The sequence below is a fragment of the Phragmites australis genome, chromosome 7 (genome assembly GCF_958298935.1).
Source record: "Phragmites australis chromosome 7, lpPhrAust1.1, whole genome shotgun sequence".
NCBI classification, from domain to species: domain Eukaryota; kingdom Viridiplantae; phylum Streptophyta; class Magnoliopsida; order Poales; family Poaceae; genus Phragmites; species Phragmites australis.
In genome coordinates, this window is record NC_084927.1 from 4386859 (window position 1) to 4531037 (window position 144179).

The window sequence follows — 144179 nt, forward strand, 5'->3', positions numbered from 1 at the left end:
ATGTTGGTTGGATGAGTGGTGAGTAGGAGACAAGATGTGGGCAGTGTTAGGTGTGACGTCTGCCTCGAAGGAAAGTCCTGGTGGCAGTCCGAGAGAGGACCCGGGCACCGTAGACCGCTTGCATCGTTTAAGGCCGATCATCGGGGTAGTTGGCTTTAGCACTTACCTTACTCACCACATGCCAATCTAATGGTAACGCGAGCCGAATACCTTCGCAGCTATGGCTTTTTGGGCCTGAACATCGACGGTGTGAGCGGACGGGTTTGTAAGTGGTACTAGTTTGCTCCGGGAGTAGTTCTAGTACCGCCATGCCGAGCGATGCACGATCCACACGGTTGGGACTGGTTGGGAAAGGTTGTCACGAGTACCCCCTTGTGTGCACTTTAGCGGGTGGCACAAGCCGTATGGTCCTCGTGTCGTGTGGGTCCAGGAGTATCCCCCTGCAAGGTGTATAAACAGTTTGAACTCGCGCTCTTGGTCATGAGCATGCTATTGTTTCATTTGCACCCGGTCGTAGAGTTCTCGTATGTGGTTGATGGTTCGGGTATGTGGGGCATGGTTCGGTTATGTGGTTGATAGTTTGGTTATTATGGTGATGGATGGGTTGGTACAGTTTTCTTATATGTTCAAGTACTTATGTTACAGTTATGTTGCAGTTTCATTTATGTTCAGTTGGTTATTGCAGGGTAGAATGTCATGTTTGGTTAAGTATAGGCGCTCACACATGTAGGTCTAGGTTGCTTACCGCATATGTTTTACTTAACCTTATGGCATGTCCTTGCTAACAGCTCAATGCATAATCCTTAGAGTCGGAATATTATATATCCATATTGTGTAAGTCTTGCAAGTACCTTCGTACTCAGGGTGCTGCCCTTAAGTTGTTGCAGGTTCTGCTGCTGGCGAGGATGATGTTGTCTTTGGCTGCTTCATGCCTGCCGATCAGGGTAGCAGGTAAGAGTAGTGCATCCTACTCTGAAAGTGGCGCGTTGAGACAGTGCCTAAGGGCATGCGGCGCCGTTCTATTTTGTTGTTCATAAGTTTAACTTTCCGCTGCGTAGTTCTTTTGTGGTTAGGAGTTGAGGGGTTTTGTCTCCTCCTAGCTCGCTTTTGTTGTAAATTGTTGAAATCAGTTGCATACTTAATACTTGTAATATAAATGTTTATTACTCGCTCTTTATTAAGCTATGTTGTGATGTACATGTTGGAAGGCATGTGTTCCGTTCCTTGGGCACAAAACACGTGCCGGGACTACCGGGATGATATTCTGGTTAATCATCGAGGTTGTAATTATGGATAATAATCCTCCTGGTGATTAATTAGAATATTATTTGGCCGGTTCCTCACAGCTGATGCTCAGCAAGGCTTTGAGATCAGAGACGTCACTTCACCTCCTCGTCGGTTGTCACACCCGATTTTAACGGACAAAACTAGTGCGACTTATGTGTGCTCAGGAAGTTTAACACACATAAGGACATCACAGGTGAAGTAACAAAAACAATACTTCAACTTACAGCCGTTCAACTCTTACATAAAAGACTTAATCCAACAGCTATAGCAACTAAACGACGGCAACGGAACGAAAGCATCAGCGACCACACGACTCCACAAGCACTGACCAAAAGACACACTCCTAGAACACCAGATCATTGTCTTGAAAATCTTCAAAGTCCTCCATTGAGCAGCATATGAATTGTGGGAGATAGCAAGGGTGAGCACATAGAGTACTCAGCAAGTGTGGAAAAATAATGATATGTTGGCTCTCAACAAGAATAGGCTAGGTGGTGGAGCTTCGGATCTCAGTGAGAAGGCTTAGAACTCGGCGAGTTTGGGTTGAGGAAAAACCGAGGGGGCGGCGGGGACCTATATAAGCAGGGAAAAAGGCTCGGGGAGGATCGGGACTCTAGGGCGGCGGCAGGAATTTGTGTCGGTCATGACGGCGATGCGGAGTCCGAGTCGGAGAAGAGGGTGCGGGCGTGGGGGTGAAAACAGAAAATGGCTGGGGCATCTTCGGCGCGGTGGGCTGAGCGGGGCGCGGCAGCAGGCGGGCTGAGGAGCTAGGTTGGGGCACGGCCCAAGCGGGAAGGGGAGGGGAGGAGGGGAGGAAAGGTAGGGCAGACTGGGTCGGCTGGCTGGGTGGGCCGAAAGGGAGAGAGGAGGGGTGACCCTGGGTAAGGTTTAGGTTTTCTATTTCTATTTCCTATTCTATTTCTAATCTAAAGCAAAACAACTCCAAAAAGAAAACCGACAAAACCAAATAAACCCTACATGCCTATATCCAGCATGAAATGCATCTCAAGAAAATATAACCTATGTCAAATTGATTTATTTTAGAAAATAGGTTTTATCCCATTCTATTTGTTTAAACCCTAATTAATTCTGGTAAAATTTTAGGAAATTGAGAAATTGAAAACCAGGGTGTGACATCGGTCAACCCGCACCCATCCTGACGTGGTGATGAGCTTGACGCCTTCCAGCCAATCAGGCAGCCAGAAGAGGGCTCATCGGGAGCCAGAGCCAAGAGAAGGAGAAGGAGCAGATAGAGCAGTAGCAGTCAGGGTGGCCTCAACCGTAGGCAAAGATTCTTTTGCGTGACTTGACCTCTTACAAGTCACCAAAGATCAAGAAACTGAGGTTTGTGACGATTGATGAGTGGTTTCCCCCGTCATAGATGAGGTGGTAGATCACAGGTTCTATACCATTCTGCAAAAGAGCTTCTTCCACTCTTATCTCAGGAATAAGGTCAAGTTGAGCCAGCACAAGACGCCCAACTAGCATTACATGCAGTTAGCTGCAGGGGGGAGTGGACGTGAGACAGCACTTTGACGCCTTCCCTGGACTTTCAGCTCTGCTCACTAACGTTGATAGATATGTAGAGGAGTGGGTCAGAGTGTTCTACGCCACAGTGTGGATAGCACCAGAGAGGAATTTCATCTAGTTTATGTTCCAGGGCGACTATCACAGATTATACAGGAACAGGATACATGAGGCTTTGGGGGTTCAGGCGAGTTCCAGATTTCTGCATGAGATTGTTCATCCGAAAGTCGAACCCCCTCGTCGTCCTCTAGCTGGTGGTGTCTATCCCACTGATGAGGATATCATGCCACTGTTCAAGCAGTCGTTCACTCCAGCTTCACTGGGACTGCCAGACATGTTGACACCTAAGGCGAAGGCCATCCTCTTGGCCCTGAGACACAGCTTGTTGCCGAGGATCAGCTACGGAGAGGCTATCAACAGTTTGCAGCAGTGGTTAATCCTCTCTATCCTCACTCGCCAGTGTTTTGATATAGTGGATCTGATTCTTTGTGAGATTGAGGATGCCATAGAAGAGGGGATGTTTCTGGCCAGATAGCAACCGTATGCGCACTTTATTTCACATATGCTAGCTCATGCGATTGGGTATCCCGAGTTCCTCGAGACCTACGAGGACTCTCCTACTCAATTCCGGGAGTATATCCCTAATGCTCCTACAGACAGACGTCGTGGTCAGCGTGCCATGGTTCACGCTCAGGAGCAGATCCCAGTTGAGGAGAGGGAGAGAGCAGCAGCTAAGGACCAGGCCCTAGTAGAGGCCGAGGCAGAGCTCCCTTATGCCATCTTTGATGTAGATAGTGATAGTGACTCAGACTCAGAGGACATTGAGTACTTCCCTCCAGTCGCTAGGTTTCACGATGCCGAGATAGGAGGTTCTTATCAGGCTACACCATAGACTTTAGTTCCACTCTCTTCAGCGCCTGAGATGATACCTTTTGTACCTCCTGCTACACCACCTTCAGAGTTTACCCTTTTTCTTCAGCAGATGCAGCAGCAGCAGATGATGATGCAGTAGTAGATGGAAGCCCAGGTAGAGAAGCAAGAAAAGCTTCAGGCTGATATGTTTCGCCAGCAGGAGCAGCAGATGGTGCTCATGCAGTCACTCCACCAGCAGCAGCAGACCATGTTTGCAGCGCTTCAGACAGACAAGGAGAACAACTCTCGGATGTTCTCATTCCTGCTTTAGCATACAGGTCTTCAGATGCCAACTGGACCTCCAGCACCTGCTCTAGCCCCCGAGTCATCTCCCTAGCAACGTCAGTGGTCTTTTCGATACTCTGGCATCAGGCTTCCCACTTAAAGCTTTTTTCACCACTGGAATCTTCTCTCTACCTGCCGGGACTTCTTAGAGACCAGTGCTTCCTTCATTGACATCACCTCTGACCACTGAACCTCTTAGTTTTGAGGACTCACCTCAGCCGACTATACCGAGTCAACAGCCATCCGTTTAGTCTCCACCAGTGGTTCGGTCTGCCTTCAATGAGCTCAATACAGCACTCCAGGAGATGGCTTCTCAGGGTACTAGCACTAGCAGCTCGGCCCCAGCTCCAGCTTCAGAGGCACCTATAGAGTCAGTACAGCCTCCTCCTCCAGTTGTTGATCCCGCTACCATCGAGCTTTCGGATGCAGATTCAGACTCAGGCTCACAGTTTGAGGTGTGACTATCAGCAGCAGCGTCGGCTTCCTCCTCTCCTCCAGCTCCTGATGTCTAGGAGTGTGCTCTTTTTGGTGCTTAGATGCCAAAGGGGGAGAGAGTCTAGGTGTTAGGGGGAGTTTTTGTGTTGAAGAGAACTAGTTAGAGTGATTAGTGAGCTTTCTAGTTTCTTAGTCTCAGGGGGGGCTTGGGTAGACTAGGGTTGGATTGTTAGATCTTATGGATTTTGATGTAATGACAGGCTATTTGGTTCTCTCTATTGATGTGTTTCGCTTGTCATCACATTGTGTTTAATTTCATGCTTGTTTAATTCTTATTCTACTAGCATGATAGGTTGCTCTAGTGCTAGGTTTTCTCTTGCTTAAATGATATATGCTGTCAATTGCCTACAATGATAGGGTGTACATCAATTCATATCTCATATTCTCAATTGTGTTTTCATCAATCACCAAAAAAGGGAAGATTGTAGCATCTAGGCCCCTAGGTAAGTGGTAAGTGTTTCAGTGATTAAGGACAATCGTATCATTGTGACTAACAAATTTGTTTTGAAGGGTATTAAAAATTTTAGTTCACAATTTTGATTGAGTATCCTTGGTCCCTATGTTGATTCTATGGATGATCAAAGGATATGTGCATCAAGATCAAGGATCATCTAATTCTAAGTGTCACAAAGGAAATGAAGGACACTTAGAGTAGTATATGTCTCTTTGCTTAGTCTTTTGACCGTACTATAAAGAGGGGCTAAGAGTGGTAGATTGACCTAGGTGAGTCTAGACTTGGTTGGATGCATACTTGTGAAATTCTAGCGCTAGGTAGCTCATAGAAGTCCATGGTGGAGATGTCGAGAAGTTAGAGCTCAAGAAAAGATTGAATTGGACGAGCTCAGTGAAATTAGCCCCACCGGATAGTCCGATGATATGACTTTTGTTCTCACCGGATCATTGTCTCTTGATCTAGAACAGAAGACATCGAGTGAACAGGATGATCTGGTGCATAAGTGTGGTATTCACCGAAACCTTTTCTCAGTGACACGTGACAAAAGTTTTGAGAAGTGTTACACCGGATAGTCCGGTGATAGTACGGTGAGAGCACCTGACTAATTTCAACACAAGCGAAATTTTCCAGAGAAATTGAAGTTGAACTCACTGGATTATCCAATGATGAAAAATGAGACCATCGGATTAATTCTTGCAAGGGCGATTTCGAGTGCTAAAAATTGAAGACCAAGTGACTAGATAGTCCGGTGCTAAGTGAAGTGCATTAAATGGTGTCATCGAACTAATTTTTGCAGAGAGGTTGCTTCAGACAGTTTAAAGCTGCTGAGTTCACCGGATGGTTCGGTGATGGACGAAATGAGCACCGGAGCAATTCTTACATAGAAGGTTGCAGCTGTTTGAAAATTGGAGGTCAACTGACCGGATGGTCTGGTGCAAAAGGCATGCTCACCGGATGTCTACACCGGACTATCCTCGGCAGTAACAGCTAATGACAGCTGGCACAGTGGGGCTCTAAAGTTTGTACTCACCGGATTTTCTGGTGATTGTGAAGAGATGCTCACTGGATCATCCGGTGTTAACAGAAAAAGTGGGTTGTTATGCAACGGCTAAATTTGGATCTCTAGCCTACAAATACCCCATCACTCTGTCTCATATGTCTCTCTTGCGATCCCAAAAGAGCTCATACACTATGTGTGTCACCAAGAAGAAAGAGTGCACTTGAGTGAATTTCAAAGTTCTTAATGGAAGGTTAAAGACATCTTTAGTGCTTAGAGAGTAGCAAGTGTGCATCTAGCTGTAGTCTAGGCTTGATCTTGGTCATGTGAAGCTATTGGCTTGTTACTCTTGGTGGTTGGTAACACCTAGCCAGTATTTGGTGATTGGAGGTGTCCCCTATGAGCTCTTGGAGTTCTTATGGGAGCCCCGGGAAGAGCTATGTGCTTGGTTTGATATCTGCCAATTCGGAGATGAAGAAGTGGCAATCATGAGTGAACATTTGAGACTTCGTGACTCAAGGGGGAGTGATATCCTTTGTGGATGCTCCAACAAAGACTAGGGGGGAGTGCCAACTCCTCGATACCTCTGGAAAAAAATCGGTGTTCTCTTGTCCATCTCCTTACTTTCTTGTATTTACATTTGAGCATTTACTTACTTGAAAGCATTATTTTCCACATTTACTTTATGTTCTAGCTTGCTTGGTTTTCTTGCTTCCGTCTAGTTTGATCGTGTAGTCGTCTTTAAATTCATCTAGGCTAAGGTTGCTAAGTTGTTCTAGAATTCGGTAGGAGTATTTTTTTTTTAAATAGGCCAATTCCACCCCCCCCCCCTCTCTCTTGGGCCATTTGATCCTTTCATAAACTATAAGGAATATTTGGTCGAGCCTAGATCCATTGGAAAGGGCTCGTCATAAGCTTTCAAGCAAGTCCAAGATCGCCTCAATTGGACTCCGTATGTGAGAATTATGCACGTTTTACTGATGTGATGTCCTGAGAATTATGCGAGAATTATTCCTTTGATGCTGACTAAACTATAAGAAATATTTGGTCAATCCCAAATACATTGGAAAGGGCTCGTCAAAATCTTTCCAACAAGTCCAAGATCGCCTCAATTGGACTCCGTATGCGAGAATTATGCCCGTTTTACTAACATGTTGTCCCAAGAATTATTCCTTCGACTTTGACTAAACTATAAGGAATATTTGGTCGAGCTCAAATCCATTGGAAAGGGCTCGTCATAAGCTTTCCATCAAGTCCAAGATTGCCTCAATTGGACTCCGTATGCGAGAATTATGCTCGTTTTACTAACGTACTATCCTGATACTCCAAACTGAATTTGGAGTCCGACTAGAGCTCGACTTGGCCTTCGAGTGAAGATGTCCTTCGAGTGATGACGTCCAGGTGAGCTTGTGTTGCCTCTGACGTTTTCCTAAGCAATAAAACATTACCAGTGTTGCTCATATCCTAAGGAGAGACGTCCTCGTCACTAGGCATGCCAACGTGGGACGCCACATTGGAGCAGGGACTATATTGACACAAAAAAAATGGGGGACTCAGTGTGGCAGTTGAGGGATGAAATTGAGCCTCTGGTGACAGTTAGGGGATGAAAATGGATATTCCACCTTTCTTTTTTGAAACAAAACTAAGAACACATGACTAGCAAATTTCTTTGTTGCCCAGCATGCATGCACACAACTCCAAGTAGTCAAAGCATGGGACGTCGAGCGGCATGGCGTGGCGTACATGGACCATGAGGTAGACACTACTACAGAACCAGCCATATATGATAGCCCATCATTGCCGGTTCCTAATGGACCGGCAGTGATGGGGAATCACTTCTGGTTTATAAGCCGCACAGGAAGAATCAGTCACCGTGGCTTATGAACTGGTAGTGATAATGGTCATCACTACTGACCGATGGTTTGAGCCGGCAGTGATGCCCAGCTCCCTCATCACTGCCAGCTGAAGCCACGGACCGGCGTTGATATTAGAGCATCACTGTCGGCTGGTAGTATGAGCCAGCAGTGATGTCTCAGCTATATAGCACGAGAAAATTCCTTGTACACCAGCGCTCAACTCTCTGGTGCTTGGAGGAGCTGCAAGCGAGGCTGAGCAACCCTTTGCCCTCTCTATTGTTGTCTTCCCCGATGGAATAGCGCCCCAGCGCCAGCCACAGCCACCACCTCACCGTCGGCCCACCGCCACAGAGCCTCCCCGAACAATCTAACACCTTGGTGAGCATCAACCCGTCCCAAGGAGGCCTTGGCCCACGGCTGTTTCCCTCGGGCCCATCGCCGGCACGGGGGTCGCCAAAGGTCCGAGCCGCCCCGTGCCACAACACCATCGTCGGCCGGGCTTCCAATGAGCTCTTTGACCGGGGAGTCCATGCCTGGGTTCACCATGATCTGCTGATGCTCGGGGTGTTGTTCCTGGCCTCTACCGTCACTGAGCTCACCATCGGCTGCCATCTTCCCACTGTCGGCCACCGCCCACTCCCTCCTCCCTCTGTTTTCCTGTCTCATATGGGTCCCAGCCCCACGCATCTGTGGCTGTGGCCAGGGTAGGTGTCGGTGCAAAGTGTTTTGTGAAAAGGAAAAATCAATAATTCGGTTAAATGAGACAAGGAAGAAACGAATTATTTGTTCAATGTATAATCAGCTGCAACCTTATAAAATATGTAGAAACTCCATTTGAGCTCTAAAAATTGTGAAACTAGTTTTGTTAGCTCCGTATGGTTGTTCTCTACAACACAAAAATTGTATCACTCATGAAAAAGGCGTTTTTATTCCTGTAATTGTTTAAATGTGCTTAATCTTGTTTAAATCACCATTAAATATTGGTTAATCTAAAAATAGTGATTCAAGTTCTAAAACTCTGGTTAAATGGATAAATTTCTAGGAAAAATATTGTACATCATGTTTCATGTGTTAAGATTTATGTTTTAGCATTTGTTGAATGTCATTTGTTTAGCTTCTAAAAATTTGCACAGAAAAGAATAAAAATAATTTGAGGGTGAGACCACTTCTTAAAAAATTTATTAGTGTACCCCTACACATGAAAAATTAATGGCATGTTAGGTGTTGTCTTAATGTCACCTTGTTTTATTGCGCAACTTTTAATTAATTAGTCATTTTTACTTAATTAGTCCTAATAAGGGTTGAATAATAATAAAAAATTCTAAGGATGGCACCAACAAACACTCATCGGAAGCGGACACGAAAGTATATAAAAGGGTTGAGGACTCTTCCTGGCTGATTCAAGATTAACCGCAGAAGAACTAGTAGGGTTTACTGTGGGAGCGGATATCCCAAAGTCTGATGTTACATGGCCGTTTGAGTTGGGTAAACCTTTGGTCAAACCAGATATTGAAAAAAATCTTACAACTCAAATGCGCCGATTACATATGTGGTACTTGGAGCAGTCCAGGCACAGTATACAGGTGTTCCTCGTAAGATACAGAGATGAATATTTCCTCAACAGGGACAACTACTTCTGGGTGAAGTTTAAGTGCTTGTATGAAATGTATAAGGAAGATGCCATCGACATTACCATAATCAGAGTATGGACTTTGTAAGTGACTATGTATATAATTCACGTTATATGATCTTGTACCTTGAAATTACACGGCTAACTTCCCTCTTTTTTGAACGGAGATCCGCACATGCAAACAAAAATTAGATAATAAAGTAGGATTCATCAATCATAGGCTTGTCAACAAGAAAATTATACGATCGGATCTAGACTTCACCGAGGACTACTTATTGAACTGTCTGCTTCACCACCAATACAAGAAATTCATACTCTTACCCTACAGCTTTGAGTACGTGTTTGCGCGCTAGAGCGTTCTGTTTTTATGGGCAACTAGATTCTAATACTATTTTGCTATGGTGTGATATTTTTGTAGTTTTCATTAGATACTCCTTGTCATCCACCAAGACTTGAGCAAGATCATTGTCTTAGACTCACAAAAGAGAGATAAGATGACTTACCAAGACCTTATCAAAATGCTAAACATGTAAACTCGATCATTTAATCTTCTCGTCGATTGAATCTAAGTTTAATTGGTATTCATATTCACATACAGGGCGTACACAAGATACTGCAAAAAAAGTGTTATCTACGTTCCATTCAGAAAGCAATATGATGTAAAAACCGACTTTCCGGTACATAGGGAATATTCATATCTTGCATTTTCTACTGAATAAAAGGTTCAATTCATTCCACTGATGAATCATTTCCTCTTATAGTGTATGAGGTAGCCACCCGATAATAATCTCTGCGGGTTTTATGTTCTTACTTTCATGCACGCATTCAGTGGAGATGGAGACGATGTCAGGTTCAATGATCTTGTGGTATGAAATTACATATCGATGCCTTTTTTCAATTTCTATACGTGTTCAAGGACTAATTCTTTCAATTCTTCAAATGCAGCGCTCCAAACTACGCACAAATACGTTACAACCTGTAGAAATACATGTCATTCAAGAACAAATCACCGAGTTCTTCATGAAACATGTTATCAACCCAAACGACAAGTTTCATGAATCGAACGTACCATCGATGCGTGAGAGACCTTCAGATGACACCATACCTTCTAGTAGAGAGTATACGACAAGAAGAAAGTCTACTAAGGAGCTTGACAGTGTATATATCTTTGAATGACACCATATTAATGAATAACATAAATTACTATGTATTAATGAATGATATAAATTACTATGTATTAATAAATGTGTCTTTATTATTGATTTACATTAAATATGTCTTATTGTATGCATGTATAATGCGAGGGAGAGATAGACAGAACGAGGAGAGAGGGAGGACAGAAAGGAGAGAGAGAGGGAGGAGATATTGAGAGGGGGGAGAGACGGAGAGAGGAGAGGTAAAATACTGCCGGCTGAAGGTTTTACCCAGTAGGCATCAGTGCCAGCAGAAACCACCATCCGACAGTCATACCGGGAGTATCACTACCGGCTGAATCCTTCAGCCAACAGTGATAACCCCTTTTATTATCGGTCCCCCGAGTCACCAGGGACTATCATTGCCCATTACTCACTGCCGGCTCCAATATCAGCAATGAAATGAGTTTTAGAACCGATAGTAATATGGGTTTTTATAGCAGTGTGGGGGGGGGGGGGGAGCTCCACCTCGCGGCACACCACGTCGAGTCAGATGGCAACCTAAGCACAGCTTGGCGGTGGCTGCTCTTGGTCAATGACGGCGTCACCAGGCGTCCCAGAGCTGGATGGACCGCTTAGCGGCGGGAAGATCTAGCAGCGGCGGGGCCATTTGTACGAATCTTGCAGATATCCAAAATCAAGTGAATTGCAAAATATATCCTAGAGCATCTGACCACTATTTGGGCTCGCATCAGAATCCGAGAATATTCCCCTACCGATAGCTAAAGATGCACACCTTTGTCTTGTTCGTATGTCTCAAGTGCAGCAAAACACTATTTTTCCAGTTCAAGATTTTAAGTACAAATTATGACAAATTGTTTTTTATAAAGAAAAAGTTCAGATATACAAGCTTGGCAAGCACAGTATCCCATCTCCAACCGAATCCCTTGCTATTCCGTTCCTTTCGCAAAGAAATTCTCGTTTCCTTCAGCGCTCCAATATTTTCCCTTCGCAGTTTCTATCACGAAGGAATTCCCACTTCCATACCCTTTACCTTGGGATTCTCTCTCTTTTCCCTTCACGAATCCGCTCAAAAGGGAAGCTATCGGAGATGAAGTGGAAATAAAGAGAATAGAAATAGAGAGAGGAATCAAGAAGGAAACGAAATGAAGGTAATATAGTTGAGGATAATATTAGTTCTAAATGTACATAGAGCAATAGACTAATATTAACACAGTCCAAAAGTATATTAACATCAGGTGACTTCTCCAAGATTAGAAGCTACAGCAGAAAGGGCTTCACCACTATCCAGTTCAACCAGCGTGATATACACCAGACTTCCAGCAGCAGTTCCACGAGGGCAGCAGCTCATGAAGACCATTGTTTCAAGAAATATGAACATGATAGTTTTAAAAGGGGAAAGAAGCTGCTAGCTTATGAAGACCATGCTTTCAAGAAATTGCTTGCATGATTTGCCCAAAAAGTTTGCTTCATACATCTGTTACACTCAGAATGTGGTTAAATCAGGTCTTGACGACGGTAACAAGTACAGTGCATCTGTCAACAATACTTCAGTTTTGGTGCTCCACCTAATAAAAACACCTGCACAAAAGAAAAAGGTAACAAGGATGTTCAAAATATTAGCAATGAATGAAATAAGATGATGGAAGAGGAAAATACAGCTCATAAATTTTGTCAAACTGAATGAAGCTCAAAGCTAGCAATTATCAACATGGACGAGGCCGGTGACACAACCACCATAATGACAAGTCAGTCTGAACAAATCTTTTGCACAATTAAATTCCGTGGGTCACTTCGTAGAAATGCTCCCATATTGTTTGCATTTTCTTTCCCCATGCCCCCATCCCTGCAAATATACATTCCCAGCACACCCCAATCCTAACTGAGATACTCCGAATGATTTATTGTTCCAACTACCAACCATGTCTTCATCGTACGGCAACAGCTAAACAGCTTGATCGCACGGAAAAATGCAAAAGGTTCACGGATATGAACACTACAACTAGCCGTTAGACTATTCTCATGTGAACCAAATCGCAAAGAGAAACATTTGCACATTTAGTGGCATGACTATGCCTCCTGACACATGTGCACAGGAGTTTCTAGTGAGACATAGGCCTAACTGAGCATGGACTTTAATACGCTGGGTTAAGATCGCCTTTTGTCAACAGCGTATGGGCCTATTATCCGAGTATGCCTGTTAGCCTGATTAAACCTGGTGTCTACTCGTTTCCCCTCCACGTACGCAATAGGGTGGCCGGGTACTAGTACCAGGCTGAGTTAACCTGGTTCAGAAAGTTGCTCTTATTCCACAGCCCAAAGCCCCACCACAGCCTCATCACCGCCTGCCCCCCAAAATCGATAGCTGAGGATCCAGTTAACCTTAATAACCTAACTTTTAGTCAAAAAAGTGGCTTATGGCAAGACATTTGATACAACTTGCCTCCACTGCCCTTCACTCTACCTCATCTCTTGCCCGAGTGCCCGTGGCCACCACTACTGCTCTGTCACCCGGCATTTGAAATTGATGTTTAGAGACAAGTGAACTCCAGAGGCCTAACCCAGTCAGAATCCTTATCGGAGCATGACTATTCAAGCGATAAGGGTGATAGAGATTCTGACTGACGTTCCAGAAAGTTGTCATGTGACTTCTGGTAAATCCGAACTCCAAAGTCTTTTTAGCTGTACATAGAGATCTAAACTTCCCAGGATGCCAATAAACAAAATGAAAAATTAAAATGAGTGAAACACTTAGAAATACTACGATCACAATATTGTTAAGTCTGCACGATCATCAATATTTAAGGAAAAGAAGTTGAAAGATACTTCAAGGAGCCAAAGATGGACCTGTGGTTGCTAATACAGATCCATCATATTTTTATCCTCAAGCACCAAACTAATATTTGCTACCTGTATACATGCAATAGTTTAACCCCCGCCCCACCCCCCAAAAAATAATTTGTTCGGACCCAGTTGCAAGGTGGGCCCATGCATTTCGCAGTATATATTGTGAACAAGAATTTGATAGTTCATTTGCATTTCCGATCTATACCACTGCTTTGGGCTTATTGACACAATGGAATCTGAGTGGAAAAATAAGTTTTGAAAAAATTGCTACCTGTATACATGCAATAGTTTAACCCCCGCCCCACCCCCCAAAAAATAATTTGTTCGGACCCAGTTGCAAGGTGGGCCCATGCATTTCGCAGTATATATTGTGAACAAGAATTTGATAGTTCATTTGCATTTCCGATCTATACCACTGCTTTGGGCTTATTGACACAATGCAATCTGAGTGGAAAAATAAGTTTTGAAAAAAGCCACTACATCGTACTCGTTTTTGTTCTCACTAATTTCGAACTGACTGTCTCACTTATGCTTAAGACAGGTCCCAAATTGTCCCCGACCAAAGAACACACATAACCCATCGAGCCATTGCCACATCTCCCCCTCCCTCTGGCCCTACCCCTCTCTGTCTCCAGACAAGTTGACCGGTGCTGTTCACCCCACTGGACTCCAGAGCGCCACTGTCCCATTTCGCCAAAATACCCAAACATTGTTAGCACTGGTGCCGAAGATTAGTGACTGACAATATATTTGTAAACGAATAGGGGTACCTTCGAGATCAAGGATCAAGCAAGAACTCAAGTAGACACGCGATGTAGATAGGTTCGGGCTCCCGGGTGGAGTAATACCCTACGTCCTATATGAATGTATCTGTATATATTCTGTGTACCGAGTACAAGCAATGTGTCTAGCCCTAGTCACAATGGAGATTGGATCTAGGCTAAAGCTAAGCTCGGTTGGATCTTGAAGTCGCCGAGTGTCTCTGATTGCTATGGTCTTGATGTCGCTTGTGTCGAGTTGAGGGTTTCTAGAGTTGAGAGAGAGTCCTTCTTCGGGGGTCTAAGACCCCGCCTTATATAGGGGTGGAGGCACCGTCTCCACCCTAGTCGTAATCGATAGGGAGTCCTTATCGGCCAAGGCAAGGCAGCTGAATCCAACCTGGATACTAGTCGTACTCGAGTCGGGTACCCCGATCGAGACCTTCCTAGGATGTCTTTGTGATCTCAGAGTCGATCTGACCTCGTAGATTCGGGTCTGCGATATCCGGAGTCATTAAGTATGAATACTTTATATTCTGTATACATCTCATGTATTCCTTCTGTGCATATACCATATAGTTAGATATTTGACAACTGGTAAATAACTTTCACCTTGGTCTCGGGTTACGTCAAAGTCGCGGCCACCCCACTCTATCATCAGCCACAATCTTCCCCTTGAGCCACAATCTTCGCCTACCGTTGTGCATACCACAGAACAGCCAAACCCAGTTCCTATTTGTCCTTCCCCTTGAGTGCCACCACGTCCAACTGGCATGTGGCCACAGCAGCGGTGGGGTGCCACCTCAACCACAGCATGGACTTTCCTACAGGGGTGGAGGAGCATGGGCAGCGGTCTCAGTCCAAGCCGAAGTAAAGCGAAAAGACACAGTGTCGCTTGGTGGAGATCATTGCGTTGAAGGTTGGAGATTGACAAGGAATGGAGGATAAGCTTCCAATTCTGGGAAGGGGTGAAGAGGAGCTCCATGCAAGGGGAGTGAAATTTGCGAAGTCTACAACCTAAGCTAGGGGAGTTGTCAGAGTGGCAATTTCATAATTTTTGGATGGCGTATAGCTAACTGTTCGCAAATCACCGGCATAGATGGAACATGCAACTCAAAATGTGGGCACAAAACAATTTTTTCCTAAAATTATATTCCCTATTTTCACATATCTACCTCTCCCCCTTTAAAAAGTTCTTCAAATTTCAAAAGGAAAAAAGAAAAGTCTAACCAAGAGATTTTCATGTTTAAAATTCCGATTCATAAATTCAGTTTTAAGCATCACATTCCAAATTTAGATTATATGTTTAAATTTTGAACTGTGAATTGCAATGATTGATTGACTGATTACCTTAACAATGTAGGCAGCCACCTGCCCAAATACTATGTAGGTTGCTTGCATTATTTTAGTTATAATAGTGGTAAACTCTGTAAACTCCGCCTATGTTGTTTCAACATAGCAACCGCCTATGTTGTTTCAACATTGTCGGTCCCAAGCTCGGATAAAGGAGAAGGGGGTGTGTTAGGCTTGGCGAGCCAGCATCACTACCCAGCGACATCTGAACCCGGGTGTGGTGTTAAATGAGCAAAGGTCGGGCTATCAACCCCTTGGTGCCGCACCGTATCTTGATCTGGATACGGTGATAAGTGAGCAAGGATCGGGTCGTTGCTTCCTTAGTAGCGCGTTACATCAGCACCCGGATGTAGGAAAAAATGAGCAAGGGTCTTCGCATTTTACTCGACGGGTGTAAAGGGTAAGGAAGCTAGCCGGACCAAGTATGATTCGTTTAGGTAGTTGGAATGTTCTCTAACGGGTAAGTCACGTGAGCTAGTTGATATAGTGGTTAGGAGGCGTGTAAATATTCTTTGCATCCAGTAGACTAAATAGACAGGCCAAAAAGTGAAGGAGGTGGAGAATACCGGTTTCAAGCTATGGTACATGGGAACAGCTGTGAACAGGAATGGAGTAGGCATCTTGATTTATAAGAGCATCAAGAACGGAGTGATGGACGTCAAGAGACAAGAAGGTCTTTGACTATAAATATCTTAGTCAAGCTGGTCTTTGGGTATTTGGTTACGAATGTAATCAGTGCGTATGCGCCACAAGTAAGTCTCAATGAGAGTGCCAAGAGGCAATTCTGGAAATTTTTGGATGACATGGTTAGAGCTATGCCTACTAGTGAGAATATTTTCGTAGGAGATCTCAGTGGCCATGTTGGTTCAACTACTGGGTTTAAGGGAGTGCATGGAGGATTCGGGCATGGCGATAGGAATTAGGAGGGCAAAGATATCTTGAACTTTGCTATGGCCTATGACCTGATGATAGCCAACACTCTTTAGAAAGAGGCAATCTCATTTAGTGACCTTTAGTAGTGGCCAGCACTCTAGCCAAATCGATTTTGACCTTACTAGGAGAGAGGGCAGACAAGCCTACTTAGATTGAAAATTGATACCTAGAGAGTGTGTTGCTCCTCAATATAAGCTTGTGGTGGCGGATTTTCGCTTTCGGATACAGGCTCATCGGGACGAAGGTACCAAAATCGCAAGGATGAAGTGGTGGAAGCTCAACAGGGGGCTATGTGAGTCTTTAAGGACAGATTGATTGACGAGGGACCTTGGACTGAAAACGAAGACGCGAATGACATGTGGGTGAAGATGGCAACTCGCATTCAGAGTGTGGCTTCAAAGGTGTTTGGGGTGACCAAAGGAAGCAAGTGCGAACCTAAATACACGTGGTGGTGGAATGAGGACGTTCAAAAGGCTATCAAGGAGAAGAATATATGTTACAAGCACTTGCATCATGACTGTAGTGCGGACAACATAGAGAAGTACAAAGCAAAAAAAAAAGATCACAAAGCGGACTATAAGTCAAGCGAGGGGCAAAGCTTACGAGGACATCTACCATCGGCTAAGTACAAAGGAAGGCGAGAAAGACATCTATAAGATGGCTAAAATCCGTGATAGGAAGACTAGGGACTTCAACCAAGTCAAGTGCATCAAGGATGAGACAGATCGGCTTCTGGTGAAAAATGACGAAATCAAGAATAGGTGGAAGGAATACTTGGACAAATTGTTCAATGGTGTGAATGAGAACTCATTAATTGAGTTGGATGACTCGTTTGAGGACACCAATAGACAATTTGTGCGAAGAATTATGGAGTCAGAGGTCAAGGACTCTAAAACACGGATACTTCAATTAGGTGTCGTATCCGTATCGGATATGCCTCCGATACGCGATACTTCAATTAGGCTTCAAAAAGGATGAAGGGAGGAAAAGCATTGGGCTCTGATGGTATCCCATTGAGGTGTGGAGGTGCCTTGGAGATATAGCAATAGTATGGCTAACTAGGCTGTTCAACCACATTTTTCGAGCAAACAAGATGCCTAAAGAGTGGAGAAGTACTTTAGTACCAATCTTCAAGAATAAAGGGGACATTCAAAGGTGTACTAATTATCGTGGAATTAAGCTAATGAGCCATACCATGAAGCTATAGGAGAGTGATTGAGCATCGCTTAAGAAGAATGACTAGCGTCATGAAATATCAATTTGGTTTTATGCCTAGGAGGTCAACCATGGAAGTGATCTTAGAGATACAGAGAACAAAAGAAGGATTTACATTTGGTTTTCATTGACTTAGAGAAGGCTTACGATAAAATACCAAGGAATGTCATGTGGTGGACACTTGAGAAACACAGAGTCCCAACAAAGTATGTTACTCTCATCAAGGATATCTACAGTGATGTTGTGACTAGTGTTCGAACTTGTGATGATAAGACCGATGATTTTCCCATCAATATAGGACTACACCAAGGGTTAACTTTGAGCCCATACCTCTTTGCCTTAGTGAAGGATAAGGTAACAAGGGACATAGAAGGAGATATCCCTTGGCATATGCTCTTTGCGGATGATGTGATCCTAGTGGATGAGAGTAGAAAGGGTGTTAATAGGATATTAGATGTGTGGTGACAGATCTTAGAATCGAAAGGCTTTAGACTTAGCAAGACTAAAACTAAGTATATGAAGTGCAACTTCAATGCTGCTACGCATTAGGAGGGAGATGTTAGTTTGGAAGGGCAAGTAGTACCTGGGAAGGATATCTTTAGGTACTTAAGATCAATGCTACGTAATGGAGATATTGATTAAGATGTTAGTCATAGAATCAAGACGGAATGGATGAAATGGCGTCAAGTATCTGGCTTTCTCTATGACCGGAAGGTACCTCAAAAGTTGAAAGGTAAGTTTTATAGGACTGAGATCAAGCCTGTTATGTTGTACGGCGCTGAGTGTTGGCCTACTAAAAGACGACACATTCAACAGTTAAGTGTAGCAGAGATGTGGATGTTGCGGTGGATCTGTGACCAAACATGACGGGATCGAATACTAAATGACAACATACGTGATAGGGTCGGGGTAGCACCCATTGAGGAAAAGATTGTTCAACACCGCTTGAGATGGTTTGAACATGTCTAAAGCAGGCCTTCAAAGGCACCTGTGCATAATGGAATCCTAAGGCGCATCGATAATATAAGAAGAGGCAGGGATCGACCTAATCTTACTTGGAAAGAATCTGTGAAGAGAAACTTGAAGGATTGGAATATACCCAAAGAATTATCTTTAGATAGGAGCGCATAGAGATTAGCAATCCACATGCCAGAACCATGATAGGGTCAACGACTTTCTTATTCTTGCTATTACTATTACTATTATAGTCCTTTCTTTTTTTTTCTCCTTTATATACTATCTTGTGGCTTTTGATGGGTTTCATCTCTAGTCTACCCCAATTTTCTTAGGATAAAGGCTTTGTTGTTGTTGTTGTTGTTATTGTTGTAAACCATGTAATGCCTACCAAAGCAACAGTTTAGGATAAACAGAAATTTCCACATATGAAGGAAAATTGTCACCATTTAAGTTGTTGAATTACTTTCTCCCTTATGTATAATTCACGAAGTATTTACCATTAGAAATCCTTTCAGTGATATTGCTAGCAAATATAACTTCCACTAAATATTTACTAAGAAGATAATTCCTTACATAGACAATACGTATCAAAACCCAACTATGAAATGTTTCATTATCTGGGTGAATAATTAGATTGGCACAGCATACTAAAGTAGCACAACAAAGACCCATCCTTCAGCTGAAATTTCCAAGTACTGATAGATAAGTCTTGATCACTTTAGATATTTTGTATGGTGTGTGAACACACCCTAGGAATTGTGGGCTGCAGATTAGATATTTGTAGCTTATTTAATGAGCACTTAAGGAGCAACCTGATCTGTCCAGGTTCAGTAGCCAAAACCAACTAGTATTCTAGTCTTGTACTCTATAAATATGAGTATATGCAGTAGCCAAAACCAACTAGTATTCATCTAGTCTTGTTCTCTATAAATATGAGTATATGCATCTCTGTATTGCAGCCTTGAGTTGCAGCAGTAAAAATCATCTTTTGCTTCAGTTAGCTACCTGTGTGGTGAGGTGAGAGGGACTTTTTCCAACACTTGGTACCAAAGATCTAGGTTCGTTGAGCCTGAGCCATGTTGTACGCACCAGTGCAGCGTGGCGAGGCGTCGAGGATGCCGTTGCGCCACTAGCGCCGACGCTCGCCTGCACCAACTCTGCGCAAGACCACGCCATCATGACGACGATGCCTGTGAAGTTATCGTTCAGCGGACCGTGAGCGAGCTCGGCGGCTCGGCGACGTTTCCCACCCTCACACATACCAACTACACAGAGTGGTCGTTGTTGATGAAGGTGATGCTGCAAGTCCGTGGCCTTTGGGACTCGGTGGAGCATGGCGATGCGGATGTCCAAGAGGATAGGATAGCAATGGAGGCCATCTTGCGCGCGATCCCTGGCGAAATGATTCCGACGCTCGCCACCAAGGCGACAGCGAAGGATGCATGGGACGCCATCAAGACCATTTGAGTCGGTGTCGACCGCGTCCGGAAGGCGAAGGCGCAACAGCTTCGGAAGGAATTCGAAGCAATCGTGTTCTGGTACGGCGAGGCCATCGACGACTTCTCCATGCGTCTGACCGGTCTCGTGGGAAGCCTGGCAACACTCGGTGAGGTGATCGACAAATCCAAAGTCCTTGAGAAATTCCTCCCAGTTATACCACCCAAATTTGCCCAGATCGCATTGTCCATTGAGAAGAAGAGGAGGATGTGCCCGCTCTACTCGTGCGCGCTAACGGAACAGACTCCGCCCGCCTCAAGTGATGTCCGTCTGGAGGGCTAGTTCCTCGACACAATCATGTCGAGGGCTAGTTCCTCGACACAAGCGCCACGAATCACATGACGGGGCGCATGAAGGTCTTCGCCATGCTGGATCGCGACATCGGCGGCACCGTCCGTTTGGGGATGGGACGATGGTCGACATCCGCGGCTGCGGAACCGTCGTGATCACTGGTCAGAGTGGTGAACATAGGGCATTAACAGGGGTATACTACATCCCTCGGCTGAAGAACAACATACTAAGCATCAGCCAATTGGACGAGAAAGGCGCAAGGTGGTGATTGAAGATGGAGTACTGCGCGTCTGGGACCATCAGCAAAAGCTCCTAGCCAGAGTCTTGCGAGGGCGCAATCGACTCTACGTTCTTCACCTCGATGCGGCTTCGCCAATCTACCTCTCTGCATGGTGAGATGGCATCGCCTGGCGTTGGCATGAGAAATACGGCCACATCAACTTACATTCTCTCCGGCGATTGGCGCGGCAAGAGATGGTGTGAGGGTGGCCACAGCTGGATCATGTGAAGCAGCTCTGCGACACGTGTCATCACTACGCAGCGGCGATCATCATTCCCGGAGCAAGCGAAGTTTCGTGCGGAAGGTGCTCTAGACTTGGTCCACCGCGATCTCTACATGCCCATTACTCCGGCAACACCCGACGGCAAGTGGTTCTTTCTTCTCCAAGTGGATGATTGCACCCGCTTTATATGGCTAATGCTGCTGGCGGCGAAAAGTGACACCGGCGGCAATCAGACGATTCCAAGCAGTGGTAAAATTGGAGAGCGATCAAAAGCTCTGCGTTCTCTGGATCAACCACGGCGGGGAGTTCACCTCCGTCGAATTCGTCGAGTACTGTGCTAATCACTGTGTTCAGAGGCATCACTCGGCGCCGTACTCTTCGCAACAGAACGGAGTCGTCAAGCGACGGAATCAGACGATCGTGGCCATGGCGCGCACTCTGCTCAAGCAGCATGGCATCCCTACAGAGTTCTGGGGCGAGGCAATCACGACGGCCATCTTCCTATTGAATCGCGCACCAACAAAGGCCCTCCACGGCAAGACGCCATACGAGGCTTGGCACAGCAAGAAGCTCGCGGTCAGCTTTCTACGCACATTCAGGTGCCAGGCATACATGAAGAAGGTAAAGCCGCATCAAGGAAAGCTAGAAGACCGCAACCTCCCCGTCGTCTTCTTTGACTACGAAGCAGGGGCCAAGGCGTACAAAGTGTTCGATCCAGTTTCCCGGCGGGTCCATGTCACTCGCGACCTTGTGTTTGACGAGGAGAAAGACTAGGATTGGAGAAAGACGGTCGCTGGCAATGGTTGGGACACCGCGAGTTCACGGTTGAGCTCTCGACGCAAGTGCTGGGATCTCCAGGGTCCATGGTGACGGGAGAAGGGGTAGCACGCAAGGCGTTGGATCGCCTGCATTTGGTCCAGAGGCATCGGCCAGTCTTGCGACGCCAATATCTACTCCAAGCATTGTTGTTGAGTTCGCCTCGCCGCCACCAGACTCTAAGGATCAGCTTGACGCGTACCACAGCTCACGCGCCCCGTTCGCTTCCCCCCACCTCAACAACGTGCTCGGTAGCGACACTCAGCTACCAGGTCTTGCAGCGCGCGTAACTGAGGACGGTGAACTGCACATGTTGAGTGCAGAGGAGCCCTAGTCCTTCGCTGAGGCATGATCGAGAAGCGGTGTGGCACGAAGCGATGAAGGAGGAGTTACGGGCGGTGGAAGAAAACAAAACATGGCGACTCATTGAGCTCCCATCGGCCACCACCCCATTGGCCTCAAATGGGTCTACAAGTTGAAGAAGGACGCCGCCAGCAACGTGGTTCGCCACAAGGCACGCTTGATGGCAAAGGGATATGTCCAGCGCGCGGGAGTGGACTTCGACGAAGTATTTGCGCCGATCGCTCGACTTGAGTCCGTAAGGCTCATGATCGTGATCGCGGCGCATCGTGGCTGGACAATCCACCACCCTCGACGTGAAGTCTGCATTCCTCATTTGGGGCCTTGAGGAGGAGGTCTACGTCACCCAACCTCTGGGGTTCGCCGTCAAGGGAAAGGAGCACTTGGTCTACAAGCTCGACAAAGCGTTGTATGGACTTCGTCAGGCTCCGCGTGCTTGGAATTCAAAGCTTGACAAAAGCTTGCTCTACCTCGGTTTCAACCGGTGCACCACTGAGCACGCGGTGCTGGCGAAGGACGGCTCCTTGTGGGGGTCTATGTTGTGACTTGATCGTGACTGACGGCAATCCGAAGGAGGTGGACATATTCAAGGAAGAAATGAGAATGAAGTTCAAAATGAGCGATCTTGGATTGCTCTCATTGTACCTTGGAATCGAAGTCAAGCAAGGTAGAGGTGAGATCTCGCTGTGCCAGTTTGCATACGCTGATAAAATCATCGCCATTGCCAGTATGTAGGGCTACAATCCCTGTCTAGTCCTGATGGAGCCACGATTCAAGCTGAGCAAGGTGAGCTCGGCATCGGCAAACGGACTCCACGGCATATAGGAGAATCGTGGGCAGTCTGCCATACCTCGTCCACACACGGCCAGACATCGCATACTCTGTTGGCTATGTCAGCAAATTCATGGAGTCACCGACGACAGAGCATCTAGCTGCTGTAAAGAGGATTCTACGCTACCTCGCGGGGACTCTCTCCTTCGATGTTCACTACGTTGGAGGAGAAGAGGAAGCCCGCCTCATAGGCTATTCAGATAGCAACATGGCAGGGGACGTTGACACTCGCAAGAGCACAAACGGCGCCATCTTCCTCGGATCGAGCCCAATCAGCTGGTACTCCCTAAAACAGAGAGTAGTAGCTCTCTCATCCTACACGGCTGAGTACATCGCAGCCACCTCCGCTGTCTGGCAGGGTGTGTGGCTCACACGTCTACTGGAGAGCTCCAGAACAGAGAAGCTGAGTCCTTCGAGCTCAAGATGGACAACAAGGCGGCAATTGCGCTAAGCAAGAATCCGGTCTTCCATGAGCGCAGCAAACACATTGACACGCTGTACCACTTATTAATACTACTGAGCAGCTCACGAACATCTTAATGAAGCCATTAGGGAGGGCTGCATTTCAAATCTACGCGCAAGGATCGACATGATCCAAATCTGGGCCGAGGAGTATCAAGACTTAGGGGGTGCTTGACAGATAAGTCTTGATCACTTTAGATATTTTGTATGGTGTGTGAACACACCCTAGGAATTGTGGGCTGCAGATTAGATATTTGTAGCTCATTTAATGAGCACTTAAGGAGCAACCTGATCTGTCCAGGTTCAGTAGCCAAAACCAACTAGTATTCTAGCATTGTATTCTATAAATATGAGTATATGCATCTCCGTATTGCAGCCTTGAGTTGCAGCAGCAAAAATCATCTTTTGCTTCAATTAGCTACCTGTGTGGTGAGGTGAGGAGAGGGACTTTTTCCAACAGGTACAACGAATGCAGATTAAAGTCACCATAAAGAAAATGAATAGAAGATCAACTTTTTTCAAGCACAGTTACAATGGTCATACAAATAAAAGTCCCAGTATAGTGCATGAAGATTAAGGTTACTAACCTTTTGAAGTGGTTGCTTAAGTGTCTCATAGTATTCATGTTTATAGTGTCTTGTGGTCACCCAAAACTGAAAAGTTGAAATAAGTAAATAAACACAATAATACCAATCATATCGCATAGATATCTAATTCTCTATACCTGTTGAAGATTTTCCTTCCACAAGTAAATTGTATTACTAACAACCTGTCAAGTCAACCATTTGAAGTATTAAATTTCACCCAAGGGAAATCTTTATAAAAGAAAGAAATACATTTACAAGGCCTACCATTCTAAACGCATCTTGCCAGTTGATATCCTCCATTTGCAAGATGTTTTGATAATCCTAACATGAGTCATAAAGAATAGAGTTCAATTCTTTTCTTACAGTACACGAGAATAATAGTGACAAAACATACCATTATTCCTCGGATCACAAGACATTTGTCAATGCACTGCCTAGAGAAAACCACTTTCTTGAATTTGTCTACTGAATCTGAAAACAATTTATTATCCTACAAAAGAAAGAACATGGTCATTATTTGAAAATGTAACCACAGTAATGAATTTATCGGTAGAGAAGTACCCAGTCCATAGAATCATCATTAACTCTGAAAAAGCCTTCTGCATTCAGCGCACTCATCAAATTTCCAAGTTCATTCTTCATCTGAAACAAGGTTGTCAGAATCCCATTTCAAGTACTACAATCCCATAATCTGATATTTACTACACCAATTCGATCCTAGCTAGGATCATAATTTGGTAGAATCTTATGATTGATACAATTCTAGAAAACTTTTGGTAGACTCATGACATAAATTTTGATACAATCAAATCCGATCCTATGTTATTATACTTTGTGAAATAAAAACCATATTTCGAATGCTCGGACAGCTCAAAATCAATTGAGCATGTTGCCCTGAATCTGCCATAATTGTCAGGCTTAGCATATTACAGTATGACATAGGTCAAAAATTCGATAGACCATGTCGTATTAATTGAATTCTGAGATAATTCGCAGTTTTCAACTACAAAATAGACCATTCAGAATTCAAGTTATTCATAATAATAGAAATCTTTGGTTCAAGAAAGGTAACAACAGAAATCTTGTGTTGAAAAAAACATCTACAAAAAGAGTTAAGCACGGTAGCATTAAGATTTAGAAGTTCAACTGTTTCTTTTGCTTTTAAATGTTATACGAAGTATCTTCCCACTCTTGTTAAGATAAAAAAAATAGAATGGTAAACAAACAGCTGGCTATGATTAAACAAGGTAAAAATACAGAACAGGGATATTTTTTATATACCTCATCACTTTTCAGGAGAGATGTTAAGCACTGAGAGTAAGAGGATATTTGATGTTCCCATTCAACAATTATAGCCCTTCGCTATAGAAGGGTTAAAAGGAGTTAAAAAAAATTGTGTAATATCTTTCTTCTAAAATATGTAAACAATTGTCCCAAGTAAATAGAACCTCAAAGGACATTTTCATGAGATCATGGTCCAGTGTTGCAAACGGACTGTTCTCAAAGTCACTGGCAACAACATTATGGACAAAGTCATCCTGCAAATAATGGACACCAAATAATTAACAAATAGATGTGAGCCCTATAGAGCAACATTTCAGATAATAGAAATTAATAGTTGTACCTTAGAACAACTAAACTCGTTCATACGATGATCCAGTGAGCCTGAAGCCAAATGATTGTCAAACTCTTCATGCAAGCGTACTTGTTCTTCAAACCTAAAATACTGGAGAAAATGCTACTAATTGAATATTTTTTCGTCAAATACGCAGGAGAACCAATGTTTAAAAAAGCGCTGGCGCTGGGCATGCAGTCAGGCACCACCTAGCGCCTAGGCGTGCCTAGGTGTCGCCTAGGCGTTTCTACTTCTGGCAAATAAACATAGAAAAATAGAGAAAATAGGGAAAATAATGCATATTAGCACATAAAAGTAGGGGAAATAGGGGAAAACTCCTAGACCAAAAGCCTAGGTCTAGGCAAGGCGGTGGAGCTTCACCTTGTGCGCCTAGCCGCCTAGGCGATGCTTTTTTAAACAGTGAGGAGAACTGCGTATCATTGCATTCATAGAAAAGGGAAGGCAAACCACTTACAACACACACAACCCTTTAGTTCTAGTACATCAGATGCGCGACAGAAAGAATTACGCACGACCACGACCTAATCGTTATCAGGGCCACAAGCTCCTGAGGTCCATGGGAGTCTCAACAGTACGCTGGTCAGTGAGAGAAGCACGATCAAGGAGTTCCTGAATGTACTTTTCTTGGGACAGATAGAAACCCTCAGGCGTGGAAGAAACCTCAATTCCAAGGAAGTAACGAAGAGGACCTAGATCAAACATGAGAAACTGCTCACTGAGGCGTGCCTTCACAAAGGCAATGTACTGAGAATCATCTCTAGTAATGATCATATCATCAACATAAAGAAGGAGAAGTGTCCGACCACGAGACGAAGTGTGGACAAAAAGCGCCGGATCATGAGTACTGGCAGAAAAATCAGCAGCACTAACGACAGAAGCAAAGCGCTGAAACCAAGCACGAGGAGCTTGCTTAAGCCCATAAAGAGAGCGACGAAGGCGACAAACCATACCCTCAGGGACGGAATACCCAGGCGGAGGCTGCATATACACCTCCTCACGCAGCTCGCCATTAAGAAAGGCATTCTTAACATCAAGCTGAGAGATGGACCACGCACGAACAGAGGCCACAGCAAGAAGAGTGCGAACAGTGGTCATGTGAGCCACAGGAGCAAAGGTCTCATCATAGTCACGACCATGCTCTAGCTGAAAACCACGCGCCACAAGGCGAGCCTTGTAACGCTCAAGAGAACCATCAGATCGGGTCTTAACCTTGTAAACCCACTTGCACGTGATAGGACGAACATGTGCAGGAAGGGAAACAAGATCCCACGTGCCAGTGCGCTCAAGAGCAGCAATCTCCTCTGCCATCGCATGCTGCCATTCCTGATGATGAATAGCATCGTGGTAAGAGGTCGGCTCGAAAAGAACAGTGCCAGCAACAAACCGGTCTGGAGGTCGAATCAACCGACGATCACGAAGGGCATAGTGGGGAGACTCAGGAGGAAAATCCTCTACAGAAGATGACTCACCAGAAGAAGACACATCAGACAAAGATGCATTGGGAGAAGGTGGCACATTAGAGGAAGGCATGGCAGAAGATGGATCTGCAACACGTCGGTCACGTGTGTAGAACTGTGTCACAGGCGGCTTATGATCATAGATAGTACCAACTAGAGCCTGAGAAGAAGGCTCCAAAGACGACACCACAGAAGGATCAGAAGAAGAGGGCACCAAGCGTGAGGACTAAGCAGTGACAATAGGAGTATCAGGAAAAGTCAGGAAAGAAAGTGGCTCAACTACAGATGCATGAGAAGCATCTGAAGAAGGACGAGGATGAAAAGGACGAGACTCATCAAAGGTAACATCCCGAGAGATCCTAATCCGACGTCCAATAGGATCCCAACAACGATACCCCTTATGTTCAGCACTATATCCCAGAAAGACACACTCAACAGACTGAGCGGTCAGCTTGGTGCGCTCTCGAGGTGCAAGGAGCACATAGCACACACAACCAAAAAGACGAAGGCTGGAGTAGTCAGGCGTCTTCCCACAAAGATGCTCATATGGAATCCCACCATGCAGAGCTGATGAAGGCTGGATGTTAGTCAAATAAGTGGTAGTAGAGACAGCATCAGCCCAAAAATGAGGTGGAACAGAAGAGGCAATCATAAGAGCACGAGCAGTCTCAAGAAGATGACGATGCTTAAAGATGGCCAAATGGGCCGTGCTTATTGGGCCGGCCCGAGGCACGGAACTGTAGGCACGGCCCAGGCACGGCCCGGCCCGAGCCGAGATGGGCCGGGCCGGCACGGCACGAGGCCACGGGCCGTGCTGGGCCGAGCGCGCGGCACGGCGGGCCGGCACGGCACGGCCCGGCTGAGACGGGCCGGCACGGCACGGCCCGGCCCACGGGCGGCACGGGCACGGCACGGCCCGGCACGGCCCGGCTCAGGCACGGTTGGCCCAGGAGGCACGGCCGGGCCGGGCCGGCACGGCACGCGGCGGCCCATCACGGCACGGCCGGCCCATCACGGCACGGCCGGCCCGGCACGGCACGGCCCACCGTGCCGGCTCGGCACGCGGCGGCCCACGGCACAGCCGGGCCGGCACGGCACGGCACGGCCCACCGCGGGGGGCACGGCCCGGCCGGCACGTGGGGCACGATGGGCCGGCGGGGGCACGCGGGTTAACGGGTTAAACGGGCCGGGAACGGCCCGTTTAACCCGTTAACCCGATATTTTTGAATTTTATAGCCGTTTTGTGACCGTTTGAGCTCCAAAAAATTCGAAAAAAATTGCAAAAATCACCATTTTTCACCTATAAATAGAGGAGCACCTTGCCCTTCCATTCCACACCAGCAACACCATTTTCTCTCTTGTTTCCTCCTCTCATTCTTGTCTCAAAGTTCGTGAGAATTAGCGATAATTTGGCAAAATTAGTTTGAATTATTGCAAAAAAATCCGAGCAATTCCAAAATCGTCATCCTGCTGATTTGCTATCTTGAAGTTGAAGAAATCTTGGTGATTTTTTTGCATCGTTGTTGAGTCTTATTTTATTATTAGTTTTATTATTTGATTATTTCTAACTCTGAATATTTGCAATTTTTGTAGTGTCATTCGACATTGATCATGGATGCCGGTGATCATGATACATCCATAGATCATGATTTTTTTCTCCAAGGACTCACAGGGGACTACGGCCCCTTTGATACTAGTGCTGCAGGTGATGATGGACCCGACGGTGAACCTCCGGTTGGTTCACATCCAGATCCAGGTGATGCAGCAGGAGTGCCATCGTCAGGCTCTACAAGTGCGCACACATTAGCAAGCAGCGGGTCTAAAAGATCAATTGCCGGTACTTTCGAAGTTTGGCAAGACTTTGAAAGGATCTACAAAGAGGAAGATGGGGTAAGTGTCAGGTATGCTAAGTGTTATATTTGTAAAAATGAATTATCTGCAAAGCCCTCGGGTGGAACGGGGCACTTGAAGAGGCACGCCATAAGTTGCAAGCGAAAGAGTGGAGCAGCCATGAAGCAGACGGTGTTGCAGTACAACCCCGACGGCTCTGTTCATCATTGGGAGTACGACTCTGCCAATGCTCGAAAAGAGCTATGTCGCTTCATTGCAAGAGCGGATCTACCACTCAATATCGGTGAGTCTGCTGCATTTGAAGATTACATTAAGCAAGCTCATAATCCTAGGTTCACGCATGTTTCTAGACAGACAACTAGTAGGGATATGGTAAAATACTACAATACGTGTCGTAGCAAACTTAAAGAAATGTTGCAAACATGTACATTTTCAGTTGCTTTGACCTCGGACATATGGGCAGGTAGGGCTAGAGAGGATTATCTTAGTGTGGTTGCTCATTTTGTTAATAATGATTGGGAATTAGAAAAGAGAATAATAGGTTTTCGCTTGATTGACAACGCGCATACCGGTGAAAATATTGCTGAAAAAATATCTCAAGTAGTTGCAGACTTTGGCCTCACGAATAAAATATTTTCTATCACTTTAGATAATGCCGGTGCAAATTCTAGAGCAATGGATATTCTTACTCCGTTGTTTAGTACTTATGCTGAATCTTTCTTGTTACATCAACGTTGTGCTTGTCATATTATCAATCTTATAGTAAAATCCGGTTTGAAGAGGTTATCGCGATACTTAGAAGATTTTCGTACTGCAATATCTTTTGTGAACTCCTCTAACCAACGAATTGCAGCATATAAACAGTATTGTGTTGCAATGGGTGTGCGTCCACGTAAGTTTGCTCTGGACATGCCGGTGAGATGGAACTCTACTTTCTTGATGCTTAAAAATTTGATACCATATAAGAGCACATTTGGTGTGTTTATTCATACACATTACCATCAGCATGGGGGTCAAACTTTACTCACGGAAGCGCATTGGTATGTTGCTGAAAGGATACTGGAGTTTCTTGAATTTTTTTATGATTCAACTGTGAGTTTATCAGGAGTTTATTATCCAACATCTTGTTTAGTAGTGCATAATATTGTTGAAATTGCTACTCATTTAAACAACTATGAAAATGACAATCTTTTAAGAGATTGTGTAGTTCCTATGAAATCTAAATTCTTAAAGTATTGGAAAGAAATTCCTTTGTTATACGCTTTTGCCTTTATTTTAGATCCTAGAGCTAAAATTGCAGCTTTCTGTAGAGTTCTCGCAATTCTAGGTGATGCTCTTGGCCATGATTATTCTAATTATTATACTAATGTTCGTTCTAAGTTATTCGAAGTTTATAGTAAATATGAAACAAAGTATGGCGGAGTTCGCCTGCAACGACCTCCACTAGCACCCACAACAAGTAAGAAGACGACAACGTGGGGAAAAATATTTGGTGCAGGTTCTTCATCAAGAAGTTCAGACTCTTCGTCACGATCGTCTACGGGCACCGGAATTCCAACATCCGGAGGGGAGCTAACTACCTTCATCGACAGTGACGTTATCAGCCACGAACAAGAAAACTTCAACATACTGCAATGGTGGCATGAGCACAAGACGAATTATCCAGTTCTTTCACTGTTAGCGCGAGATTTGTTAACGGTTCCTGTATCTACAGTTTCTTCTGAGGCTGCCTTCAGTCTTACAGGAAGGATAATCGAAGAGAGAAGAACAAATCTGTCAAGTGAGATGGTTGAAATACTCACCATAGTAAAGGATTGGGAACAAGCTGAAGCACGAATGCAACACACTGCAGAAAATACTGAGCTTGAAGAATCATTCCAAAATTTGTATCTAGATGCTGATGAGAACGTGTAATTTTAAATTTTCTGAGCTAGGTTGTACTCTTTTTTCCTTTGCTAGAAAGGTTTTTAATGAGGCAACCTATCAATAAAGCTCATTTTTAGAATTAATCATGTGCCCCTATTATTTCTAAGTTTTTTTATTCATGTTTTTTGTTTATTTTTTTAAAATACCCCCCGCGGCCCCACCCCCACCTACCTCTCCTCTCATCCCTATAAATACCATCTACTCCATCTCAAACTCCACCCTGCCCACCCATCTCTCTTTTCCTATTTGCTAGCCAAGTAGCCAGTATTCACTTCACATCAAGAAACTAATTCCATATTTCAATTCATGGATCAAGGCGCCGAGAACTCAGGTGTATGGTCTCAAGTGTGGCAACATTTTGAAAAGGTCTTCAAAGAAATTAACGGGGAACAGGTAAGATTTGCTAAGTGTAATATATGCAGTATAGAAATAGGTGCCAGATCTTCACATGGAACGGGACACTTGAGGAAGCATATGAAAAATTGCAAGCAAAATTCTGGGGTTTCTAATGAAACCATGTAATTTTCGGAGCATAATCATTGGTTGTACTCTTTTTTCCTTCTAGTAGAAAGGTTTTTAACGAGGCAACCAATCAATAAAAATGTTATGTATTTATTTTCCATATTTTTATTGTTTTTTTGATTTTTTAGCTATTATTTTTGATTTTTTCCTATTTTTTTGAGTGCTGACGGGCCCAACGTGCCTCCACCGTGCCGGCCGGGCCCGTCGTGCCTTCCCGTGCCGGCCGGGCCCGTCGTGCCTTCCCGTGCCGACCTGGCCCGTCGTGCCTCCACCGTGCCGATCGGGCCCGTCGTGCCAAACGGGCCTATCGTGCCTCCACCGTGCCGAACGGGCCCATCGTGCCGAACGGGCCCATCGTGCCGGCCGGGCCCATCGTGCCGACCGTGCCGTGGGCCGACGGCACGGCCGGCACGGCACGGCCCGTAACAGTAAATGGGCCAATCGGGCCGTGCCGATTTCGGGCCGTGCCGAGATGGGCCCGTGCCGGGCCGGCCCGATTGGCCCATTTGGCCATCTTTAACGATGCTTGCGCTCAGCAACACCGTTCTGAGCATGAGCACCAGGACAAGAGAATTGGGTAAGAGTGCCCTGCTCCGAAAGAAACTGGTGAAGGGCTCCAGAAAGGTACTCCCCGGCAAAGTCAGCACGAAAAATCCTAATAGCAGTGTCAAACTGAGTACGAATCATGGTGGCAAAAGCCTTATAGATAGATAAAGCCTCACTACGATGTGTCATGAAATAAACTCATGTGTGGCGAGAAAAATCATCTATAAAAAGTATATAATATCGATGGCCCCCTTTCAAAACGAAGGGAGCCGGACCCCATACATCAGAATGAACAAGATCAAAAGGACGCTTTGACACTGACTCACTAGAATGATAGGGAAGCTGAATCTGCTTACCTAGCCTACATCCCTGACACTAATCCAACGATACATCACCAGAGACGGATCCCAAAAGACCACGACGAACTAATGTAGACAGACGCGAACCACAAAGATGGCCCAAACGATGATGCCACTAAGCAAAGGACGATGAAGACGAAACAGCAGAAGCAGAGCCAACGAGACTGGCAGAGGCAGCGGAAGGAAGACGAAGCCAGTCAAGCTCCCAAAGGCGCTGAGAATCACGTCGACGAGGGCCAGTACCAACCAGGAGACCCGTGCTGCGATCCTGAACACAACAAGAGTCAGAGTCGAGAATGACACGACAACCATGATCAGTGAGTTGGCCAGCTGAGATAAGCTGCATGGTCAGTTTGGGAACATAAGAAACAGTAGGAACATGAAAAGAGTCAGACAAAAGAGTGCCTCGTCCTGCAACAGAAAGGGGTGATCCATCTGCGGTATGAACAGTGATAGGGATAGATGGAGTACTAATGGAAGAAAGATTGGTACGATCATGAGTCATGAAAAGATGCACCAGAATCAAGAATCCATGGAAAAGTACATGGAGCGGAAGTGGAAAGTGGTCCCTCAGTGGAAGGCTGAGAAGCAGCAGCAGCAGGATTTGACGGTGCAGAGGCCGGAGTAACAGAACCAGCAGCTCCAGGAGGTGCAGAGGTAGCAAGGTGACGAAGCAACATGAGAATCTCCTGTGTCTCAGAACTAGCAGAACCCCTCTGAGAACCTCCAGTACCAGGACTACGAGCACTACTCCCACCCTGTGATGTACGACCACCACGACGACCCTGAGCCTTCTTCTTCCTGTAACAATAATCCTCCACATGTCCATCCTTATCACAATACTTGCAATGAAGACCGCCACTCCCTCCAGCCCTAGAAGAGGGCGCCACTGAAGAAGGCGCCGCGGGCGGAGGAGGAGGCGAATGAACAGCCAAGGCAGAAGGAGACTGTAGCAGGCCTGCAGTACGAAGACGTGTCTCTTCATTACGAATAGCAGCAAGAGCATCCATCAGAGACACACAAGGCTGACGAGCAAGCAGCTGAGTACGAAGCGGCTCAAACTCAGCACGAAGACGGGTCAAGAAGTCATATGTACGCCGTACCAACAAAGCATTCTTCTGACCCCTGCAGGACTCACAAGTGGCAACTGACAACTGAGGACTAAGAGAATCAAGCTGACGTCATACAGCAGACATCTGTGCATAGAACTCCTCAACTGTGGCATCACCCTGCTGTAACAGCTGCTCCTGGCGTAAAGCATCAATATACAATGACTGACCTGATGGCTCATAAAGATCATGAAGAGAAGTCCACATCTGATGTGAAAAGTCAAAGTAAACAATGTCTGCAGCAAGACGCTCTTCCATACTGGCAACAAGAATAGAGGCAGCACGAGCATCCTCATCCAACCAAGTCCGGTATGCAACAAAATCTGTATCATAAGCTGACAGATTATCATCATAAGAGGCAGGCAGCTTCGCCTTGTCATCCTCTGAAGCATTCTCGGGAATCACTGGCGGAATAGGGCATACAGGCTTGGCTGGACATGGCAGATCACCAGTAAGAAAATCCCAAAGACGAAGACCCTTCATGTGCCACGTCATTCGTGGCACCCAGTCGCGATAATTAGTGCCATTGAAAAGCACCAGACATCGCGGAACCTGGAGACCACCTGACAAAGGAGTTGAGGACGACATCCTGAAGCAAAAACACCTGTCGACGGCAAGAGCGCAAGTGAAAAGCGGCAGTCGACGGCAAGTGAGCAGAATAGAAGCGGCGGCGGCGGCACTTTTTTTTTTTTTTTTTTACTCTAGCTCTTCCTTCTTCTGGTGCTCACGGCTCTGTTGAACAGAGCAAAACAGTGGCACCGCAAGAGAGAGAGGAGCAGAGGCACGGCGCGGTCCCGTCAGCCGGGAAGCCGGGTCCCCAGCGCGATCCCGACAGCGGTGGATTCCGGCGACCTAGCGGCGGAGGGCGAGTCCCCGACGGCGGAACCCGAAGCCCGACGAACCCCGACGCAGCGGGTCCCAACGGGGGTGAGGCGAGGTTGGCGGCGGGGGACACCGTCGGCGGGGGGAGGTCCTGCAGCGGCGCGAAGAAGGCGGCAGCGGGATTGTAGAGTCCGGCGGCGGCGCGATTTCAGTGGCGGCGGGACAGGGCGAAGCGAGGTCGGCGGCGGGGGACCCCGTCAGCGGGGCGAGGTCCAGCAACGGCGCAAATCGGGCGGCGGCGGGACTGCAGAGTCCGGCGGCGGTGCGATTTCGGCGGCGGCGGGACGGACGCCGACGACAAACTGCTGGAACGACGGCGAGCCGATCCGGCGGAACAGTAGCGGATCCGGCAGCGGAACAGTAGGCACGCAAGTGCAACGTGCGGTGGAAAAAAAAATTGGCTAGGGAGAGAGAGAACGAACCCTAACCCTAGTTTTTGGCTCTAATACCATGTTATGAATAGCACTTGTATTCATCATAGGGGCTCTAGGCCCAAATATATACATGTACAGGTGGGGGCAAATATGCAGGAAACCCCTTATACAATGGAGAAAATACAAATACACATATATATCTAACACTTGGCACCCAACAAGCACCACATCTTGGCATCATCTCTGATTCGCGCAGAATAACTTGGACACTCGGAGACGTACCCTAAAACACACATGCATTTCGATGCTTCCACAGCCACCAAGCGACCAAAATTGCCAGAGTTGAAACCTTTTCGCTGCGGCCTGGGAACCCTCAACTGCGCATGTCGCCACCACTCCTAGAAAATCAGGTCTTCCTGTTGTAGTGTAAGTTGTTGTAGGCCGACAATTGTGAGCACCGAGAAACAGACATTCCTAGAAAAGACACAGGATGTCAATAAGTGCTGCACCGTCTCCTCTTCTTGATCACACAGCGAGCAATGCTCCGGATGTAGAAGGCCATGCCGCATCAGATGATCCAAAGTCCAACAACGGTACAAAATTGCTAACCATAAAGTACTTACAACGAGGTGGCGCCCACAACTTCCATATCTGCCTCCAGGGAGAAAAAGCAATGGACCCAGTGAATAAACGGTTGTATGCTGACTTGCTGGAGAACTGCCTGAGGCAGATGGCATCCAGATGTGTTGATCATCCATTTTAGGCTGCAACTCGACCTCCGCCGTGATGTCCCAAACATGGAGGTACTCCACCAGCGCCACCGTGGTCAGTCCACCTCTAATGTCCCGTACCCAACTATTCCCTTGCAATGCGTCATGAACAGTTCGCTTATTAAGGATCCTTTTGGGCACCAATGCACAGAGCGATGGACTGAATTTGCAAGTTAAGCCTTGCCCAAGGACGATCCGGTTGCGACTTTTGAAACCACAACCAGCGCATCCGTAGCGCCCATCCAAGGTTCTCAAGGTCATGTACACCTAGGCCACCCAATTCAAAAGGTCTGCATACACGACGCCACGCGACCAAGCAATGACCCCCATTATCTAGTTCGTGTCCTTTCCACAAGCAAGCCCGTCACCTCTTGTCAATAGCTTTGATTACCCATTTTGACTGCTCCAAAGCGATTAGCAGATAAATTGGAATCGCCGTTAGAACAGCACGTACAAGAGTAGCCCTTCCTGCCAGATGAATCAAAGCAGCCTTAAGGCCCGATGCATCACCAAACCATTGGAAAATTTCTTTGACGAGCTCAAGGTCACCAGCACAAGGCTGAGGAAAGAGAACCATGTCATCGGCGTATAAGGAAACTCGGTGGCTACTCCCACATGTGAAGAGGGGCTGCAACAAACCCTCCATGTTCGCCTTGCTGATCAACGCGTTCCGGACATCCATCATGATGATGAACAATATTGGAGATAAGGGGTCTCCCTGCCGCAGTCCCCGCTGACACTCAATTTCCTCACCTGGCACACCATTAACTAGCACTCTTGATGTGGAAGGTCTCAAAAGCTTACATAGGAGGTTGCACCAATTCTGACCAAACCCTAGGTGTCTCAACACTTGAAGCATGAAATAGCACGACACCGAGTCGAAGGCCTTGGAAATATCTAGCTTGAATAGGACCCGTGGCTCCTACCGGTGTAGCTCTTGCAGTTTGCTACACCAGAACAAAATTATCATGTATACAACGCCCTTTTACAAACGTGCTTTGATTGGGAGATACCAGGGCCATGAGCCGAGGAGCAAGCTTGTTAGCCATAATCTTCGTGACGAGCATTGTGAAACTGTGTTTTAGGCTAATAGGCCGGTGATCCTTGACTTTGAGAGCTTCAACCAACTTGGGCAGAAGTATGATGAAAGCAGAATTAAGCAACGGGAGGTTCCTTGCATCACCATGCTGTAACGTGTGAACTGCAGCCATCAAATCACTTTTGATAACAGGCCAACAAACCTTGTAGAATCTCCCAGTAAATCCATCTGGCCCTGGAACTTTGTCGGATGGAAGCTACTAGATCGTCTCCAATACCTCCTCCGAGAATCTCTCCTCCAACTCTGTGAGATCATGAGGCTCCTGGTAGAAAGCTTGGAGGTGCAGGGTAGCTGTTCATGACTCTGTTGTACCAAGCAGATACGATTAAAACTCCCATGCAGCCTCCTGCTTATCTTCTTGTTCTGTGAGAATTCTATCTACCACTTGAGTTTTGACCATGAAGTTTTTCCTTTTTCTGTACTAGGCATGCGGATGGAAGATGTGTTCGCATCCCCTTCTTTCAACCATCGACTCGAGATCTCAAGCGAGCAATTGTGCGTTCCAGAGACCTAAAGCCAAGACAGTGGCGCTTCAATTGGAAGCTTAGCCAATCCTCACTAGCTGAGAGCGTACGAGGATCCCGAGCGACCTCTAATCTATGCAATATTTCATTTGCAAGACGCAACTGACGCTTGATATTGCCCACCACCCTTCTCTGACTCTAGGACTGCAAGTCACGAGCTAACCTTTTTAGCTTGATAAACACTGCAGGGGGCAGAACGCAACAACTGGGCCAGTCTAGGAGCGCTCCACTTCCTCAATAAAATGTTCCATCTTTGGCCAAAAACTCTCAAAGTGAAAACGATGTTTGCCTTGAACATTAATCTTCAGTCCCAGAATGCGAGGACAGTGACCAGAAATCAATGAGGCTGAGCTTTGTAGGATACAATTGGGAAAAGTGTCCGCCCAATCAGCTGTACAGAATACTCGATCCAAACGAACTAAGGTTGGTGCTTGCCTCTCATTGGACCATATGTACTTGCACCCAAGCAACGCTATCTCCTTAAGCTCACATCATTTAAGAAGCGGCAGAAACAACCATCATAGCCCGATTAACATTCGAGTTATTCTTTCCTTCTGACATATATATGAGATTGAAATCTCCCACTACTGCCCACGTGCCTTGACAGGAAGCCCGGAAATCCCAAAAATGTACCTTCTACCTATCCAATTACGGGCCGTAGACGCCAGTGAACCACCACTGCAGCCCGTCCAAGGAATTAAACTGAACTGAGACCGAGAACATGTCTACCCTCGACACAATCGCTCGGAAGTTGCAACTTTTCCAAGCCACTAAGATCCCACCTATGGTTTCATCTGCTGGCAACACAACATATTGGTCAAAATCCACGCCAAGCATTGACATTACCATGTGACGAGAAATAGCAGGCCGTTTTCTCCTGAAGACATACAATGTCCGGCCGGGTAGAACCCACAACCTCTCGAAATGAGTCGCGCCTCGCGGAGAAGTTGAGGCCGCGCACGTTCCAAACAAGTATGCTTGAAATATTCTTGGTTAACAGTTTACACATGACCCATATCACAATGGCTAATTCCAAAATACCAAAGCACTGCACTACCACTCGTCGAGCGGAGCCCAACCGAAGAGTGCAGCCAAAGCGACAATATGTGCATGGGACAACAGCTTGTTGAAGAGTCGACCATAAGAATCATGTGCTTGCACATCAAATTCTTCACATCCTGTAGAAGGTCTAAACGCCACATGAGGTCCTCTTGGGTCTAACAGACTGCTGACGACGTTGTGCCATGTCCAGCTTTGGTTCGGTTGACTAGCCTGCTGTTGCGCCTTGGCACATAGTCAGGCGGTAGACGCTCGATTTGCCGTTTTGGAATAACAGGCATGTGCAAGAGCCCATCAAGTCGTCAAGTGACCCAATCGAGGAAGGCCCGAACCAAAGTCATAAGCACAGGTGCATCATTTTGCTGTTGGGCTCAGCCTTTGGGCCGCCTCCTATCGACGTTTTTGCATTCCCTGGGCTAGTAACGGCTGACGTCAAGAGCATGGCAAGGAACTAGACTAGTCGTCACAACTTGCACATTACCCATGGGCCGAGCTGGTTCCGCCAAATCCTCTCACGCCTGAGCCTGGGAAGCGCTACTGCAGCCGTTGAACACCATATCTTCGTGGTGCCTCGAGACCTCATCCTCAGCGCACGTCGGCCCAAGCAAGAATGACGGAGCCGCCTCTAGGTCCGTATCAGACGTAATGAGCAACGACAACTTTATTCCCGAGTTCCCGAGTAATAGCTCGGGCCCACCTGCTGGAGGTTCCTTGTTGACCTTGGACTCCGTACACAGATGCTGTAGAGCCTGGACATCCGACAACACCGAGAAGATCTTTTGCCGCGGAGCTTGGTCGTCAGTCAACACTGGTGGGACATCATTAAGGTTGAAGGAGGCCACCATTGAGTTTGGTGATTCCCCCTCCCCACCCCAAGCAACGCCGAGGATGGAATTGGATGAGAGCCCAGGCTCACCGCATTAACTAGTCGAGGCACAAGAGGCGTCTTGCACCCCCCCTTGCAGCTGACACCTGGCTGAATGGCTATGGCACAATCGCCGGAGCGGATGACGGCCCACCGCCACTGTGTATAGCGTCCACCCCATGAGAGCGATCGGCCAAGCCAAGTCAGTGCTCCAGCGACTCCAGTGGTCACTGCAGCCATCATTGGAGGGAGGAGGCTGAGAGTTCGGCGCCGGCGCATAATCATTAATTTTGTTGACTTGAACATCAATCATGTACTATAGCATCTTTAACGATGAGCCCTTGTCCATGGTGACTGTCGGTGACATGGGAACCAGGGGTCCCCGAGTCCCGAGACCAGGACCGCAGAATACCACGTGGCGCCATCCCTCGGAGACCATCTCCCGGAGGACCGAGAAGAGCCAGTTCCGAGAGGGGTGCTCGGGACCATGAACAGTGGTCCCCGAGTACCCAGAGTTCCCCGACGACCCGAGAAGAGGCAGTTCCGGGAGGGGTGCTCGGGGCCATGAACAATGGTCCCCGAGTACCCGTAGTTCCCCGAGGACCCGAGAAGAGCCAGTTCCGGGAAGGGTGCTCATGGCCATGAAAAGTGGTCCCCGAGTACCCGAAGTTCCCCGAGGACCCGAGAAGAGACATATCCAGGAGAGGGCGCTCGGGGCTATGAACAGTGGTCCCCGAGCACCCAGAGTTCCCCGAGAACCTGAGAAGCCCCTTGCCGGTGAACCCCACAAGGGCTCAACGGTGAGGTGTCAATTGGTGAGAGGCCCGGTGCTGCATTTAAGAGGAAGCGTGTCCTGTCACTTCCAACCACTCCCCCCCCCACGCCTGTCGTACTGAGTACGTCAGTCCCTGCCACCGCCTGGCAGGAAGGCGTGGGTACATTTAATGCGACGGATCCCATCGCACGTCACCCTGCAGGGCCCATAAGGGAAACGGCTCGGAGATATCGTCGCTGGGCTCGAGGCATATCGCCTGCCCCCTGCTGTGTCAGATCTGCTCTGACCGAGAGGGCATGCGGGGTAGTTCGGTGGCTGCCCGGTGGGCCCCCCTGCATCTGCTAAAGATTGGCGTAATGGGCGACAGGACCGGCCTAAGGCGCATTTTTTCAACCCCTGTAACATCAAACTGCAGCCCCATTATGGTTGCTTTCCATTTATGGCTCATGGGAACTCGTGCCCCCGTTTCTGGGCACGTCGAGCCTCCCCCGACAGGATAAAAGGGGGGGTGCACTTCGTAGACGGGCGGACTGAGAAAAGCAAGACGACTGATAGAAGTCGAAGACGACTGATAGAGGTCTGGGAAGTCCAAGCCAAGCAAGGAGCAAGACCGAAGCTCTAGACTTAGACAAAAAACCTTGTAACACAAGAAATCCAGAAAAAGGCATTCCAAGAGCATTAATAACATGTCATACACACAAGAGTATGGTATTACGCTCCGTACGGCCCGAACCTGTCTAAAATCCCTTGAGCATTTACTCTCACTAGCAAACGATCATCCGTCCCGCCTAGATCTCACATATTCGCATTAAATCCACGTACGAGGTAGATCCAGAATCAACCCTCCGGCCGAATCTCAAAGGGGGTCCCTCAGGATCCCCGCTTGCGGTGTTCACCCACCGACAGTGACCTCCATTGATTCGTCAATGAGGAGACCCAGTCTTAGCAGAAAGGAACCAGGATGGAAGGTCCAAGCCATGAGCTTAAACTCAAACAAATCAAATCAATCTGCCGTTGAGAGGTGAAGACTATCAATCCAGTTGAACGAGCCTAGAAGCTGCTTGGTCGTTGACATCTCCCAAGCGTGAACAGGGACCCCAAACATGGATAGCTCAACCTGAAACAGCAGGGAGCGGCCAACAGCATGGGCAAGCCTCATCCATGGCTTGAGCAGTAGACTGAAACGTGACGTGTGAACCAGGTGCCCACCATTGACCATATGCCCTGCCATCGTCGCGTCCGGAAGTAGTAGAAAATCCTTCGACATGGATCAATGAATGGTGAGGGAATCGACCACAATGTCGAATTGCTCCGCAATGGCCTCGGCTGCCGCCTGCGGGGAAACTAGCGGCCTAGAGCCAATGATCGTCGCAAACACTACACACCTCAAATCCAGCTCCGCACGAGAAATACTTGTCGAACGGTGAAGAAAACACCAGCTCACCGATGAACTCTGGAACAAGGACTCTTCGAAGGAGACCCCCAAGTCCATCACCAGCATCGGCTGACGTGCAACGTCTTCAGAAGCAGACGCCTCTTCCATAGTTGAGCGAGTGGGGCGTCCACGCAAGCAACGTCTTCTACGGCGTCGGCGTGATGGTGTAGCCTGATCACCCTGGCTGCGGCTCTGCATCAACACACTAGCCGTAGCATTCACTGTCATCGCCGACTGATCCGGGACACCATCTTCTGAAGCAGGCGGGACACCTGCGATCAACCGAGCCGAGCGCTCTCTTGAACGACGATTACAGCGGTAGCGCGACATTGCAAGCAGGCCCTCACGGTCCTCGCCCCGTGTGTTGACCCTAGCTTCCGCCCTTCCTCGCCCTGGAGAGGTGCTGAAGGATCAGAACGTGGCCCCAGCCACTGTCTCCAGTGGAGGTCGCACCCGCGCACAATCGTACGAACGATGACCCAACACCAAGCAACGAAAGCAGCGTGCGCGGAGGCAGCACTGAGCTGCCCAGTAATCCGTCGCGAAACAATTGAAATATTTTCTTCGAATCAGTAGGCACCGATCGCCGCGAGGAATGAAAGTGCCGACGGTGGGAACGCCTCGAAATGACATGCTGCCACCCATCTTCATCAAGTTCGTGTTCCACCACCGGAACACGATGAATCTCCGAACGGGCGAAATGACCGTTGCGCTCCGGCTCCTCAAACGGTGCATTTTTCAGGGGAGCCTAAACATCCGCTGCCACCACGGTGGAGACAGGCCTCAACACTGCCGCCATGGTGGAGGCCCGCTTCAACAAAAGGCGAATGTATAGCAAAGCGATAAAATCAATAGATTAATATTTAGTTCTAATGAAAACAAAGTTACGTTACAAGTTGGAGTGTAAAGCACAATATGGAAAGAGCAGTGTTTTGCTTAAACTACAGGTCATGACAATAAAAAATGCCACAAAAAACGAGAGAAGTTGTATTGACTATGAAGCATACAAATCCCTATGGGTACACAAGCTGAGCTCACTACACAGATTTGGGAGCTTATAAAGAAATCTAGTTTATCCAGCTTCTGGAAAGAATTCTGGATTTTTTTACGCGTTAAAACAAGATGCTACTATTGTTTTCCCTATGGACTTTTGTAAGCTCGTGTTGTTTTCCTACAACTTCAATAATCACTTATATTTGATCAAGACAGCATACAAAGAAACCCCTGGCAGATAATCTACTGGCTTAAACCAAGAAATGGTAAATTGGCAGCTAGCTCCATTATTTGTAATCGTTTGCAATTTACATCCCCAAAAATTAGACTGTGCATGGATGAATCCTAAGTTAGGTCAAGCCCCAAAAATGTTTTCTTTTAAAAGCATGTTTCACAACTTTAATAAATACAAAGCTTGCAATCGGGTGGAAGTGTCAATCAAATATTATCATCCATTCAATTTCATCATTAACAAAGCATACCTAAAGGACTACAAGCCTTCTCAGCAGGGGAAAAAACTACAGGTCCACACTATACCGTGAGACAAGCTACAGAAGAAAACTCAATATTTCTGTGTCACAAGTGCACCGGAGTCTGTAAATGACATTATAGTTAAACTTAATTAGGCCAGTGCATCTAACACCCGCTAGCTACTATCTTACAAGAATGCCTTTATACGTTAAGGTTACATACATGCTCTTGCTCAAGCGGTCAAGCCATCCCGTACTGCATTCTATATACTATGCCATCAATATTTTCGACATGGCCATTATAATATTTGGCTTTCATATCAAAAAAGAAATAACAAGCCATACAGTGCTCAAAACTAACATAGTTTGTGTGGAGAGAGCTAAAATTAGTGACAGTAATGGCATACCCCAGATTCTTCCTTCTTTCTCTTAATATACATCCATGCATAGGGCTGCAAATACTCCGAGAAATCATCCGGGTGTGGTTCCAGTGGCTGAAAAGAGGAACCAGGTGCAATCAAACTTGAAATTCTAACAGAACCGAAAAACAGAAGGAATGAACAAACCTCAAATAGTACATCCTCTTCTGCTGAAGCTAATTGACAAGCTATTGTTGTCAGTAAATCCTTGTGACTCTGGAAAATGGGACGATTAATTAACTTGCAGCATAGAAACACATAAATGCAACAAAGTAAAACATAGAGAACACAGCAAAACTTGAATATTCATGATAACCTCACGTATCAAAGGGTGAAACTGAGGCTCCCAGTAAGACAGTATTGAATCAAAGAAAATCTGCAAGAAAAAATATATTAAGACTGATCTGCGTATTTTTAACTACAATGAGGTACTAGAGAACACCAATACTCACTGTAACTGCGCTTGCTGGATCACATTGCAAAGGATCAAACTGCGATTCACAGTTTTCATGAAGACGCTCCATAACACTTTCCCAAGAATCAGTGAACTACAAATGAAAAAGGTAAGGTTACATGTGTTCCAGTTACTGAAAATTATGGATCATGACAGATACCTTAATATAAGGTTTTAGTGTAATAAGTCGGGACAAAAGTTGAGAGAGCCATTTCGTACGACTCTGGTAATATACAGCAGACCTCTTTCGCTTCAGAAAGAACAAAACAAACTAACATCAGACAATAGGACTCACCCATGTGTGTGTGAAAATTGAAGAATATGAAGATACTCACCCTTAACATACGAGACATGGTCCGCAAATAAGGATGCGCATAGTTGATAATGCCATACCTCGACTTAAATTCAGGTTTCAATTTCTCAAGAATCTCACAGCCCAAATAAGTATCCTGCAAGCGAAGAGGTCATTAGTGAAAGCACAGTTTCATTTGCAAAATGCATCTTTTGGGAAACTATAGTATCTCCTGCTTCCTCACATCCACAAAACTTATAGTACAAAAAAAGATGTTTGTAGACAACTCTATAAGCATGAATCAACGAGGGCTTTTCTGGCTTGTATATTTTGAACATAGTCCAAGCTGGCAACTCAAAAGTCACATATTGTTAAGAGAGAAAGGGAATATCTAAAAAGTTGTATATTTTATTGATCAGCATTTAGGTATATGCCCTATCAAGCATGGTTATATGCATCGCCTAAGCGACGCTTAAGTGTCAAGGTGCTTCAGTGCCAACACCGCTGTGGACGCCTTGCCTTACCAGAGATATAGTATGGGAGGAGATCGGAGCCAACCCTAGATAGTGAGCTAATTGCCTAGGCATGCTATATTACACGTAATATATAGCACCAATGTTGTCACGGAGAAGAGATGTGGAATCATCACATACACCGAACTCAAGGAAATAGAGAATAGTGGAGGTGGAGCTGAGAAAGAAGAGGATTAACCTAGAGATGAAGTTGGAGCTGAAGACTCTGTTGTAAAGACAAGTCAAAAGCGAGAATAGGAGGAAGAAAAAGAAAGGAGGCAGACTCAGTGAACGCTGGAAGCCGAGTAGCAAAAGAGTACGAACAAGGAGCTGAGAACAGCACTTCATACAGCACCAATAGATTGCAAAACAAGGGTAAGGGGTGGAGCCGTTACTAGGCTCTGGCGACCCGGAGCCCCCGCCCGCCGAAACCCGCTCTCCCCCAGAGATCCAGCCAAAATCTCCATCCAAACTTAAATCCTCTCCACCCAAATCCCGCCATGTGTGCCCACAATCACACTCGTCAAGTCTGTCGCAGGTTGTCGCAATCGATTTCGTTCCACAGGCCCCAGCCTCCCAGCAAGCTTCTGCTGCAGCAACGCCAAATCCACCAAATCTACAGCTAGATCTAGTCGGCCTCCTTGATCCTACAGTGGCGCAAGTGATTGACAGGAATTGCACCATCCACTATGCAGAGGCGTACTCAAGGAGGCAGGAGCGCACCCACAGGCGTGGTGCATTAATCCTAGTGAGGTCCCCTAGGTTGTATGACTCTCGGTGGCAGAGCTTGATATAGAGCTGTCACCAACTTCAATCCCTCTGCCGCAACTCGCCATTCACCACGAGATGCCTTCCGGCGACAAAAGAGTCCTCGTGTATCAAGTGCTCATCCACATGGTTGCGATACAGGACCTCACTGACCCATCCCGCTGTGCAGTTCGCGAGCTCGACTGGAGCTATGGTCTGCCCGATGGCGGGCAAGCGGTCACCAGACCCCCGGCTACCTAATTCTGCAGAGATTGGCCTACGCGTCGGGGACGTGATGAAGACGGCGATCATGACCGCTGTCGCCGGGGCGCGCGGCGGCACAGTAGCAGGTCATTTTGGTCCCAGGAATCCATGCTTTGTCAACACATCAGAGACCATGTCGCGCCAACCTCAGTGGAGAGATGGAGGAGCTCCTACAGAGACTATGACTGTCGCCGTCAACAATCCAGCCCATCAACAGACACGAGTCCAAGGGCAAGAAGGCCAAGAGACCTGCCACCATCCCCTTGCAAAAAGAAGAAGCCACCGTGTTCATCACCTCTACCACCAGCAAGGGGAAAGAAGGTGCAATTCGCCTCACCGGCCGCGTCGCTTCTCTACTTCAAGAGCACCAACCTAAGTAACTTGAAGCAACAACAGTCATTATGCCCCAAGCGCAAGGAAAAGAAAATCCTGCAAGACCCAAGCGCAACAGTCATCATGCCTCAAGATCCAGGCACTGATGTCCTTGCTGAGCTTTCACAACTTGCAAACCCCATGATGTACAAAGCTGTCTCTAACCAGTTCTCTGCAGGTCACGGCTGGCCCATGCAGCTTTCGCTGGGGGGCCCTTTGGACATCTCCATCTCGTAGGGGCTCGCTCTGCTCTCGGCGTCAGTGCAGTGCCTGCAAGAAGAGTAGGAAAAGGCAGCCCATGCTGCGATTATGGAGCACGAGGTGCAAGACACAACGATGCTAGCCGATGGGGAGTCCAGGCCGTGGTCCTCGTACGCCTGCCTACTTCGACCGCAGACAAGGAAAACAACTACAACAACGTCATGGGCGCCGCCAGGGCAATCACCGCCATGCCATCCCCGGCAGTTTCTACCCACGATGTGCAACCAATTCAAGCCTTGGCAGAACCCACCATCTCGCCGGATCCCCCCCCCCCCTCTGGAGACGATGTCACAATGGTTGCGGGAGGAGCAAGCAGCCCAGGAGAACGCTGTCATCACAAGCCTGGGGGGCACCGCACATGCACAGCTTTCTCCCGCCTCCTCAGTTCGCCCACCAATCGTCTCTTCTTCGGTTAGCACCGTCCGTGAGGTCCCCATCCCGTGTGACGCGCGCGAGCCTAGGGTCCGCCCGGTCATTGGGCCTGGGCAATCGGAGGAACCGATGAATGACGCTCTGGCAGCTCTGAATCAGAGCCTGGTGGCCCGCTTTGGCTCCAAGGACAGCTTGCGCTACTACGTGCGAAAGGGTTGTCAACAGGCTGTGACATCGTCTTCACCAATTGCGCATGAGCCCTCAACACCGGTGATTGTTGCCTCCAGAATGGTCAAGCCCATCAACGCACTCCAGCCAGCTCTTGCGATACAGAAGCGCAAAACCAAAACCCTCCCACCGGACTATGTCCCTCGGCGGAGTTGGAGAATTGCTGGGCTGCCGGCTGCACCTGCTGCTAACCATCAGGCTGCTACTTGTGTCATAAGGTCTTTGGGCTTCCTCAACGAACGCAAGCAGCCCAGCCCCGCCGTCTTAGAGTATGTGCGCCTATTTGCAAACCCACTCAGTCGAGCGCACCTGGATGCACTTGCAGCGCTCTTCAACTGGTCCATGTCACCTGTTGACCGAGCTCCATCTACAGAGCTTGTCACAGTGGTGTGTTGACCGAGCTCTGAGCCTAACTTTTGGTCGCTTAATCATCGTTTGAATGGAGGCGTCTAATATTTTGATCTGGAATGTTAGGGGACTAATCATAAAACAAGAGATTCGGTCAGGGTGATGATAGATTCTTGTAAACCGGATATCGTGTCTTCAAGAAACGAAATTGGCGCCTGTCTCTCCGTTTCTTCTAGCGGCCTTGTTGGGTTCAGAGTTTAACAAGCATGTCTGCCTCCCAGCTAATGGCACTTGTGGGGGTATTCTGCTGCCTTGGAGAGGAAGTGTTTGTAGGGCGATCTCGACTAGGATCGACACATTCTCAATCTCAGTCCTTTTCGCCGGTGATGGTCGCTCGGATTGGTGGCTTACAGGAGTGTATGGGCCCTCTCGGGACAATGAGAAGATTGGTTTCCTTCAAGAGCTAAGAGATGCGCGTGCTTGCTACCCTGGCCCTTGGGTTGTCATGGGGGATTTTAACCTCATTTATCAACCCGAGGATAAGAACAACTCCAACCTGGATGGAGCAATGATGGGTCGTTTTCGTCGATTGCTGAATGATTTGGAGCTCAAGGAGCTCAACTTACTCGGTCAGTGCTACACTTGGTCGAACGAATGAGCCTCTCCTACTTTGGTTCGTCTTGACCGTGTTTTCTGCACGGTGGACTGGGAGCTTTCATACCCCGACTGCCTACTGTACAGTTTGGCATTGGCAGGCTCTGACCATTGCCCGTTGATGATTGGTCTCAAGGAGAATGTACACGGGAAGCGCCGTTTTCATTTCGAAAATTTTTGGCCAAAGATGGATGGCTTCCAGGAAGTGGTGGCAGCTTCCTGGGAGCAGCCGGTCAGTGCTAGATGTCCATTGGAGAGAAGTTCGGTTAAGATGAAGCGCCTAGCGAAAGCTTTTCAATCTTGGGGGCAACAAAAAGTGGGTAATATCAAGCAACAGCTGCAGCTTGCAAATGAGATTCTTCATAGGTTGGACATTGCTCAAGAAGGTCGTATCCTCTCGGATGATGAGACATGGTTGTGGAAAAAGCTAAAGCTCCACTGTCTGGCTTTGGCATCTCTTGAACGCACCATTGCCTGTGCAAGGTCTTGTATTAGTTAGCTAAAACAGGGAGATGCCAACACTGCTCTTTTTCATCTTCACGCTCGTTACCGCAAGCGAAAGAATTTTATTGCAAAGCTGCAAGTCGGGGATCGGATTGTCACTTCCCAGGAGGAGAAACATCAGGCGGTTTATGATTATTATGATGGGTTACTTGGCACCGCGGAACATCGTTCACACACTCTGAATCTTGATGATTTCTACCAACCCGCCATGGACTTCTCAACGCTGGATGCACCATTTTCTAAGGATGAGGTACGGGCAACTATACAACAGCTTTCACCGGACAAGGCGCTGGGGTCTGATGGATACACCGGTAGATTCTATTGGGTGTATTAGCCAATCATCAAGACAGACTTTCTTGAGGATTTATTCATCTTGCAGCAGGGTGATGCACGCAGGATGGGTCTTTTGAACTCTGTGCTCCTCACATTGCTGCCAAAAAGAGCTGATGCCATCCTAGTGAAAGACTTCCGGCCGATAAGCCTCATCCGTAGTTTCACGAAGCTTGTGGCTAAATTGATGGCGAATCGTCTGGCTCCAAGGCTCAGCATGATAGTTTCTCCCAATCAGAGTGCTTTTGTTAAGGGGCGCACCATCCATGACAATTTCTTGCTTGTCCAGCAGATTGCAAAATTTTTGCATTGGCAAAAGGCGCCATGGATCTTAATGAAGTTGGATATCTCTAAGGCTTTCGACTCCGTTTCTTGGCCTTTCCTGCTTGAAGTGCTCTCTCATCTTAGCTTTGGTCGCATATGGTGCAACCTTTTATGTGCTCTTCTCTCAACTTCGAGCACTCAAGTTCTTGTCAATGGAGAGCCTAGAGAGGTGATTGAGCACCGCCGAGGTCTTAGGCAAGGTGATCTATTGTCTCCGATGATTTTCATCATTGTCGTGGATGTCCTAAATGCTATGTTTACGAAGGCTTGCGAGGAAGGTCTTTTGCAGCCTCTAGCAACAAGGCCTCTCAGCCACCATGTGTCCTTGTGCGGACGATGTGGCACTGTTTCTCAGACTTGATGCGAATGAGCTTGGCCTTGTCATGAGCATTCTTAATTTGTTTGGAGAAGCATCTGGTTTGAGTACAAACGTACAAAAGTGTTCAGTTCTTCCCATCCAGTGTCAAGAACAAGATATTGTGGAAGTGACGGCTGCCGTGTTGTGTGCAGTTTCGTCCTTTCCCTGCCGCTACCTGGGCCTCCCTCTCTTTGAAGAAATTGACTAAGGCTGACATCCTTCCCTTGTTGGACAGAAATGCGGAGTGTATACCCGAGTGGAAAGTCGATCTTATGACAAAGGCAAGTCGTGCAACGTTGGTTAGTGCGGTGCTCACCGCCATTCCCATCTATCACATCATTGCTCTGGGTATTCCGAAGTGGGCTATTAAAGCAATAGATAAGCTACGACGTTTTCTATGGAAAGGGAGGAAACAGGCTAATGGAGGTAATTGTGTCGTTGCTTGGCGGAAAGTGTCGCCCACTAGGCGGTCTGGGAATTCATGATTTACATGTTCTTGGTTGGGCCTTGCGCATGCGGTGGCTTTTTTTTAGGAAGACTGGGCCTTGCGCATGCCTTGCTGTTTTATTCGAGCGCAGATGCGTTTGTTTGTTCCCCACAGCCTGGATGTGGATTTGAGCTACTCTCCTTGAGATTATTGAGGCATGGATTTGTCGTGGTCTATGTAATCCTAAATGGAATCTTCATTGTAGATATTGATGCTGTACTAACTCTGGTCACAAACACTTGATGTTTAGGACATCCATATGGTCAAACTTTCTAAATTTGGCAATTAATATCATTTTCAATATTTAGTTTGGAAACATGAAAATCGCACGTGTAGATTTGTTGGGTTTTATACATGTATTTGCACTATACAAATTGGTGGTCAAAGTTGTATTTTGAAGACCGTGTTGATATCAGTTTCATGTGGCTTTAGTATTTAGCATATTTAGTCCTCAAGAATAGTGAAACAGGCTTCCTTTTGGTGGAGGGATGTTGTAAAGCTACTGGTATAGTTCAAGGCAATAGTTAATAACGAGTTACTTTTAGATCTGAACAGCTATGAGTTCAGTATATCAAAAGGACTTTAGCAATCATTTTAAGACAAGCAACAAGTTACCTTCAAGCAGTCATTCATTGCATCCACTTCATCCAGCATATTCATATAGGCAGGAAGGTATCTTTCAAATTCTTCATTAAACTGGGCAGGAGCACAAAAGGAACAAAATGTGAAGGAAAACTAAGCACTTAAAGTCAAATAATGGTTCAAAATTTGAGGTACTAAAGGCGAAACAAGAAAACAAACCTCCCATTTCCAGATGGCATCTTCTGGAAAATACTCTGGCGCAGAACAAGAAGAACGTGTACGAAGATCTTCCACTTCCTTTGCTAACCAATCTTCGAAGCGACCAGACATGTTTTCACTGTCCGCCCCTTCACCCACAATAACCTGATAAAAGTACATACGTATATGTGAGGGATAGAGATACAACATTTAACCGAGCTAGACTACACTTGGAAAAGGAAAATGGAAAAGCTATTACATTGTAACACATATTGATCAACTGCAACTTCCACGTAAGAACCCCTCGTCATTCACTGTATTATAGCTATTACACCCTTGATTTATGTTAACATTTCAAAATTATCCTTATAGCTCCTCAAGGCCAATCAAACTATAAGAAAATAAATCAAGCATCTGGCAGGGGCACCACACAGATTGCTTAGATTACTATAGTATCACATCTTTTCCTGGTCTTTTTTTCCCAAAATATAGATCAAATTTCTATCATGTATCACTGTCCTCTAATTGGTAACATTTTTAGATGCGTCTCATGCCAAGCATACTATAATACATGTCAGGCTTGCAAACATTGGACCTTGCAACCACCAAATCCTAAATAGAAACTTTAGAGATGTATCTTATCGTAAACTACTTAGAACACAGGATTCAGAACTGCTAGTAATAAGTATAAAACGCAACATAGAAGTAGCAGTTTTCAGATTAATTTGAGTGTGTGGTTATCACCCCTGAAATCACAACTAATTACAAGTACAGAATAGAAACTTGATGAAAAGTGAATGATGATGCATATCTTCATGTAACAGAATTGTATGATAGGGTAGGCGGATGGCGGGCGTTTCCCCTCCCCTACCCCTCCCCTCACCGGTGCGCAACCTTCCTCCGTCGGCGCCCACCTACACCCTAGCCCCACGCCGGTTCCTCTCCGATCCCGACGTCCACCTCCCTAGCTGTGTCCTCCTCGCCGAGGGCCGGCTCGAAGCTCTCACCTCTAGCCCCGTCGTTCACCCCGGTGGGTCGCCCTAAGGAGCTGAGATGGCGTGATGATAGCCTCTCCCCTGCCTTGTCGAGTGCCCGGGGTTCGGCGCAGCGTGTTCCTGCGTCGCCGGCGGCGGACGCGGCCACCCCGCTGGATGTCTCTATGAAAGCGGCGGCCACCTATCGTGATGTCGTCATGAAGCCTTCTCACACTGGCGCGGCTATGTGCATCCCGCTCCCCCGGCGTGCTCTGCCTCACTTTCTTCCCCCACCCATACGCTTTAAGTTACATCGAGCTCCTGTCCAGGGGCTTAGTCCAGATGCGGATGGCTGGCGGCCGATGGTTTGCAGGAAGGCTCGGCGACGGCTTCTCCGGCCAACGCGGCATCAGCGCAGGCCAATCCCTAAGGACCTTCGGGGAAAGTGCTTCAACTGCTTCACAACTGATCAAAAGGTTGCGGTGTGCCGGAGACATGCCCGCTACTTTCGCTGCCTCGCTCTGGGACATAAGGCCTACGATTGCGCAAGGACGCTCCCTCCCCGACCCCAAGTGACGTGGCGGTCTGTTTGGCGTCGCATCTCTCCACAGTTCGTGGTGAGGCCACAGAGGTGGTGTCCCGACTCCGGATGAGCCAACGCGGAGGAGTGGCCAGACGCGTCGCAAGATTGTTGGCCCGTCCGACCACTCCTCCGCGGATGACGGCCATGGCGCGGGCGACGACGTCGCCGGCGGCACTGACGGTGCCTCCTCTCGTTCGCCGGCGGCCCACGCAGGGAACGGGGCCACTAAGGAGGGACCTGTCCACGAGGCGACAAATGGGACTGGATGTTTGACCGTTGGTCGTCAGCAGCACGCGCGCCGGCCTGGCTTTGATTTCCCATGGGCCAAGGAGGACGCCTCGTTCATGGGGAGACGTGATGACGGTGTCCTGCGGCCGGCAGTGTCTTCGACATTTGTGAAGGATGACGGCGTGATGGCCACCGTGGCCTCTGATTCCCTAGTTCTAACGAGATCATTGATGGTCGTGGATGCTCATCTGCCACTCCTGGATCTTCACGAGCCAACCACATCGGATGACTGCGTTTCAAATCTGTTGGAGTCTGCTGATATGCCAGCTCTTGGGACAATGGATGTTGGGCTTGTTTGTTCCGAGCCTTTTCCTGGGCCTACGTTTTTAGCTAAGCACTCCCTTGTCCCTGAGCTTGTTTCTCCAGCAGAGTTTGATCCACCCATCGAGCCTTCAGCTGTGGTATTGCTTCGTCGACTGCGATCTCTATGCCTTTGGCTGGGTCATAACATTTGGCCGCCGAGCTAAGTTCCCTTTCAACTGATGGGCTTATCGTTTACACTTGAAACCGGCGTCGAACAGGAGGAATCACGACGCCACGACCTGTGCTTGCGTCGTCGCCGGCTCAGCATCTCTCTTCGCCACCAGCCTCGACAAGCCGCTCTGCCTTCATCTCCAGTGTTTCTAGGACGGTGGACGACTTGCTTCATATTCCAAAAATCCAGAAATGACGATTGAAATCTCTCCCGCCCGACTCCTCGCCGCGGAGGAGCAGACGCATTGCGGGACTGGGTGCCGTGTCTCCGAGCTCCTTCACTTCAAGGCCTAAGTGGCAAGTGATGCGCACGCTCGAAATCATTAAGGAGCACGAGCAAGTTGGTTAACAAGCACAAGACAACTATGCTACTCTGTTCACCCAGTCCCTCACCAGGACACACATCCAAGCTTTGGCTGTGCTCTTTGGCTGGACACCTCCTGAGGAATACTGTGACCTCCCGCCGGCCAACGTGGCCGACGCGCTGGGAATTTGCTGAGCTCGCTTCTCTTTGGTCCTGTTTTCCTGAGTTACCTATGAATCCCGCATATATATTGGTTTGGAACATCCGCAGGTTAAACTCGACCGCGAGGCGTGATGTTGTTCAAGTTTTGGTCGACTCCTCACGTATTGATGTGATTTGCTTACAAGAGACGAAGCTTGCAGTCATACCCCGCCATCTGGTGCTATCCATGCTCGGCAGTGACTTCTACCATTTTGTGTTCCTGCCGACGGACAACACCAGAGGGGGTGTGTTAATTGCATGGAGAGATGGACGGTGCCGAGTCTCGTCCTCACAGGTGAACATCTACTCAGCCTCGGTCCGGTTTGAGATGGATGATGGTCAAGGGTGGTGGCTGACTGGCGTTTATGGTCCCCAACCCGACGAGGAGAAGCTCCTCTTTCTCCAAGAGTTGCGTGACATTCGGGCCCAATGCCTGGGCCCCTGGGTCGCAGCGGGAGATTTCAACCTCATTTATCGTTCTGAAGACAAGAACAACCTGAATATCGATCGCGCCATGATGGGCCGTTTCCGGCGGCTACTTGACGATACCGAACTCAAAGAAATCCCTCTCATTGGTCAAAAATATACTTGGTCTAATGAGCGTCACTCTCCCACGTTGGTCAAGCTGGATCGGGTATTTTGCTCTGCGGATTGGGAGTTGATGTTTCCGAATTGTCTGCTCCAAAGTGCTGCTACTGAGGCATCAGATCACTGTCCTTTGCTCCTTGGTCTCCAGGATGTAATCACTGGGAAGCCGAGGTTCCATTTTGAGGCTTTTTGGCCCAAGCTTGATGGATTCATGGGCGAGGTCCTACGAGCTTGGAATGATGTGACGACTTCTCGGCGTTGCCCAATTGAGACGCTCTCTTTTAAGTTCAAAGCCCTTTCTAAGGCTCTGCAAGGATGGAGCCAGAAAAAGGTTGGTCATATCCGATCCCAACTTCTTTTGGCCAAGGAGATTGTACACCAACTTGAAATCGCGCAAGACGCTAGGCATCTATATGATGATGAGGCTTGGATGCGCCGATCTCTGAAAAAGCATTGTCTTGTGCTGGCTTCTCTAGAGCGATCAATAGCTCGGCTTCAGTCCAGGTTGGGTTGGCTCAAGGAGGGTGATGCTAACACGATATTCTTTCATCTTCATGCCAAACACCGCAAGAGGAAAAAATTTATTCCTAAGCTCATGGAAAGTGACCGTGTCCTTACTAGCCATGATGAAAAAGCGCAGGCCATCTATGATTTCTATATGAATCTGATTGGTACTTCGGAACAGCGTGATTTCTCACTTAATCTTGATGAGTTGCAGCTGCAGTCCCATGATCTAGATGCCCTTGATGCACAATTCAGTGAGGATGAAGTCTGGGCCACGATCAGAGATTTGCCGGCTGACAAGGCCCCTGGCCCCGATGGTTACACCGACAGATTTTATAAGGTGTGTTGGCCTATCATAAAAAATGACATTGTGGCAGCGGTGAGAGCAGTGCAGCGGGGAAATGTTAGAAACCCGTGGCTGCTCAATTCGGCTTTCTTAACTTTGATTCCAAAAAAAGAGGAGGCAATGCATGTGAAGGACTATAGGCCAATTAGTCTTATCCACAGCTTTGCCAAGCTTGTTGCAAAATTGATGGCAAATCGCCTCGTGAGCAGGCTGCAGCAGATGGTATCCCCAAACCAGAGTGCATTTGTGAAGGGCCGTTGTAGTTAGGACAATTTCTTGTTGGTCCAACAGACAGCACGCTTCTTGAACAGACAAAAGCAGCCCCCCATCCTCCTGAAGCTCGATATATCTAAAGCCTTCGACTATGTGTCTTGGCCATTTCTCCTGGATGTTCTCCGAGCTCTTGGATTTGGCCCGGTTTGGTGTGTGGGCTGTTGGCTACTTCATCTACCAAAGTTCTGCTTAACGGGGTCCCCGACGATGAACTCCAACACCGGCGAGGTTTGCGACAGGGCGATCCCCTCTCCCCTATGTTATTTATCATTGTGATGGATGTGTTCAATGCTCTCATTCACAAGGCTAGTAGGGAGGGACTGCTGCAACCTTTGGCTTCTCGGAATATTCAACACAGGGTGTCCCTCTATGCGGATGACGTGGTTCTCTTCCTACGTCCATCTATCGAAGACATGTCCTTGATCCAAGACATCCTGCACTTGTTTGGGGCCGCCTCAAGGCTGATAACAAACATCCAAAAGAGTTGTGTTACTCCCATACAGTGCACCGAGAATGAGCTTGCATTGGTCCAGGATACTCTTCCTTGTGAGCTCCAGGAATTTCAATGCAAATATCTTGGCCTCCCACTTTCTATCAGGAAGCCAACCAAGGCACAGTTACAGCCTTTAATTGACAAGATTGCGAATCATCTACTGGGTTGGAAAGCTGGTCTCCTAGCCCATTCTGGTCGCATGATCCTGGTTCAGGCGGTCTTGACTTCAATGTCAGTCTACCATACCATTGCTCTAGACCTTCTGAGATGGGCAATCAGCGCTATTGATAAATTCGTCGAGGATTTCTTTGGAAGGGAAAGGAGCATGCCAATGGAGGGAATTGCATGATTGCTTGGTCCAAGGTGTGCCGGCCAAGGGAGCTGGGGGGTCTTAGAATCCATAACCTCCAAACCCTCGGTTGAGCTTTGCGTTCGTGCTGGTTGTGGCTTTAGAAAACGCAGCCAGACAAACCATGGGTGGAATTTGATTTGCCGATGCACCCCTCGGTCAAAGCTCTTTTTGATGTTGCTATGGTCTCTTCAGTGGGCAATGGCGCCACCACCTTGTTCTGGCGGGACAAATGGTTACAGGGGCAGGCGATCTCTGATCTTGCTCCTCACTTGTCCGGTCTTGTGCCGAAGCGGATTGCCAACAAGCGTACTGTCTAGGAGGCGTTGATTGATCATCGCTGGATTCATGATCTATGAGGAGTTCCCTCTCTTCTAGCTCTCTTGGAATACCTAGAAGTCTAGGACATCATGGCTGCGCGCACTCTCCAGCCGAAGGTTCAAGATGATCATCGTTGGCGTTTTTCGGAGTCAGGTCAGTACTCGGCCAAGTCAGCGTATCATATCTACTTTCTGGGTGCAGTTCGGTTTGAGCCTTGAAGCATATTTGGAAAACCTAGGCTCCGACAAACTGCCAATTTTTTATATGGTTAGCTGTCCATAATCACTATTGGACGGCGGATCGCTTGTCCCGAAGGGGTTTGCTGCATCCTGCGCAATGTCCTTTATGCGATCAGGCGGAGGAATCAATTCAACATATCTTGACGACATGTGTGTTTGCAAGGCAAGTTTGGTTCTTCCTCTTTAGGCGTTTTGGCCTGCCTGATCTGACGCCACAAGATGATGAGGCCTTCAGCGAATGGTGGCTGCGGGTTAGCAGCAGGATAGTTATACCAGCGAGACGGGGATTCAATTCCTTGGTGATTCTTGGAGCATGGCTGATTTGGAGACACCGGAATGATTGTGTGTTTAATGGTGTTGCGCCTAACATCCAAACGGTCCTGCGATGGGCTAGGGAGGAGGCCCAACTTTGGTGTGATGCAAGAGCGGTTGGATTATCACAGTTACCTGTGCTTTGAGCTCGGTTCGTTGTAGCTGTTGGGGTCGTGTTTATAGCATGTGGCGTGCATGTATTCTTTAGCTGGTTCGGTGATGTGTGTGTGAGGGTGTGGGTGTTGTGTTTTCATGTTGTGTACTTGTTTTATTCCTCTCTTAATGCAATGATATGCAGCTCTCCTGCGTATTCGAGAAAAAGAAACTTGATGACTTACCTGATTATCTATGTAAACTTTGTAGATTTGCTGACAAAGATGAATAACATCATTCCTAGCATCTTCTTTTGTGGTTGAATTTAATGAGGAACTAAGCTCTGAGATTGGACACCGGAGACCACCAAGAAGTAGGATAACAGTTGGAAGCATTTCATTAAGAATAAACTGGTTCAGCCACTCAAGATTAGTAGCGATTGCTAGACAGATCAAAGCATAGCAAAATGGCAATGCTTTCTTTGCTGCTTGATGATCCACCAAACACCCAAATAGGTACATACTCAACCTCCCAAAGCAATTATGGTGTAAAAGGAACCTACAAGTAATCATAAAGAAGAGGTAAGTAAATGTCTAGAAACCACACAGAAAATACAACTCTATTTTCGTACCCAATAAGGGAGTTGGAAGATATGGACTTCAAGTCTTGAAAATCAGCTTTCGTGCTATCTTTTGGTCGAAAAGGTAACAATGACAGCCCACTATTCAATCTTTCTGATGCTAAAACCCCGAGAAGATCAGATACAGAACGAGTAAATTTAAGCAATAGCTCCTTTTCAAATTGGTTGACTATTTCTTCTGATCCATTGAGATTACCAAAATAAGCTGGAACTTTAGCTTGGCCCTCATGAAGAAAAGTGAACCATGCATAATAAAAAATATCTTCACAGTAGCTAAATATAGGTTCCAACAACTCGACCATCCATTCATCCCAACATTCTTGAGGGCAATATTTAACCAATGGAATGAGGACAAGTAGTATGAGCTTTCCCAAATGATTAAATTCCATGGATCTCAATTTTTCCATGAGAACATTGACGATACTTGAACGGTCTAATAGTCCATAGAATGCTCCGTCAACTGAGGCGCACAAACCAATGACATTGTACCTGCATCATTATAAAAAATAGCATGTGATCAAATACACAAACAACTAAACCAGTTCCCAACCATCTGGACTAGGACTAAGTGCACTGTTCTTTTAAAACTTCTGCTCTAGGGCATTTAACAGTTTTTGGACGAAACTGCACTGCTTAATGTTATCAAGAATAATTAAACACATGTTTTAAAGACTTTCATGGAAAAATTATTAGAGAGTTTTTAATTGAAAAGGCACCAAGAATCAGCCAATTCCCCTCCCGTGTAAGGTTCCAAATTTTAAAAAAAAAAGGTTATCTGGTAGAAAATTAAAAAGTAGAAAACAATTTCCCGATAGCTATAAAGAGCACACTTACCCAGCCTCTCGAATTCCCTGTAACCAGGTTCCTGCGTTTTTCAGCAGTTTAGCTTCATCAATCTCAGGGTGTTCACCATCCTCCAGTAGAAAACTTATGTCTTTAGCTATTACTCCTGACAGATCATAAGTAATTGGTTCCTTCCAAAGTGTTTGTATACAATTAAGCACCTGATAAAAAGGTTATAAAATGCATAGTCACATTCAAAGATCAAAGACAAAAACAAATACTTAGGTAATTTTCACAAAAAGAACCAGAAAAGTTCTAGGGTAATTTTCACAAAAAGAACCAGAAAAGTTCCAGGGCTCAGGCCCATAAATCAGTATGACAATTGTGGGCTTTCTTCTCCTGCATGTTTATGATTCGTTCGTACTATGAATGTTAGCTGGTAACAAACTGATCTCACTGCATTACGCCATTATTACCAGCTAACAGAACAAAGTGTTTGTGATAGCCATTTACCCGTAAGATTAGGGAAAGCATCAACTTTGGAAGGGTACATGAGTCAAGAGCAAATGCTGAAGAATATCCTTCCTGAGCTCCTGCAGACTCTACAACTCTGTTACCTGTAAACTCCTCCTCAAATGATTTTACCAACGAATGAACAATCCTCGTAAATTGATCGTTGGCAAAAAGACCAGACAAACGATATTTATAACGGATATATGTGTCTTCCCAGTCTGGCTGCGTCCAAATTTTGTTTAAAGTGTGCAAAAGATCTGCAAGCAAATGGTTCCTATCTTGAATCCTGAAAGAGAACAAAAGGTCAAAGTTCCTTTCCAATATGAGCTGCAATGGTAAACACCATAACTTACTTCGCTTAGCATTACGATAAGAAAACGTTAAAGGTGTAATTGTCAATGTACCTAGGAAAGGATGCCACAGTGACAAATGTTTCAGATAAGATATTATGCTCCATAAGAAGTAGCTGGTCCTTTTCTTGATGGCATGACATTGTTCCCACAATACCCTGCACCATCAAAAATACTTTCACCTCAACAACAATCGAGGAGATCGTATATTTGTAGAGGTACAGTTGGTGATTTGAGTCTTAAAAGAAAAATGGAGAGCGTTGATGGCTAATGAATAAAAAGGTATTGCCCTTGCCCTGAACTCTGCACTAATGTAGTGAGTGTTCAAATCCCCAAATCTATCAGTTTGGGGTTCCTTCAATCCTTTTCCTATGTTACCCTAAGTGGAGGGGGGCCCTACATGCAGTCCTTGCACAGTTCCACCTCTCCGCTGCTGGTGCCCCTCCACTGCTGTAGTTGGCCCATCATCCGCTCATCGGGTCATGCCATGATGGTAAATACTGTTCCAAATATCAAGATCGCTTCTTTATGGTTGTGTGGTTGGGTGGCTAGACCCCCAACCAGACTCGTGCAATGCAGTTTCCTAGTGATTGTTTGCCTGTACAGGGTCTAAGCCAGGCCAGCCTGATGCAAAAGTGGCCTCTAAGCCACGCTTGCTACCACACAGAAATCAGCAGTTTCCGCTTGGCTAGGCTCAGCTCGGCACATGCAGGCATGGGCGCAGGGGTTGGAATCCGCTCACCTCCTCCCCTCCATTTGGACCTTCTCCCTACCTACCTACCTACCTACTTGTTCTATGATAGGCAAGAACAACTAGCAATATGTTGTTGTTTGTACAATGTGAAAAATTGAACTATTGATATTTGGTGTTTATGAAGTATGCATGACTACATTGCATTGATTCGTCACCGCGGTGATGGAAAAGTTGATAACTGTGGTAATGCGTTCATGTGTTCTCTGTTTCTTCAATTTCTATCTACCCTGATGCTACTCTTACATTGTTCTTCAATTCATGGTGAATTGTTAATACCATTTCATCACTCTGCTCATCCGTGAAGAGGCGAGAACAAATCGGTAATTTCTTTCTTATTGTTTCCTGAGAGATCAACTTAGCAGAAAGTCCTAATACTTGCATAGAGAAAGTGTTCTCTTTCAAAAGAGCTTGCATTCCTGTTTTGGGTTTGTTCAAAGTGCCCTTTTCCTACGACAAGGTGTTTGAGGTAATGTTTGACAAGCACAAAAGAAAGCATGCAATGGGTAACAAAACTTGGGAGTTGCCTACGATTCATTATTATCAAGGGAAGCAAAGGAGTGTTGATGCAAATGCTTGCTAATGTATTTCTCCTTGATCGATTCTTCTAGGTTATGGCCGTTTTGGATGCTAGTTCAAAAATAATAGATGTTCTTTTTCACAACTGAGAAAGAGGTAATGGAGTTGAACTCATCACAGCAAAGACGAGGTGATCACACTCAAGGCTAGCCAGGCAACCAAACAAGCAGAAACAAGATCAGACTTACCTTGTACAGGCAAACCAAACACCATGCTATTGCACTATGAATCCTGGGTTGGGCTGGCCTAGGTTAGGGCCTAGCCTGGCTTGGGGGCTGCCCAGGCAACCAATCACAACCTATGGTTCAAGTCCCATGCCAGAACTGCCACGGCTGCTGCCAAAGCCTCCTTGATGCAAGAAGACATACCCTGGCCGGTCAATTCTGCAGTGAGTAAAAAGCTCACCACAAACTAAAGTTCAAGTACTAAGGCCCCAAATGTGAAGTTGTATCTTCCCAGGAGATCTTATATCTGTGAAGATGATTATACTAATATTTTTGTACTGTTAATACATGGATCAAGAGTTACGGCTTACAAGGGCCCAAATAATTCTAAAATGAACACTGCAAGCGCTGTAATAAACACTACATTGAAAAAGTAAAACATGAGAGCTACTGTTCAAAGCAAAGTACTCCTGTTGCTTGGTTGAAAATACTCATGCAAAGAGAACTAAGGAAAAACGCACGAGATAACATTATTTGTTGTTCATTTATTTCCCATAAAATCTACTGACAGCAATGCAGGTGTTATGGTATTCAGTATTCAAATGCAAAGAAGAGACAATTAGAAAGAAGTTGCTCCATTTGGAACAGAGGAATTGTGAAGGAGTTTCACGGGAATAGTTCAATTCCTACCAAAGAAAGGGGCGGTTTCGAGAAAAGGTGGGCGTACGGTAGACAATAAAATTGTAGAGAACCATAATAATAGCACAAAGATGCGTCGTTGTAAGCATATGCCTTGAGCCTTGCCCTCTTAATGCCAAGGTTCCTATTTAGTTGCAAGTTAGATTTGGGCCCCAGCCCATGGCTCGTAAGCTGGTTAAACTATATCCACGGGAAACATAAATGGAGTGGGTATATGATGAGCTTGGGTCAACATATGGAACTTGGGAGCAACATACCCATCTATAGATTTCATACATCTCATTGGTTATTTAGGCCAAATAGTCTCACTTTCACCAAATACTTAAGACAGCACATTCAAATAAAAGAATACAGCCACAATACATACCCTCAGCCTAACTACCTCGACTTGGTTAACTTTTATAGGCCAGGCTGCAGTACGTAAACCTAATCGAATGCCCTTCATTAATGATGGTGCACCTTGATCATGCAACTTCTTGAACAAGGTAGGTCAGGTTAGTGGTCACAAATTCACAATCATTTCAGAATTTTATAGTTTCATAGGGCAAAGTTGACAAAATCAACCTATCTTGCTGAAAATAAACAAATTAAGAACCACTTGCTTTCTTTAAGAGGTAATTTAGAAACCATGACATCAAAATTGAAGGCATATCTAGACTGGAAAAAAAGAATATATATGCTTACCAACTTTTTTTCATCAACAGACTCGGTGGATCCTTCAAAATCACCAGTAACAATACCCTGAACAGTATTTTGTTCTTGATCATTCCCTTGACCGCAGTCTTCAAATATGTTGATTGGTTGGCTCTGATAGAAGGCAATGAGTAATATGGTCAACCGATGGATAGGTATATACTTCCTCTGTTCAAATTTATAAGGCATGCGCCATGCATGTACCAAGATCCAAACTCGTAAGTTTTGACCAACAATTATATTAATTATATATAGGTTTAGTGATACATAAGTGGCACCACTACATTTCTATTTCAATATATAAATTCACGTGGACATGATTTTATATTTAGTAAAACTATTTTGCAAGAGGAAAGTTTGGTCAAAGTTCAACTCAAAAGGCCATGCCAAGTCAAATTGTGCCTTACAAAGATGGACGGAGAGAGTATTACATGCTATATTAGTTCAGCCAATATTTTTACAAAAGGAAAAAAGAAACCCACCTCACCAACTTGCGTCGAAGGGGAAACATGAGTAAGAAGTTCCCCATTGGCATGCAACTGTTGTCTTTGTTTAACAAGAGCCAAACAAGCAGAACTGGAACAGGGTAGAGAACTGCTGCTACAATTTTCAGTACTCATTTGAGATGCTGGACTAAGGTTCAAACTCGTGCCTTTATTTCTACTCTGGGATTTTGTACCCAACCTCAACCAAGAGATAGGCACTGAACCAAGGATGAGATTGTGGTCTAATTTCTTTTGGCTCAAGGTACAAGCAATACCATTAGATTCGGGAAATGAATGAACAGAACAGGAAACGAGAGAAGGTTGTGTAGTGGACAGATAATGAAAAGAGGGAAGAGCAACGGATAAGCCTGGATTTTCACCATTCAGAGCCCAAGGACGCAGTCCTAATGTCAGATACGAACTTGGAGGAGATGGCATTGTGTAAGAGGCAGAGGAGGGTTGTGTAGCATCTCCATCCTGATTTCCTTCACCCCTTACTGAAGGACGAAAAAAGGTATATAAGCACATGTATTTCACAATGATACCATATTCTCTACAAATATTAAATGTGTATATCATTGTTAATTATATAATAGACATTAAGGAAAAACAAGCACCACACTCTATTTACCAGATACATAAGCCCCTCAAAAACAAAACCATACCTAAAAGTTCAGGTATACGTCCAACAAAGCAAAAGTATCCCTAATCTAACTTTATTCTAGTGCTCGATTACAAGCTGCAGGAACAAACACATAGGTATCAATGATAACAAATCTCAAGTGGATGCCAATTCCACTAGTATCCAATGGTAGAAAGAAAGGAAGACAGATGTTTTAGGGCATTTCAGTTCCCTTGCCCTTTCTTGTCTAGCCTCGCTCTTGGGCAAGGAAATCTAAATTTGAGCAAGAATTCCCTTGCTTTTGCGCGAGAGCTTCATTGGCTCTGCCCCACTAGCAAATATTTTCTTTTCTATTAACAACGGTGGACAAAGGTGGACAAGGAAACTAAATACACCCCTCATAAGTTTCATACTAATCACGGGAACAATGGAACTAATTGCTTTAGCAACTAAAATAATGCTGTGATCCAATTCTGCGAGGTACGTTGTAAGGCTGGTACACCAGGGGACGTGATCACCTGATCAGCACCGGTGATTTGGTTCATGACGGCAGACAAGGGTAGCAGGGGTAGGAATAGAAAAACTAGAATGGCATGGATAGCAAACTAGAAGGAGGAAGTCCATTTCTTTGTTTTATTCAGTCTGTGATAGTCAACTCATATATTTAGCACTAGATGGCTGAAATATCTTACGAATAGACTAACACTTCTAAGAAAAGGACTCTTCCAAAATCTTGACTTGAACTCACTTTCCCAACTCAAATCTCTTTCCTAATCTTCCCCTTCCTGGATTGTTGCTGTGCCTCTTTGTGCCACAACACCTACTCAACTGAAAAAACTATGCAGATACTCTCAGATGTATGTTCACCAAAGTGAGCCTGTTATTTTGGATAGCACATTTGCATGTGAAGGTTTCAACCTTCTAAATAGAGGTTCGGTGATTATATATATCCCTTTCTCTACACCGAGAGCTTTCAGGAGGTTTCATGTATGTAGTAGCTTAATGCAAAATGATGCATCTTACCATGCTTCTGTTCCACAGAATAAGCAGTTCTGTTAATTGCGACAAAGGCTAGCACATCTTCTTCAGTAACGTGTGGAACAGAGAATAAACCCTGCACAACAATCACTTTATTCTCTCAGCGTAACAGACAATTCAATTTTCTTATAATATTGCCAAAATTGTGTGATTAAAAATATTATAGAAAAGGATACTCAACAGCACGGTGAATACTCATACACCAGAACACAAAAATACCGCTTAATCAGATAACCTTATTATCAAGTTAGCAAACACAGAAATATCACTTATATAGCAAATTAGGAAACTCGTTTCTGCACAACATGTACCAGCAATCAAGTAAACCGTGGGGGAGGGGATTAATATCATGCTATGTGATCTAGCTTGTAAGCGGTATGCAGCAAATAGTGATATCTAGTTTGTGCTTTTTGGTCAAAGATTATGTTAACTTTTCATAAATGAAAAACGAGTCAACATGTGGAAGTGAATCCAAACCTAACCTTCATATCTGAAGGAAGAGAAGTTCCATCAACAGCTTGACATATGTGAATGACGCATGTGCAGATTTGCAATCTGGCATACTGAGCTTTTGAAGGATCCTGAAACTCAAAATTATAAGTTAAAACAAACCTGTAGGGAACTAAGACAATATAACACGGAGTATCTAGACCTAGAATGAAACCGACATTTAATTAATGAGGAAAAAGTTGAAATTAATGAATTACAAGATTCCTTCTAGACCACACTGTCAACAAATTCAAGATCTAGCCAGAATATATTAAGCGTTCTTTCCATTTTGACTGAACAAAAGAGAATCAAGCTTACATGAGAATCGACATTGATTGATGACAATAGTTCTAAAAGCTTAGACACAACCATGGCAACTGAAGCTGGAAAGTGTATTAGAAAGGGACATAACGCATTCAAATAGTGCCCCAGGATCACCACAAGCCTTGGTTCGGTCCATTTCAAGGATAGAAGCTGCATAAGTAGACCTGATTTACAAGCAGACCGTAAGATAAGCAATGTAGAAGAACCAAAAATAACAAAAGGATGCGGAAGTTTTACTCAAACGATTTTCAGACCTTCAAATATCTTGTATATTTCCAGCAAAGGAAATTTTGTATCCAGAATGATCATAACCGAATCATCAAATATTGCATTGACAACCATTTCAAGCCCTAGCTGAGCGCTTTCAATAGCTGCCAAATCCTAGTATACACAAGCAGTAACCAAGATTTCACAGATATATAAGTAAATTCCTAAGAACAAAACAATATGAGAAATCGAATCAGTAGCATTTTGGCTATATACATGAATGATCCAACCTTAGGGTATTTTGATAATGCACTTGCATCTTCAATAATACAGTTAATTCTCTGTACAGCTCTGCTGGCGGCAATGATCGGTCTTTTATAAGCAATAAATCTGATGAGATCCAACTGGATAAAGGAAGTGAACAATTATATAGAGCAAATAGAAGACAAAAGAACCACCATAAGCATCTCTTCTATCTTATTATTATGGCCAAACTATTGATAAGGATCAATAGATAAGGAACACACAACATGTGGCAACAGTGAATTGCTGGATTGCAGGGCGTTTGAAATGGTTTGTGTTACATTACGATAGGAAATAAGAAACACACCAGTATAGAGCGGTACTGTATGAAGCCATTCTTTCCATGAAGTTCATCACTCCAAAGCTCCAACAACTCTAGAGATGTGGCAGCAGATTTCTTGAGTATTCTTCTGAGTGAAAAGTCCATAATTCCTTTGCATATATAGTCGCTAACAAAAACAAATGCTCCATTATTTCCCTTCTCAGTTGAATTGGCAACAGATGCAGGATTGACAGCAGAAGCAACAACCCCAGGATCAGAGGCAACAAAATTTTCTTTGGACAGTTCTTTTAGCACCATCTGTGCAAGCAGAATCTCATCAGAGTAATGTCACATCAATTTTGGTAAAGTAATGTGAAAGTAGAATTATACCAGCCAAAATTGCATAGACCGAAAATGAAGTGCAAACTTAGAATGTTGGAAATATTCCAGCATCTGCAATCCCAAAAATGAGAAAAAGATTAAGGCCACGCAGGACTATAACACCATCAGTCCATCAAACTCACAGAATGATGGACAAATTGGGCAAGTTACCAACAAACATGCGGGCAACAAGGTACCATGTTAGTCAAAGTATTGTTTGTACTATGGTAACCTGAGCAAGCTGAAAAGTAAGGCAATGCATACTCATCTGGTAAGCACTAACCTGTCGAAAGAAATGGGTGGCCCTATTTCCATCTGTAATAATAAACTGCATGTTTGAGGAACCCAGAGCAATCAAACACTCACAAATCCGCCCGGCAAAGTTAAGCTGGCTTTCACTGAGAAAACCAGAATGGGTTTTAAATTTGGTCAAAGAATCTTTTGAAATGCTCATCAAGATCCAGAAGACCAGGCTCATTGCAGTGTCATAATCCTCTGTAGCACAAAGTGGTCTTATTCTGGAGAAACACTCAAAAACACAAGCATTTTAGAAGAAAAAAAAAGTGGATAAGTATTATCTTAGAGAAAAACAACATCCAATACTATACAAACCTCTGACAGATGACTTTAAAAAACTGCAAAGCAAGAACACGGGTATTACTGAAATTAAGGAAGGACTTGCATCTACAAAATTAAACAATCATGTGGTTATAATTAAGATAGGATATCACTAAACAAATTCAAAAGTTAGAATGCGGACCGTTCAATTAAACCATATTTTGCAAGATATACCACAGGAACCCACTTTGCATATGCATTTGCAGCAAGCAAGCAAGCTGTTACTGTCAACGCATGTTTTTTACTTGATACAATTAGCTGGTCTGGCTGTTTAGCAACAACTGCTCCACCATGGTTCTCGAGCAACTACAATACGACATTAGATGATGATTCACATCAAGAAACTGTATCTGACTAAACAAACTTGAAACTACCAAGACTGAAGATGTAATAAGAAAAGCAACTTACTGAAGAAAGGATCAGCATAATATTTGGCAGAGCCTCATCTAGACCACTTAAAACTGCCTCAAATTGAGCACCTAAAATCAGAAGCATTGGTTTACTTTAGTAATTGAAATAATTGTTAACTAAGAAAAAACACCAAAATGATCAGTTACCATCTGGATCTACTCCACAATCAATCCTAGAATCCGAAATCGACTTCAAAATGAAGGCAGCCAACTCAGCCTAACAATTTGTAAAAAAACTGTTTAGAATACCATCAATGCTAGGCACAAAAGGATTTCGAACTTCATTTGTTGATAAAATTACCTCAGTGGGACCTCTCTTTGATAGAGAAATAATTGAAGGGAGCAAATCATTCAATAAAGAAATTCCACCATTCAAAGTTACCTGCAAAATAATACTGACATGAACGAAGTAACCAGTAAAAAAAAAGCACAGAACAAGCAAGAAAAAAAATCAGAACCTCCGCCATTAAAGCAGCTACATCACTCTTTGAAGGTAATATATCAGTGGTGCCATATAACCCTGCTATCAAATCAGCATCATCACCGAATGTACTCCTACTCCACTCCTCGATGCGAAGCTCATCCCACCTAAATCTCAACAGGTGCTGCCAATAAAAACGCCACATGTAACAGCTACGTAGTACGATCAAAGGAACAAGCGATGTATGTCGAAGCAAGAATGATGCAATCTCGAAGGCAAAGTTCGTAATGAAGGGAACTTAAGAATTTGAAACAGTGTTAGTTGACGTTTTAGAATTTGCTACTCCACATTTTGCCTTTGATGACATGCCTCTCAAAAAATAGTCACGATTTGCCAAGTGCTGGCCTCAGAGGATGGGGGTGTTTGAGCGGAGGAGCATGCATGGCGTCGATGTGCCACAGAACAATAACACTCCTCGGAGGGAGGACTTGCTCTAAGCGCTACCCATGTTGGGTCGAGAAAATGATGGTTGTCAAGGAAGAGGACAGTAATGAAGAAGGGCCAAGTTATCTTGAATGCCAATATTGGCAGATAAATAATGAAAAAAAAATGCTAGAATATGCAAGGTGTGACGTATGGTGACTATTCCCATGAATGGAGTGGCAAATCATCAACATCAATTTCAGGAGAGTCAATTGTTAAAACGCCCGCAAATTCTTAATCTGCCCACATAATTACTATACTATCAACATCGTGCAGCAGTATATCATGGTGACGAGTACTCTCTTGTGTGGCCAACGACAATACAAGGTAGCACAGTCATACGAAACAAAGGAAGCTGGAACATGTATCAGGTAGCGACTTGCATATGTAGTCAGCAATTTATATAAGCAAAGCGACAATGAACTAACGGGTGACAGCAAATAAGGGAAACGCCTTTCAAAAAGACTGTCAAGTTTTAGTGAATATTGACGTATATCTTGTCCTAGCAAAAAATGTATCTTCAATCAAGTAGACCTCAAAGCTAAGTAATAAAAATGATGCCTTTCCAAGCACACCTGAGGGAGTGATACAGTGTTGAAAACCAGCTCCCTATTTAGTGCAATCTGAGCAGAAAGGCATAAAAAAACGCAGAAGATACCAATTTTTCGGACTATATGACACAGACATATAATTCACTAATTCTAGCAACGACTCAGCAAGAGGGCACAAGCACTTAGAAACGTAATCATCGCGAGAGAGAGAGAGAGAAGGTGGGCATGCAGTGAAGGAATAACCAGCATCAGCTTCAGGCCTTGGCGCTGGACTTCAGGAACAAAACCATTCCGGAGCAGATGAAGCGATACCCTCAGTAGCGAATCCACGTACCCTTGCCCCTTCTCCTCCTTGTCCTCCTCCTACGGCACAGCCCACGAACACCATCCAGTTATTAATCGCAATAAAACACTAATTATCGCACGAGATCTAGCTCAACCAAGGGAAGGGGAGGAGGGGGCTGACAGGCACGATCATCGCGGCGGCGGCGGCGGCGGGTGGGCGGCGGGGGTCCGGGTCCACTGCGCCGCTGGAGGGTTCCTCCTCCGCCGACGCCGGCGGAGAGGCGGCGCCGTCCATGGGAATCGCCGCCCTCCAAGGACGCTTCTAGATGGTTCTGGAACTGGGGGGGGGGGGGGGGGGGGTTGGGAGGGCGTTAGGGTTTCGGCTCGGCTTCGTGGAGAAGCTTTGGTTGGGGAGGTGGGGGAAGTGTCGCTTTGTTGTGGTACTGGTCATTAGAGAATTTTAAACAGAGTATTTATACACGACAGTAAGCAGAAGAAACACGCGCAGGTCAGATTAATAAGTGTATCTGTGCCCGAGAAGAGACGCATGGGGTAGCAAATATTTAGAAATTCATCTACTATAATATTATTATAGTATCTCTTAATACTATTATAGTATTTTTTATTTTTTTATCTCCAACAGCTACCTTATTTTCTACTTTTTATTACTCTCCTCCTTCCTTCGGACTCACACGCATACTCTAGCTACAGTATTACGGGATCTCGTTCTTAGTTGTAAATTTGCCGATCCCTATTTTCATCACGCTTTACTGTAGCAGCGAAAAAGCAGATTTATAGTAGCTGTTGGAGAGGAATACAGAAACTATAATCGGCAAAAGTACCAAGTACAGTGTTTTGCCAATCGTTTGCTAGACTCCATTGGAGTTGGCCTAATATTTTAGTACTACCTCCGCTCTTTTAATTCCTATCGTTTTAAACGTAATCTCATGTATCAAGGAGAGATTAATTAGGGTGTTTTAGTGTGTTTGTTTTTCTATTGTACCCGTATTAAATAGCTCAGAGTGCTACCTCTAGTCAATTAGTGATTACAGCACAGATGGTTAGAATCATACTCCCAAAGCTAAGAGATGCGGGTTCAATTTCTGATACTCATGGGTGTATTTCTTTTTCTACTCCAGTGTGGTTGCTGCCAAAATTTGAAAGGACGTACGCGCCAACTGTGAGTTCTAGTTTAATCGACACTCGTTGCCGCATGCAGCTCGTGCGGTCGATTTTTTTGCCACTAAACAGGCTAGTGCTAGTGATCTCTCATCTTCATATATGATGGTCATGTTGTTGAAGGAGACTTGCTACTGCTAGTGCCGCAGATGTATGTGCTCTGTCACGCTGGATGCATGCGTATATGAAGAGGCAGGTTTGGAGAGCTAGTTATTCCGATAATCAATATGCATGCAGCACTAGGTGGCGTACACGAAGTGACAGCATTAGAATACATTATAGCATTAACTACAACCAAAGGTAATAGAGTCCAAAACCTACATTAAGACTATCTTCAGTAGCTATCTCAAATTTTCATCTTCAAAAACACTATTACAGCATCCCCTATCACTATTACAGCATCTCTTATTTTTTTATCTATAGTAGCTATCCTATTTCCTACCTTCCACTCCTCTTTTTCTCTCTCCGGTCCCGCTGTCAGTCTCTATAAACAGTACTGCTTTCCGTGTTGCTACAGTGCATGTACTTTAAATCTCCAGTAACTACTTTAAAATTCTATACTCTAAAATACTATTACAGCATTTCCTATCACTATTACAATATCCCTCATTCCTTTCATCTACAGCAGTAACTTTATATCTCATCTACTATTTTCTCTCCCCTATATTAAATGGTTTTTTCTCCAACCGCCAAAGAAGCATTGTTTTTTACATGTTCCCGTTGCAAAGACGATTGAATGGTACGATAAAATTCGGTTGGACGTTTATTAATTTTATTTATTCGGAAATAAATATATGTTTTTCCGAAGAGATTGTTGCATTACAAAGTTGGGCAGTCATTTAATTCAACGGGACAAAATTTGTTGTCATGTTTTTTTGCGAGCTTGTAAAGTAAGGTCACTCGACTTGCAGCAGAAGCCTCACGACTAGTGGCTTCCAGGGGAAAGAAGTGCGGTGGCTTCCGTCACAAAGCTCAGCATGTCACTATATATATGAGGCAGGGGTAGTCTCACATATGCAAGCCACACAAATGGATCCTCGTTTAGTCTGGAAGCAGTACTTGAGAGAGCTGTGTTTCTCCTTCAACGACTCTTCCGATGAGGAAGATGATATATTCGTAGAGACTATGAGAGTCTGGCAAGCCGAGTCGGAGGCATCGGAGAGGCGACCTTGGGGTGGTTCAGTGCCTGGTCGGAAGCGCATCCACCATTATCGGTTGAAGGGCCATATTAGGTTGTACAACGACTACTTTGTCGATCCCCCTGTGTACCCCGACTACATTTTTCGTTGCCGGTATTGTTACAAACAGAAATTCTCCACATTCGTAAGTGTTATGTGTTGATGTATGTGTGCTATGCGTAATGATGTATGTTGTTGCAGGTTCAGGATGAAACGTAACCTTTTCCTCAAGATTGTGGGGGCGGTTGAGGAGAATGACCCGTGGTTTAAACAGAGGAGGAACGCTGCAGGCGAGCTAGGGTTGTCTGCGTTGCAAAAAGTGACTGCGGTGTTTCGTATGATAGCATACGATGCGCCGGTCGATTCTCTAGATGAGTGCCTCCGTCTAGGGGAGAACACCATCATTAAGAGCATGAGACGGTTTGTTCATGTCATCGTCGATGTGTTCGGCGATGAGTACCTCCGTTCTCCGAATGATGAGGACATTGCTTGTTTGCTTGCTATCAACGAACGCAGAGGGTTTCCAGGGATGCTGGGAAGCATTGATTGTATGCATTAGAGGTGGAAGAACTGTCCGACGGCGTGGTCGGGTTCTTTTTATCGGCCATGTGAACGCACCGACGATCATTCTCTAGGCGATGGCATCGCAGGACCTGTGAATATAGCACGCCTTTTTCGGCATGCCAGGTTCGCTGAACGACATTAACGTTCTGCACTGGTCACATCTCCTCGACGACCTTGCCGCAGGCGAGGCCCCAAAGGTACAATACTCCATTAATGGGCACCATTACACCATGGGCTACTACCTTGCAGACGGCATATATTCGGAATGGGCCACGTTCGTGAAGCCCATACAATCTCCAGTTGGCAGGAAGCGACAACACTTCGTGCTTCAACAAGTGGCAACACGCAAGGATGTGGAGCATGCCTTCGGAGTCCTGCAGTCCCGGTTTCCCATAGTCCGGGGGGCAACGAGGTTATGGGATGAGGAAACCCTTAGCAACATCATGACCGCCTGCATTATCATGCACAACATGATAATCGAAGATGAGAGACTAGATAACGAAGTCGAATACGTGTACGAGGGTGCTGGTGAGGATGTGCAGCCGTCGCACGACCTAACCCCTCCATTGGTAGCATTGAGCCAACGGTACAATGCTATAAGAAGCAGGTAGGGGCATCAGCACCTCCGTGACAACCTAGTTGAACACCTTTGGCAGATCCACCGGTGGGGAGTAGCAGTCTCCTCTAGTTCTATGTTACTAAGTTTAGCTATGACATAAGCAAGTGCATATTTTGTGGAGTGCGTTTCGGAGTATAACATTGTAGTAAGCTCGGTTTGTATCATGTAACCTTGGCGACGTATGCAAAAACAATGAACTGGTCGAGCTCGGTTTGCTGGAAAAATGTCCCCATGACTGAAATGAGGGCTCAACAGCCCAAATTGTCAAACCAACGTACAACATAACATAATATAGGTTTCGCTCAACCAATTCACAATCAACATCACATATTAGACTGATGGACCAGAAGAAGCATGCCTAGATGCAATAATACTCTGCCTGAGGCTTTTGTAGTATTCCTTCTGGTCGTCATCCATTTGTGAAAGATCCATATTCATTATGAGCATCTCCTCCTTTACCTTTTCCAGTTGCATTCGCTCCTCCTCGAGCCTGAGCCTCTGACGCTCCACATTCATCATCTCAGTAAACCTCTCGGTCCTATCCTTCTCAATCCTTTCTTTCAAGGAGAACTGTCGATCAAATATCTCCTTCATGAGGGCAGAAAGCTGAGTTTGACGAGGTTGAACCGCGGGCAACCTCCTTGGAGCGAGCCCGCCCAGCTGGCCGTTTCGGTCATGGACTGGCATTGGAAGCAGGGGCATCCGCAGCTTCTGCTCCGGGAGATGACTCAACGTTCTGCGTGAACGCAGGGCTCCCAGCGCCAGAGGTCTTCTGCTTCTTGCGCGAGGACTCTGATTGCCACTTCGAATGATGTCTCAACTCCTGCCAACAAGGCAGCAACGTGAACTCTTGCAAGCCTCCACGACCTGCCACCAGTTAACCACAATTATCATGACAATATCACAAAGCAAGTTCGCTTATACATCAAAACCATAAAAACAGCAACACGTATACGTCAAGTAGGGAGCATACCGTCTCGCCCTCGGTTGTCCCACTCCTCCTAGAATGCATGGCCCTAGCATAGTGGCCGCAGAACTTCTGCACCATACCGTTGATGAATGTCCACCTCCCCTGCAGCGACTTCTTATTGCGGGTAGATGGGAAGTCTTTGTTGTCATGGAAGTATGACTCGATCCTCTGCCAAAAAGCTCATAAACTCCGGTTCGACCCCACCACGGGATCCATGCTCACGTTCAGCCATGACGCCACAAGTAGTAGGTCTTCCTTCATGGTATAGCTTTGTCCACGGCCACCGCCAGTTGCTATCTCTGTCGGTGCCTCTTGGGACTGCAGGTCTGCCAAAGGAGGCTGTGTGCCGATGATGCCTTCTTGGGTGTTCGGCACAACGTCGTCCCAAGGGATTGCATCGTCATCACCACGAAGGAAGTTGGCATACTCCATAGAGTCCTTGCACACTAGCAAATAAGCACTGAAATACAAAATGTAATGAATAACTTCAACATGGTTTCCTTCCTGTTCAATAAAACGGCTTCCACCACATGTCTTATCCAACATTATTGAAAAACCCATAGATAGTTCAAACAAGTAGAGGATAGCCGTGAACATATAGGGTCCGGCTAAGTCGACTCGATAATTCACAAACAACTAAGTATTAACCCTACCCGACTACAGCCTCCATGAACGATCCGATTCAATGGAGATGACATCATCCGAATCAGCACACAATACGGTTTCGGAACTCCAGTCAACGAGAAGGACATCATCGTCGTCAATGTCCTTTAATCCCGACGCTTCCTCATCCACTGCAACGCTTATATTGTCGGCGTCACCAACCTGGTTGAGCACGCCACCGCTCAACAAAGCATCTTCAACTTGGAACACAAGCTGCTCCAAGTTCGCCGCTATGTTGTCGACCTCCAGAAGCGCTCGGTTGAGATCGATGGCAGCATGGCTGCTGTCCGTACTCAAATTGTCGTTGGTAACCTTCTTCAACGCCGCAGCTGCCTCCTGCACATGGTCTGGAGCATCAACACAAAGAGCGCCAAGCGCTATGGCGTCCATCTAGAACCACGAAAAAAGCGCTTCGATGACCTCAAACTCTGCCAATGAACATAGATACTGAAACTAGGCGCTGACAAATGCACGAATGAGCATAGTTTCCAAAATCAGGGGCAATGGAGTGTACCAATATGGCAACAAGTACAGACAATGTCAAATTCAGACATGACCAAATAAGAACTACAGACAATGTGAACTTCGGACATGAGCAAATATCTACTTCAAACATGAGCAAATTTGGTGAACATGAGACAGACATTTCTGAACCACAATTGTATAAGCTACAAACAACCTAATAGTCGATTCATACTCCACAATGCATAACCTAAAATTCATACCGTTCAACAGATGCAAGAGAGCAAATTTGCTTAATTTCTGAACAAAACCTAGCAGGTATGATCTATGAACTTTGAAAACTCCAAAATTAATTAAAGACCATGACCGACATTGTGTTCTTCTGGATTGTAGATTGCCATGACACTAGGCACATCACTATGCATACAAGAATAAACCAGCATCGACCTAGATAATAATTTTAAGGAAATCCCTGAACCTAGGTATTCATTATAAGCAAGATTCACACTAGAACATGAGTTCAAGCAATAGATCGAAGCAATTGATCCACGCCAGTAACAAGCCTGCAAACGCTCCTCTCCACTTTCACCCTAAAATTTGTCAACCTCACAGAACGAGATAAATTGCTTCAACTATGGCACAACGATGCCATCTCCTGCTACACCACGCATCAAAGCTATCAATTCCTCAACTAAATTCGCCCATCTATGCACATGCAATGGGAATAGCAACATACGAAATCGGCACAACCCCAGCAAGGACGAGCAGTGGAGCGAGGCAAGACGAAGAAGAAAAGAAGAAGCACCCCGATTCACTGACCAAGAAGAAGACATCCTCCCCCGGCCTCTCTCTCTCTCTCTCTCTCTCTCTCTCCCATCCTCTCTACGGCAGCGACCAAACGCAAATCAGGCCGACCCCCCCCCCGCAAACCGAATGATATGTGAACGCAGGACTTACCAGAGGCTTGGCAATGACCAAGGACCTGCTATTGCGGCAGAGCAAACCGACCGGGGGGGGGGGGGAACCTGGGAGCGTGACCGCTAGATCTGCGGCGGCCTAGTCCGCCGGGGACGATGTGTCTTCTGCCCGGTCGCCGGATGCTGCTCGCTTCCGCCGGTCACCGAGGCCGCCCGCGGGAGGCACGACCCGTTCGGGAGTCCTGTCGCCAACAGGGAAGCGGACGCCGCATCCCTCCGCAAAAATACAATCGCCGCAGCCCTCTCCACATCCCTGTTCGCCTCGATACCGCATCCGCTAGAGACCGCATCCGGCCTCACGCCGACCGGCATCCGACGTGGATGCGGTTCGTGGGTCGGATACAGCCTCCGTTGGAGATGGTCTAATTGCTCAAATGACAGGAATTTGCATCCACTTTCTAATTCACTCCAACGACAGGAATTAGAAGACCGAAGGGAGTAATACTAACCCTGTCCCAAATTTTGAAATAAAAATTCATGGGAAATTTTGATTTTGCAAATTTGACATCTACATGTCACTTTATGAAGCTTTTGAACTCCTAATTCATGCAATGGATGACGAAAACAGGTCGATAGGTAGACGCCATACCTCGGTGGAGGAGAAGGCAACAAAATGAGTTGGTCCAATGGCTACTATAGCTTTCCAGCGATATTGTAAATGTTATCACTCTCTTAGAAATTGTTAGATTTTGTGGATGAAGCGAATCGAGATTATGGGAGAAAAGTTGATTGGAAAAGGAATATAATAGAAAAAATGGGGAACCAGAAAGGAATGCGAAAAGAAGAGCGGCATAAGTTACCTGGTCATCTTTGGTAGAGCTCCAGCTTCAAGATACATACAAAATTTGAAGTTTGTAGAGTAGAATAAAGTGGTTTATATCTATATTTTAAGTCAAAAATAAGAACAAGATGACTCAATCAAAGATCCTCAATCTATTAATAGCTCCAGCTTTGAGAATTTTTAGAGACGGGAATTTAGAGCTATGCCAAATAGTATTTTCACTTGCTAAATTATTCTTCCTTAGTAATGAATATACCCATAATTTTAATAACAGTAAATGAGTATAAACAATTAGCAAACTAGTAAGGACGCTGAACCAAACGGCGTCCGGATTGGGACGTTAACGAAAAGAGCGTCCATCGGTGGTCCGGCTCGCGCCGTGCCCATCTGACCTAAATAACACGTCCAGCTTACCGGTCATACTCGAGCCGGGCCACCCCTGGTTCATGGTCCACAACCTAGGGCCGAGGTTCCCCGACGCCGCCCACCTCGCTTGGAAAGCCTCCGCCGCCGCTCGTTCTCATCGGAAGGCCGCCGCTCATCCCTACGCGAGGCGGCGCCACCCATCCCTACACGAGGTGGCTGCCGCTGCTGGCATACCTCATCGCCTGGAAACCACCGCCGCCCACATCCTCACCTGGACGGCCGCCTCGCCTCCTAGTTCATCGCCTAGGGCCGCTGTCGCACCCGCTCCTCCCCCCCCCCCCCAACCTGGTTGCCGCCGCTGCCGTCCCCCTCTTGCTGCCTTGGTGACTGGGATCCTAGCCGAGGTATACCAATCTCATGAATTGCAACTGCGTTCAAAAATTACCTTTTGATTTGATACTAGCATTTTCTGAACCTATACTACCTGAAAGGCAGGTGTTTTCTTTGCATTAGAGATAGACAGTTCGGTCCTGATATTGAGGAATCGTTGCAGGTTGGGAAATGGGTATGAATGATCGGTTCAGTGATTTGTTATGGATGCCTCACAGCCAGCACAAAGTATCAAAAATTCAGAAAACGTAAGCTAAATGTTTAGTTTGCTTTGTTCAATAATCTCGCTCATTTTCACTTCTGATTAATTGCGATATTCTGTGGTACAGCCCAGTAACTTTATGAATATCCGACATCATCATGTTGGCATTCCTTATCACCCACTATGCCGGTCAGGTCTTGAGAATCTTGGGTTCTATCAAATAGCAAGAATGAAGAAAATAAATGTTGATAAATATTTGATATCGGCATTGGTGGAGCGTTGGTGGCCTGAGACAAATAGTTTTCACCTAGCAGTAGTTGAGATGACAGTAATGCTGCAAGATGTGAGTTGCTTATGGGGTTTGCCGATCCATGATGAACCGCTTATCGACCAATCTGATAAGAAATGGGCTGAATCAATTGAGAGGTTTCTTGGAATTCCAATGGACGAACAGCATATGAAGAAGAAGAAGAAAAGAAAAAAAGAGGATGACGGGGATGTCGTGATCTACTCACAATACTCTATTAGTTTGAGCAAACTGCGTGATCGTTTTTGTGAGATGCCACAGGAACCAATACAATGAGAGGTTCATTGGCATACTCGAGCAGTAGTTTTAGAGATTATTGGTTCCATAGCTTTTACTGACACATCTGGAGATGGAGTGCCAGCAGTGTATCTCCAATTCATGGAAAATTTAGGGCAGCCAACTGCATACAATTGGGGAGCAGTTGTACTTGCCATGAGGTATAGGTAATTGAGCATGGGTGCTGAGAGGGCGAGATCAGAAATAACTGGTCCTTTATTGCTACTACAACTGTGGTCTTGGTCACGTTTGCCACTTGGTCGTCCGGTAAATATAGTCGAGAAGACTAATGAAAGCAAGGAGGAACAAGAAGAACATGACGATTGATGAGGTAGGCTTGGATTATTCCCCTGTTTTTGGAGAAAAATGGTGTGGTGCACCACGTTTCCCAGCTCCTCATAACTTAGGCATGCATTTTAGTCTATTGGATTGTATACTTTATTTGTCTAACCACTTATTTGTAGTTTAATATGCAAAATAGTACGTTTAACCTGTGAACACTTTTCTACACCAACAACATGCAGGTAGTGAATATTATCTAAAGCAAATTGATTTGATTCGAGAAGGCACAGTGAACTGGCAGCCATATGATGATCTTATGGAGCAAATGCCTACCCAAGTTCATAATTATCGTGCTTGGTGGTTTGCTAGAGTACCGCTCTTCCATTTCTGGATTGTTGAGTTCTACTATCCTGACGTAATGCGTCAATTTAGGCTACCACAGACCATTCCACCTTGTCTACCACACAGCGAGGACGAGTTCTCAAACTACACAAAATAAAGCACACAGGTGGGAAATCCGTAACTGGGAGAGAGTGCATGCCAAGTACATACAACAATACAATGATGCCGAAGCTACAACAGTTCAAGAGGATCTCCCTTTTGATCAAACTAGTTTGGCGGAGTATAGACAATGGTTCCAGCAAAATGGTATGTACACTGTGTTCTTCGACTCGCAGTGCTTGGGAGGCCTTGAGAACCCCATCCCATATCCCCAAGACAATATGGAATGGACTGGCTACATGCCTAGTGGTCGACCACTAGCCCATATTGTAAGTTAATATTGTTTCTCATTACATTGTGTATTCCTATTTCTTAACTTGTGCTGATCGCTGTTTTGACAAATGCAGGGTCTACGTGACATTAAAAATGCAGCATGGGGAATCAAATATGTTGTTACTAGTGGATACAAGAAGTTTGGCAGATATATACTAAATGCATCTGTAGGAAATCTGAGGGATCTTAACCTAGAGCCTCAGCTGCATAATATGCTCCGTGAGGCTGGACTGCCTACCCAGGTTGAAGGTATTTCATCAGATGATTGAAGTTTCTTGCATCGCTCACCCACCAAGCCCTCCTAGAGATTCCAGCTTAGAATTGATAGATGATTGGATCAACACGGGAAGAGGTTTTACCAGATACCTCGATGGTACTGCAGCTACTGGGAGCGAAGCACCAACAACGCAAGATGCAAGTCAAGTGACGCAAGGGACCATCAATGAGGAGCCAGTAGTACTTTCAAATGATGTGTTATGACCTAGTGACAAGGCTGCTGTCTAGGCTAATACACTTTTAGGACTCGTGGTTTATAGAGCTTTTGAAACCTGAGCGAAATTTTTTGTTTATAAACCATCGTAAACTCTGGTTACTGGCAGCATACTAGCTAGCTCTGTCACGTGCTGGTCTGGTGTAACGTGTGTGATCGGATGCTGCTGGCTTGCGTTTCTTATGTTATAACTGGTAGTTGCGCTCTGAATTTCTGGCGCATGGTTTGCTTAATTAATTCATTGTACTATAAGTGAACAAGCAAGATGCTTATATATTATGTTCAGAACTAGTCCATCTTGGCTTATTCAATAGAGTGAGATACACGATCTGAGTTGTTTTTGTGTGTGTGCTTATTTGACCTCAAATTGAAAAGCATCTGGACCTGTATATAGTAAACCATTTGATAGATGTTCCTGGAAAGCTTATTGACTTGAAACTGTATGTCTGTATCTGAACAAATACAAAATTGTTTGCAGGTCAAGGAACATGGTTTCAGAAAGAAAATATATGACATAGCAAATTCTCAGCACTAGCTAAAATGATGCCAAGTGCCATCTATTTGAATCACCCGTCTTTGGCTCGACGCCGCACCTGGCAAGAAGAAATGAAGTTAGACTGAATCTATATGATTTAAATATGTACTTGCACAACTAAAACTGAAATATTGTTGCTGCACCTATTTGTTCATTGTCCCGTGTGGAACAGCATGCTTGGTGCCCAAGCCGTCTGTCTTGCATTTCATCCATGTACATAGGAATCCTATTGTCTTTCCTATGACAACGGTTTATTAGTCGACGCTGAGGGACAATAATCGGACCGCTATAGGGTGGCCACTCAATTTGGTTTCCATAAAGATGGAACCGACCAGCCCATGTCCTGGCAAGCACTTGTGAACCATGGATGGACTAACTGATTTTCATCCAGATTTTTATGCTTGCAAACAGCTAGAACGTGAGCACAAGGCACCCCGGTGAGTTTTGGTTTCAGGCAATCGCAAGACGGAACATTATTTGGTTGCAAGGTGACCTTATACTTGAAATCTTTTCGACGTAAACCACATGATTTCCTTGGGGAATGGGGATAAGCTCATTCTCAACCTTCACCTCGCAAACTCCACCTTCATCACCATAGGAAATCATATGCATATGACCAGCCTTGTTCCATCACTTCATTAACAAATTTTCCACCCGTTGAGACCAAAACTTGCCGGCTTCAACTGACTGAAGAGCACTTCTTCTTTCAACTACTATGTAAGAAACCATCAAAGAAGACATATTATTAGTGACGATTTCTCAGTACGTGTCACTAATATACTATTAATGACGGGTCCAGTGACAACCCGTCACTAATGTATTGCTGTGGCTTAGATCCGGTCAAGACCCGTCACTAATGACCCCTCATTAGTGACGGCGAGGAAACGATCTGTCACTAAATGTAGTAATGACGGGTCATTTTAAAGCCTATCACTAATGATGAAGTATTAGTGACAGGTATATAGGGAACACGTCACTAAATATAGCCTCCTCATTAGTGACGAGTTGTTAGGAGACCCATCACTAATATTAAAGTCATTAGTGACGGGTCGTAGTTGTCACCCGTCACTAATATGACAGGTGTCCTTATAACTCTCACGCGCCCTCAACCACTTCACTTACCCCTCCCATGCCCTCAACCGCTTCACTTACTCTACTCACTCTCGCCCTAGCCATGGACGCTCTGACTCCACCACCATCTCCGGCCACTCCACGGTCTCCATCGCCACCGCTGACTCCGCTTACCCCTCCCATGTCGCCTTCGTTCAACGACGAGGTAGCGGCGACACTGGAGTTGTTGGATGATGGGGCATTGTCCACCAGCTCCGGCAGATCGGAGGCCTCTGATATTGACTGGGAGCACTTCCTCGACGAGCCGGCTCCAAAGAGGATGCGCTTGGAGGAGGGGAAGGGGTGAAAGTGCATCTAAGCCCACTATGTGGGTTTTGATGATTAATGACAAACGATTAAGGGATTAATATGTTCTATGAGTATTTGAATAGGTACAAGTCCTAATGATGAAAGCTAAATGACGTTGGCGATCCCCAAAAATGAAGAAAAAAGACAGCGCTTGGTTACTCCTATGGTTATAGCATTTTATTTTGATTTTAGTATAGTAATGTTGTATTATTAAGAGGGATACAACATTGAAGGCTTTGTTATGATCTTAGTGCTCAAAGTTTATCCTTAGAATGAGAGACACATTTCACAATACGGACACTTGGGTTGAAAAAGTTTCTGAGTGATCAGAAGTTCCGATCTGGGTATCGGAAGTTCCGATGTTGATCAAAATATCTAGGGTGTTAAAATTTTCAAGCGCTCGGGAAGTTCTCATTTGAATCGAAAGTTCTGATGTTTTGGTCGAAAGTTCTGATGTTGATCGGAATGTCCGGGGTGTTAAATTTTCAAGCGCTCGGGAAGTTTTTGTTTAAATTGGAAGTTCCGATGTGTGTATTTCTTCAGTTTTAGTTTGAGTCGAGTAAGTCAATGCTGTTATTTTGCACTAATCGGAAGTTTCGATCTGGATATCAGAAGTTCCGATGTGGACTTGAAAAGTGCGTAACGGCTAGTTTTTGGGGTACCCTATAAATACTCCCTCTCCCTCACCTCTTCGTGCTGCTAGTTCTTTGACAAATAAATACCCTTCTAGAGTCCCAAAGAGCACCTCTCCTCTCCCTTGCTTTGTGATTCACCTTGAGAAAGGGATTTGAGTGAGAGATCCAGTGAAAGTGACTTTGAGTTCATCTTTGAGCATTAGGTTTCATCTCCAAGCTTTGCTTCGTGTGCATTTGTTACTCTTAGAGATTGAGGTCTCCTAGACAGCTAGGAGTCACTCATGAGTCCCAATCGATTTGTGGCGTGTTGTGAGAAGTTTGTGAAGGCCGGATTCCGCCTTCGAAAGGGAAGGAATACCAAGTGGAACCGATGAGTGCTCTGTGCAACCTCGCGAGGAAAAGGGTTGAAAGGGACCCAGCTCAAGTGCGATCAAGCTTCTCAACGGAGACGTAGGATCCCCTCAAGGATCTGAACTTTAGGAACAAATTAGTTGTTTCTCCCCTCGTTGGTTATTTCTCACCTCCTACGTGATTTTGAGCAATTATCATATTATCTTGAGTTATACTTCGTGCTTGCTAATTTTATCTTAAATTGAATAGCTTTATACCCTGCCACATCTTACATTTTGCAGTTTAACTCATCCTTGTGCGTAGATCTATCTGAGTTCATTTTCAGGCAGATCAGAAGTTCCGATCGTATACATCAGAACTTCCGATGTAAGTCGAAACATCCGATATTTATATCGGAATATCCAATATCTGTTTTCCGTTGTGCTGTTCTGTTTTAATATTTGAAAAAGCGCCTATCCACCCCCCTCTAGGCCGGTATCTTGATCCTTCAAGGGGGAGGAGGATACGGAGGAGGACGAGGAGGAGGAGGAGCAAGAGGAGGATGACGACGGCGGGTGGGACGCGTGGGAAGACTTCGACAACGACTACGATGATATAGGTCCCGACGATGACTTCTAGACGTCGATGAATTAGGCACGACTGGCGACGACGATGGCATGCATGACGTTAGTTAGGGTTATTTTGTTGACATAGGTGTAGGACGTTCTTTTGGGATGTTCTTTTGCGATGCCGTGGCGAGAAGAATTTTGCGCGCGTGCGGCGAGAAGTTGGAAGTAACTAGGGTTATTTTTTGTATAGTTAGGGTTAAATACTCTAGTTTAATTTGATAAGTACTCTAGTTTGTCCAATGCGATCTGTTGAATGGGATCAAAGTTCAGTTCAGTTCTGTTGAATACGATCGGTGTAGTACTCTCTGTTTGCATGTCTCTGTTTTGAAAGTCGATCTCTTCTGGAAATGTGAAAGTCATTAATGATAGGTCGTAGTTGTCACCCGTCACTAATGTGAAAGTTATTAGTGCTCTCATCCGCTGCTCAACCACTCTTATCCACACCTTCGCTCACGTCTGTGCCGCCCGATGTTGCCGCCATCCTCCCCCTTCCATCGCAGCCTGACGCCGCTGCCCCCCTCCACCCGCTAGGGTTAGGGTGATGGATCAAGATAGCGACCGTGACCGTGGCAGCCTTAGATGGATTCTGATGACTCCTCCATCGACTCGCACACCAAACATCCAGTACCCTCCAGGCCAAACCATGCCAAACACTTTGAAAATGTCTCCTCTACAATGGCTGCCACTGGTAGCCTTCGTGAGTACTTGAACACATCGTTCAAGGACTCGGAAGCATTGCTTGTCATTGTCCTCCACCGAAATCCCCCGTCCATGCATTGAAATACCTTCTCAGGCTTTTCTCTCACATTTTTGTCTTCTACTAGATATTTACCAACCTTTTTAAGGTATGTTATTGCATTTGGGCAAGTTTCAGCAATTGAAGACATTCTTTCCTGAAATTTACGAGGTTTCTTTTTCTTGACCATCCACTTGAAGATCTTGAGCACCATTTCATCCCGACACGTTTTCCATAGGTTCTCGGCAACATGTTGCGAGCAAAGGCAATGCACACACTCACCAGCACTCTCATTCCAACCAATGTGTGGCCGCTTAAACAATCATTTTATGGCTTTATGACGATCTGAAATAACACATATGAACTTAATTTCCAATACCAAGACTTCTGCACCCATCTCATGCATCAACCCAGTTTTTTTTTAACGGCGCTTCCCCATGGCGCGGTCTTCGTTGAAAACCTAGGGTGCGGTGCAGGGCTCGAACCCCATTGGCTCGGCTCCATCTGGGAGCATTGCCACCGAGCTCCATGCTCGTCCGAATCAGCCCCAGTTCTTAGCGTCTTCTTTCTCCACAATGGCAAATGCAAGGGGAAGTAGTTGGCTGTTTGCATCATATCCACAATGTTATTTTTTATTTCTCTTGTTTTCTTCATGATGAAGCGATGTAATAATGAATACAGGTTGTATGCATCGGAGGATACAACAAGCCGGAACTCTTTCCATTATCTAAAAAAACCTCCCCGGCAGAAAACATACATCAACACTCATTACTGGGTGAAGTTGGGGAACTGCTTCAATGCATGGACCAAATGTCCAAGCCACACACTGAAATGCTTGGCACCTTTCCTGTGCCATTGAGTTTGCTACAACAACATACTTTGTACCTGGATTTTTTTTTTACCTTTATAGCCTCAAGGAAGGGGGTGAGGAGTGCATATGATTCTAAAGCTGGCAACTGGGCGAGCTGGGTCGGGTCCCTGCGGATTTTACATCCGGTGGGGGCGGGACGGGGGCAAATTTTGCCCTGCGAGGGTCCTAGGCCGAGGCCCCGACTTAGGTTCGGGTCGGGGCCGGGGGCTCATATTTACCCGTGGGAACCTGCGGGCGCCCGAAAAGTCAGCCCGCCCGCCCGACTGCCTGCCAGCACTGAGCGAGACAAGGAAGCTTCGCGGAAGATTTGTGGTGGGCAAATTGAGGACCATGAGCCAGCAGGTGCAGCAGCAGCACGCCACCACTGCCGTTCCGCGTCGCCGTCCGAGCCCGCCGTGGTCCCGCCAACGCTCTCGAGCCACTCGTGCCGCCGCACGCTCCCGCCCGCCCCCACCAACGCTCTTGCCTGCCCCCGCCGCCACTCACTCTCCCGTAGGCCCCAACCGCCCCCCGCCCTTGCCACCGCGCGCTCCTGCCGCCCGCGGGGACCCTGTCGGGTTTCGGGTCCCCGCCGGATTCAGGGCCGATGCTGGGTTTTCACCCGTTAGGCGTTTTAGGGGTGGGTCAGGTTTTTTGGTTCGGGTTCCAAGTCAGATACGTTCTTGGCACACCCAGCCCCAACCCGCCCCGCCCTGTTGCCAGACATATATGATTCTTCCCAACTACCAAAGATTTAGTGCTATTGCTTTCTCTCTTCCACGCCACTAGTTGTAAGATGGTTTCACACTTTGGTAGCGCTGTCGAACATTTTTAATGCTCAAATCCTGTATCACGTATCACATTAGCAATCATAGCAGCTGACAGTTGGGAATGGTCAAACCTATCAGAAGGTGCACGAGTAGTGTGATAATATGGGCATTTCTTTATTTTCCAAGATGAACCAATTTTGGTCGGTGTTACGTAGAGCCTCCACTTGCACTTGTTATCAATACACTGGGCTACAAGTTTGGATCGACTGCTGGTGCTGTACCTGACTTCTCTATTGGCATTGACGTGAAACTCATCTATGGCAATCTGCTGGTGCTCCTTTGTGTAACAGCCGGTGTTTTTAGCTCTTGTCATATTGGTAAAAATCACTAAAAATTAAAACTTTTTGAATAAACATAGATGCAATTGGCCTAGGTTAAATATGTGTTGATTGTTTAATTCCGGTCCAATTTGAAAGCTTCCAAAATTCAAACCAAGTCTAGATAGGATCATATGCATTTTGTTTGCTTGGCTCTTATTTGTTTCTCCTGTGCTTACCCAATTTGAATCTAATTCAATTTCTGGGTCTGCTTGAACCCTAGATTAATATCTATCCATCTCTAGTTTAACCTATCTCTATATTCCTTGGTAAAACCCTAAAATCCTTATCTCGATCTCCTCTTTTGCCGAACCTAGTTCCTTCAACCAACCTTTCGTGCCTCAAATAAAATCCTATCCGATTCAAACTTCCATCCCATCTCTAACCTTTTACCTAAACCTATATAAACCCTAGGTTTAAATCCCAAATCAATTCCTAAAACCTAAATCCGGTCGGGCCTAATCTCCCTCCTCCTTGTTTTAGACCCAGTGGCGGCCCGGCCCAACTCCCACCTTCCCTCCACTTTCCTCCCCCGCAACAGCCCAACAGCCACACGGGTCAGCCTGTGTCACACCACAATGCACTAGCCCATCTCTGACCCATGGAGGCATGTCTCGGCGTCCCCTCTCTCCAGTCTGCTCAGGCCTGGCTCAGCTCGGCCACACGCTGCCCATCAACGCCAAGGAGTAAAACATCGGGCCGCTTTCTCTCTTCTCCCACTTACACGTGGGCTTGGGGCACTGTAGCCCTGCCGACTACCTTCCGACGCGCCGCCCTGCTCCTCTTTCTCTCTCTGACGCTGCACCACACGTGCTACACTCTCCCTGTCGCCTATGTAGCACCGATATGGATACGTGTATCAGTATCGGACCGATATGGATATGAGGATACGCCATTTTCCTAAAAACTCCCATTCCCTAATACGTTTGACTTTTTTTAAAAATAATTAATACGGTGCATATAATAATAGCAGGAACAAATTACCTTGTTCTTGCGTCATTTCTTCTCTCTTTTCCAACAACCATTCCAATGATCCAAGTAGCCAACAACCAATGCTAAAAAAGAATGTAGAAGAGGGTTACAATTATAAACCACAAGTGCATAGTGTATAGAAGTGTGGGAAAACAGATTGAATATCATCACCTTTGAGGATGAGGAGCCTTCCACTTCAGCTGACCTTTCTTCTCTCATAGAATCAGTCAATCAAATAGCATAACACATAGCTACGACATACTGGAGTTCACAACATAGCACAATATATTGAGATTGACATAGCACATAGCAGTTCACAAATCACAACAATAAGCCATAGAGTTCAGGTTCTACTTTAAGTTCTATTACATTACAATAATATAACAGTCTCAAATTTAGGAAATGATAATTTATAAAGGAGATAACAGGCTTCAACTCCAAGTTCATCCTCCACCAGTCCAACTAGGCTTCTTCATCCTCATTGACTTCATCTTCATTCTCCTTAACTTGTTGTACCTGGCATTTTATAACCCTTCAAGTCATTGCTGCAAGCACAGGTAAATGCTTCTTGAATGTATGGATTTCTTGCAAAATTGAAACAGATCCCTGAAAATAAAAAAAAAGAATTAGCACAAGCAATGGTCTTGCAAAATTGCAGTTGTAGTTGAACAATAAATATGTGTTGCATTGCAATTGCATATCTCCTGAATAAAATGCTCTTGCAATTAAAGCATCCATGTGCTTGTGCTGGTCCATTTTCCAAGCTTTGTCTAGTGCAGAAGGAGGTCCACTCCGCCTTTTCTTATTGCTATTGAATGAAGAAGTAGGCAAGGACTCAGTTATTTGTTTTGATCTTTCTAATGGTTCTTTAGCAGCTGCAACTTCTCTCCTCATCTAGCTAAGCTCATCTATTGTCACCTTCAAACACAAACTGATTCCCTTGTTGGACTTTTTCAGCAAGTGAGCTTCCACTCTAGTGTAGCTAAATTTTTTTAAGTGAATAGTAATTGCATCTCCATCTAGCATTGGCTCCACCTGTAGCCAATTTCTCTAAAATTGTGACATGATCCCACAATGGAGCCTTGAGGTCGGTGATGGATCGAGCACTTGAGGTTGCACCACCACCACTACTAGAACTTGTCATCTGAATGTAAATAAAGAAAAGCACTAATTGAGTACGGTGTACAGACTATAAAGTGTATAAAATACACTACAAATTGAAGTTGAAGCATTGAACCTAGAGTACACTAGTACAAATTGAAGCATTAAACTTGAACTTATAGAGTACAGACTATAAATTGAAGCATTGAACTTGAACCTATAGATCTAATAAACGGAGTCAATCAGGAGGGGGAAAGGGGGAGAAGATCTAACCGGTCAGGCGATCATCGCTGGCCGCCGGCTCGCGGTCGTGGCTGCAGGAGGTGAGGAGGGGTGCTCGTAGCTGCTTCCCCATTGCCCCTGCAGGCAGGTCAGGCGGCAGTGCGTGACTGCGTGGTCCAGTCGAGGCAAAGAATGAAAGCCCTTGTGATAGTCCTTGTTGGTGGAGGTCGTCGCCAGCACTTGGTCGCGCGGCGTTGTTGCGGCTGTGGAGAGAGGCGACTAGGTGTCGAGTGTTGAGAGATGGAGAGAGACCGAGAGGGTCATGCATTAAGTCACAGAAGGGACCCTGTCAACTTGGGCTGGGCCATAACGGAGATGTATCGCCCAAGTATCCAGCACGTATCCGATTTTTGTTTTTTTGTTTTTTTCCCGATATGCGATAGATACGTATCCTAGTCGTATCAGAGCCGTATCCATATCGGATGTCGTATCAGATACGGATATGCTCGATCAGGGGCATATCAGTGTTTTGTAGCCTGTCACGCAGCGACCTTGTCGCTTCGCACTACCGCACCGTTGGCGCTCTACCGCTTTGCCCTTTCTGCCCTAGCAATCGATGGCCGGGCTAGTTCTAGTCAGGCACTAGAGTGTCGAGCCGCACCTCAGCTTTCTCTCTCTCTCTCTCTCTCTCTCTCTCCTGTTTTCGACCCGCCAGCCGAGCGCACACAATGTAGAACAAAAGGCAAGCCCCAAACTCTTCTCTCTCCCATCCCCATTCCCTTTCCTCTCCTCTCTATCGCGCACATCTCCCCACTGAAATCACCACCTTTTCCCCCTCTTCCTCCTCTCTGACAAGCGCCGCCAGTCACGGCCCTTGTCCCGGGTGCAGAGGAGGGGATACACCGAGCGCCATGGGTCACCTCCCGTGACTTCGACAAGCTCAAATCTCTACCATTGAAGCTGACGACCATGGACACCATTTCACCGACAAGTTTGAGCCACCGCCACCAAGCTCGCCTTCGTCTTCTTCTTCGGCCATCTCTTCTTCCCCGTCGAGCAGCGATAGTGCTCCAACACCTCCTCTTTTCTAGGGTTGTCAACGAGCCAAGCTCGAGCGAGCTTGTCGCTTCAAGCTTAAGCTTGATAGAAACTCGAGTCAGGCTCTATTCAAGCAAAATATCTGGCTGAGCCTACGACCAGGCTTGAGCTTGGCTTGTTAGGGTCTTGAGCCAAGCTCAAATCGAGCCTAGAGCGAGTCGAGTTCGGGTAGCTCACCAACCTCGAACTTTTTTGATAGCCCTATCTGTGAGCCACATGTGTATATAGCCATGTGGCCTTGAGGCTAGGAGATTGGAGTTTAGGTTGGATGGTGAGGTTAAAAAAATGAACTCAGCTAAAGTGAATGGACACTGGCTTTGTCTCAACGGACAATAGTTGGAGTTAGCCGAGCTTTTGATAAGCTATTCGAGCTCGAGCTCTACAGGCTTGTGAGCTTGTGGCTAGGTTTGAGCTTGGGTTGTTAGGCTCTTGAGTTGAGATCAAATCGAGCCTATAGTTGAGTCGAATTTGAGTAGCTCGCGAGCCTCGAGCTTTTTTTTTTGATAGCTCTACTCTTTTCCCTTTCTGTGTGGCAACGTGCTCGCTTGTGCATCTGTCCCACACCCCGCACATAAGCCGACGCCACAAAATCTTGTCGTTGGCCATCTCAGGTGGCTAATGCGGCCAAGGTTAGGCCCAGTGAGCTCACCGCATCATGTAGATGCTCTTTCGCTAGGGCCTTGGGTCAAATTGGGGATGTCTCTATGCTTTCTTCCTTCGCCACCGTCGGCAGCATCTTCGACGTTGTTCTAATATGGCTTCGGCGAACTTCGGTCGATGTAGGACCCACCAACAAACTCACCATGACATGTAGACTCATGGCAGTAGCTCCTTTGTCGAGGTCCGGAGCTTGTAGCTGGATTTTGGCCAGTTTTCGACAAGCACACTATCATTAGGGAGGACGGCAGCCTCTGCTGCAATCATCTCTGGTGAGGCCGACATGGCCATGGGTGGCCCAGTTGACTCCAGTCAACTTGGTAGCTGGCCACATGGGCCTTTGGCTCAGGCCTTTACCAGATCGGTCATTTGGGCATTGGCCACTTGATTTAAGGCCTGTGGACCTTATCCTCTTTGGGCCATGTCCGCATTATACATGCCGCTCTTTAAAGTGGACCAAAATCCTTCTTCGGGCTAGATATTTAATCTTTTGGGTTGGGCCTGAAATCGAATGCGGCTTGGTTGGAATTGAGGCCTTTCAACAGACCTTTTGTTAGATGTCGGCCCAATGAAAATCCCACCGCTATTTTGGCCCATAGGCTCATTTATTAAGCCTTCGACCTTTTTAAAATAAGATATAGTGGCCCATGCGATTCCACAACCAGAGCCTGCTTAAGACCCAGTCCAGTCAGCAGGTTGATTGGGTCAATGCTGGCATGGCACTGCTGACGTGGTAGTGTACTGTTGACCAGGCGCACCTATCAGTCAATGTTGACCTGTTGACTTGGTCAATGCGGACCAAGCCAAGTTGGCTTTGACTTGGTTAAGTGGGGCTCACCTGTTAGTGACTTAATCTTTTTCCGAATATACAGAATTAATTTAAATCAGAGAGGAATATTCCAAGAATATTTCTTTTTCTTTTCTGGAATTTCTATTCCAGAAATTATTTCGAAGCCCGTAACTTCTCTGTTTCAACTCCGATTTTGGTGATTCCTTCGTCTAAATTCATGGTCTATCTCTTCATACCACTCCCACAATTCCTGGAGTTCAATTGAATCCTTTTCAAATGGATTTATCTCGAATTCAGTTGCTTTTGGAGTAAGTCGTATCTAACACGTAGTTTAACCTAATTAATTCTGAGGTAACTAAAATTTGGTTAATTAACACTAGGCTATATATATAACCATAATAGTTAGTCCTAATCAACCATAATAATTAAATTGCCTAATGTTAACCCTAACCCCTAGATAATTAAGGTAGTTAATCCCTATTAGGAGTTAACCTTAGATCTTAATGACATACTAGCACACTCGCACACGTCATTAGTTAGCAAACCTTAATAGCACCGTAGCCACCCCAGATCTGGTAGGATCATTATAAGATAATTATAATGATTTGACCAGGTTTCTTCTAAGATAACTAGTTAAACTAAGATAATAACTTGATCTGGTTTTCGTCATATAACCTCACCTAGTTTTCATATCTCAGATCCGAGAAGTTAGTGGTTGGTTTACCCTCTAATGCCCGTTGTCTACCGTTTGGTTGTTCCTCGTTGTTCTTCCTTTATTTGGTGTTCTTGGATCTTGTTTCTTAGTTAGGCAAACTATTAATTAGTGTTCAATACGTAACATAGAGGATCAAGACTTCAAGAGGATTTCAAAGATTGGATTACAAGGAAGACCAAGAGGACCTTGAAGAAGGCAAGTCCTAATCTCCTTAATCATATTGGACCCATGTTTCATAAATAAAATGTCGAACTTAAAACATGTTATATTGATGCATGCTATGTTCCAACGGTATATTAAATGTTGTTTAGCTATCCTATCTTGTTAAGCCATACCTTTATGATTATATGACATGTCCTTAGTAAACCTAGATGATTCACCATTAACTACATTAATATTGAATACTACTTTGCTACTAGTATGCTTAGGACTTGTTACTTTGCTCTTTTTGGAGATGCCTAGCTTCTCTTCGGAGAATGCTTCACATTACTCTTTATCAATATGTGTAGCATGCTTTTGCAAATGAGTAAATGTTTGGTGTACTTGGTGGTGTGTGTGCAAATGTGTATGGTGGTGTTAGTGAATTGAGAACAACTTTGGTGGGGGTGAGCAAGGTAGTCCTAAAAAGGATGCCTCAGGGAAGCAAGTCTAGATCGGGGAGATAGCAGTTGCTTAGAAGATGCTTGCCTTGGCCCTATAAGGACCGAATCATTGTGTCATCATGCTAGCCAACTCTGCGCAAACACACATCCCAATAACGGCAAGGGCTTGACCCACACCTTCCTAACCTAACCGGAGGACCACCTGGAGGCAAGTGCAACAGAGAACTAGGAGAAGACTCAGGGAGTCCGACCGGAGACTATGGTACCTTGTTGAGCCTAGGGTGGCCAACCTTTAGCCCTGAGCGGCCAGCCAAAAGAGGCAAAAAATTTAAAGTCATGGGCCCCTGGGTGTGCCCCGTAGGTGGCAGTTTGGTGAAGAAGGGTATGTGCTGGTCTCGTTATGCCTGCTCCAACCACGATGGTGTGAGGTGTTAGTGTATCTTGGGTAAAGTTATACACCTATGCAGAGTGTAAAATCTATTCGAATAGCCGTGCTTGCGATCATGAACATACGAAGCCATGGTCACACTTTGGTTAGATTTTCAATGAGTTATCCTTGATGTGTGAGTGGGTAGGGTGAATGCCGATGATTTGGAGAATACAGGTTTGGTGCCGAGAGCTGGTGTTGGCCAGCATAAAACTTGGGACCTGGTGGGATGGATATATCCTCAGAGCCAGCAAACCCCCATATTTAACAATGAACTTGGGTTGTTTACCCAATGTCTTGTAAACGTGTACTACACCTAATCAATTTCTCAACTTCGCCGTATGGCCCTATCCCTTGATTAAACTCCTATAAATCTATACAACCCCTTGAGTAGTATTAGGACTTGCCGAGTACATTCCATACTCATTCTTGCTTACTGTTCGGGTGAGAAGACTAAATCCGACTTCGTGGATTTGGATGAAGAATTAAAGACTAAGGCTGCATCCGTGCCCTAGTTGCTTATGACTTTGGGTTTGTACCTTAGGCTTCATGTTGTGTAATGTAGCTCTGTTTGGCCGGTCGGTCGTGGATGTAATGAATCTTTTGGATTTAAGACCTTTGTAATATATATCAAATCTGTATGTCGTAACCATATGTGTTGTATGACTATGGTACTATTCTGTGAAATCTGTGTGTATCAGCTATTATTTTAGGGACTGATATAAAGACGTAGGGGAACTCGAAGATTAGGGTCTTACACTTCGAATAAAAAATTTTATGCTCATATAGTGGACTATCAAATACCTTCTTAGGCCCAAAGAAACTCTCATCTGCTACTGTATCCCTCAGCACAGATATACCATGGAAAGCTTTCACAGGGTTTTGCCCAGATCCACGCATGAATGGAAATGCGTTGATAGAATGGACAACCCTTGGGCTCCGCAACCTCCTCCTTCGAATCAGAGTCAAAGGCACAATCTGAATTATGCTCTTCGTCGCCATCTGGTCAAATCATATCCTTTGTATGGTCTGTGTCCTCTTCAACATATATACTCTTCCGTTCAAAAATAATAGATGTATTTTTTATTTAATATTTGAAATTAAATTTTGATTAAATATTTCTCACAAAATATATCATTTATAGTTACAAAACCTATATAATATGAAATTATTTTGAATTGTGAATCTAATTGTATAATTTTTATACATTAAATATTCTTATAATTAAATTAAATGCTAGTTAAAGTACATAAAGTTTGATTTTTTTTAAAAAAATACATATACTATTTCTGAATGAAAGAAGTATCTTCTTGCATTGCAACTGTTTTGTGAGCATGGTTGTTGGTACGTGGAGAGCATGTTTTTGTTGGGGAATGGGCAGTCTATGCTAGTCTAAAATAAATTTTTTTTACCGTATTCATCTAGAAAATTATGCTAGTAGAAGATCATAGATCGTTACTGCTCGACGCGCAGTGCAGCGGAGGAAGAGTTGGAGTAGACCAATCCAACATCGTGCGTGTCAAACTCCTTGAGCAGCTTCTCGATCACTTCCTCGACCAGCTCCGAGCAGGTGGTCGTGCTCCTCGACCAACTCCGAGTAACCTGCGACAAGCTCCGAGTGGTCGCCGTGTGATCCTCGACCACGTAGAGGAAGCAGCGACCAGGACAGGGAGGCCTCGATTACGTCCCCGATCACGAAGAGGAAGTAGTCGATCACTTGATCGACCACAGAGCATGTACAGCGATGCGATCTTCACGCCGAGAAGATTAACACCGCAATAGCAGCACCGTCTCTACAGTATCCACACGTACAGAGATAGAATGCCGTGCGCCGGTGTGCTAGCACCGCGCGCCCGGCTAAGGATTCGCAGGGAGTTTGAGAAGAGGTGGCGGCCAGGGTTTTGTGGTGGGATCCACTCTTGTATAAAGTACGCTAATAGATTTTTAATCACATTAAAGTCCATTATAACTCTAAACGCTATTGAACTTTTAATTATATTAAATTTCACTCGCAGATCCAATCCACATATATAATCGCCTCTAGGGCATATCACTACAGCTTCTACTAAAGGATTCTCAGATACATGTGGTAGAATTTGGAAGAATAACACGAGAGGCATCGTGCACCGCCGAATGGAGCGCACTTGGCTCCAAAGCATCACTAGGTGTTGAATGATTGTTCTCAGATACATGTTGACTTACTGATACTGGCATGCTGCTTGGGCCACTAACTTTTTTTAGGCCTTTTAGTCTGAGTACAAGTATCAGTACTACACCTACACATAGAAAAGAACACATCCTTTACAGAAATCGACGTTATAGCTTCACACGAGCAAGCGAGACTGGTGCAACATCCATGGACACCCAATATCGAACCCAGGTGGATGGGCTGCACAACGGCAGCACTCACTACCGTGCTACAAGCGCGTTTGCCTTGCGCCACTAACTTGACTCAACCTGATTTGAGTTGGTGTGCGTTCTAAGTACAGCTCCACTACTTTCCAAGTTGTCCGTTCCTGTGTCTTCTGAAATACCATTTGCCATCCTCTATCCTCATCTAAAGCAATGAGCTGAAAATACTGAGGCCCAGGAGACCCGGTGTCAAAGATCATTGACGTATCCGAGTTCTCGATAAATTTCATTCTTCACGTCTTCGAATGTGGTATCCTCAGATGCCGGGAAAGTAATTTTAATTTGGATGGGATGTTGTACTCGGCACCTGTAGCACCATAATGGATTTTTCCCTCCACGTACGCAAGAACAATTATCATTTTGAATTATTCAGTTATGGTAGCCAAAGTTAAGAAAACAAGACCAGAACTAGCTAGTCAATGATGGTACATGTGCTATATGTGCGCGTGCTACTTAACTAAGTACACAGTGATTTATTCACGTAATCTAGTTTACCATTACTAGTTCACGTAATTGTCAATGAAAACTCAGAAATTCTGATCCACGGGCGCGCGCTCGCGCGTTCGCTCGCGCGATCAAGCCGGCCCACACGACAGCCCAAGTTGGGAAGGAAAAGTTTGTTTATTTTAAATTAATTTTTTCTCAAAAATTTGAGCTAAATTTTTTATCAAAAGTTTTGACAAAAAAATTTATTTACAAAAGTTTCCAAAATTTGTAGAGGGAAATTTTTTTCAAAAAAAAGTTAGGGGTTGGCCGGGAAGGTGCGCAAGTTCCCATCCCGTGGCCACGCGAATTAGAATTGTCCATGAAAACTATGTATATGCAACTATTACCTATATGAACTGTTAGAGCCCGCTTGGTTATCCGTATAGCTCACTCTGCTTCGTATTTAATGAGACATGCTGAGTTAAGTTAGGCTAGTAAGATGTAATATGATCTGTTTGTTTGGCTGTATATGCTTAATCTGACTGAGGAGAGATTATGTTTGGTTGCCCGTATAAGTATATGTTGTATTACAAAGTAACTCACTTTTTCACCAAATAACATAGGGTTGAAAATATTTTTATAAATTATTACATCACATGATAAGAATATTAGTGATTTTTTTCTAATTTTTAGGAATTTATTTGAGACATAAAAATTACTAGAAGTTATAAAAGTATACTTCTTTGAAGAATTTTAATTAAATATTCGCTTAGGCTTTTTAAATCGAACTAATTAAAATAGGTTGCTAGTTAGCTCTAGTTACTCATAAAAACATTTAGAATTTTTAAACTACTCTTATACCTCTAAATAAAATTAAAAGTTAAATTAAAAAAATATAATCTACACCACGTACACGAGCTCGCACCGAGCGAGCAAGTCTGGTGGAAACAGATTCCGTTTCTGCGGTGCCTGACCGATACAATGGTTTTGTATGAACAGGGCCTAGCCAGCGCATGCCCCCAGGCAACCAAACGCCGGTTGCATGCACGCGTAGGGCCTGGCCAAGTCACGCCCAGTTAACCAAACAGGGCATTAGACCGACCCCAACGGCTTCCCGTCCCGGCCCTCATTCTCATCGCGATGGGAAAACGTCCGCGACGGGAACGAGAAACGTCGCCTAACGCCTTCCCTTCCCGGCGCGACGCGGGACGGGAAAGGAGAGAGGTTCCCTCGACCGTGGGAACCTCTCTCCGTTCCCTTCGCGCGGAAGGCGAGCGGGGAAGGCTGAGGCCGTTGGCTTCGCGCGCTGGGGCGGAAGACGCGGAGAGGAGGGGCGGAGGTGGTGGGAGCAGGGACGAGGGCGGCGCAAGGGTGGGCGCGCGGTGCTGTCGAGCCAGGTGGAAAGATCGAGAGCGCGGGGAGGGAAGCGGCGACGTCCCCGGAGGCGACGAGGACTCCAATCAACGAAAGGTACCACCGTTTCCCCATCTTCTTGCTCTGGATCCGGGGTTGGGGAGGTTGAAGAAGGGATCTGTTGGAAGGTTCGGGGTAGGGGGTGGATTAGGTTAGTAGGGGCAGACGTCCTGCGGCGGCGGACGGAGGGGCTGGGGGCACAGGGTACCGGCCCAGGGGTGCCCTAGCGGTGCTGTCGGTGGATTTGGTTAGTAGGGGCAGACGTCCTGCGGCGGCGGACGGAGGGGCTCGGGGCACGGGGTACCGGACCAGGGGTGCGTTGGCAGTGCCGTCGGTGATGGTTTGGCCTCCGGCTCATAGGATTCCCGTGGTGGATGTTGTAGATGGACATGGCAGCTCTGGCGGCCCTAGTCTCCATGATGCAAGACCATGTGCAGGAGGCCGCCGACGCATTGAAAAAGTTAGCGAACGACAACTTGAGCCCAGAGAGCACCCTGGCGGCAGTGGATCTTAACATGGTGCTGCTAGAGGTGGACGCCATTGACACTGATTTGGGTCAGCTCGTATTCCAAGTGGAGGATGCGCTTCGCGGCTCCTCTGTGTCGATGGCTGCTGAATTGGCGGACACCAGTAGCGTGGGGGAGGAAGAAGACCCATAGCCGTCCAGGAACAACGACAGAGATGACATCGTGGTGTCGGAATGGAGCACGGATGAGGTGCTTTGTTCCAGTACGGAGGATGGCGTCTCATTGAATCGGATAGATCCTAGCGGCTTTAATCGGGTCTCCTGTTTGGTTTTCGAGTAGTGAGTTTGTTGTACTCGATTAGTGCTTCATCCCTCTCCTGCAGCATAGCTACTGTTAGCTTTGAACTTGTTCTTGTTGTCGGCTTCCTCTATGTAAGGCCACTTAATTGGATTCATGTATGAATGCATAAGCTTGTGTGCCCATTTCAATGTTCATGTGCCATTTGTTTAGGTATCTGGTTGTGGTTCATACCCCATGTGGATATTGGTATGTATGTGTGCTTCACCTGGAAAGATTATATTGGCATTTGGTACATATGTTTTCATACTTGTCATGTCCTGCTCACATGGGTAATAAGTTGAAATGATCTGCAAGAATAATATGGACATTTGGGATGTCTAGTATACAGATGCTTTTGGGGGTTCAATGGCACCTGTGTTGACAAAAAATGGCCGTGGTAGAACACATTGGTTTTGGTTACAATTGCCAACTGTGTTCCAAATGTGAAGTGCTGGCGCTATGAAATGTCCTTTTTGGTTTAATGTGAGGCAGGATGATTATATGATGTATGCAAGTACATATTGGTAATGGGTCATGCTATGAGTATATGATGCATGTGTGGTTGACCTGGAAAGGTTATATTGGCATTTGGTACATATGTTTTCATACATGTCATGTCCTGCTCACATGGGTAATAAAATGAAATGATCTGCAAGCATAATATGGGCATTTGGGATGTGTAGTATACAGATGCTTTTTGGGGTTCAATGGCACCTGTGTTTACAAAAAATGGCCGTGGTTGAACACATTGGTTTTGGTTACAATTGCCAACTGTGTTCCAAATGTGAAGTGCTGGCGCTATGAAATGTCCTTTTTGGTTTAATGTGAGGCAGGATGATTATATGATGCATGCAAGTACATGTTGGTAATGGGTCATGCTATGAGTATATGATGTATGTGTGGTTGACCTGGAAAGGTTATATTGGCATTTGGTACATATGTTTTCATACATGACATGTCCTGCTCACATGGGTAATAAAATGAAATGATCTGCAAGCATAAAATGGGCATTTGGGATGTGTAGTATACAAATGCTTTTGGGGTTCAATGGCAGCCGTGTTTATAAATAATGTCCATTTTGGTTTAATTCTTGCAGTATGTTTGTATGATGTATGCAAGTACATATTGTTAATGGGTGTTGCTAAGATTATATGATGTATGCAAGTACAAATTTCCTTCAATGATGGTGTACATATTCTGCTCTTTGCCTTCACATATAATCCCTGCTATAACTGAATTGAAGGGGCGGTATGGATCCTTTTTATGAGAGTATACTTCAGGACAGTTTCGACCGTATGACTTGGCCGGGGCAGGAGATGGGGACCCAGGGTGGGTCATCAGACGTACCAGACCCTGACCTGTCACAGTTTGGTGTATCCGGGAATCCTGTTGGAAATTCGGAGGTAGGTCAGTTCAGCTTGGGCAGCGACGACAAGGGTCGGAAGAAGGTTACCTCGAAGAAGAAGAAGAAGGTGGAGCCACAAACTGATCGAACCAAGTGGACAGACGAGGAAGATGAGTTGTTGGTGTCGGCTTGGCTAAATGTGAGCCAGGATCCGGTTGTTGGGACTGATCAGTCGAAAGAGACCTATTGCGGACGAATCGCCAAGTACTTCAACACATATAGGAAGCCAAGCATGATGACAAGGTCCGACAAAGCTCTGATCAACCACATGAAGCTCATCACTGATGCGGTTACGAAATTCATCTTTCATTACAGGAAGGTAGAGCAGTTGAATCCTAGCGGCACCAACGAGCGTGACAAGGTAACCATGGTTGCGGCTATATTTTTTCATGTTCATGTACCATGATTGGGACGGACACAGTGAATATTATTTTTTTGTGCAGATGGCTTGAGCATGCATGACATATAAGGCAATTGAGGGCAAACCGTTTGCCTACACTCACTGTTGGGTGATGCTTGCCGACCACCCTAAATGGCATGCACACGAATCGGCTAAGGCACAGAAGCTCTAGGATGTTGTGGACGCACAATGCAGCCAAGCTGCTTGCAACGATGTGCCGAATGATGCGGCGTCCAACGCGTCCACGGAGCTTCCCCGACCTATTGGCCGTGACCAAGACAAAGTTGCCTGTGCGCGCAAGTCACCGTCCACCTCCTCACTTCCAACCGTTTCCGGAGCTATGTATGAACGTCACCTTGCTGACCTCACCGAAACAAAGAAGGTTATGGTCGAGTTGAAGAAGGAACAGATCGAGGTGATGCAGCTGCAAGCGTCGGTCCGAGTGAATGATCAAGACAAACGGATTATGAAGGTGGACTTGGACACTGTTAGCGGGCCTCTACGTGAGTACTACAGGAAGAGACAAGAAGACATTTTGGCACGGTGGAAGCTCGTAGATGATAAGCCGTAGGCCACTTCTTTCCTGTTGGTATGGATGTGCTTGTCAGTCACACCAACATCGTCCTCATTTGTTTCTTGCGTATGTCGTATTCCAAACTTGTTTTCCATTGTGAGGTTGTTCACCTTGAACTCTGCATTGTAATATTTGTGTGAGACAATTAGTGGTTCCTTCCTTGTTGAAACATGGAACATTGGATGGAAGGTACTACATGGATTTATGCATAAACCTTACTACATGGACTGATGCATGACCGATAATACATGGGCTGAATAGCTCGGGTGATAATACAAACATGGATGCATGATACATACTACGTGTAGGACCTTTGAAACAATAGGTACCTTAGGGGATACAACCCATCATACATGCTGCAAACTAAATGATACAATACTTCATTGGTACGCAGCTACTGTGCTCCATGTAGACTCCAGAGGTGCTCAACAAGGTCGTCACGTAATTGGTGGTGCATTGCACGGTTCCTGATAGCTTGAGTGGCTTCGACATAATGCAGGACTCCTTGGTCTGGATCTCGATGCACTGTCGTTGTTTCCCCCATAAAGTTGAACACCTGCTCCGTTGAAGCGTTTCCATGTTCGTCCTCAATTATCATGTTGTGCATAATGACACATGCAGTCATTATATTCTGCAGTGTGCTTTGATCCCAAACTCTAGCAGGTCCGCGGACTATGGCAAACCTCGACTGTAAGACACCAAATGCACGTTCAACATCCTTACGGACAGATGCTTGCATGGCGGAGAAATGGACGCTCTTGTTGCCTCTTGGTGCTGGAATTGCCTTCACTATGGTCGTCCATTCGGGGTAAATGCCGTCGCCGAGGTAGTACCTCATGTCGTACCTGTTACCATTAACGGTGTACGACACGTTTGGTGCAGTCCCATCGGTGAGCCTGGTAAATAAGTTAGACCGGTGCAAAACATTTATATCGTTCAGACTACCAGGCATCCCAAAGAAAGCATGCCAAATCCATAAATCGTATGACACAACCGCCTCCAAAACTACGGAAGGCTTGCGAGTATGGCCCATATAAGCACCATGCCACGCTTTCAGACAGTTCTTCCATACCCAATGCATGCAGTCGATGCTCCCCAGCATCCCGGGGAACCCTCGCCGCTCGCCTTCGGCCAAGAGGCGAGCGGTATCCGCTGTGGTGGGAGCACGGAGATATTCATTAGAGAAAAGCACGACAATAGCCTGGACAAACTTCTGCAATGCCAGCATCGCCGTGCTGGCCCCGATCCGCACATACTCGTCAACTGCGTCGGAACTGACTCCGTACGCTAGTTAACGGATCGCCGCAGTCATTTTTTGTAAGGGGCTTAGGCCGAGCTTCCCGGTTGCATCCCTTCTCTGCCGGAACCATGGGTCATGCTGTTCCACAGCGACCGCAATTCTCAAGAACAATCGGCGAGTCATGCGAAACCTGGTACAATAAACATTCGTTATTACGGGCCGGTTCATGCATATGTCGTGCATTACGAATATGATGTTACCTCCGTCGGAACAGTGCATCACCATACACAGTGTTGTCAGCGAAGTAGTCGTTGTGGAGCCTAGCAGCACCTTCATGGTGGCCACGGTCTATGACCGCATGGCCCGGCACGGACCCACGCTGACGGCTCCGACCCTCGGATGCTGCTTGTTCCTCCTCGATGGCGAGAAGCAAAAGCAGTTCATCCTCTTTGTCACTCGAATCCGAGGAGAACATTAGCATTCCCTCCGAATCTGAAGAGTTCATTGTCTATATGCAGTATGCGGAAGAAGTGTGCCTCCCACATAAGGAGGCCGACCCCTTTTATAGTGAGTCGAATCTTCCCTTCCAAGCCACCCGTGAGTAGCTTCCCCGGCAAGGAAGAATATTGGACCACAATTCCTTCCACAGGAAAGCCTTGTACGGAGGAACCAATCTCTCATGTACTGCATAGGACCCATGACAACATTCATGTACTCGACGGTACGACCAATACGGTATCGGTATTGACACGTCTTTCATATGCGAAACTAGAGTTCGTGCTGCTCGATGCACAAATGTAATATACGCCATACAAGTACCATATATACGCACCACATGTTAAAAAAAGGTTGGGGTTAAAAGAATTATAGAATATTGAAAGTCTGTTGGGGAAGGGAACGGGGAAGGGAATGCTGTTGGAGTGCAGGATCCTGAAGGGAACGAATATGGGAAGGGAATCCTGCCGTGAAGGGATTTTGGAGTGGGAAAGGAAGGAAACCGTTGGGGTTGGTCTTAAGAGCAGCACCAACAAGAGCATTAAAATCGTCATACTGTTTTTGTTGACGTCCCGATCCGGAGCATCCAAACTAGTTTGCTAATTATTTGTAATTATTTACTATTATTAAAATTGCGGATACATTCATTATTAAGAAAATAAACAGCAAATTAAGACACTATTTGATAGAGCTCTAAATCTCTAGCTCTATAAATTTTTGGAGTGAAGCTGTTTACAGATTTTTTTATTCTCTAAATCAAACTGGATTGGAATGGTGGTATATACTAGCAGTAACCTCCATATGTCAACAGCTCTAACTCCGAGAATTCCAGGAGCTAGGATAATTTATGATCCATTTGGTTGCCTGCATAGCCATAGCTTGGCTTGTATTACTGAGCCAGGCTCTTTTGTGTCAGGCTGTGTGCATATAATACCATATATTTGGTTGGCTGCATGTGCTCAGCCTGGTTGAGAAGAGATTGTGTTTGGTTGCCCCCGTATGAATATATGTTGCATGAGGTTGAAATAAAAAAGCAAGTGTTAAAATGATGTTTATTTTGCATAAATACACTCTATAGTACTTAATTTATCATATTAAAGCTTAATCTAATTTGTAATATACTAATATAATTTAATACTCACTAATTATATGCTAATACCATCATTAGCTGAGCCCATCCCACGAGCGTGGCTCTAGAGAAATAGTCTCCATCTGTGTTTCCACTCAGCCAGGTTGAGAAGCTCTTTTTGCATCCGTGAGCTAGGCCAAGAAGTATATGTAGGCAACCAAACAACCACTCCCTAGATCCTATTGGTCAGACTGAACCAGATGCAGGCAACCAAACGAACCTAATGCTCTGCCAAAGAGCTCTCTACTCGATGTGCGAGTGATTAGACATAAAGTTCACAAATAGTTCATAACATAGTACGTTAATATAAGACAGTAACCATATAATCATCGAACTAAACTAATGAAATGGAAATGTAAACAAAAGAAATACTCATGGCTGGTATTTGAATAGTTCTTAGTGGATAGATGTTGAATACCTAGATCATATCAAGACGGCGTAAGAAAGTGACGACGCAAATTAGTGGAAGAATGCCAGCTTGCCAGTCAATGCTATCAGGGTAAGGTGGTTGTCATCTCCAAGGTGGTGATGCGAAGTTGTAAAGATGGGTACCAGTAAATCCACCATCACTTTCAGGTCATCAGTGTCCTCCAGAGACGGAGACATCGGAGGGAGGGATCGTTGTGGCATGAAATCGTCATTGTCGTCGTTATCTTGAGCTATCATGGTAGTAGCACATCCTATTTCCTTGTCGGTTGTACGACATCTCGATGTGGCACGTGAACGTCCTCTTGCAGTGTTCCTTGAACCTTCTCCTATATTACCGCTGGAACGTTGAGACATTGGGGGCATGAAATCATCGTCCTCGTCACTTTATGGGTGAGTAGTAGAGGGCACTCCTGTACCCTTTAGGTTCGCTGAACGTCGTTGTCTTCTACACGAACAGGGCATCACACCCCCACCGAAGAGCATATACATCACCAAAAAGTTTGTGATTTATTTGTTAATCAACTGTGTGTCTTTTGGGAACACCTAACACAAAAAAGGAGCATTCAAATCAATGAAAAAAAGATAAGTAGTATGATCAAATAGAAAATGACGAATGTGTTATGCATACTGGTCGAACAACATCACTATTGTTCTTTGCCTCTTAGAGAAACCTAGCACAGAAGGATGGTCGGCCAGTTCGCATGTCCTGAGATATGTTTGAAGCTGCTCGTGCAAGAGGGCCCTAAGGTCCTCGGTGGTTACATGTTGGAGCGGAGTGGTTAACGCAGAACAGAAGGGTCTTGCATGCAATTTAGCCACGGCTTGGATTAGGTTGTTCTCCTTGAAGGGATCATCCTTCCCTTCACGCACAACCTGCAAGAAGGCATTAAGTGTTATATGGATCATTATAGGTGTCCATGGAAAGCCTGTACTCGAAGATCCCGTTATAGATTTATTGATCCTTCACTGCAACGTCATGGCTCTGCACCAAAGCGCGAGTCCCCAATTATTTAAGAAATATTAAACAAATATTAAATATCAAAATTAATATGTAAAAAAGCTTAATAAATAACTAACAAATAAATTAAAAATAATTCATCCCTAAAGGTTCAGAATTTATTGTAATTGGCTATGACTGCATGATTTTGGATGCCCCTTTGCTTGGAGAATAGACTTTGCATGGGTGTAGAAGTAACATCTATCCCTTTGATCTTAATCCAAAGTGAAAGCCTGCTTTAAGCATTCATCTTAAAGTAAGCAATCCTTGTGTGTTGAACGGTTCATACAATCACATGGTTGATGCTAGAGCTGCAATTAATGTTAGTCCCAGATGTACTGGTGATACAACCCCAGTCTATGCCAGTCCCCAAGGTGCTCGTGCTACAACATTAGCTCGTGCTACCACATTAATCGTAAGAGGACACTACCACAAGCATTGGCATGTTTAAATCCTGAGTGAGAACAGAGGTGTTGTTATTTCATCGTTTGGTCTAAAGCCTGCCCCAAACTTCGTCATCAAAGCCGAGGACAAGGAATGGTTCAACCTGTTGAAGAAATGCAACTAGCATGCGGTCACGTGGGATTAAGAAATGCAATAATGACATGGTAAGTAGTATATAAAAAGTAGACACGTCCAAAAATGTAAGACTAGTTCGCGAATCAAAGATGCATCAGGAAACAAACATGTAAGTTACAATAGCAAAGGTAAAATCCTACCACTGTCTCCCCCGCTGCCATCGGCTATTCCCACCATCATGGTCCCATAGTCACTGCCATTTGTTCGCCCTCACGTGGCCCCTAGAGTAGGTCAGGGTGTCCAGTGGACCAACCTGCCTGATAGGCCTAGTAGCGATCATAGGTGTCAAGGCCTCCTCCTGGGTCTGCTATGTCGGTAGTGGAGCACTGGGCAATTGGGACCGCGTGACGATGTCGTAGTCCGGTGTGGCCCCGAAGAAGTCCCTCACGAGGTCAAACGGGGGTCTGGCCCAGGCTCAGCCTCCTGACTCGGGTATGCCGATTGCGATGGTGCCACCGTCGTCCATGTATAATCACTCGAGTGGCCTGTGAACGGATGAATTTATTAGATACAGTAAGTGTGCAAATGAATGTATTAGTATAAAATGCAATGTTATAACTGTATAGTATGCAAGTGCAGCAGTAAACGATCAGGCGTGAGTGCCGAAGTAGGGTGCGAACGGTGGAGGTCCGAACCGTTCATGAGAGCATTCATGAGCACATGATATCTTTCCTCACAAATTTTTCTAGACCCCTCATGAATTTCACAAAGAGCGGTCCATATCTCATTAGCATATTCCTTGCTACGAATTCTAAAGAAAACTTATTCACTAATTCCCTCAAAAATAGCATTCTTAGCCTTAGCATTCCATCTAACTTGTTGGTTGGTAAAAGGGTGATCAAACCCAATAGAAGCGGCTAGCCAAACTTCGGCGGAAATAGCCTCAAGATAGCTCGCCATGCGAACTTTCCAATAGACGAAGTTCTTTCCATCGAACCTTGGCACACTACTTCCATTCCCCGGGGCCATTGCTTTAGGATTTAAAGCCTAACAAGAGCACGGGGCTCTGATACCAATTGAAAGGTTCTAATAGCCCTAGAGGGGGTGAATAGGGTACTAATTTAAAACTAAACCAACTACTGATTTCTAGAACAAAAAGCAACCTTAGCCTAGAAAGCAACTAGACGACCTAGCAAGCTAGAGAGGTAAGAACACACATGCAAGCATATATAACATATGTAAAATGCGGAATTGAAACTTGCATGAAAGAAATGCAGAAGCAAAATGCGGAATGTAACAAGAGTAGGGAAAGAGGACATCGAGTTTTTCCCGAGGTATCGAAGAGTTGACACTCTCCACTAATCCTTGTTGGAGCATTCACACAAGGATGTCGCTCCCCCTTGAGTCACCAAGACTCAAGTGCTCACTAGTGATTGCCACTTCCCCATCTCTGGATTAGCGGGCATCAAACCAAGTACACGAGCTTCCCAAGGCTCCTACAAGACCTCCAAGAGCTCACCAAGAACACCTCCAATCTCCACAACCGGCTAGGTGTTGCCAACCACCAAGAGTAACAAGCTAATTGGTTCACTTGATTCCAATCAAGCCTAAAACAACAGCTAGATGCACACTCACTACTCTTGGAGCACTAATGGAGTCCTTAATCTTCAATTAAGAACATGCAAATCACTTCAAATGCTCTTCTTTGCCTCTAGATGACACACAATGTGTATGAATGTTTCTGGGTTGCAAGAGAGACGAATGAAACCAAGTGAGGAGGTATATACAGGCTAGAGGTCCAAATCTAGCCGTTGCCTAACCACTCACTTTTTCTGTGAACACCGGAGGGTCCGGTGCACACGTCTCTGTTAACACAGGACAATACGGTGAGTTAACTTTTTCCACCTGCTAATTTGACAGTTGTCAGTAGCTGTTGTAAAATGCTCCGGTATTCTTCCATATAGCATCACCGGATAATCCAGTGAGTTATATTCTATTTTCTCGGAAATACAAAGCTTCTGCTAAATAGTCCGGTGATGACTCCTTTAAGTCACCGGACAATCCGGTCAGTTCAACTCTGATTTTCTCCAAAAATACCAGGCTTCTGTTAAATGGTCCGGTGTATGAACCCTTCAGATCACCGGACAATCCGGCGCATATAACTTCATATTTCTCTGAAAAATGATTCTTTTGTTAAATGCTCCGGTGTATAGTTCCTTCCATCACCGGACAATCTGGTGGGTTCAGTTGAAGTCTTCTCAGAAAAGACAAATAGTCCGATGAGTAAAAAAACCTTCTTACACCGGACAATCTGGTGAGAACAAACTTCCTGAAACTCATCCAATTCAATCGACTTTAAGTTCTAACTTCTCAACTTCTCACCCATGGATTTCTTTGAGCTACCTAGTTCTAGATTTTTACAAGTGTGCATCCAACTATATCTAGACTCAACTAGGTCAAGCTACAACACTTAGCCCCCATTTATAGTATGATCAAAAGACAAAAGAAGACCTATAACTACTTCAAGTGTCCTTCATCATATTGTGACACTTAGAACTAGAAGATCCTTAATCTTTTCGTAAAAGTCCTTTGATCGACCAATAGAATTCCATGAGGGACCAAGAAAACCATTCAATCATTGTGAATTAAATAAATTGAATTCCTTCAAAATCATACGCATTAGTCACAATGATATGGTTGTCATTAATCACCGAAACACTTACACTTACCTAGATGCCTAGATGCTACAATCTTCCCCTTTTTGGTGATTGATGACAGCACAAAGAAAATAAGGATATGAGAATGAAGAACACCCTTTCAAACTAGGCATAGAACGGCATATAGCAAATAAGCAAGAGAAAGCCTAGTATAAGACCAACCTATCATGCTAGTAGAATAAGAATTAAAACAGAGCACAAAAAGAAGCACAATGCGATGACAAGCAAAACACATCGATTAAGAAACAAATAGCTTGTCATTACATCAAAATCCATGAAAATCCAACACTCCGACCCTATACTACCCAAGCTCCCCCTAAGTCTATGAACTAGAAAACTCACTAGTCACTCATCTACCTCTCTCCAAAAGATTCCCCCTATCACTTAGACTCTCTCCCCATTTGGCATCTAAGCACAAAAAAGAGCACACTCATAAACGTCCAGAGGAGAGGAGGAAGTCGGCGCTGCTGGCGACGGTCGCACCTCGAACTCGTGAGCCTGAGTCTGTATCTGAATCAGATAGCTCAATAGTTGCAGGGCCAACAGCTAGCTGAGGAGGCTATATTTCATACGTACCCGACGTCGACACCACAACAAGCCCATGGTGGGCATATCCTCCTCGGGTTCCCCGTACCATTCCTCAAGTTACGGGGACCGGTCCACAATGAGCCAGCCAATCGCCAACAGCCAGTACGACCACAACTGCAGCAGGAGTGGGCACCTAGCAAATATGGGTTGTGACTCCTTTTTCGTGCACGCGTCGCACAAGGCCCGATACGTCGCCGCTAGGATAGCGTAGGCCCAGCTCAACTGGGGGACATCATCGGGCTCCACATCTGCGATCTGCCTCGCGTACGGAACAAGGGTCCTCCACACGAGGTGGTCTTAGCTGCTAGTGAACATAACCCAACCGAACAACCAAAGCAGGTATGACTCCAAGTGCCTCAAGACCGAGTACACACCGGCGTACGGGTGGATGTATGCAGGCTTGAAGTAATGCAAATGATGATGAGTAAAATATCTTTGAAATCGTAAAGTAAATAGGAAGGTAAATTACAAGGTACCTAGAACTGGAGGATCTATTTCTTCATGGGTCCTCGCGGATCCGACAGAAACTAGGGCATGTAGGCGGGTGCATTATCCGTCTGCTGAACAGGGGCAAACCGTTGGTGCATGACGTTCATCCAGTCTGCATCCACATCGACAACTTCAATGGCGGCTTCGGCGCAAGGTAAGCCTAACAGGTAGGCTACATCCTGCAATGTCGGAGCCATCTCGCCGCAGGGGAGGTGAAAAGTGTGGGTCTCAAGCCTCCACCGATCGACCAGTGCAGCGATCAGCGAGCAGTCAAAATAGAATTGTCTTGCCGTTGCCTCAGGGTTCTCTGTCGCTCGGGCCTCCATCAAACGACACATCGGTAGGAGTCTAGATGCTGCCAACCTGTACCATTTGGAATATTAAGTGAATGTAGAGAACGAAATAAATAAATAATCAGGCACATACGTAGCTAATTCGCGACATACCGGTGCTTCCAACGATCGTCGATCGTGAGTAGCTCCCCGGGGCCACGTGGTCGGAAAACTCCTAACTCTGTCTGGTGAACGGCAGATAAGAAGCTACGGTGCTTCTTGTCCACTGCAGGGTTAAGAAGCTCGAGGGTCGGTGAGTGCATCATATCTGTATTGAAACCAAATATAAACAGTCTGTTATATGAAAATATACACAAAGTTATGTGAACAACATATAATATACAGATACACAAAGTTATATGAATATATTACAACATATAGGTACACAATCAAATACAATTGTAAGGTTCAAATATAAAGCACATATGTAAGGTGAAAACCTTACAAATATAATATCGAGATACGCTAAATACATTCCACTGTCATGCCATCATCTACACACCAGGTGCATTTTTCTAACAGTACTTGTATGTGTGACCTGTTTCACCCACCTCAGATTCATCCATATCGTTTCGAATCCACCGAGTTTATCGACATCCCGGTGTGTACTTCATCCTCTCAAAGTCTGGCACATAGATTTGTGAGCGACCTGGATTACCTGTAAACATATCAACAATGTTGTAGCTATAAAGCTCATGGTTCCATATGTTTAGTATCTGATCCGTCATAAAGTAGTGGGGAACATATTGTCTAGGTAGCATATTATGCTCCCCACATGCAGCTATAACGTGTGTACACGGCCTGTGTAGCAATTGTGGCTTCTGGCACATATAGATGCATGTTCCAATCCTAAGCACATACTCTTGCACATGGCACTCATGTCTGTCACCCCTACGACCCTTATCACGGCATAAGACATTGAACATATGCTCCACAGTTCCCTCCTGATTGGCGCGATGCATATGTGCCTTCTTTGTGGTCTTCTCCATATACTCACATAACATCGATCCATACAACATACAGTTATTTGCCATTACCTTTGAAGCAGTTGTGTAGCGATCAATGAAATATCTGCAGGTCTCATGCACATTACCTTCAACAATTCCAACGAGTGGGAGGGACCTCATACCCCGCATAGCCTAGTTGTAGATCTCAGCAATATTAGTTGTCATTATCCCATACCTTACCCCTCTAGTGTCATACATCAGTGCCCATTTCTCTTTTGGCTCATTTTGTATCTGGTGCGAAAAGTTCCTAACAGGTGACCTTGATCTCCTTACTATCTGGGGGAGTACCTGTTAGGATGGGTCCAAGAGCAATCGGGTCATCTCCTGTGTTTGCTAGCTCAGCTGTCTGCTTCGTGGTTAGTTCGTCTAGTCTTGCCCATAGTGCGTTGAACTTCCTCTGGTGGTTTTAGCTGCACAATTTCTTGAAAAGATTCATCAAATCCTTGTTTTTTAATTGTCTATAAAAGTTTGCACCCATATGCCTCATGTACCACATACTCTTCAAGTCGGGCTACTTTGCTTCTACACACCATCAAACACTGCCGTATTGCATATCCAGCAAAGCCTGCAACAGCCCTGCATGTCTACCATGAATCAAACATACATCAGGCCGGTCCAGAACAATAGTATGCTTGACCCGCTCAAGAAACAAATACCAGCTCTCCCTGTTCTCACTCTCCACGAAGGTAAACCCCAGCGACTTGGTTGTTCCCGTTTATCCCAATTGCAGACAATATTAGTCCTTTATACTTCCCAGTGAGGAACGTTCCATCCAAGAAAATGATGGATCGACAGTGCCTAAATGCCTTGATGGTTGCCGCAAATGCAAAGAAATAACGTTGCAATACTTGCTTCCCTCTATACTTCACATCAGTCGATGTGTAATGCTTAATGTCAAAGTAACTTCTAAGGTTTCTCGCACATATTGTGGCTAGTTGACATGGTAAGTTGTCATATGAATCTTCGTATGTCCCAAACCTCATCTCAATAGCCTTCTGTTTCGCTCTTCAAGTCTTGGCGTCGTTTGTTGTGTATTGGAACATTTCCTTAATAGCACGAATTATTGATCATGTCTCATACTTTAGGTTGTCCATAATCTCTCCGTATATAACATTGGTAACAAAAGCAGATGACAGGTTCCGGTGGGAGAACTCTATTTCCTCAATGTGACAGTTATGCTCTCTAACTATTCAGCGCTCCCAGTAGTCAACTCACTTCCTCCTAAATGCGTGCACCCGCCATGGACAATCAGGCACCAAACACTTAACGCCGTACTCCCTTTTGCTCGACTTCACAACCTTGAACTACCTCCGAAAAAACAGCGATCATAATTTTACTGTATCAATAACAACCTCTTTACTAGGGTACATAGCAACCTGAAACACCTTATTCTTATGATATTTTCAAGGTGTCTGATGACCCTCACTCACCACTAGCTTTAAAAATTCCTGATTCCTCCACTCTGCAGGAACAGGAGCATTTCTCTCCTCGTCGAATGAATCCTCATCGGCAATGGCTTCCTACAGCTCTTGATCCTCCATCTCCATCTCTTCAATTATGCTAGGGATGTGCTCCCCTCATCGGCTACACCCCTCGGTTGCATATCCTGCACATGTCCAACGTCTTGCTCGCCCCCCACAGTTGCTGGGTCTGCTTCATCCACTACTACCTGACTTGTTCCTGCTACTGCTTCCGCAACGTTTATCTCTGTTGGATCCTTCTGGTATGCCTCAACTAGCAGCACAAGAGGAAGACCACGTTCACATGATATATTTACATACTGCCTCCAAGTAGATGTCGCATTAATCGGGACGAGCTTCCACAAGTACCCCTGAGTAGCACGGCTTAGTATAGCTCTCAACTTAAGCTCATGTTACCGGGGATCCAGTTTAAAATGGCGCATCAGCCACTTACACACGCCCACTATGATCCTCTCATTGGCTCTACTAAGTCCCTTGACGGCATACTGAAATCCTGAAAGATCTACACCGTTAGGACCATAACCAATTTGACATTCACCATAATATATCTGAAAATATAATCTATTGAACATCCCTGAAAACATCCGAAAGTATATCCAATGTTAATACCGAAAAACTATACTCCTAATTATCGATGATCACCTAAGAATACATTTATTTTACTACAATCAATATTGCTCCTAAGCAAACTAACCAATTTAAACTAATTAACCATCCGTCTATTTAATAAAGTTTCTAATTATCTATAATTATTACTTATACCATTATTCTGTAAAATATAATCGAAACTACAGTACTCTAAATACTACTATACATCTGATGACTACCCTACCATATTGAAATTGATCTGTACAATATACTACAAAAGGCAACATATCTTACCTTTCTAAACCGTAGGTCTCATATAATATAACTACTGTTATGTCGCTAAACCCTAGATCTAGTGGTACTTTAATTACTAATAAAAACATAAGTCTAAAAAAATTACCGGAAACCAAGATCCAAAATCCCCAGATAAAAAATAATAGGTCTTCACCGCGCTACCTCCCTCTCATCTCTTTCTTTTTTTCTAGATTTAAATAACTATTTTGACTGATTTTCAATCTTTTTATATTATGAAATAGGGCAATAAAGGGAGGTGGGAGGAAGGGGCTAACCGCCCTGAGAGGGAAGGTGCGGGGGGCTAATCGCCCCTTTAAAGGGCAACAAGGGGGCTACCACCCTCGCAGTGGACGGTAAGGTCAGCGGGCGCGAGGTAGGCCCTACCTGCCCTCTGAGAGGACGTTAAGGATGGTGTTGCCAGCAGCTTTTTCAGAGGGCAGTAGACGTCTATTTGTGCAAATATTACCATCAGAGGTCTATTTATTTAAATATTAATAATAAAAAATATAAAAATAAAAAACTCATCCACTAAGCGTAGTGCGGCTACCCTACACGCCCGCATAGATGTCCGCTTGTTTGCTTGGTTTCACCAAGCCCACCAAGATGCCCACATAACTGCAAGCTACTATGGCTGGCGAGGTGCACACCCATGGCGTTCTCGACGATATCCATCAGAAATCATGGGCTCAAGGTAGCAGTGGAAGATGGAGAAGATAGATTTCTTGTAGTTTGTCTTACGATTTTGGTTTCAATATATGAGATCAGATTCCGTACTGGCCGCATCGCATAATAACCTCATCCACCTCCACACACGAGCCGCCACCATGGATGCATCCTGCGGCATGGCCGGACCCGCTCAAGCTCGCTAGGTGGGAGGTGGCTGAGTTTAGACGCTGCAGCTAGCTGGGGAATAAGTCAACCAAGCCGACCAGCGGTGCCAAATGAGCATCAATGAGGGCAGCCATCAAGAGCGGAGTGGTGAAACCTGTCGAGGCCGGCGACGAGGGGACAAGGGGCGGCGATGCAGCCTGCGTCCATGTCCTCTTCTTCGAGTCTGTCCCGCATCTATTGCGAGGTGGGCTGATTTGCAGGTACCCATACTCTCTACGCGGTGGGGTCCTTGAACATTTGAATTTCCACCTACAACATACAGTATGATTTGCAACCTGCCTTAATCCCACCTCCACCTCACAAAGTTTTCAAACGGGACCTTCTTGAGTAGAGAGGATACAAGGAAAACTGAAAACAAACCCCAGACAAATGCAAGAGCAACTACTTTCATCCAAACAGGTGCAAAAAGAAACCAATATCAAGATTTTTTTTTCTAATCCAACAATTACCAGACTGAATCAAGACAGAAAAAAATAAGTGAAGCCACTCTTCAATCAGGCTCCAGAATTTGTCAGTCTCCTGATCGCACACACTGACCGATCAACATGCAACCTGAAAGAAAGAGATGAAGCAGATGACACCAAGAGTACACCAAGCTAATTCAGAAAGCTCAGCAAACAAAGGTCTCACCCGAAACCCATAATCCAGCACACAAGCATCAAAATATCCCCTATCCGTAAATCCCAACATGCACATTGGACTTCGTCTTGCAATAATACACAACTCGGTCCGTTCAATGACGAACAGATAGTAAGGAACCACCTGCGTTAATCACTTCTCTTAAAGCACAACAAATCTAGAGATCCCATAACCTATTTCCTATTCTGAAATGTCTAGCCTTCATTAACTGAAAGCAACAAAAGGATCAAAACAATATTTCCAGTGAACCTTCTTCCAGTCCTCTCTAATATCTGTTGAATCACAAACAATCCAAAATTGTCAGTCATTAGTAGCAGACAAGGCAATTTACAATTGTGAATATGTGATCCTACAAGTATGCTCACCATTACTTTTTTAGAAGGAATTTATATTATCCTAGCCTCTGCATCAATAGATGCATAGCTTGAGAACCCTTGCGAACAAGCTTTGAGCTGGAGCACTTCATCCAAAAAAATTATCCTTTTCTTGTTTAACTGGCTAACAAACAACTACCCGTTGCCAATTGAAGGCTACATCTTCCTTCTCAGAATTATACCCAGACTATAAACCCCACATGAACATGTTTCGATTATAGAATCACAGAGCATCTCGCCAAAGGCTCCTTTGGAAGAGACCCATTCCCATCTAAATTCCTTTTCTTTTTTTGTGAACCCATCTAACTTCTGATGCGAACTAAATTTGATAATTGTAACACAATCTCACTTAACCATGTTTATCCTGGAGCAATAAAAAATGTTTTATTCATTATTGCTGATGACTTTTAGAGCACAACTTGTAAAGGTGACTACTGTTGGTTCTAGACTTAATAGTGCATGTATCTGTGAAGTGGCTCTGCTCAATGGTTACAAAATGTGATTCTTGAGCATTGCAAAAGTAGAAATTACTCACAGAAACCTTTTGCATCAAGGTGTACTTGTCTCATGAATCATCATATATATTGAGCAATGTGTGCAGCTGATCCGAGTCTTATCCCTCGGTGGATGGACCTTTTGATTACTAAACAGGGAGAATTAGATTAGAAACGGAAGTCGCACCATTTGGGAAGAGGACTCTAGCTTACCATATTGAGATTGTGCAATCTAAAGTCATTGATTTTTTTCACACCCACTACGTGACAAACAGACAAAGGAGGCACGAATTAGTGATAGGTCATTATACTACCTGTCACTTATATAGTCTTGGGTTGGGACCGGACATAAACCCGTCACTGATTGTAGGTCATAGGTGACGGGTTATAATACTACTTGTCACTTATGATATAAATGATGGATTATAACTACACCTGTCACTTATAACTGGGTTATAGATGACGGGTCTACCCGCACCAGTCATAAGTGACAAGTTATGTTACGACCCGTCACTTATGACTTGACATAGGTGGCGGGTCTTTCTGAGCCAGTCATAAGTGACGGACTGTAATATGACCCGTCACTTATGACAAGTTATAAATGACGGGTAATATTATCACCTATTACTTATGACTTAGCTCTGTTATAAGAGCTGGCCCGCTACTGTACGCGGCCAAAAGTACTGAAAGTACTGCGCACACAGTAGCGAACGATTTTCAGGCGATTTTCTCCGGTTCCACTAGATACTCTCTAATATCTTGTTGATTTGAAGTTTGAATTGGTGCTAGATCTTTGAAGGTTTGCATCTCCCCCTTTCCTTCTCCTCTAATTCCTATTTAGTAAATTTGTTGTGCTTTGAGTTGTAATCGGTCATTTTGCATCTTTATCCAATATCTTAGTACAAGTAAGTTGTATTTATGTTAGATTTGATACTAGGTTTGCCGATCTACCGCGAGATGCAACAGATCTAGTATAATTGTATGGAATTTTTAATCGTATGCTTAACCACGAAATTAAGGTAATTGTTAATGAAGAATATAATGAATGTTTTTACATTAATTGTAAACGACGGACAGAAGTTGGATGTAACTTGAGACCCGAACTTGTTCGGAGTACCTGAGCGGGATGAAGTATTTCATGTGTTGCATTGGCGGATATGAAAAATCGTGGTAAAACGGCAATATATTGTTCATGCCGCGATTGCAGGAATGATAAGAAGTTTCCGAAACCAGACAATGTCCATGCACACTTGGTCATTCGTTGATTTAAAGATAATTATATATGTTAGAACAAACATGGCGAGGAAGGTCTTAACGAGGGAGAGATGGAGCGAGGTCTCCATACCGACAGTGTGAATCAAGGACTTACAACCGGTGAAATGAATCAAGATCTAAGGGACAAGGACATATTGGGGTTCAATGATAATGATCTCGAGGATTTTGTGGAGAATATGGACCAGATGGTGCGGGATGTCGAGCGACACGACGAGTATAACAATGATGAGTTTGCTAAATTCCAGGAATTTGTGCAGGATTCCAAGACGCCCCTTTTCCCCAAAGTATTCGCGGATATTTGGGAACCTAAAGTTTCTACAGCTGAAGACAACTCATGGTTTAACTGACAAGAGTTTCGAAGCATTGCTGGATCCTAAGGAACATGTTACTAGAGGGGAACTTGGTGCCCGAGGGTGTCTACGACACGAAGAAGATATTTTGTCTTTTAGGACTGGAAATAGAAAAAAATACATGCATGTAAGTAGGATTATATCTTATTTCGTGGAGAGTATGCAGAGCTGGATCAATGTCCTGTTTGCGGAACCCATCAATATAAGCGTAGAAATGACGATGGTGACGGGGACGAAGGCAAGAAAAGTAAATGTGGTCCTAGGAAAGTGGTGTGGTATTTTCCTGTAATTCCCCATCTGAAGCATCTGCTTGCCAACAGAAAGGAGACTCAATTGGTGCATTGGCATAAGGAGGGTCGTAAGAATGACGCAATGATACGGCACCCGGCGGATTCCACTCGGTGGCAAATCGTTGATTCTACATTTGATTGGTTCGCTGAAGAATTGAGAAATATTAGATCTGCTATGAGTATAAAAATCATGAATCCATTCGGTAACATGAGTTACTCACATAGCACCTAGCCTGTTGTATTGTCGATCTACAACGTTCCACCCTGGCTTTGTAACAAGCGAAAATACATTATGTTGCCGATATGTACCTCATGCATTTAGTCGATGATCTTAAGAAACTCTAGTCGGAAGGCGCCGAGATTTGGGATAAGTACAAGCAAGAGTACTTTACCTTGCACGCTATGTTGTTCGTCACCATCAATGATCTCCTAGCACTTCGTAACTTGTCATGTCAGAGCAAAAGAAAAGGTGAAGCTTGCTCACATTGCTTAGATGACACATGCAGTTTGAGGTTAAATAACTCAAAGGAAATAGTGTACATGCGGCATCGACGTTTCCTTCCCAGGAAGCACCCGTATCGAAACATGGACAAACAATTCGATGGCATAAGAAAGAACGCATTACCTCTAAGGCATTTCAGCGGGAAAGATATCCACAATCATGTTAAGAATATCAATATTGCCCTTGGCAAGCGAAAACAATCCTCCAAGAATGACGAACAAAAATAAATATGAAACAAGAAATCAATACTATTCGAGCTAAAGTATCGTGAAAATTAAGATGTTCGCCACTCTATCGACAACATACATACAAAGAAGAATATATACGAGAGTCTGATCGGTATATTACTCCAAATGAAGGGAAAAGGAAAGGATCATGAGAACGCACGAGCTGATCTTGAAGAAATGAGTTTAAGGCCAGAGCTCTATACACATGATACAAACAAAGGAAAACACCTACCCAGCAGCTATCACTCTCTCCAAGGAGAAAAAAGAATTCTGCGAGTTCTTTCACAGTGTGGAAGTTCCCTCTGGTTACTCGTCCAACATCGCAAGACTTGTTTCCGTGAAATAGCTGAAAATGAATTTTACCTTGATGAAGTCTCATGATTGCTATATGATGATGACATCACTACTTGCGGTAGCTATTAGGAACATCCTCCCAATAAAAGTTCACGAGACTATCCTGAGCCAATGCTTTTTTTTTCAATGCAATTGAACAAAAGGTGCTCGATCTAGACTCGCTGGAGGAGCTAGAAAGAAGACACTTTGAGACTATGTATTCTTGAGGTATATTTCGCACCATCCTTTTTTGATATCATGATACATCTCACTGTTCACCTTATGAAGGAGATACACTACCTTAGCCTCGTGTTCCTGCATCACATATTTCCATATGAGAGATATATGAGTGTTCTCAAGTCGTACGTAAGGAATCGAGCCTTTCCTGAGGGATGCATCGTGCAGAGTTACGCTACAGAGGAGGCATTAGAGTGATTTGTTAATTACAGTGACCCAAATAACCCAATTGACGTGCCTAAGTCTCGCCATGAGGGGAGGCTCGCAGGTGTGTGGTTATGGGGGAAGATGGTAATAACTCCTGATCTAAAAGCATACGGCAAGCTCATTTCCTCGTGCTGCAACAAATGAGCGAAGTGTGCCTATATGTCAATGAGCACAAGCAGATGCTACATATGCGAAGGTTCACGACTTGGTTCCGATATCGAATCAGACAATCGAGTACTCCTACAAGTGCTCTGATAAAAAAATTGGCATCAGGCCCTATATACACAATTATGACATATCAAAGGTACGATATAAACGGATACACATTTTACACGATTGTCCAAGATGAGAAGAGCATATACCAAAACTGTGGTATCCGTATAGATGCTTATGATAACGACATGTAAAGAGATACATACTACGGTCAAATAGAGGTCTGAGAGCTGAACTACTTGGGATTCAAGGTAGTCCTGTTTCGGTACCGTTAAGTACATAAGGCAAAGGGCGTCACTAATGACAAGTTTGAATTCACTAGCGATGATCTCAAACATGTCGGATACAAGTCTGAACTCGCTAAAGATGTTCTTCAAGTTTTTTATGTGACTGACACAACAAAGAAGAAACGCCATGTGATTCTCGCTAGGAAAAGACGCATCATTGGAGTTACAAACATTGTTGATGAGAAGGAGTTTAATCAATTCGATGAAATTCCCCCTTTTACTACTGTAATCGTTGCATACCTTTCGCCGACCGAGAAAACTCCATACCTGCGCTCCGATCATAACGAAGGGGTCCATGTCAAAAAAACATGAAAATGGCGAATTTGAATTTCAGTGTCAACTTTGTAATATTAATGTCAAATTTGAATTTTAGATTTCAAGTTATTTGAATTTATAATATTAATGTCAAATTTGAATTTATAATATTAATGTCAAATTTGTAATATTAACGTCAAATTTGAATTTGTAGTATTAATGTCAAATTTTTAATATTAATGTTGAATTTGAATTTGTAGTATTAATTTCAAATTTGTAACATTATGTCAAATTTTAATTTTAGGTTCCAAGTTATTTGAATTTGTAATATTAATATCAAATTAGTTATAGGTGACGAGTGATACAATACACCCGTCACTTATTACTAATTATAGGTGACGGGTGATACTGTGAACCCGTCACCTATGACTTTCATCACAGGTACTGAGTACAAGTAATAAGTGACAGGTCAATAGCATAGGTGACAGGTGATGGTGTTTACCTGTCACCTATGATCATTTAACTATATATAGGCTATCTCCCCGTGTCATTTTTTCTAAGTCCTAGCCCTAACTCCTCGAGCCGCGCCTCCAGCCTCCTCGTCCCTGCCAAGCCTACGCCGCCGCCGTCGACGCCCTCTCCTCCGTGCACCACTGCCATCGACGCCCTATCCTTCGCACTCTGCTGCCGTCGAGTCCCCGAGCCCGTCGCCAGCCCCAACGACGACGCCCTCTCCACCACTTCCCCAGCGGAGGAGGAGGCCGCCTGTGCCACTGCCACTTGCTCCATCCAGCCGCCACCGTCCTCGTCGGGTGCGAGTGGAGTAGGTCCAGACGATCGCCCCTATCTCCGTCGAGCCCGTCGTCCACCTCCCATCTCTGTCAAGTACGCCCCCCTCCTCCCCATCCATCTCCATCTCCTCCCCCATCTTTGGTTTCAAATGTGCAATAAGTGGTTACCTTTAGCTGCTGCTAGACTAGTGCAGATATCGAGTTTAAGTGCAAAAATGTCTGCTTTCTCTCTTAACCTGCTATATGTTTTATGGACTATGTTTTCATATTCAAAACAAGAACCAATTTGAATATCTGAAAAATTTATATTTTGAACATGGGACAGTTTTATTACTAACACTGGTCTATGTAAAATTAGCAAAAAAGTCTTGTATATTCCACGATATTTGGAACTTGTACACATACGTTTGCGTAATTGAAGTTGGCACTTTCTAAATATACAATCTATAGCCTATAAATGTCGTTCCTTGGAGTAGTATTTTCTTTGATACAATCTATAGCCTATAAATGTCGTTCCTTGGAGTAGTATTTTCTTTGATACAATCTATAGCCTATAAATGTCGTTCCTTGGAGTAGTATTTTCTTTGGTGTAATATCGCACCATATATGTATGGGCACTTTCTAAATAGTTGAGGGAAACACATGTTTCCTAGTGCTTAACCTTGATTCCTTTTCTTTCCTCTAAGAAACCATAGGAGCAGAAAAGGACTATCACCCCTCAGAAACCAAAAGCATAAAGGATGCTAGCACTAGAGACCGCCCCAGCACAAGATGAGGCGGATAGGAGCCCAAGCCCGCACCCGACGTCCTCCTCCGGCAGCAGTGAAAGCTAGTATCACTGCCCAGCTCTGTTCCGTACGAGCCTCCGAGCTGACATCGGGCAAGTGACAAAGAATACAATCCCGCCGAAGAGATATTGATATGAGTCAATGTATTTTATACTTGTTGAATACAGGAATACTTTTTGTTTATGTTAAATTCCCTTGTTTTCTCTCTAGATGGCGGAAGCATAGTCTCCAAGCCAGACACAGTCTCCAAGCCAGACAGCTGGTAGTGGTGCACGAGCCCGAAAGCCAAGGTCACAAACAAAGTGGCCGATAAACAAAATTACCATCACGGGAATTGATACTGACGGGCTACCTACGGATGAAAAGGCCCTGAATAGATTCCAGACGGTCACAGGGCTCATTGCTCGGGAGAGGGTGCAGATAACGACTAAGTTCGATGACCTCAGTGACGAAGCGAAGAGGGACTTGTTCGATAATATCGTCAAGGAGTATCTGGAGTACCCTGGAAACATGAGCGAGCGTCAAACGATCGCCGCGGTCAATGCAGCAATGAAATCGATCGCGAAACTTCACCGAAGCTTTAAGAGCAAGCTTGTGAATCGGTACTTGCTAAAGGAGTGACGCCCTTCGAGAGCTACAAGCACTTGAATAAGGAAGATTGGGATGCTTTTGTGCAGATGAAGAACTCAGAGCAATTCAAAAAAGAGTGAGGAGAAGAAACAGCTTCGGACTAGGAACAAGCACACCCATAGGATCAGTGCAACCGGATACGCTGGGAAAAGGGCAAAATGGCAGGCAGAGGATGATAAGTTAGCCAGAGAAGGCCGCGAGAGTCCTGGGTGCAATTCCTAGAACGATCGCAGTTGTATTTGCGTGCAAGGGGTGAACTGTCCGAAAGCGAAAAAATCACATTCAGAAACAACGAAACCCAGTCAGTCGCAGAAAAAGTAAAAGAAAAGGCAACCGAAACTAACCAAGGTTCTTTCACCAGGGTCAGGGAGCATGACGTTCTCTCAGCGGCGCTGGGAAACCCGGAGCACCCAGGTGTATATCAAGTTCCCAAAGCTGAAAATACGGCTTTCCCGAAGATCTCAGAATGTACAAGAAGAGGAAGGTCGGGTGCAGTAGATGTCGATACAATTACACGAGACATCACCCGAAAAGTTTATGCAAGCATCATGAGATAGCTTGCATCACAGGGAATAGAGATTTTCATGCAACAGGAAGCTAGCCCCGGAGTTGCAGGGAAGAGTAGATGCGCCTCCAAGGAGGTCGATCAACAATTAGCTGTTGTTGTGACTGAGCCAAATACGATTGACCTGCTAGAAGGGCCCACACCCTGCAGCCTTGTAATCAGGCCTGACGGGTATCTCATCGAGGTTGCAAGAGGCCAGGTGCTTCCAGACGTCCGTATCTTACACACGATCTCAATCCGTGATGGCTACGCTGTGATTACGGTGGACATGATACATAGCAATGCCACCGATCACGTGTTGGAGCTCCCCCCATGATGAAGTTACAACTCTGGGTGAAACTCTTCGTCAAAGGATCCAGTGGAAGACGGGTGACATCATGGTCTCCAGTGCATCCCAGTCTGGATGAGCTTCTAGTGCACCGCCGCCGCGCCCCACTTCCAGAGAAGGCATCCTCCAGAGAAGCTGGCTTCACTGCCCTCTCCTCCGCATCCAGCAGCCACGCTTCCAGATCCAATTCTGTCTCCCCTAAAGAGCCTAAAGAAGAAGGAAAAGGAAGCCGAGAAGAAAGACTATAAGAAGCAACTGCCAAAGATGTCGAAAGCCATTGTACCGATGAAGAAATCCACGAACATTGGAGCAGCATGGACTAGTACCAACAAGAAATTCCAATATGGGAAGCCCTTAATGAAGGTAGATGACCTAGCAAGGAAGGGACAAGCATGTGTCGACATGCATAATTACTACATGCAAACTGCCAGAGAAAGCAATGCTCAATCCATAGTCGTACAATACAAACGACGCCACCTCTTAACTAATGACAACAACTACTTCATTGTGGATTTCAATGACTTATACGACCTCTTTAACCTTGATGCCCTGGATGTAATGTTATTACAGATCTTCATATTGTAAATCCTTTGAAACTGGATATTCATTAATTAATACCATTAAGTCTTGAATCTAACTATGTCCTTATTTGTAGACACTTGATAAAAGAAACAAAGAAGAACAAAGAGCCCATCGCAATTCTTGACCCTGAGACCATTACAATATCGATCATCCAACTTCACCGCGACTACGCTGTGGACCATGTGGTTAGGACAATGCAACAATATTCCAAAATGCACTATCTACCGGACACCCACAACACAGGTGGCCATTGGATCTTACTAGTTATTTGCCTCAAGTGAATCTTAGTGTGGTACCTCGACTCGTCAAGATCAGTAGCACCAAAAGACAAACTTAGACAGCGTGATTACAACGCTATAAAAGGACTCCTCGACGCTTAAGTTTTGCCTGACTTAGTTTAAATATTTAACTTTTCTAACATTCAAATACTCCCTAGCTAATCGGTCCCTCTTTATACAGGGCTTTTAACAAGTACCTTCGAGCTCAACCTGACTACAACACGAAAGACGGCCGCAGACTGACACACAAGACCGGGTTCGCTGTAAATGCTACCAAACAAATTACCAAATGCTCTCTTTTGCTGTTTTTTTTTTCTTTTGATTCAATAATAAATTTTCTTTTTAGCAGTGTCACCAACAACCACCGGACAACGCCTGTAGATTCTATGTTGCGTGGAACATGCTCCTCACACTCCGCATAAAGGATATCAAATCCCCCGATGTAAGTTCAATACGAGATTATTCGTAGCTAATTTCAGTAATTAGTTTAACGCCATGATAACATGACATTGGTTACGCGTCAAATTATGCAAGAATTTTCAGCTTCTTTTTTCGACGACAGTGCACTCCCAGAGATTCGGCGACGGATCGCCGAGTTCATGGTGTCTGAAGTCATCAGCCCACACGGCGAGTTCCACTATAGAATCCCTAGGTTGTGAGGTCTTAATATGAGTTGATCGGAACTTTATAATATTTGTGATTCTGTAATGAATTGATTGGAACTTCATAACCGTTGTGATTCTGTGATGAAGAGTTCTTATATAAGTGTGCTTGTCCATATGGATTTGGATATGTTGCTATTGTTTGCAGGGAGAAAACGGCCACCAAATCCTGGCTATGCTCCAGGATGCAGCCAGAAAACAATACAATCATACCGGGTAAGCTACACATAAGTGACGGCTAATCTTGTTACCAGTCACTTATGTTATGACATAAGTGACATAAGTGACGGGTGAATAGGTTACCCATCACTTATATCTTTCTCCCCAATACATGGGAGACGATGATAGGTGACGGGTCACGGTTACAACCCATCACCTATGATCTCATTGGTGACGGGTAACCCGTCACCTATGATCTCATTGGTGACGAGTCCTTATCCGTCACCAATAACTAGTCATTGGTCATCAGTGACGCGTTCAAGGTGTTGGGTGCGTGACCCGTCACCCATATCCATTATGACCCGTCACCCTTAGCCTTTCTTCATGTAGTGACCTCCATAGCCATCGTCCCCTCCTGCCTCGGACGGATAAGGCTGCCACCGTCCCAGGCGACGCCTTTACCCTCATGTTGGCCAAGGCAATCCTGTTGAAGATCAGAATGCTGGTTCAGGCGCAAATATTCAGAATGACAACCATAACAGCACGGGTGGCGAGCATCAACAGGCGCAAGGGTCAGCAACTCCTGTTGGTGATGGGGCCCTACTTGGTGAATAGTGTGTTTAACAACATCTGTGTGACTGGCCGATCAAACATGTTAACTCAAGTGGTAGATTATCTCGACCGGGTTGACGCCGCTTCTAACATCTTGGTTGCAGAGAATTCTGGGACAGTGCCACGAGACAATGAGCAGCAGCTATTAGAGGTCATCTTGGACTCGATTGTTGCCCGGCTGGATCACAACACACCAACTTGCGTGCTCGTCCCCGATGTCCAGGCTTTGGGTTCGGCCCATGGGTCCCCTGAGTGCAACGGTCGACCCTTAACAGAACAGGTGTCCACCGCCCTTCCGGCACTCGACCATGACTTGGCACTTCAAGCCCTCCCTTCAAACACGACTGATGAGGATGCAAAGTCAGTTTCTGATGTACCGTCGACCACAGACTCTTTGCTCCTTGCCCCTCGGTGTGATGTGTCTTACATCCCAGGTCATGGGCTTGAGCAAATCTGCAGAGCGGGAGTAGAGCCATTCTGCACCTTCTGTAGTGCGCCGTTTTGCTCCCAAGACGTGTTCTATTGTGTACACAAGAAGAAAAGCTGATGCTTCCAAGCAATCTCATAGCAGCAACCAAGTTGCAGCTCCCAGCCAGAACGAGCCATCTACTCTGACATCGTTCATAGCCAAACTCTCAAAGCCGGTGGATGCTCTACTCCTTATGCCGGTCATACGCAAGAGAAGAAACAAGACTATTCCGAAGGATTACGTGCCTAGGCGGAGTGAGAAGCTTGCACAACGTTATTCCACTCTGGCGGCCAATCAGCAGGCTGCCATACATATTATGCGCCAGCTAGGATTTATTGATGCAGAGGAACACATTAGTCAAGAGACTCAGGTCAGATATGCAAGCCTGTTTTGCAATACCCAGAGCAGAACACACATATCAGCTTTGGCTGCAATTTTTGCATGTACAACACCAGACAATCTGCAAACCAGGTCGGCAGACCTCATCACCGCCACGTAGAGCATAGCTGTTGAGCACTTTTCTTTTTTAGGTTGGTTTTTCTCCTGGGATCATAATGACAACCTCAAACATTCTTATTTGGAACGCCCGTGGGTTAAACTCTAGAGCAAGGAGGGATGATAGTTAATTCTTATCGGCCGGATATCATCTGTATTCAAGAAACGAAATTGGCTTATATTTCGGTTCATACCATTCTCTCTTCGCTGGGCACGCCCTATGATAAATTCGTCTTCCGTCCGGCTGATGAGACGAGGGGCGGCATTCTAGTGGCTTGGAAGGGAGTCTGTTTTTAGGAAGAGGCTCATCAGGTTCATAGTCGTTTTGTCTCGGTTAAACTCAAGTCGGCTGACGGACCGACATGGCGGTTCACTGGTGTGTACAGCCCCCAACTTGATGCCGAGAAAATTATTTTTATGCAGGAACTCACAGAGACCAAGGAGGTTTGTGCTGGTCAGCGGTTAGTGGCCGGGGACTTCAACTTGATCTATTGATCTGAGGACAAAAATCATACTAATAACAACAGAACTATGATGGGATGGTTCCAACGGCTTGTTGATGACTTGGAGCTGAAGGAAAATCCCCCTCTTGGGATGTCGTTACACATGGTCCAACGAGCAGGAGGCCATTACGTTGGTCAAGCTTGACCGTGTTCTATGCACGGCTAATTGGGAACTGATGTTCCCAGGTTGTTTGCTGCACAGCCTTGCTACGAAGATATCTTATCATTGTCCACTTCTCCTCAGGTTGTGTGATGGCACAAGAGGCAAGAGGAGATTCCATTTTGAAAGTTTTTGGACAAAGACTGCAGCTGTTCCAAAGAGGATTACGAAGCAATGAACGGTGGCCCAAGCCCTAGAAGATCGCCTTTGGGTTAGTGACATCCAAGGTCCTCTCACAATGGTGGTTTTGACTAAATACTTGCAAGTGTGGGAAATCTTGGAGGAGTTTGAGCTGCGCCTAGAGGTACCTGATGTTCATACTTGGAAGCATTCTTATTCGGGCCTTTTCTCCACAAGATCGGCATATAAAACATATATCATGGGAACCGTTGGATTTGAACCATGGAAGAGACTATGGAAGTCTTAGGCTCCTTTGAAATGCAAATTCTTTTTATGGCTAGCCATTCACAACTGTTGCTGGACAGCTGATCGTTTAGAGCACCGAGGGCTTGATCATCCCGAACATTGTCCTCTTTGTGCTCAAGAAGATGAGAACGTCCAGCATATCCTTACCAATTGTGTGTTTGCAAGAAGTGTTTGGCATCAGCTATTTCAGCACATTGGCCTTCAAATGCTTACCCCTAATCAGATGGATTCCAACTTCTCTTATTGGTGGAGGCACACCCATAAGAGAGTAGAAAAGCATCATCGCAAGGGTTTCAACACATTGGTTATTTTAGCTACGTGGTGTTTGTGGAAACATCGCAATGATTGTGTCTTCAACGGTGCTGCTCCGGATGCACACAAGGTGCTGAATGCCATCAAGGATGAGGGTCATCTCTGGTGTATGGCAGGGGCTAGAGATCTTAGGGAAACTTGGCCGGGTTGAGGATGTTATTGTTTTCTGGTCATGTGTTTAGGTCGTTTTGTTGCTGCCTGTAGTGTTATACAAGTTTCAGGGTGTAGTGTGAGTGTGTTTTTGGCACCCCTAGTTGGGAGCCTTTCCGATGTATTCGAACTCTATCTCCTTTTCTTTTAATATAAAGATACGTAACTCTCCTGCGTGTTAAGAGAGAGAAAAAATGTGTATCCTATTTTTCTTCTGCTACAGAACTTGGATGATATTTGGTGAAAGTTTGGATTACGGTCAATATCCAGAAAACACAAAAAAAAAATGCATGTATACATTGCATACATTTTTATCATTGCTTTATGTAACAATGGTTTTACTTGTGATAAAGAATAATAGTTCATACATCATCCAAAAGACAGAGAACGTGAGACAAGGTTGGAGATATCTTACCATGCCCATCTTCAGGAATTCAGGTTCAGTTCTGCCACCAGCATCTGCACAGCCCAAAAGATCTTTCCACAGGAATCTTGAAGATGGTGTTCAAGATCCTTCACCTTTTTACCATCCGCTTTCTCTTTGAAAGTCAATTCACGGGTCATCTGCAAAATAATATTAAAGTTTGTAAGCATGTGGCAAAAAATAGTACTTAAACCTCAGTACATGTAGAAGGAACTGGAACTAGTCATGGTGATGCTTCAAATTCATACCTCATCAGGTATATATCCAACCTCATGCTCAATAATATTCCTCAGCTGAGTTATAAACCCTCTTAATGTTTTCAGTGGATGTGTTGAACATCGTTTAGATACCCAACTGGGAATTTCCCAATACAACCTCTTATCCAAATCATTCTTCAGATTAGCTGCACATATGTCAGAAACTTTGAACTCCTTCTGGTTTTGACTCTGATTTGGCTCGCTCTGATAATTTAGTGACAGATGGAAGTATAAAGCGAGAACATTTTTAAACTTTTTCCTTACAGTTAATAAGGCACTGTGTTTCAGAATAGATTTTCTGCAAAGTTGACCAAAACAAAATGTAGTACTTCAGTTCACATCTACTAGTTATCTATATCAATCATTCATATTGTAAAAATTATGCGTGAAGGGAACACTAGGTACATAATTCATTTTTAAGCAAACTCCCCCAACAAGTACGCCATGTTTTGAGAAGCCCCCTTCTGTTAGTCCCTTCATTCTGCCTAAAAAACTGGATGACATGGCACTGCTCAATGATAACTGGGACTGAGTATTGTCCCTGTATGGCCTATTGATTTGAGCGCACACCTTAAGATCATAGTGATATGAATAAACTGTTCGATCTGCACACATTTTCAAATTTTATTCGTTGCACCAAGTCAGTCATAAAGCACAAACTCGACCCATTAGGCCATGGGTATGATGGATTATGTCTCGTTCAGCATGTAATGGCATCACATCTTCCAATTCCATCACATGGAGTCACAAGATTAACAGTAGTGGGTGGGGGGTGGAATTTCAGACCATAACATACTTCTGGTCGGGAGTTTGCTCACAAATAAAGAAAGAGTTATAGGGAGAAACTCAAATGTCAAGCAACTTTAAGGTATTTTTACAACTTTCCCAATCAAATCTTACATGATGCATGAATTGAGAAGTATGCTGCGTCATGGTCAAGTCATGCACATGTGTTCTACAAGTAGAGCATAAAGTAGCATGCATTTAACTTATAATGACAATGTAAAAATGGTAGGCGGTACAAACTACATATATACCCCTTCAAAAGCAAATGCAGCCCGAGCATGTGAGTAACACAAACATAGTATTCAGTCCACGATACAACTCAATACACAAGAAGCACTTGAATCAATAAGAGAAACAACTTTTTTTTGCTTACCCTTTTAGTTGGCCACTTTTTATCCTTTTAAAAAGATCTGTTGCCTCATCACCGAAATCTGCTGCTTTGAGAATCAGGTACCCCAGCCTAAGCCAATCTCCACTTTTTTCTTTGTCTTGATCTTCAGATTGTATGATAGTAATGAAACAAGTAATTAATGCAGGAAATCATAATTCAACTTGTATCAGCTATGGATTTTTTTTTACCTGAACTGCAACTACGGAATTCCCATAGTTTTGCACTTATCGAATCAGATTGTCTGATAACTGCAATGTTATCCCCAGCAAGATCAGGACAGTAGTAGCCCAAACTGTGCAACTCTTCTATGCCATAGGTGACATTACTAGCAAAATGAAACATAACCATATTATTCGGTGCAAAAGTAACAAAAATAAAATAATTCGCCTAGTGCATATATTTACATTATTTGTTTTGCATATCAATGTTCAAATCCCTAGGTGTACTGCTCTACTATACAGCCAGAAGGCTCTCCTCTTCTGATTTTTCAATCCATTCATTATTTTTTGCCCACCAAGCAAACTCCTTAAGTCAGCTACCAATGGAACCTCTACCGTTCACAAATCACAATTCTGTCAATCATAAAACAGTTGAAGCGACATACCCGATGGTAGAGTTTCAAGAGAAAGTTATTTCATTAATCACAAGTACGATAGTGAAGCTTATGTTTCTGCATACAACAAGTTCACCATCTAGTTTCGTGTAAGAAATAATTTTGATGTAATTAAGTTTACATTCTGATCAATCAAATAAAACAATGAAAATGAGCAAGGAAATCAATCTAGCTCTCAAGGATGGCGCCTGAACTTGCTTAAGAAAATGGGGAAAGAAATATGATGGTGGAAGGGTAATTGTACAGAAGGTATTCATTTTTTAGGATAGTCAGTCTAATCCGATAGCCATCTAGACCTAACCTTAATCCCTATGTCACCTAAAACAATTCAAGATCTCCATTCTTTCTCTTTCTGTCATGGATAGCAGCAGATGGAAGGCAATGTTAGGATTTTAGCGGAAGCATCACCAGGATCATCAAGCCAAGCACAAGATCAACACACAAGACACGATGTTTTTTAACGAGGTTCGGCCAAATTGCCTACATCCTCGGGGCATGACTACGGAGGCTCCTCCCCAACTGTTTCAGTCTTGCCTTTTGGTTACAACGGTGGTGCCTTCTATTTAAAGGCCCGGAATTAGGAGTTCGACTACAACTCTAATCCTAGTCCCATCTAATTACAACTCAAATCTATCTGTAACCTACCATGTACACATATTCGACATATATTCCAATAAGCAAGCTTGATTAGCACCATGCCATGTCTATGCCACAGCGGGCAGATATTTGGGAGCGCCAGGTGGCATACATCCCCACCATGTATGGCATCTACGACATAGAGTGACAGACAAGCACATGCTGCACCATCGGGTGGGATTTTTGGTACAGTCCACTTGCTTATAAAAAGTTATGTTGATCTACATTCTACGGTTGGATTTACGCACAAATTTGGGGGCGATTTGACCATCAACACCAGTTTCACCTAAAGGAATGATGGTGATTCAGCTCTAAAGTTTGATTCCTGGGGGAAATCAGTTGGTAGCTCCTTGTGGATTAGGTACTTGCCGAGTACAAAACATTACTCCCGTGTGGTGGAATAAAGAACACAAGAATGCAAAGGCCAACATGGTGACATCAAGCCATGGACCAGGAGTGCATACATCCCGTTGTGCTAGTAATTGGCAAGTTAATGGTGCTCAGATGGCCAATCAACAGTTCAACACAACATGAAGGTGGATTTCTGTCTCCATCATGTGCACATTTGTTTATATAGCTGTTTATATTTGTTTTAATTCCCTTCATTAGTCTCCTAAGTTGCACAGTTTATCTTTTTTTCAGCATATCCAAAATAATTGATATTTAGCTGATGAGGGTTATATATTTATATTTGATTGAAGAATGAAGTAATCACAAGAAGAAGCATACTAAGAGTATGAGTGTAATAGGAACGTTCGCATGTTCTTCCGTGATCAATTATTATCGAATGGAATTATGTCACAAAGGGATTAGCTAAGATACAGTACTGTAGACTGAACTATAATACTCTTCTTTGAACTGCCTTAGCATTTGTAATGATTGATAATCGCTGATTGTAGGCAGTGTACGATGCAGATTTGACAAATGAAAGGCTTGGAAGACATCGCTGGTGAAATCCGTATCTGTGATACTGTCTGCAATATTGCTTCTTTCATACAGAAATGAACTTGATGTATTTATCTCAGCCTACGAGGCCAATTTTCTATCCAAGTTTCAGATGCAGTAGTGTCTCAAAATTGTCACTGCATATTCCTTTCGATAGATATATCTAGAAAGTACCTTTGATTTAGGCATATACTTCATGGTAAATACTCTATTTGGTTGAACTACTAACATACTGACTTTCAATTTTGGAATATACTTCTTTTCCTTGTCACCGACCAAGTGGCTCTGTCACAAAATATTGAATGTGGCGTAGCAGTACGCCGGTATATACTTCTTTGATCTTTCTAATGAATACTACAAGTTCTGGCTGCATCCATGAGTCCCTCCACTAGGAGGAGGATTATTTTAGGTGGCAAGCAGTGGTAAACCACTGAGTTGAGTCGCATTTTAAATGGTAATAAACCTCAGATAATACGGGAGTATGTACTCCCAGGTGTACAAAACACGCTTCCATTTCCAGTATAGGTGTTTCCACCTTTTGACTCTAACCACTAACCCAGGATACACCAACAATAATTGTTGTTCCTACCTCTACTACAAAATGGTCGGTATTATTGCGGTCATTGAACAACCCTATCCCCCTCTGTCGACCAACAAAGCATTAATATATTCACTAAATCAATTACGATATATCTTGAAATAAACTCCCAAAAATAAATCAATAGAGAAAAGTTGTACCTGATCAATTTAATAAAGTCTTCAGTGAATCTGCCATTTTGATCAACACCAGGGCCATTCTTTTCAACATATACTTGAAATGTGGTCTCAAATGGTTTAAGTGCAAAAAAAGTGTGATAGCGGTGCTCCCCGATTCCCCTCCCATATCCAAGAGATTTGAGAATACATGGGTGGTCAACAGCAGCAAGTCGATCATACTTAATTTGACCAATTGACCCCTTAAATCTTAAAATGATGGCATCACATGCTTTTATTTCATCACTCTGATTCCCAGATCTAACAGATCCTCTGTAGTAAGACAACTTTGATGGCTTACTCATCTTCAAGGGACTAGAGTCTGGAATATGTATAGATCTAACTCCCTGACAGAACAATTTTCAACCCTAATTAATATAACAGTACTAATATATAGATGGATAGTACGAACGAAAATAAATAAACATTGTACATAAAGATTATTATTCCCTCTGTTCGTATATGTTTAATGTTTTAGGCCTTTGCACTTGGATTAGAAGCTGGCCAAAATGACACCACTGACCTATGTTAATTACTTCAGCAACACTACCTTCTATGCTTTTCTTCTCGGCAAACAATGCATGTGTGCATGCACAATAAAGCAGAGCTCTCAACTATCAGACAATGTGGTCTCAGCTACTTGGCATATTAATCCATTGGGTGGAAGTATGCGCAGTTGTAAGGGTAGATAAGGTGATTAATTCCTTTATGGAAAGTAAGGGCATAATTGAAAATGTAACACAAAATCTCCTCGAAACATCATACATTCTTGAACAAAAGAGGCCTAAACGTAGGGAGACACTAGTTTGATTAAAATAAAATTATTACCTCAATATAAATAGGATTGGTGGATGATCCTCCATGCTGATCTTGAGGAGGGTCCATACGTAGCAGTACGAAAACCTGTAAGCAACAAATGAGTTACAGACAGATAAATCTGTTCCTGTAAAAATCATTTGGTAACTATAGTACAGCTACAATTTATCTCAACAAGAGATGAAGACTTGCCTAACACAGTCTAATGTCTAATTAACCACTTATAAACCATTCAAAAAAAGAACTTTCAATGTATATACTGAGCAATTGCATGAGCATCCAGAGATATTTTGAGCACAATCATCATTATCACCCAAAACTCTACTATATCGAGGAAATATAGAACGAGCTAGAGCTAAACAGGAAATAGTAAAACGGAATGGTAGGAGGGCTAGTGAGAGGTGACTTCGCGTTCCCGACCAGCGCTGGGTGGCCGTCGCAGTATGCAGGTTGAGTCACTTGTCAGGCCATGGAGCTTGTTCTTCATCAGCCTCATCTCCGGCATGGTAGGTGTCCTGCAAGGCATTACCAAGGTGCCAAGCGAGCCCATTGTCACAGCCCTTTTATCCTCGCCAAGGCTCGCACTAACCAGACCCCCTCACTGAAATCTTAGATTACATCCTAGGCTGCGCTCCCCATCATCCCAACCATGTGCCTCTAGTTATTTAGACATTGATAATCGACCCACAACTACTTCAAAAATTCGAGATGGATGTCACATAAAAAAGACAATTTTTCTTCAGATTAGCATACACCAAATGTATGGAGGATGAAGTACGAGGAGCTGAGGAGGAAACAGAGCCCACCCAAAAGTCAGAGCTTGGTGAAGACGATCAATCCCCTGCTGCTCCTCCCTCCGTCCCAACTCCCTCGAATGCAGTCCGATCACCACAACACCCCGTGGCCTTCCCTCGCCTCCCCTTACCCGCCCCAACCTCTCCTGGACTGAAGAGAAGCGAGGCAGCAAGAAGCACCCCGCCCGCCCTGACTCTCAACGCGGGAGGAGCACTCCACCACACTGCTGCCGGCTGAGGGAGGCGGGGCGGACGGCGGCGGCTTCTTGCGTTCGGTTTCTTGGTTTCTCAGTTCTGCGTCCCTCCCTCCATCTCCTTTTCGTTCGAAGCAGCGGAAAAGGGAGCGGCGCGCGCGGAGGCCTCGTGGGATTCTGCTCCTCTCGCTGGCAGGTGGGGTCAGAAGCCACGGGTCCACCTGACATAGGGACAGGGGGCGAGGGGCTGGGAGAAGCTTACCTTTTTCACTCCGTGCAGGCTTTTCGTTCTCTCTTTTTCTGCACCGCTCCCTTGCCGGCTTGCGCCCTCGCCTCACCACCTCGGTCCGGCGCACGCTCGCTCACACGGTCACAACAAAATCCGAGTCCTCTCCGGTCTCCAGTCCATGTGGCGTGCTTGTCTTCTCTTTTTTGAAAACTAGTTTGCGCCGTGCTTGTGGCAGCATGGTTTTGAAATAGCCAGGCAACCATGCAACTATATCGCCAGACAGACTAGAAAAAAGAAAAAGCATATGGTTTATTATATCCTGAATTGAAATATTTGCATTCAAGAAAAATATGAACACACTTGGATGTTTTAATCTTTAACTTTTGCGCTAGGCAACCCAACCTTAGAAACCTGACTGTTCAGCATAAGCCTCCACATCCTGACTTATGGATAGTTGGACACTTCTAATTGTGTTTTTGAAATATCATATTACTACAAGAATTTGTGGTAAACAAGGCATCACACAATCACCTGACGATATGCAGGACAACAGTCGTGTGGTTTTGTTATTATAATTTAATATATATTACCCAAAAATTTTAATGGGGTGTCTTTACGGTGATCCATGTCTCTATCATCGTCAGAGGTGTCACCTCACCACCACTTACACTTTTATATGATATAGTTCATATTATTTATAGCTTTTGATAAGTTGTCTGCGACGATATTGAGAGATAGTAGATGACATATCATTATTGGCTTCATAGCACGATTTGAATTCATGAGTATCTAAGATGGTTACATCCTAGTTTAACGACGACATTCCATTTTCAAGTCCTCTTACTGCTTCCATTTAGCCGTTTAAGTTAGAATCAAGTTGCCAAAGGTGAATGTTCCAACATGTTCCTAGCCAGCAAGGTGCCAAGGCTGGCAGCAGGCTCCCCAAAACCCCTTTCCTCTTTTAGGGAGGCAGAGAAGATGAGACAGGGATGGAAGTCTCGAACGGTTACCTGGTACACCCACATGGGGCCTACTTTTGCTATTTGACAAACACCTACCACCTCTTGTCTTGTCATGGTACAAACGACCGGTACAACACTGCATCGTGCCAACGACTCATACAACTTTATCCAAAACCAAATTTATTTGGTCGACTAGTCAAGTTACTATTGGTTCAATATTTTTTCTTTTTTTGGTAGGAACTACTGGTTCATCAGTTGGTCAGACATTAGCCTAAAAGAAAATCTACAGCAACATCGCAGATGTCAAATGAAACTAATAATTGCGAATTTGCCACTCTAGCTTCTTATTATTGCCATACTTGCCACTCCATAACGGTCGTTTCTGCTCATGCATGCAACTTTGAGACCCGCTAGAGGCTGTCGTTGTTGCGCCCATGCGTGCACGTGCGAAAATCAGCCTCTTCCAGCTGCACAAACCGATGAAACCATTCGCAGGCAGCCCCTGAGATTTCGATGGCCCGTAAGGAAACTAAAATAGGGATCTTTATTAATCATAAACATCAAAATATTTATATATCAATTGTAAATATAATACTCTGGACATTAATTTTTTTTTAAGATCTTCTTTCTGTGACTCTATCAATTCGGTTTTTTTTTCTACTAGATACATGTTTTCTAGATGCCATATTATCACACAATTGAGTACAAACAATTTTTGAAAATTGAAATAAAAAAGTCATTAACAGTTGACAACTAGTGCAAAGATGTAAAAGAATTGAATCAAATAAACGAAATCATCCGGTTGGGGATTAGTCCTTGATTCGATTGAGCATGGGGACCATGCCTGCTGGCGATCAGGAGAAGAAGGGGGGAGGGGAACGGACGAACAATAGCTTACCGCGATAGAGGTTGGGGATTAGACTTTCGTCAATTTTGAACGATCGATCTTGAGCTTCGGGAGGAGGAGGATCAGGTGAGCTGATGCAAACACATCGTTTTGGACAGAGACACGGAGAGGTTGAGAGGAGGGGAGGGGAATGGGCGAAGATCATGATCGTTGTTGTTGCTGGGAATTAGGATCAGTTTGACTGGGGTCGACGATGGAATGACTGGGGTACCGCACGATCAGGCCTGCACACGATGCTTCGTTAATTTGGAAACGATCCATCATCTATGGTTTAACTGGGTTAGGTTACTAAGTAACGTAACATTAGGCCTTAAGCTATTTGTAGATTTGGAGATTCACTTGGGCTTGGTTGCTACTTGCTAGCAGACCGTGCAGCGTACAGATTTAGACTGAATTGGTAGGTAACATGACAGATCAATATATATACATATTTGGTTTAGAGGCCTTTGAATTTCAGAGGCCTGGGGTGGTCACCCCGCCCACCCTGCCCTAGGGCCGGCCCTGACCATACGCCCCCTGGACACAATCATTATTGGTCTTAAAAAACGAAGGGTTTCTACACAGTTTGGACGATGAGGTAAGTTGACGCTGACTCAGCAGGCTACATACATGTCACGATGACTTGTCAGCTGAGGACCTTGTTTTGTCTGAGGTTGAAACTTCAAGGAGTAGATTAATTGTTTTGAAACTCCGTGGGATCGGACAAAGCATTTGGGGAAAGCTAAGAACCAAAGAGGTCATTACGGGGCCGTTTGGTAGAGCTCTGATTCTGTGTGAGAGTGATTCTGTGATGGAAGTGATTCTGTTTGTAAAATCGTTTGGTATGCTAGTGGTGGAAGTGATTCCTGAGAGGATATTGTGTTGAAATCGAGGGGAATCAGGTGGAAGCTAGTTTTTTCAGCTCCCACCTCGCTATACAAAATGGGAAGTGATTCCCGCGCGGAATCACTCCCCGATCAGACCGTTTGGCAGCGCTGGGAGCGATTCCGGAGCGGAATCAACTCCCAGAGCTCTACTAAACGGAGCCTAAATTGTCAAAAAAAGAAGGGAAAATACAAATCACAATTATATGCATTTTTTTTTATAAAAGGGCATTTTATTAGGCCCTGACTTCTGCTGAAGTCAGACAAAACGGAGTATTATAGTCATGTACAAATAAAAGAAATTAAAAAACCCAAGCAATCAACCATAGTATAGAAAAAATAAATCTACTCCTACACCTTCACCAGATACAATGAAATTGTACATCTGTCGAACTACATTGTAACAGCCCAAAAGACTTAATCATGTCATTAAGCATCATAACCATCATTGACATCATGCTTAATTGTTTTCGTGATTTATGAGCTTGCATTTTCAGTTAAACATAATTGTAAAAATCAATGTTAATTGGTGCATTGTTAAGAAACTCACAATATTGCTATACAACATAGAGCTGGAAATAATTTTAGAAATTAGCTCATGTCATGTGAAGAATATAAATGAATTTTTCCAAAATTTTGGAGATGGTTTTGAAGGCATGAAAATTACCACAAGTTAGAAAAGCTAGCATGTTTGGGGAATTTTAGTTTGAAATTGGCTCAGGTATTATGGATCAAACAAGTTAAAATGGGTTGCACATGAATTATAAAATCCAGCAAAATAGATCCTCAAATTTTATGATGACTTTGAAACCATTAGAGAAATTCGAGAAAACAAATGAGAAAATGGATGCACTAGTACAAACCAACACCAAAAACTAACTAGCTTTCTCATGTCGTGATGCCTGAACTCAGAACCATCTGGAGCGCAGCAGCATAGTAAGCATGCCGCCGTCTTCCTTGACTTCAAGCCGGCCAACTGCAGGCTATCTCTCTCTCTGATCCTTGTCACTGGCCAAAAGCAAATTGCTCTCCTCTCGGTGGCTTCACCTGCAAGGCATGCTCCACACAGGCAGATATATGCACACAGCACACACTCGAGCAGGCAGCCATAGCAGCCACCCTCTCGCTCCCTGCTCTCTCTCTCCACTGCTTGTTCTTCACCGAGCGCAAGCAACAGCAGCAGCAGCCCATCTCTTCTGCTGTCTCGGCCACGCGCAAGCAACGGAGCAGCAGCACGCCAAGGTAAACCGGTTCCCCGCGACCGCTGGAAGCTTTCGTGCGTGCTTGTTGGCCCTCGGCCCGACGCCGGCACGACCGCTCGCATGCGCGTTGCGCTATCGTGCCTCTCCGCTCGCCGCCGATCGTCTTCCAGCCGAGCCCGCTGGTCGAGTGCCGTCTAGACGAGTTCCCAGTGGTGGACTGTTGCCGCTGCCACTTTCCACCGATCGTTTGGCGCCGCCGTTCACTGGCGGCAACATCGCGCCGTCCCTTCTTCATCAACTCCGGCGCAGAGATCCAAGATTCCACCGCTAACCCAGTGCTCTAAGCCGCCTCCGTCCAAGCCGAACCACTGGTGAGCTCCCGCACGCCGTTTCCTTGCTTTTGCACGCGGTCGTTTTAAGTTTGCCCATCGCCGGCCCGGGTTTCCACGGCGACCGAGCGCCGCCGCCCATGGCCGCCCGTCGCTAGCCTAGCTCCGGTCGGGCTCACCGGCCGTGATTACCTTGAATGGACTCCCCACTTCACGCTGGTGTCGCCGGTGCTCTCCGCTGGCCGTGCTGCGCCGCCGGCGACGTCGCCCGAGCCGCCGGCGCACTGTGTTCTGGGCGTGGGTCAATTTTGACCTGGGTCAAAATACGCCGACCCCACTGTCAGTCGCAGCGGCTGGCCGAACCCGAGTAGGAAAAGGTTTTAGGGTGTTTAAGTATTCGGAAAAATCGGAAAATACGAAATTGGATGTTTGTTTAACTAATAAATCGGCTGAAACATTGTAAAATGCATAAGAAATGGAATATGGCTCCAAAATTTGTGAAGCAAATTTTGTTAGCTTTATATGCTCATGCTCTACATGTTAAAATTATTAGTGACCATGAAATATGTGCTGGAATTTCCTTAATTAATGTAATGTGCTTAAAGCCTCATTAATTCATAACTAAATATTGGTAACTACAAAATTGATGAAATCAATTTGGTAAATCTTATTAATTGATTCCCTGATAATTAAAAATAATCACCCTCGTGTTAGACATGATTAAATACCTATTTAGGGTTAAGCTTTGTGTTAAACTTAATTAACCCAGGAAATGAGTAGATGCTTAACATTAATCCAAGTGAAGAAAATCTTTAGGCTTTGAACTCATGTCATGATGCATTTCATCTTCACTTGTCATGCACTATGGAGCATCCATCATTGCATATCATTCGTGCTCATCATTGCATGTGTTCTTCAGTAGTGAACGAAGAATCGGAACGTGACGTGAGTGTGATCGAAGGTGGCACAGAGGCACACCACTTCTGCGAGTTCTGTTCGGGAAGTATCAGGCAAACCCCAGAGCAGAAAGGCAAGCATCTAAGCATACTGCACCTTTTGTTCAAATTAAATGGAGTCTAAAATTGATAAATTATGCTTTATGTATGTTTGCATGTGTTGAGTCCAGTGTCGGGCTAATATGGGTAAAACCTATGTTGATGCATTATCTCTACCTTGACTTTTTGATAAATTATTATCCTTGTAGCCTTGATGATATAGTTGGTGTCTAGCTTCAAGATTTATTCGAAATGCTTAGCAATGCTTAGGTCCTCGGTAGAAGTCGAGCGACGGTGTTGCCGTTGTTCGCGAGCTTAGGGCTTAATCACTATTTACAGATATGAAGATAAGGTTGAGATAAATGGTTGAGATGTGAGATTGAGACGAGATGTGGGCGGTGTTAGGGGTATCTTCTGCCCAGGAGGAGTCCTCTAGGTAGTTCGGGAGAGGAACCCGGATGCCATAGACCGCTTGTATCGTTTAAGGCCGTCCGTCGGTACAGTTGGCTCTAGCACTTACCGTACTCACCACATGCTGATCTAATGGTAAGGTAAGCCGATTATCTTATGCCGTGCCGACACTTGCCTTGCGGCTCTATGACGCGTAAGAGAAAAAGAAAAGGAGAAGCAAGGTGGCGGGGAGCTGGAGGTGTCCGGGACACGCTCGCGATAACCCCGGTGCCATAGGGGCATTGCAAGTGGGTGGTTCCGGGTATGAGAAAGGTTGACTCGAGTACCCCTTGTGTGTGCTTTCGTGAGTAGCACAAGCCGAATGGTCCTCAAGTCGTGTGGGTAAAGTTGTACCCCCTGCAGGGTGTAAGAACAATTCGAATTGCCGCGCTCTCGGTCATGAGCATGCTATTGTTTCATTTGTATCGGTCGTAAAGTTTACGAATGTGGGATAAAGTTATGGTATGATGGTTTTGGTTGGTGGTTTGTCGATGAGGTACCATGGTTACTATACATACATGTTCAAGTTGTGGTCTACAGAGTAGACAGGTAGTTGTTCTTGGAGTTAAGTATAGCTGCTCACACATATGTGTCTAGGTTGCTTATCGCATATGTTTTACTTAACCTTGTGGCCTACTCTTGCTAACAGCTCAATGCATAATCCTTGGAGTCGAGCTAAGTATATGTGCTCTATATGGTTTAAGTCTTGCGAGTACCTTCGTACTCATGCCTGCGCTTTCAGGTTCTGCTGGTGAGGGTGATGCGTTGTTTGGCTACTTCGTGCCCGCCGATGCAGGTGGTGGGCAAGAGTAGTGCATCCTACTCTGGTGAGACGTAGCTTTTGAGGTGGAGCCTAAGGGCATATGGTTCCACTCTCCTTTTGCTGTTGTTAAGGTTTCTTTTTCCGCTGCGTAGTTTCCATTTATGTAAACTGTTGCAAATGGTTGCATGCTTAAGAACTTGTAATATAACTTTAATTACTCACTCTTTCTTAAGCTATGTTGTGATATGCATGTTGGAAAGGCATGTGTTCCGATCTTGGATATAAAACACGTGCCGGGACTACCGGAACGGTATTCTGGTTAATCACTGAGGTTGTGATTATGAATAATGACCCTCCTAATGATTAATTAGAATACTGTTTGGACGGTTCCTCACATACATCCTGTTGAAATATGTGCGATATAAATAGCATATATATACATATTCCTCTAAAGAGATAACAAAAGCAGTAGATGAAATATAACAAAAACATGAATATGAGATACATGTCGGTCATACCATGAGCACTGAGAAAGTAAACCATATATAAAAATCTGAATTGAACTAGATGATATATTCAAATGGCTCTCAGAGTATTCTTATCAGCTGGCTCCAGATTAATAAAGATCTGCTCCCAGGCTGAACTATAAATCATATCACAAATTAAACTAGGACATGAGATCACACCTAGATGACAACCTTGATATACAATTCTCTGAATTCTACAGATTCCTGGACAGAATAACAAAGATATCTTTTACTGGAAATCAGAATTCAGCACATAGCCAGCATCTTGCCTTCACAGGACAAACAAACAGAACACTAAAACCTTTCTGCACAAGAGGCAGAAAGGAATACAGAAACTATTCCAAGCTGCAGATTGCAGAGCAATCTTCACAATGTGCTGAATTCAGAAATATATGCTACTCAAGTCCAGGAATATAAGCTAACAGGCAGTGACAGATGACTAAAGCAAAATTCAGCTAACAGGAGATCAGAATCCTTATAATCAAAACTGAAAGATCATATCACTGCTCATGGCAAATTGCAAACAGAGAATCAAGGTTGTATCTATTGTACTCAACATCCTAATTCAATTTCAATGAAATTCATCATCACAGAGCAATTATACCATGCATCCAACAGTTCAGATCAGGGGAATAGAGAGAGCTCACAGTGAATATGCTGGAATAAGCTGGAGAGTGAGGCAAGGCACAGCACAGATGCCGCAGTCCCAGAAATCCAATCAACCGACGTTGCCGCCGGATGGAGGGATGACGTAGATACAATACCTCAACCGCACAGCCTCTGCAGTGCGGGCGAACCTCGGCAGCGCAGCTCTGAGCACCAACAAGATGCCTCCCAGTGCTACAAGAGCTTCGGCCAAAACCTCAGTTGGAGTCCAAGCTCTCAACACCAAAGCTCAAATCACAGAGAGAAAATGAGGGGAAAACCGAAAACTGTGAGATGCCCTGGTTTACTCATGTGCTAAATCAAAGCCCAGCCTCTCTAGAAAAAGGGGAGATGGCGGCAACAAACTCACGGCGCAGAGGAGCCCCCCTCCGAACCCTACGCGCGCACCTCCCTATCCGGTTCCATCAGACGGCTAGAACACGCCAGGAGAGTCCCAGCGAAGCTCCATCGCGAGAAGCCCGGAGAGGCTGTTGCAGCCGCCGCCACCGCCTCCCCCGAAGGGGATTTTTTCTTTTTCTTTTTCTCCCACATCTGGTCAGCCGGAACCCTTTTTAGGGTACACCAGCTTCGGGCTTGGGCCAAACCAGATGAAGGCCCAGAGGCAGTTGAGATTTGGCCCAGAGAAGCAAAATCACATTAAAATTTCTAAAATAAATACAACACATCCTTGGCACTCTTTGCGCTCCTTGCATCTGGTGTTTGCTCCATACCTCCTCCTTCCTGCTTGCACCATAACGTACGCCCTCTTTATAATTCTCACTTCACAGCGAAAACTCCTCAGATATTGTACATGCAAGAGATCAAACCAGAAGCAACATGCAACCCAAACTTCGTTCTTGTGCACACCAACATAGTAAGTTTTGTTCTTTCATTGCAGCAACATACCAATCTGATATCTCCCATATTACATATGTCGGAGGATGAACTCCTGTCGCAGGGATCCCGAGAGACCCCTTTTTAGAGATTCGGCCGGGGGGATGATCCTGGATAAGCTTGTTGGGAAATAAGCGGGGACGGAAACAAATGCAATGGCTGGTGGGAGATGATCGCCCTGACGGGAGAAAAATGGGTGCACTGGGGTTTAGACAGGTTCGGGCCGCACGGAGGCGTAACACCCTACTCCTGTGCGAGTGTTATATCTGCCCTTGAAGGGAATTCTTCAAGGATGTATCTGATTACAAGAGAGAGATCCCTACTGAGAGCTTGAGGCTCTCGTATTCTAGCTTGGCTTGAGCGAGTTTGAGCGTCTGCGTCCTCTTCTTCACACACCACACTTTTTTGGGGTCTCCCATTCTTTCCTTTTATAGGCGCGCCGACCTCGACATATCCTGAATGGGAAAGAGGGGATGCGAATGCCAAGGTGCCACGGAGAAAGGCGTCATCATTTCGTCTTGGCGAAGTGACAGGGGCGGTGGAGAAATGCGGCGCGCATCCGACCACCCGCCATTATGGAAGCCTCCGGGCGCCATAAAGGGAGGCCCACCGGGCAGCCTCAGAGGTGCCCGGTGCGCCCACCCTGTCTTGCCTTTCTACTAGGGTAGGGTGGCCGGCGGAGCGCTTCGATTCTGGCAACGTTATCCCGAGGCACCCGGATGAAACGGGACGGGACCCGTGCATTTAATGGACCCACGCCCCCCTACCAGTGCATGGCAGGGTCTAACACTGGGGCGTAGGCAGCTGAGAATGTCAGGATGTCAGGATGTCAGGCCGCGCATGCCTATTAAATGCGGCATTGGGCCTTTGACTGGATGACACCCTGACGACGGGGCCCTTCGGGTCGTCGAATGATCTTGCGCGAACCTTCGGGGAACCGAGTCCTCGGGGGCTGCCACGTGCAGCCCCGAGCACTCTCTCCCGAGCACTTCGGTGGGACCTTCGGGGCACCGAGTCCTCGGGGGCTGCCACGTGCAGCCCCGAGCACTCTCTCCCGAGCACTTGGTGGGACCTTCGGGGAACCGAGTCCTCGGGGGCTGCCATGTGCAGCCCCAAGCACTCTCTCCCGAGCACTTGGTGGGACCTTCGGGGAACCGAGTCCTCGGGGGCTGCCACGTGCAGCCCCGAGCACTCTCTCCCGAGCACTTCGGTGGGACCTTCGGGGCACCGAGTCCTCAGGGGCTGCCACGTGCAGCCCCGAGCACTCTCTCCCGAGCACTTCGGTGGGACCTTCGGGGCACCGAGTCCTCGGGGGCTGCCACGTGCAGCCCCGAGCACTCTCTCCCGAGCACTTCCTTCCCGGTAGGCGGCGGATCATCGGGGAACTAGGGTGCTCGGGAACCAGAGGCGGCGGCCCCGAGCACCTTCTCCCGGGACTTAGCTTCTTCTTACCTTGCAGGGTGGTGACATGTGGCGGATGGCCGGCCGGGTCTCGGGACTTAGGGACCCCTGGTTCTGAATACACCGATAGTAGCCCCCGGGCCCGTTGGTAGCCGATGGGACGGAGACTGCGAATGGGCCCTTCGTCGCGACCGAGGCCGAGGCTGGCGCGGACGCCATGTGGCAAGCTTTCGAGAGGTGGCTCTTGCGGACCTAGACCTCAAGTACGCCCCAACGGGAAAATGAGTGGACGCGTGCCCACACAACTTCCGAAGGGTATGATGACTATACGGGCGACACGCGCGGTCGCTGCGCAGATCGAGGAAAATACGCCTGGCAACCGCTGACATCGCGCGATCGGCGGGAGATTCGCCTGGCGGTGGCGTCGATCGAGGCGACGCTTCGCCGAGCGAACCGTTTGGGCGGCAGTTTTTGAACTTTGAGATATAAAAGGGGGAATGGATCGGTCCGTTCCCCTTTTTACGCTCTCTCGCACTTGTGCTCTTGCCTTCTTCGTGCTCCGAAGCCTTTAGGGAATTTTCAGGCGACCGGAGCATTCTTCCTTCTCTCTCTCTTTTCACCACCAAAATACCTTTCATTCTTGCCGAGATGACGAGGGTTGGAGGAGGACGCCGTGACAAGGCTTCGGACAGCATCTTGACAGAGTTTCGTCTGAGAAACGAGGAGGCGGCGGACAAGATCAGGAAACTGCTGGTGCCGGAGGGGCAAGCAGGTGCTGTGGTGGTGACGCCGGCGAGCCTGACGCCAGCGACGACCGTCCCAGGGCGGACCGTCCTCTTCACTTCCTTTGTGGCGGCGGGGTTGGTGCCGCCGTTCTCCGCCTTCTTCCTGCAAGTGCTGGAGACGTACGGCATTCAAATGGTGCACCTGAGCCCCAATTCCGTCGTGGCGTTGGCGGTCTTCGCGCATCTCTGTGAAATGTTCGTGGGGGTGATGCCGTCAGCGACGCTGCTTCGCCATTTCTTCGTCCTTCGGCCGGTGGGGAAGAAAAGGGGGCACTCCACGGCGGACGTCG

The 144179-nt window shown here is 45.3% G+C and overlaps 4 protein-coding genes and 2 long non-coding RNA genes across 10 annotated transcripts; 2 read left to right on the forward strand and 4 right to left on the reverse strand.

Annotated features, from left to right (window-relative positions):
* Positions 1 to 11734: 11734 nt before the first annotated feature.
* On the reverse strand, positions 11735 to 69216 carry LOC133923900 (protein HASTY 1-like). 5 transcript variants are annotated; one of them, XM_062369196.1, is made up of 40 exons: positions 68940 to 69211; positions 68717 to 68836; positions 67477 to 67623; positions 67320 to 67400; positions 67166 to 67235; positions 67017 to 67087; positions 66796 to 66914; positions 66603 to 66674; positions 66274 to 66508; positions 66000 to 66062; positions 65655 to 65927; positions 65335 to 65448; positions 65092 to 65218; positions 64832 to 65001; positions 64507 to 64605; positions 64010 to 64100; positions 62362 to 62861; positions 61871 to 61993; positions 59048 to 59151; positions 58644 to 58929; positions 58182 to 58351; positions 57339 to 57836; positions 56953 to 57265; positions 50387 to 50530; positions 50201 to 50281; positions 43868 to 43981; positions 43693 to 43782; positions 43531 to 43626; positions 43395 to 43454; positions 43226 to 43294; positions 43067 to 43153; positions 25632 to 25733; positions 25456 to 25545; positions 25289 to 25369; positions 24569 to 24649; positions 24402 to 24497; positions 24272 to 24328; positions 24145 to 24189; positions 24008 to 24073; positions 11735 to 12178 (listed from the first exon to the last, which is right to left on the reverse strand). In XM_062369196.1, the coding sequence occupies exons 1-40, from the start codon at positions 69051 to 69053 to the stop codon at positions 12137 to 12139; spliced, it is 5361 nt and encodes a 1786-aa protein (XP_062225180.1). In that variant the 5' UTR covers positions 69054 to 69211; the 3' UTR covers positions 11735 to 12136. The 5 variants fall into 5 exon arrangements, with proteins under 5 accessions (XP_062225180.1, XP_062225179.1, XP_062225182.1 ...); XM_062369195.1 differs by having other exon boundaries at positions 66751 to 66914; positions 68940 to 69210; XM_062369198.1 differs by lacking the exon at positions 43693 to 43782 and having other exon boundaries at positions 66751 to 66914; positions 68940 to 69214.
* Positions 69217 to 70966: 1750 nt separating this feature from the next.
* LOC133923789 (uncharacterized) lies at positions 70967 to 72290 on the forward strand. The gene is made up of 3 exons (XM_062369044.1): positions 70967 to 71229; positions 71317 to 71663; positions 71803 to 72290. The coding sequence occupies exons 1-3, from the start codon at positions 70967 to 70969 to the stop codon at positions 72288 to 72290; spliced, it is 1098 nt and encodes a 365-aa protein (XP_062225028.1).
* Positions 72291 to 76582: 4292 nt separating this feature from the next.
* LOC133923901 (uncharacterized) lies at positions 76583 to 79572 on the forward strand. The gene is made up of 5 exons (XR_009910685.1): positions 76583 to 76921; positions 77071 to 77155; positions 77237 to 78023; positions 78217 to 78744; positions 78823 to 79572. It is a non-coding gene; the product is annotated as an uncharacterized LOC133923901 (long non-coding RNA).
* A 20361-nt stretch (positions 79573 to 99933) lies between these two features.
* LOC133923790 (uncharacterized) lies at positions 99934 to 100767 on the reverse strand. Its single transcript, XM_062369045.1, has one exon. The coding sequence runs from the start codon at positions 100765 to 100767 to the stop codon at positions 99934 to 99936; it is 834 nt and encodes a 277-aa protein (XP_062225029.1).
* Positions 100768 to 113512: 12745 nt separating this feature from the next.
* Positions 113513 to 133165, reverse strand: LOC133923414 (uncharacterized). The gene is made up of 8 exons (XM_062368725.1): positions 132756 to 133165; positions 131962 to 132036; positions 131119 to 131480; positions 128375 to 128511; positions 128169 to 128289; positions 127001 to 127307; positions 126744 to 126892; positions 113513 to 113646 (listed from the first exon to the last, which is right to left on the reverse strand). The coding sequence occupies exons 2-7, from the start codon at positions 132016 to 132018 to the stop codon at positions 126755 to 126757; spliced, it is 1122 nt and encodes a 373-aa protein (XP_062224709.1). The 5' UTR covers positions 132019 to 132036; positions 132756 to 133165; the 3' UTR covers positions 113513 to 113646; positions 126744 to 126754.
* A 6999-nt stretch (positions 133166 to 140164) lies between these two features.
* On the reverse strand, positions 140165 to 141341 carry LOC133923415 (uncharacterized). The gene is made up of 2 exons (XR_009910611.1): positions 140812 to 141341; positions 140165 to 140368 (listed from the first exon to the last, which is right to left on the reverse strand). It is a non-coding gene; the product is annotated as an uncharacterized LOC133923415 (long non-coding RNA).
* Between the last annotated feature and the right edge of the window lie 2838 nt (positions 141342 to 144179).

Bases quoted from the DNA above. Each gene is read 5' to 3' on its own strand.
- LOC133923900 (XM_062369195.1), bottom strand. From the start codon at position 69,053: ATGGACGGCGCCGCCTCTCCGCCGGCGTCGGCGGAGGAGGAACCCTCC. The intron at 66,675-66,750 runs GTCCGCATTCTA...TTAATTTTGTAG, and splicing joins AAATATGGTTTAATTGAACG to ATGCAAGTCCTTCCTTAATT. The intron at 24,190-24,271 runs GTAGGCCTTGTA...TTGACTTGACAG, and splicing joins GGCAAGATGCGTTTAGAATG to GTTGTTAGTAATACAATTTA.
- LOC133923789 (XM_062369044.1), top strand. From the start codon at position 70,967: ATGGATCCTCGTTTAGTCTGGAAGCAGTACTTGAGAGAGCTGTGTTTC. The intron at 71,230-71,316 runs GTATTGTTACAA...ATGTTGTTGCAG, and splicing joins GACTACATTTTTCGTTGCCG to GTTCAGGATGAAACGTAACC. The intron at 71,664-71,802 runs GTATGCATTAGA...TCGGCATGCCAG, and splicing joins GATGCTGGGAAGCATTGATT to GTTCGCTGAACGACATTAAC.
- LOC133923790 (XM_062369045.1), bottom strand. From the start codon at position 100,767: ATGCTGGCATTGCAGAAGTTTGTCCAGGCTATTGTCGTGCTTTTCTCT.
- LOC133923414 (XM_062368725.1), bottom strand. From the start codon at position 132,018: ATGGACCCTCCTCAAGATCAGCATGGAGGATCATCCACCAATCCTATT. The intron at 131,481-131,961 runs GTAATAATTTTA...TTGTTCTGTCAG, and splicing joins CCAATCCTATTTATATTGAG to GGAGTTAGATCTATACATAT. The intron at 127,308-128,168 runs GTAAGCAAAAAA...TCAACTTTGCAG, and splicing joins AAAAGTGGCCAACTAAAAGG to AAAATCTATTCTGAAACACA.